This window comes from Microcebus murinus, chromosome 3 (assembly GCF_040939455.1).
Source record: "Microcebus murinus isolate Inina chromosome 3, M.murinus_Inina_mat1.0, whole genome shotgun sequence".
NCBI classification, from domain to species: Eukaryota; Metazoa; Chordata; class Mammalia; order Primates; family Cheirogaleidae; genus Microcebus; species Microcebus murinus.
Genome location: NC_134106.1, coordinates 32,112,801 through 32,256,979, shown reverse-complemented (window position 1 = coordinate 32,256,979; position 144,179 = coordinate 32,112,801). Strand labels below are relative to the sequence as shown.

Here is a 144,179-nt window from a genome sequence, read left to right as displayed (position 1 = left end):
TAAACAGGTGAGTCACTTTTCCAAGTGATTTTATCTGCCTGAAGTGCAGGAGGATCAATGGCCCTTACAAAAAATGTTCTTTGAACCCTAGTCCTGATCTGTCTGACTTAGGGAGGGTGGTTAAGGGTGCTCTTAGTCCCTGACCCTCTTTGCCTAAACCCTGTCCTGGGAGGAATCCCTGTTTAAGCATTTGGCTGGCTACAACTTCATTGGGGCTGCACATAATGACATTCATCTGTGCAAGGATATCACGCCCCCATAAGTTAACAGGCAGGTTTGGGACTACAAAGGGTTGGGTGGTGCCTTTGTTTCCCTCAGGGTCTTCCCATGTTAAAATTTTTGAGCTCTGGAGAGTATTATTAGACTGTCCTATACCTTGTAAGTGTGTAAGTGAAGGCTGCAATGGCCATGATTGGGGCCAGGCGTCCTGGGCAATAACTGTGGAATCGGCGCCAGAATCAAGAAGGCCTTCAAAAAGTTTACCATCTAACTTTAACCGCAGGGTGGGTCGTTTTTTGGTGATAGCTTGGACCCAATAAAGATCAGAAGAGCCAGGGCAGGAAGCACCTCGGTTAGGGGCGATGGCTGGGAAGGATGTATTAAGGGGCAAGGGCAATGCCTGAGCTAAGCGCTGTCCCTTAGAGACACACACAGGGCCTGTAAGCGCACTGGCTAAGATGTTAATCTCCCCGGTAAAGTCACTATCTACTATGGAGGGGTGGACTATGAGCCCTGCAAGGGTGGAGGAGGCTCGGCCCAGAATAAAAAAGAACATGTTAGCCGGTGGGGGTCCAAATGAGCCAGTAGGCAAAATTTGAACACCATCTTCAGGTCTTAATATTGTGTCGGAGGAGGCACACAAGTCCACTCCTGCACTCCCTGTGGTCGCTCGGAGGAGTCTAGGGGCTGGGGATCCTCTTGTCAGCTGTTCCCCGAGGCCGACTGAAATTGAATAGGACAAGGGGCCCGGGGCTGGCCCCTCAGGCCGTTTCCCAAAAGGGGTGGCAAGGGATTTCCAAGGGCATCGGTCTTAGAACGGCACTCACTAGCCCAATGGTATCCCCTCTTGCAGCGAGGACAGAGGGAGGGGGGCCGGGTTGGCCTGCCTGGTGGTCCACTGAGGTTAGGGGCAGCAGAGGAGGTGGCTAAGGGGCATTGCTTCGCAAAGTGTCCTGGCTGACCACACTTAAAACAGCCTTTTTGTGCCGCAGTGCCTTGAATGGCAGCACCGACCGCAAGCTGCACAGCCTGCGACACCTTATGGGCGAAGGGGTCAGCATCATTACACATTCTAATCATGTCATTAAGGTCTTTATTTTTAAGTTTGCCCCTGAGGATGGCCCTGCAAGCACTGTTAGCATTTTCATAGGCCAATTGTTTAATAAGCCTATTATTCTCATCCTCGTGCCCGAGGGTTCGTTCAGCAGACTCTAAAAGCCTGCCCACAAATTCACTAAAGTTCTCTTGAGCTCCCTGGGTGATTTTTGTCAGGGGAGTGAGAACAGATCCCGTAGAGGGAAGTGTTCGCCAGGCGCCGAAGGCGGCTGCGGCGGTCTGAGACAGTAGCCCAATTGGGAATCCCCTTTGGCGCTGTTCAGTGGCAAACTTCCCTTGTCCGCTAAGTTTTTCAAGGGTCCAAGAGGCAGAATTGGGGTTTTTCAAATTATTATTAGCCGTAGTTTGACAACGGTCGAGAAAATCGGCCTTCCACGAGAGGAACTGTCCGCGTGAAAGGGCTGCTTGAACCAGCCTGGTCCATTCTCCGGGGAGCAGGTAGCCGCCTCCCGAGGCTGCCTCTAGGAGGGAGTAGGTAAAGGGTGCATTGGGCCCATACGTCCTAACAGCAGAATTTAATTCTTTTAAAGTCTTAAGTTTTAGTCTGCGGAACTCAGTAGGCTCTGCAGTGGGCCCCGGGACTGCCTTCTCTGGGGGGTCATCACTATCACTTTCCCTTTTTCTCCCTTCCGTATCCTCATTATCTGAATCTTGGGGCGGGGACTGGCTCGAAGAAGGGGCGGCAAGGTCTCCTTGCCTATTAGACCTGGTAACTACCGGGAATGCTAGGGCTTTAAGGGAGGATTTTAAGGATTTTTTATGTAAGGTGGCGTGTGACTGGGCGGTCTCCTGACGTGGGTGGCTAATGAAAACCGAATCTTTAAGTGTATCTTGGAGGGAGGACAAGTCTTTGGAAAGCTGGGCAAACTCTTTTTGAAGTTGTAAAACATCCTTTAATTGCGTAACCCTTTGACTTAAGTCTTCTTTGGTACGCAAAAGTAAGGGCATTGTAAGGGGGGGTATTAACGAAGGTGCGTAAATCTGGGGTGTGTAAGGAGGCGGCCATTTGGAATCGTAATATTCGACCGCTTCCTCTCCGAGGGTAGCCTTTTCGGCGGGGTCGAGGGACTCTCGGGGAGATTGTTTTTTGAACACCGGGTAATTAAATGCATGAGGAGCCATAACCTCAGGTAAGGGAGGGTAGAGGGCCTTGGTGTCTGGCCTACTAACCGAGGGCTCGTCTTTAGATGTCTGGAGCTCAACCGATGGGTCTGGAGGGGGCATATTAATACAAACTGAGGGGCAAGGGGAAGTGCATGTTGATCTTTTAGGATTATCAGGGGGGGCCGACCCTTCGGCCGCTTCTAAAGACGTTTTTGAAGCGGACCGCGACACGGGTCGGAGGCAGAATTCTGCTACTGAGAGCAGCTGCTTTTTATTGGGGTCTGAATCTGCCCCTTCAACAATATCTCTGATTAGTCCCCAGTACAAAAAAACAGATCCAGGGACGGCATCTGGGCCTTGATTTAGAAGTAAATCGTTTAAATCTCTACCTACCTTTTGCCATTTGTGTGGGTGAATCTCAGGTCCACCAATAATAAACCAAGGACAAGCACGATCAATGAACACAAAAAACTTTACTAAGTCTTTTCTCTTAAATCTCTACCTACTTTTTGCCATTTGTGTGGGTGAATCTCAGGTCCACCAATAATAAACCAAGGACAAGCACGATCAATGAACACAAAAAACTTTACTAAATCCTTTTTCTTAACTCTAATTCCTCTCTCTCTGAGTGAGGCCTTGAGATCCTTAATAAAAACGGCCTCCTTAGACAATGAATGGCCCATCTCGATGGGGTGACAATGTAAAATTTTACTCACCAGACCGTCGACTCTGTGAGCGGCAGAACGAGGGTCTCTGTAGGGTTTCCTTCGGCCGAAGAGCGCTCCGTGGCGTCACCCGACAAAGGTCCGTACCTCGAGCCCCACGTTGGGCGCCACTTGTCCCGGCCCGCGGGACCTTCTGTTACTCGCGGGGGCGAGGGGGACCGTGCCTGAAAGAGATGAGCGAGAGAAAGAAACGAGACCAAGCAAATGGTTGTCAAGGTCTGCTTTACTTAGATTTTTAGTGGGTTTTATAAGCATACAAAAACAAGGAAGTCAAAACAAAACATAGAGTGGTGACGATGAGGCTTGGGTCTGGGTTGATTAGCCCTAATCAGTGTCTTATCGTATCTTGTTTTTGACTGATTACTCATCTCCAACCGGAACATTTGCAGTCAACACATCCTGGAGCATTCCGTGGTCAGCACGTCATGGACTGCGTTCTTCTTGGAGCTATAGCTGGAATTTTCCAGGGCGAAGTTCGTGCGTAGGACAAGTCATAGGGGAGTTGAGGGTCTTTGAGGGTCCTTGCCTCTAACAAATAACTCAATGAATGATTCGAATATATTAGAGATAAAGAGAAAATTTGTGAATTTAAAGACACATTAAAAGAAACTAGAATATAGCACATAAAACTAAGAAAAGAAAGATAATTAGAGACTATGTTGGGAATTCTAACAAATATTTCACTTAAGTCCCAGAAGAGGAGAGAGCCTGGATGCAATGGCTCATGCTATAATCCTAGCACTTTGGGAGGCTGAGGCAGGAGGATTGCATGATGCTAGGATTTTGAGACCAGCCTGAGCAAGAGTTAGACCCCCATCTCTACCAAAAAAATAGAAAAATTAGCCAGACATGGTGGTACATGCCTGTAGTCCCAGCTATTTGGGAAGCTGAAGCAGGAGGGTTGCTTGAGCCCAAGAGTTTGAGGTTGCAGTGAGCTATGACACCACTGCACTCTAGCCCAGGTGACAGAGTGAGACTCTGGCTCAAAAAAAAAAAAAAAAAAAAAAAAAAGAGAGAGAGAGGAGAGAATGTGTCAGAGGTAATATCTAAAGAAAGATAGAAGCTGAGGATAGTTTAAAACTGATGAAACACATTAATCTACAGACTCAAGAAGTCAAATAAATCCCAAGATACATAAAAAGAAATCCACACCAAGACACATCAAATCAAATGGCAGAAAACAAAGACCAATAGGAAATCTTAAAAGCAGCTAGAGTGAAAAGACCTTCCAAAGATCAAAAGTTAGAAATACAACTGACTTTGCAGTACTAACAATGGAAGCCAGGAAACAGTGGAATAATGTCAACATGTTGGTGGGCATGAGTGAATATTGATCTAGAATTTCATACCCATTTTTAAACATCTTTCAAAAATGAAAAGAAAAATACATTTTTACATTTTAAAAAATAAAAACTAAGTTATCTCCAGAAGTATCATGCTAAAGGAAATTATAAATAATATACTTCATGCAAAAGAAAAATAATCTTTGATGGAAGGTCAAAAATGCAGCAAAAATTAAAGGGCAATAAGATGGCAAACAAATGAGTAAATATGAAAGAATATTGGCTATATGAAATAAAAATAATGTCTTATGGCATTTGAAATATTTAGAACAAAATTACCAGGCAACAGTAACATATAAGTTAGGAGGGTAACAAATGAAGTTAAACTATTCTAAGATTCCTTATATAATCTGGGAGCAGAGTAAAAATCTTGTTTAACATTAAACTTTTATAAATAATTATTGAATACTTTTAATAATTATAAATATATTTTTTAATTTTGAGGGTAAGCACTAAAAGAATTTTTTTAAATATAATTTCTAAACTGTAGCTTTTTAAACAATGGAAACATAATTGAATTCAAAAGAATGAAATAAAGGAATGAAAAAGAAGCAAAGGATGGGTGAGACAAATAGAAGGAAGAGAATAAGATGGTAGATTTAGATCAAGCACTCAGTGATTTCAGTAAATGGACAGAACCTAAAAATTAGAAATCCTTCCTCACCCAGTCACAGGGAGTGCTGGAACAATCAAGGCTTCCCCTAGACACAGATGGAAGCAAGCTATCCCTGTAATTTTGCAGCATGAAAGAGCAGAACAAACTGCATGCTCACTTGCATGCAAGTAGGTCAAATAGATGTCATGAGAAAATGGAAGGGGAAAGGTCTGGGCCCTTCCATGCTCACTTCCTGTTCTCAAGTTAACCAGGAAAATAATTCACTTTTTCCTGGAGGGAAATGTACAAGGTGGCAGAGAGAGGTCAAGCATATTACAATAATTGCTAAAGCTAGGGAAAAGTTAAGCCACTCTCAGAAATATTTATTTTCTACTCTAGGCTATTACAACATGTTTATTTGAGAGGGAGAGGAGGAGAGGTTAGAGAAAAAAATGAGTTTACATATAATGCAAATCTTAAGAAAGATATAAAGTCTATAGCAGAGTTGGGGAGGAGTAGATATGTTCAGGATTTGTTAGAACAAAAATGAAGAGCAACAGGAGGAGACATAAATGATTGGGAGAGGTAAGAAAAAAGAAACAGTTAATACAAAATTTCAGGTTACATGTAATTCCTTCAAGGCTATATGTCTGTCTTTACCTACTTTCTCTTGAAAAATATCAGCTGCACAAAAGCACTTTTTGAAAAGGTGCATTTTTCAGCTAAAACTGAAGAGCGGTTTCAATCGAAGGGCTCAAATAAAGTTGGAAAAGATATCATCTCAACCTTTCCATCTTTAAAACCATGCCTAAGCCAGTCACCTTAGAAAAATAAAAATATATACTGTATTTAAAGACCTCTAAAGAAAGACATTACGCACTATTTCAGCATGTAAGTTTTAGTACTTAACACTACTTCTTTTATCAATTAACTATCACTCAGAATCTTAAGAGTTTTTTTTTTAACCTAACATAATATAGCCTTCAGCTTAAACCCAATTTTTTTCCTTCCCAGAACACAGGTATTATATGACCTCCATAAGGCTTATCACCAGCCTTATAGAACAAATCTCCCCTAAGAAAAGTAGAAAGTTGCATGAAAATGAAAAGAACAGAAAAAGCATCACTCTTCATCATCATTGTTTGACAGATATGGTTTAGGTGCAGAATTTATAATGCTCAAATGAATTGCTTGACTTTGTAGAAATCAATAAAAGTAAAATTCAATTTAAACTTTTTATTAAAATAACATAAATCGTAAGATGTGACTTTCCTGTCATACTAAATCATCAAGACTGGTAAGGATTACTAGAGCTAGAACCAGAAAATCATCATTCAAGTACATGAATTATGCCCTTGCGAGTAGAGCATTGGTCCTCTTGGGCCCATCAAGAAAAGAAAATTTGAGGCAAATCCATATACTCCAGGAACACTGTACTGCAATACAACATTCTGTTCATGTCAGCAGTCCCCAGAGATAATGATTGGTATGGCCAAGTTGATTATATATTAATGTGCATCAATGACCAGAGTTACTGAAATTTGGAAAGCAGCCATATCATACCACTGTCCTTTCAAACACAGTGATACAGCTTAAGAACTGGCGATATTATATAGAATGTACACTGGTGACATGACACAGAACTAGCCTGGGCTGCTCGGTCTCTCTCCTGGACCCGATCCTAAAGAAGCAAAAACAAAACAAAACACAACCAAGGGGGAATCACATACATTTAAAAAGTCAACAAAAAACCCATAAGAGATGCTTTGGGATCCAGAGTGTTGAGGAAATGGCACCCCAAATTCAGTAGAAGTTTTACAAACTGGGGCTGGGCTTGGACTCCTTTCCCTGGATACTTATTATAAGTCAAGGTAGCAAATATGCCCAGGGGAATATCAGCAGCTCAGAAGGAAAAATGGCATTAGAAGGACATAAGTGCTATAAAAAAAGACAACAAGCAATAACACATAGCAGACAGAGATGAATTAATGGAAGAAGGAGATCAAGAATTTAATGTAAGCATAAAATCAAGTATTGTTTACATGACACAGAAACAAGAATCTTAAAGAACCAGTGAAGAATTATGACAGGCAACATAGATAACTTAGGTAACTTAGGTAGCTGGAAGGCCAAGTAAAACAATATCCCGGAAGGATTAAGGAATAGATTAATAGATAGACTATATGAAGGATATTATAAATATATGTAAGAGATGCAAGAATAGAGTGTTACCATCTGTATAATAATATAATGGCAGTGCCAGAATAAGATAACAAAGTAAATATTTGAAGAATTAATGACTGACAATTTTCCAAAATTACAGATGAAACATCTAAGATTATAAAGGTTCACAAAGTCCCAAGGGCCAAACGAAAGAGAGAAAAGGAAAAGAAAATCCAAGATTTAGACATCAATGGGGAAAACTCAAAGATTCCAAAGTCTAAGGGAAAATGCAAAAAGCTTCCAGAAAGAAAAAGTAATTCAACTATAAGAACAAAATTCAGATTGTTACCAGTCTTCTCAACAGTTACAGTAGAGATAATAAAAAAAATATTTTTAAAGTGTTTCAAGAAATGAACATCAAACTTAGAATTTTATGTCCAGTAAATCTATCGTTTAAATATGAGAAGGCAATAGTATATTCTTTGTATGCTAAGTCTCAGAAGGTTATCACACAAAGACCTACTCTGAAAACACTCTTAGAAAAATCACTCTAACAAGAAGAAAAGAAATAAAACCAAACGTATGTATGGGAAGTTAGGGTGAGCAAATAATTCAGTAAAATTTATTTTACCAAGGTCAAAAAAATGCTCATACATAATAATCCAGAAATAAAACTGGATGATACTAAATGGCTTTTCCTAGCACATGTGAAGTTTTCAATGGATACTACGTGCAGTACTGGGGATATTACAAATAACTGGGAAACAGTCATGACTCCAAAAACAATGTGCTATATGATTGCTTTCTTTTGTTATCTATTCCTGTTGTACTAGCTGAACCAACCATATTTTGTAAATACATAAAACATTTTCATCATTTAAATATCTTTAAAAGTTAATTTTTAAAATTATTTCAAAGTATTCCAAGGTGCAACAAATATTGGTTACATGAATCACTTTTATAATGCATGAGTAATGGTTATAAGAGGGCCTGTCACCCAGATACTGTTCATTGTGCCCATTAGGTAGGTTTTTCCTGGTCCTCTCCTTCCCCCCTCCTCCCTGGTTGATTTCCGCTGAATTTGACTTCCTTCTGTGCTCATGTGTGCTCATCAGTTAGTTCCAATTTAGTAGCAAGTACATGTAATATTTGTTTTTACATTCTTTAGATACTTCCCTTAGGATAATGGTCTCCAGTTCTATCCAAATTGTTGCAAAAGGCGTTAAGTCATCCTTCTTTATGGCTGAGTGGCATTCCATGGTGTATATACACCATATTTTGTTAATCCGCTCATGAATTGATGGACATTTGGGTTGATTCTACATCTTTGCAATTGTGAATTGTGTTGCAATAAAGATTCCAGTGCAGGGGTCTTTTTGATAAGGGGTAAATACCCAGTAGGGGGATTGCTGGATCATATGGTAGGTCAACTTTTAGTTCTTTGAGGAACCAACCATACTTTGAGAGTTCAGGTCACTGCTATCCACGATTTTCTCATTCACTCAGAATAGCCGTGTATAGAAACAAACATTGTAGGGGAGGGACTGTGGGAAAAGCCTGAATTCTGTAATAAGGAGAGAATAGGGCTCAAAATGTAAGGAAATCAAGTTTAGTAAACTATCTTTTATTTAGTTTTGTGAATACATCCTAAAAATAACTGTCATGAATGATAGAGGAGAAATATTTTTATGATCAGTACCATAGAAAGCAAGATGTTAGTGCCAAAGCCCTCTCTGTTAGGAAATCAATTTTTAAAATAGAAATGCAAAGAATATTTTCTCTTCACTCTAACTATAACCATGATGCTATAGGTCAAAAGCTATATCTCATTCATACCAGGGATGAAAAGATATAGAAACAGGATTATCAGACTTCAAAAGTGTCAAAAGACAAAATTACAGCGAATTTAGTTTAAAGATCTTAATTGACTTATTTGTGATTTTAGAATGGGGCAACACCTCATTGTATAAGACAGGATGATATTCCGATGAGATGAGCAGAGGAGCATGGGTTTATAGACAGAAAAGGGCTGAGCAAAGAAAAAACAGAACAAAAAACAAATTGATTGTTTTCCAAGTTACTTTCCTTGTAAAGGTTAAAGCAGAGGGGATTTCCTTATCATGCCAACTGAAACTGGCCTATTTGGGGATTTGGCCATCATCACTTTCTCTGTCTCTCTCCCCACCCCCACTTCTGGGAAGGTCAGATAAAGAATTTAGTTTTGACTTGGTGGCGTGAACTTCGGCCTGAGTGACTCCATCTTGGTTTGGTCTGTCAGGCCTAGTGCAGGAGCTCAGTCAAACCAAAAGCCTTGTATGAATGTTATTTAGCAGAAGTCATAAAACTTTATCAAAATTTAGGGGATCCATTTTTATTATAAAAGCATTGGAAATGAAAACAGAGTTAGAAAAATTGACAAAGCTCATGACTCAAAGATTAGGTTGAGGAGTAGAACTTGGATCCAGAATGTGTAATTAATGACACCTGGTAGGGGTCAGGGTTGGATTTTAACTTTACGTATCTCTGGGTAGACATTTTAATTTCAACATTAAAACTCAAAGAATAACTATTAATATAAACTCTGTAACAAAGGAAGCCTAGAAGGAAAGATTAGAATGCATTTCTTATTTCAGGGGAAGTTTCTTAAAAGAATGTGAATCCGGCCAGGCACAGTGGCTCACGCCTGTAATCCTAGCACTCTGGGAGGCCAAGGTGGGCGGATTGCTTGAGGTCAGAAGTTCGAAACCAGCCTGAGCAAGAGCGAGACCCCGTCTCTACTATAAATAGAAAGAAATTAATTGGCCAAATAATATATATAGAAAAAATTAGCCGGGCATGATGGTACATGCCTGTAGTCCCAGCTACTTGGGAGGCTGAGGCAGCAGGATTGCTTGAGCCCAGGAGTTTGAGGTTGTTGTGAGCTAGGCTGATGCCACGGCACTCACTCTAGACTGGGCAACAAAGCGAGACTTTGTCTCAAAAAAAAAACAAAAAAAAAAAAACACTGCAACTACTGATCTACCCTTTTCTGGAGCATATAGGAAAAATACATGGCTCTCTGGTTTCTAAATATTGTTATTGAATTAGGCTTAACCATGCACAAAACATATAGCTGTGTTCATTTTCAAAACCACAGAAGCAACACCAAGCAACTTGGAATTTGACACAGAATTCCTTCTGACATTTACTTACTGAAATATTTGTTGACCAGAAAAAATAAAACGTTGCATCATAAATTCTCATTCGCATAGGCAATGCTTATGCAAGCAAATGGAATAAACAGGAAAAAGCTTATTAAAAACTGTTTCCAGTGGTGATTACTATTTTTTAAGCTTGTTCCTCAGGTTGTGTCTTATCACACTTCTGTTTACACTTTATCTAGGATGATTTGCCTCTGTCAGATATGAAAGCCTGGGTAAAATAAAGAGTTTTCATTTTGTGCCATAAAACTTCACACCAGAAGGCCAGCGTAATAACTCAGGGATGGAAACGGAACAGAGCAGTCCAAACAGAACATTTTTTATTCTTCTCTCACTTCATAAGCCCAAACCAGTCAGAAAACACACAGCCATGCCCTAGACTATGTCCCTTGAAGGCCCTAACCTAGAGACTACCGTTGGCTCTGCAGTTTTTTATGAGGAAAATCTTATGATTATGAGTTGCCCTAAAGAAGACATGAGGCCCCCCGTACATTGCTATGTTGTGCCTCAGGATGAACCTGTGTCCCCCTGTAGCTATTTTTACAAAAGAATAGCTTTCTCCTTCGTTTTCAGTGTTTTATTCCCCACCCCCAGTGCATTTTTAAAAGACTTTTCTTTAGAAAAATAACCCAAGGAGTTGCTAGTGAAGAATTTGCCCCACTCAGCTCTCTACAAGAACTTTTGTTTAGATGGCAATAATTAAATAGCAATAATATTCAAGTCCAAGACTATGGAGGTCTTGGTATTTCTCTAAATAACTAGTTTCTACCATTGTCCCAAAAGTACTTTTTAAAAACCTTTAAAAATGCTTTCCATAAAAATTAATAGCTTATATACATGATTTTTATAAGTATCTCAAGCAATTAATTGAAGTAAAAATCTGAGGAAGACTCTATAGAGAGACTAATTCCTATATCTGTCTGTTTCTTACCCCTTTACATTCATGGTTGGTGGGATTTTCTTGGGAATTCCCAAAACTGCTTTTAAATCTACCAAAGCAAGCCAGAAGCCAATAGTATTAATAACAAGAGTGGCACCTGCCATAAGTCAGAGAGATGCCCACTACTGGTTGTGTCCTTTCCCTGTCCCCAAACAGAGCAACATGTTGCCATGAGATGTCCTGCTATGTCAAATCTTACTAAAAATACCCCCAAAATCCAAAGCATCCTTTAAAAAGAGGGAAATTCCGTCATATGCAACAACCTTGGATAAATCTGGAGGACATTACGCTAAGTGAAATAAGCCAGTTGCAGAAGGACAAGTATTGCATAATCCCACTTATATGAGATATCTAAAATAGTCACACTCAGAAATAAGAGTAGCATAGCGATTGCCGGGGGTTTGAGGAAGGGCAATGGGGGGTTGCTAATCAACAAGCATTGTCTTAATTATGCAAGATGAATAAGTTCAAGAGTTTTTCTGTACATTATGCCTATAATTAACAATAATGTACTGTGCACTTAAAAATTTGTTAAGAGGGTACATCTCATGTGAAGGGTTTTTATAATAAAGAGAAGCAAAGGAAAAGGAAAAGACCACTAATTAAATGTGCTAAAATGGGTGGTCATTTAACCTCTTTAATCTTCATTGCCCTCATTTGTAACAAGAATGATTACAATCGTCTTGTATAATACATTCAACCACCTCAGTGATTCATTATTTATTGAACACTTACCCCCAAAAATCACATGCTTATGAACCTGCAGAACTTCCTTAAGAACTTCCTTTTCTTTTTAGAAAGTTAGCTTCATGCACATGGCCACTTAGGCTTGTTCACTGCCCTATCACCAGCACCTAGAGCAAGCATAATTATGATTATTAGAAGCTATTGTTCTTAATCCTGCAAACTCAAATTGCAGAAAATAATGTCAACATTTGGTTTCCAAAGATCATACACCATTAAATATCAAATGAGGGCTGGAAACAGTGGCTCATGCCTGTAATCCCAGCACTCTAGGAGGCTGAGGCAGGTGGATCATTTGAGCTCAGGAGTTCGAAACCAGCCTGAGCAAGAGCGAGACCCTGTCTCTACTAAAAATAGAAAGAAATTAATTGGCCAATTAAAAATATATATATAGAAAAAATTAGCCAGGTATGGTGGCGCATGCCTGTAGTCCCAACTACTTGTGAGGCTGAGGCAGGAGGATTGCTTGAGCCCAGGAGTTTGAGGTTGCTGTGTGCTAGGCTGACGCTGTAGAGAAAAATCTAACCTGCCATTCTGCTTCTGTAAACTCCGCTCACTCAACCCTACTCCCTCCCCTCGCTGGCGCCACTCTGTAACTCCCTAGCCGTTAGTCCTTAGAAATTACTGACCAAGATTAGAAGTTCCTGACATTAGCTAATGTGGTACATGTTTGTGCAAGGTCAAAGCCCATAAAACTTTCCCCCCACCCTGTGACCCCTAGCCACCTGCGTGTGGTTTCTGTCTATAAAAATCCTAAAAAAAAAAGGTCAGGGCAGCAGCTTCCTTAGCTCGCTTGCCCCTGCGCGCGCTGGTAAATAAATCCACCTCATGCTATTGCATCAAGTCTCTAGACTCTGAGTTTTTTTTTTGAGCGGTCGTCTCTCCCCCACACGGGCTGTACATTTCTGCGGCCCAACAACGCCACAGCACTCTAGCCTGGGCAAAAAAAGTGAGACTGTCTCCAAAAAAAAATATATATATATATATATGTATGTATACATATATATCAAATGAGAATATGAGATAGACAGGAGGATTTATAATCTCAACATAATCAAGGATTCACCTTTTTTCCTCTATCTGTAGTTAACCAATTTAATCTTCATTTGCCTTTTGTAGAACATACTATGATTACATATTCAGAAAACGAATCTAGTATTGAAGAATCTATCATTTCATTCTCTATAATTATATTTTTATCTGAGTATTTAAAGATACACCAAGTATCAAAAGTAAAATCTGGTGAGTGAGGGCTGCCTTCTCCACCTGTTTTAAATTTATAAACCGTGCTCTCTCCTGCTTTTTTGACATCCCTTATCCTGTTCAGTTTTCTTTTTGTTTTGTTTTGGGATTTTGGAGGGGTTCTTAATTTTTTTGCATTTTTCACCTTCTAATACACCATGTATCTTATTTATTATGATGATGATTTTCTTGCTTTACATCCCCCACCTTCACCAACTATCATATAAATGCCACAAGAGTATTTTTAAGGACAGGGATATTTGTTTTGTTCACTGATGTTTTCCCATATGCTCAGCTAAAACAGTGCCTGGTACAGAATGGATGCTCAATAAGTAATTGTCCAATTTCATGAATGTTACTTTTTTTAAAAATTAAATATGCCATTCTGTCATGCTCACATTAATAACTAGAAATATAAAAACATAAATGCAGAACTGAGCAAGAATTATAATATATCCAACCTGGGTCTGTTTTTGATAATGACATCAGGAAATGTTTTATGGGAAATAGCATGGACTTTTATAATAACATTTATACATTTAGGCAAATAATTATAGAATGTTAGCCAAGTTTTCTCAAAACCATTTCATCCTGGGGATTTATTGGCATTCAGTTTATGAGCTTGGACCAGGATACTCTTTGTTTCAGTGCAGAATGCTTTTGTAAGCAAGTAATAACAAAAGGTTTAGGTGGCTTAAACCATAATGACATTTATTGTTTACTTAACAGGAAAAGGCATGCAGTTCCAAGGTTCAATAATGTTATTAAGGATCCAGACTCTTTCCAACTTTCTGCTTTGCCATTCTTAACTTGCTGGGTTTTTGGTTTTATTGCTTAGTGCCTCATGTTTGCAACATGCCTACCATAGCAAAAGGCATCACACCTGCACTCAAGACAGAAAAAAAAGAATGCAGAGCACCACTGAGTTCTCTGATTATCTGTCCCTTTTAGCAGAAAAGCAAGAAGTTTTCCAGAAAATCCAGCACAGTTTCACTGGCCAGACTAGGTTCCGTGGCCATCTACATAGATTAAAAATCCTCGGAAGCAAATACCTGGCAAAGAAGAACAAAATTGCCCTACAATGGTTGTCTACTCGAGTGAGAGATTTTTAGAATTTTAATGCCTAGGCTCCACCTCAGAGCAATCAAATCAGAATCATGGAGGGGAAACAGGAGTTGGTATTTTTAAAAGCTACCCAGGTGATTCTATTGTGCAGACAGGGACAATAGACTGCCACAGACTAGACCACCCAAGAGCCACCTAGCCATCAGGAATGAAATCTGGGTTTTGTTAAAAAAAGAAGTAAAGGGGATGGGTTAAGGAAACAAATAACAGTGCCAGGCACACCCCCAACTTGCTATCATTACCACAGCTCTACTTGAAAACACTCATTTTGTTGTTCATTGTCACATTCAACAGACATTTATTAAGCAAGTATAAAGCGATACTCACTGGAGACAGAAAATGACTAAATTCCATAACTAAATTCCATGACTAATTCCACTAGAATGACTAAATTCTAGTGGGGGAAACAAACACATAAAGAGAATCCATCAAAACCCAATATGCCAGGGGCTGGAGAGAGGGGGAAATGAGGAGTTGTTTGATTTATGCATTTAAACAAAAAAATCAATATGGTAAATCCTATCAAGGAATAAGACTAAAGAGTCTATGAAAGAACAGAAGATACTTTTCATTTATCAAAATCTTTGGAAGCAGATAATCAATGCCCAGCTATCTTGTTCACTAACTGTCTGTCTTTGCTCTTTAACCATTTATGACCTAATCTGAGGACACTTACCTTACTTAGAATGCGATGAACAAGTGTTAAGTAAGCACTTGCTGCACTCTGGGAAACCCAGGAGACACTTAAAGGGGAAAGGAATCAGCAGCCCAGATAGCCAGGACATCAGACCTTGGGACTTAGAAGTCTTAAAAGGCTTTGAGGGGTTTAGACTTTTTCCCATCCTCTTTATAAACAGATCAGTATCCCACTAATGATCCTATCAATATGTTTCACTATGATTAAGGCTTTTCTTAGCCTTCATTTCAGCAAGTTAGACCGTATACTACTGTAGACTTTGTAAACAGTGTACATTTCAGCTACACTCGATTTATTTTTTAAATGTTCTTTCTTCAATAATAAATTAATCTTAGCTTACTGAACTTTTTTACTTTACCAACTTTTTAATATTTTTAACTTTTTGATGCTTTTGTAATAGCACTTAACTTAAACACAAATTGTATATCAGTGTCACATGTACGTGGAATTGTTTGGATTAAGAATGATTTCCAGTATGTATTATGCCCCTCAGTATCTTAGGACTCTCTTCAGCAGATGCTCAATACCAAAGCTGTCTTCCAGGAACTCCACCCCTCCAAAACTATAGCCGCTACTCCCAGCCCACAGATAAGGAGCCTTAGGGTTTTGTAACAGCATTTCCCTTCCTTCTGGTACACACATTAGTTCACAACTTTAGGAATTCATTATTTAAAGAAGCCAAGCTCACCACCACTGTTAAAAAGAATGCTGCCAATTTAAGAGTGTGTATGCCCAACCTAAAACTCTGCAAAATCTCACGATAAACTGTATCTAATGTAGACAGTCAATATAGCACCCAATACTATCTACATACGATGTCCAAATAACAGATTTAAGCAATTCTGATAAACATGATTAATACATGTGCCCATACAAAGTTAAGTACTATTTTAAATTAAAAAAAAAAAAAAACTAGAAGAAATGATCATCTAAAAACATAAAGTTGAGAATGTTAGGCCCAACCCCTGATTATAATCCCCATTAATTAACCTGCCCTGAGTTGGCCCAAGATTGCATTGTCCACACCTATCAATAATAAGTAATAAGCAAAAAAAAAAAAAAAAAAAAATAAGTAATAAGCACTTAACCATTAGACACTTGATTTATATACATTCTATCATTCCCAGTGAGGGATAAATTCAGCTGAACCCAGATGTCAACTGGATTATCTTCATTTGAAATTGGCGTGCAGTCCCACCCTTTGCAGTGATGACCCAGCACGCTCTCTGCATTCCCAGGTGGCAGACTCAGACAGTTAGGTGCCCCCTACCCTCCTCTGCTCTGACTTCCTGCTTCTGCTGAATTTACTCAATTTAAAGACCTCTACAGCCCATGCAAAAGGTGCCCCTCTTTTTCCACATCACAATACCCTGCTCTGAGTAGCATCACCCTGGTACTTTCACTCCTACTATCTAAGGCAAATGGCTGTGTTTTGTTCATTTTACTGAAAGTTTGGGCCACTAAAGTGAGTTTCACCCATCAGTATCAGAAACAAATTTGAGTATTGAACATCCTTCTTATTAGAAGTTCTTCAGCTACCACCCCAGGGGGAATCTCCCGAGGACAGTGCATCTTCACTGATCTCAGCTCTGCACAGTGCTGTCCCTGTCCTGCACATTCCCTTCCTCAGCTGATCTTCCCCCCTCTTGGTGTTCCCTCCCTCCTTTCGACTTCTTATGCACAACAGTGTAATTATCTTTCTCTGTCTCTGGTCTGTGACTTCAGAGACTCACTGAATTCCATCAGGGAATTTTCTTAAACAAAGACTATTTTGTACCTAACATGAATTCCAGGGCTAGCTTTTAAGATGACTTTTCCCCAACTCTTATAGACATTGGCCTAGGGAAAGAATTTATGAAGAAGACCCCAAAGACAATCACAGCAAAAAAAGAAAAAAAAAAACTAAATAAATGGGACCTGATCAAATTAAAAAGCTTCTGCACTGCCAAGGAAACTATCACGAGAGCACACAGACAACCTACAGAATGGGAGAAAATATTTGCATGCTACACACCTGATAAAGGGCTGATAACTAGAATCTATATAGAACTCAGGGAAAATCAGAAAGAAAAAATTCAAACAACCCCATTAATAAGTGGGCAAAGCATATGAACAGAAGCTTTTCAAAAGAAGACAAATGGCCAATAAACATATGAAAAAAATGCTCAACAACTCTAATCCTCAGAGAAATGCAAATTGAAACCACAATGAAATATCACTTATCTCCAATTAGAATGGCTTTTATCAAAAAGTTCCAAAACAAGGTAGGCATGGATGCAGAGAGATAGGAACACCTGTACATTGCTGGTGTGACTGCAAACTAGTTCAACCTCTGTGGAAAGCAATATGGAGCTACCTTAAAGCGATACAAGTGGATCTACAATTTGATCCATCAATCCCATTACTGAGCATTTACCCAAAGGAAAAAAAGACATTCTATAAAAACGGCATGTGCACTAGAATGTTTATAGCAGCACAATTCACAATTGCAAAGATGTGGAAACAATACAAGTGCCGAACAATACATGAGTGGATTAATAAAATGTGGTATATGTATACCATGGAGTTCTACTCAGCCACAAAAAACAATGGTGATCTAGCACCTCTTGTATTTTCCTGGGTAGAGCTGGAACCCATTCTACTAAGTGAAGTATGACAAGAATGGAAAAACAAGCACCTCATATACTCATCATCAAATTGGTACTAGCTGATTAGCACTTATGTACATATATAGTAGAAACATTCACTGGGTGTTGGACAGATGGGAAGGAGGAGAAGGGGATGGGTATATTCACACCTAATGGGTGTGGTATGCATTGTCTGGGGGATGGACACCCTTAAAGCTCTGACTCAGATGGGGCAAAAGCAATATATGTAACCTAAACATTTGTACCCCCATAAGATGCTGAAATAAAAATAAATTTTTTTTAAAAAAAAGATTACTTTTCCCAACCTGGCCACATTTAAATTTTGAAGTTTATGGGGTGGAAGATCTATATCATCTAAGCTGATCAGAGTGACACAGCAATAAAGACACGTATAGTGGTTGAATATACAAATATTATTATCTGCCTGCCATCTGGAAGCTCAACTGGTATCAAATAATTTCAGGCTTTATGTCCTATGCTGAAGTTATTTTATGAAAGAACAAAATGATTGCCTAAATTGATGCTGCAGGTTGCATGCTTTTATTTTGTATCAATATTGTTTAGCCAAGTAATTCATACTTATTACAAAAAATTATAGCATTAAATATAAATATAAATCGTATATTTTTATTATAATTATTAAATTTCAAACTTTTTAAAAGAAAAACATTGGAAGATAAGCCTGTTTATGTGTGGACATGTATCAGAGAGAACTTTTTCAATGGCACTAAAATCTATTTTTCAAAACAGTGCAAAATTTTTGTGGGCAGCAAGTAATTATCACCCTTCAACAAAAAGAAAAATAAGAAAAGATGAACACATATTGAGCAAGTTCATTTGTTCCATAATCTACTCTCAACTCTTCATGCCAACAATGGGAGAAAGGTTGACTGAATTAAACCAACATTCTAATAAACTCTTCAGATTCTCTTCTGCCAAATACCATTTATAATAAAATGGTATTCTACCTGTATTTTTGAGAAAATATAAGCTATCCCTTGGTTGCTTTATTTGCAGATCACATCTGCTTGAGTTTCAAAATAATTATTTTTTTCAATTACCACTAAGAAAATACACAAAATAAATTACCATCTATCAATAAGGTAAAGATTTACAGAAAAATGAAAAGGGAAAAATAACAAAATTTGAGTATCCTAGCTAGTTTTGGACATTTCTGGGGCTTTTGGACTAAGAAACAGAGAAACACAGATAATAGCAAACCTGTAAAGGAATATAATTCATAGTAAATAAAATCATAAATGCAGCAAGAAAAAGGAATATTAAAACAGCAGTCTGAGTGAGGTGAACATAACTGCAAAAAGAAAATGGCTTTATTTTATTTAGGCAATATAGTTCATTCAAGTAAATTGAAGAAAATTGCAGATTTAGTTGTTCATTCATTCAACAAATGTTTCAAAGAAATATCTTTCATATTCTCTTTCAACTGGGGCATCATAAGATGACAAGGGTCTATCAGATACAGACACGGTTTTATGGGCTCAAAATATATTTAAACACATTAAATCACATCAAATAGCTTAGTGTTTTAAAATATGCATTAAATGTATGGCGCACTTTTCAGAAAAGGTGCTGAAAATAGTTGACTGTATTTATACATCAAAACAATTTCATGCACTGCATAACTAAAGCCAAAATAACATATAAAAAAGAATTGTCTCTCTAGAACAGAGCATAAAGATTGTAACATTTGAATTTTGATGCTACATTAAAGCTACAGTGATAGAAATACTAATTAGCAAATAATGTTTCAAAGACAGTATTTGCATATACTGTGCAACAATTTTCTGCTGACTTTTTTCTTTTTTGACTGTATATTCAAAGAAGCACCATTCCATGTGATTATTGTGTATATATAAGTGGTTTAAATGATCACTATGTGACCAATATAAAAAAGAATTATATAAAATAGACCATACATAAAAAATATAAAATATAAAAAAGACCATATAAAAAAGAATTGTCTCACTAGAACAGAGCATAAAAATTGTAACGTTTGAATTTTGATGCTACATTAAAGCTACAGTGATAGCCGGCGCGGTGGCTCACGCCTGTAATCCTAGCTCTCTGGGAGGCCGAGGCGGGCGGATTGCTCAAGGTCAGGAGTTCGAAACCAGCCTGAGCAAGAGCGAGACCCCGTCTCTACTATAAATAGAAAGAAATTAATTGGCCAACTAATATATATAGAAAAAATTAGCCGGGCATGGTGGCACATGCCTGTAGTCCCAGCTACTTGGGAGGCTGAGGCAGAAGGATTGCTTGAGCCCAGGAGTTTGAGGTTGCTGTGAGCTAGGCTGACGCCACGGCACTCACTCTAGCCTAGGCAATAAAGCGAGACACTGTCTCAAAAAAAAAAAAAAAAAAAAAAGCTACAGTGATAGAAATACTAATTAGCAAATAATGTTTTAAAGACAGTATTTGGATATACTGTGCAACAATTTTCTGCTGAATTTTTCAAAGAAGCACCATTCCAGGTGATTATTGTGCGTATATAAGTGGTTTAAATGATCACTATTTGACCAATAGTCACAATGCAAGTGAACTCCTAAAAATTTATCAAATCCTACTGTTTACTAGCTCCTCTGTGGGATTGTGTGGGTAGGAGTTTAGCATACCTCCACAGTGCTTAGGAACTAATGAGGGAAGAGATGCAGGCCGATACAATCACAGGGAGAGAAGCAAACCAAGATAGCTGCTCCCACCCAGAAAGAGTGGGCACATGTACAATCAAAGTTCATTGTTGTAAGACATAGATGCTGACTTCAACTGATTAAGCAAGGGAGTTTGTTTAAAAAAAAAAAAAAAAAGTCACAATTGCTGGGCAGGCTGGAAAACTAACCTGGAGGCTAAGCTTTCAGAAACTGGCCTGACCAGACACTGCCCACTGCCCATACTACTGCTATTCCCTCCAGCACTACTTCTGCTTCTGCTTCTATCCTGCCAGTGAGGCTTTCCCTGACAGTCAGACACCTCTGCCAGTACCCCAGGAAGTAATAACATGAATTCTGGGAATTCATTTTCCCCTAAGTTGCTCATTTCTGAGCCAGTCAAGTCTCATTGGTAAAGTCTAGATCAGGGGTTCTCAATCATTTTAAACAGGGGGCCAGTTCACTGTCCCTCAGACCGTTGGAGGGCCGTCGGAGAGTGCGCTGCACATTCCACACATGCGCACTGTGGGCCCCTGATGAGTGGGCTGCTAAGCAGGACAGGCAGCAGGGCAAAAGCACCCGCCAGGCGGATAAATGTTCTCGGGCGAGCCGCATGTGGCCTGGGGCCATAGTTTGAGGACACCTGGTCTAGATCATAAGACTATGCCCTGGCTACAAAAGAGGCTCTACCTGGCGGAGGTGGGCCTCATAAGGCAGAGAGTGTTCCAAACTCAGCAAAGATGCTCCAAAGGACATGAGACACCAAAAACAAGACAAAGGCTCATTCTGTTATGGTGCTAAGTGCAAGAAAAGACCACCAAGTCCGAATTAAATTGAATTTGCAAGCCTTTATTAGCTGGCCAGCAACTGTTCCTGTCTTGCCAGATGCAATCATAGAGAACAGCCCAAAGCCATAATGGCAGAAGGCTTTTATAACTACTTTGGGTTGGGGGCTACGTGACTAGGGGCACATAATGGGGTCAGGGCCTATGTAACTAGAGGCACATAAGTGAGAGTATTGTTTTCTACATTTTATCACGTTCTTTCCAGCCTTGAGCCCCTGCACGGAGAACTATCTCAAAGTAAGCTGTTTACAGAAGCAGATAGCGTCAGTCAGTCTGGGGTACAGTAAAATATTACAACATGTGGCTGGCAGAATATGCATTCAGTTATAAGTGGATTGCTTTGCTTTCTTCTACAACCAGAACCTTATTTTAGCTGACCTCAACACATTCAACTTCAGCATAAGCTCATTTATTCAACCTCGTTCATTAAGTGGTTACTATAATATACATCAGGCCCAGGCGCTTTCCTTTCTTTCCCATATATCACATTGTATTGTCATTCTTTACTTGTCTCTCGCAGCAAGCCAGCCCTGTCACCATTACCTCCCATGAAACAGGAGGCTTTTCAAAGGCCGGGACCTTGTCATATTAACTGACACATTGCCATGTCCTCAGTAAATATTTATTAATGGATAAATAATAAATGTATCAAATATTATACAAGTAAAAGAGTACAAGAAAGGCAGGAAAGAGCACCATAGAAGATGTGGCATTCTAGCTTAGCCTCAAAAGGAAAAAAATAAAGGAAGAAAAGAACATGCCAGGCAAAGGGAACATTAAACGAAGGCCTGGGAGGAGGGAAAAGTGGGCCTTTTGGAAAAGTCTGCAGTTGAATTGGTTGGTATATATTAATAGCAACAGTTCTTCATCTTCTGCAGAGAAGAGACCCAGGCTTGTCACCAACCCCACTCAATTGTACCAGGATACAGGAAAGGGGGGTGGCACGCATGACATTGAAAAAACTCCCCACGCAATTCTGAGGAGGATTCTTGGGTAAGAAACATTGTTTATAAAGTGTGTAGGGAGGACAGAGGAGATGGTGAGGAAGAGAAGTAGCAAGCAAGGTTGTGAAAAAGTTTATATTTCAGGTCCTCCTACACCCTTAATGCCCTCACTTCCCTACGAATTGGCCTCACTACTTTACCCTCATTCCGTATCCTGCTCACTAAGGCCCCTGCTGGTAGATGGGTTGTGGCCATCCTCCTGACTGGGGGAGACCTGGTGTGTCAGCCTCATTCTGTTTAGTCCCATTCTATCAGCACACGTTGACTGTGAGCCCAGCACGTGCAAGCCAGTGTGCGCCCTCCAGATCCCCGGGGTGAATGACGTCACCCCATCCACAAGGATCTCACAATCTAAAGCATTTGCATTTTAACATCTAAGTATATACATCAGATGCTTTTAAGAACTAAAAAAGAATTGCCAATGGCACCAAAATAGAGAAATATCTTGAAGTGAATGATCTTGTCCTCAATTCTTAAAACACCCCCAGTTAAGTCTGTCTGTTCTAAAATTGTTCCTGCAAACTTCCAATTTCCTACATGTTGAATACATCATATTCAAACAGCAAAATGCAGCTGGATATGCTAAATTCATCTATCGGGATCCATGGTTCTTTTTCAGTGGAAACATTTTTTAAACGAGAAGAAGAAATAATGGAAGAAAGCTTATTTGAATAATGGAAGAAAGAGTATTTGAATAATGGGGGAGAGAATTCCAGACAACCCTCCTCCCAGAAAACTATTTTCTCCCTAGAGAGGCAGAACTCCATCTCTTCCAACTCGTCGCACACATGTTGTGAAGGGTGTTGGTGGAGATGACACGCTGCAGCAGGGTCCAGAAGTGAACAAATGCACATGACCCCCCCCCCAACTGGAACAAGAGTAGACCCTGATATTGATGGCCAAAGGCTCCTGGAATGGCAGGAAGACCTCAAAAGAAGGGCAGGGGGAGATGTAAGGGAAAGACTGGCTCTGCAAACTGCAGCCTTAGCTCAGCTGCGGTTTGTCCAGGAGGGCACACTGCTGGCCAGCACTAGGCTGGAGAGTTTATTTAGGTCAGTTTTTCATTTGCCTTAGGCAGCACTGACATAACCGAGCCCCTACCCACCTCTTTACCTGTATCTCTATCTACTCATCAACTCATCATTTATGCTGGAATAACACCTAACTGCCACCATGGCCTTGCTGTCCCTCACATCCATGACATCATCTCAGACATATGCACCTGCTGCTGCTCCCTTTTCCACATCCTTCAACACTTGGCTCAGAAGTGATTTTCTCCAGGAAGTTCTCCCCGCCCTCCTTGTCAGTACTGTCATGGCTTCCCTGGTACGTTCTCAGTAAGTCAGTCAACTTCACCATCCTCTAAGTCCCCTGAAGTCCAGATCCTTGCTTCCTCATCTTTGAATCCTCAAGAATGACTCAGTGTGGTGACTGGCAGAGAGAAGGTGTTCAGTAGATTGTTGAACTGAATGGAGCGTGCCATATCTGCATATTTACCATCTTGGGTACTAATGAGGTTTCATGGTCCTCCTCAGACAGACTTGAGAGTCATAATCCCAAAGTATAGAGAAGTTGGGATGAGCTATGGCCATATCCAAGAAAAAGACATAAGACTAGAGGCAAAGAAAAGAAATTCATCAAAATGAAAGAGTCTGAGAAATATTAAAATCGGACCTTTGAAAAGTTTATGTTACATAACTCCGTAAGAATTTTTACAATACCATTCCAGTAGATCATGAGATGGGGTGGTGGTATACCATTGGGGGGAGGTGAAGGAGTGCCAGTTATTCACCTTGGTATCTCGTTGTGACGCACATGGGAGGCACTTGCCAAAGAGACTTTCATTTAATAATTTCTCTATCTCTATTTAATAATTTATTTAATAGAGCTAATTTAATGCTCTTCATTTTGTAAAACAGATTCTATTCTTCCTAAGTAATACTGTTAGAAGAGCCACTCAAATCAGATGGCCAAAACTATATGGTAGGTTAATCCATTTCCTTGATGGTCAAGCAGTGCAAGAAATGTGACCTGTTTCGTGAACATAAAGACATTCTGTTGGAAAACAGAAATTCTGCTCTTGGTCCTGGGAATTCACAGGTTTGGCCCAATTCTTGCTGAAGACAGAGCAGGGCTCCTTCTACAAGCACAGTAGTGGGGAGGGATGAAGGAGAGGTGAGGAGGGAGTTAGGAGGGATGGAGGAAAATGCATTATATTAATACTTCGAGAACCCTAGGCTGCAGCCTCAGATGTGCTAACTCCTTGTCTCTTGGCCTCTCTGAGCATCAGTTCCCTCAATCTGAAAAAATAAGGCAGATGGACGAAACGATTAATTATAGCCCCTCCACCTGTGATTCTAAACAACTCCAGATGCCTAATCAACGAGGTTCCAGGTCGTTAACCAAAGAGACCCCCGGGGGCCACTCCTGGCTAACCCTAACCCTCCCAGCCTGTCCCTCCCCCGGTCGCCTTTGGCACCGCCCGCCCCTGCGCGCCGCCTCTGGGAACGCGGGAGCGCGCCGCGCGCGCCCGAGGCCACGTGACCCGGAGCCGCGGGGCCGCGCCCGAGCCGCCATGTCGGCGCCGCCAGGAGAGTCGGGGCCGGGCCCTGGCGCGGGCGCCCGGTACTTCTGCACCGCGGGCCGTGGCCTGGAGCCGTTCCTGATGCGCGAGGTGCGGGCGCGGCTGGCGGCCACGCAGGTGAGTCGGCCTCCGGGGCGGGCGGGCGGACCCGCAAGAGCGAGCGAGCGCCGCTCCCGGCCCGGGGTGACCCGGCGACGGCCCCGCCTCGGGCTTGGACCCGCGGGTCCTGCGGGACCGCCGGGAGGATCCCAGGTCCTTTCCCTGCTGATCAAGTCCGGTCACCGCACATCCGCCACCGCTAAAGTTTTAAAAACAGAAAAGTCGAGGCAGGTTGTTTCCAGGATTCTTTAAAATAAAGTGCTTAAAAGTATAGTGCCTGTATTTCGGCCTGTTGGAGTTAGAGTTCTTTCGTACTTTGAATGCAAACATGATCTTGAAGTTCGGTTACTTGACTCTAAGAGTTTCTTAACAGTGATTGTATTTACCTCATGGGATTGTTTTGAGGATTAAGTGATATTGGGTATGTAAAGTACACTTGAAACACGCAGCAAACAGTAGCCAAAGTAATATACTCTTGCAGGCCTCATAGTTATCTGTTGTTAATTTCCATGAAATGAACAAGATTTTAAACATCAATGTAGGTTTTAGTACTTGCGAACTGGTTTCTCGAAAGCAGAGGAGAAAGATGTAATAGAAAAAGTACCTTAATGTGGTATGTATGAGTTTCTGCAGTGACAGGTGGGAGTCATTTGAGTGAGTTGCACAGGACTACTTAAAACATCTTGTGAGAGTCTGTTAGAAACTTCGGTTCATTTCAAGGACATTAATATTCTGAAATCTGAATTTACAAAACAAATCAATTCAGAAGTGATTGTTTACTTTTAGAAAGTAATCATTCTGTCCTAATCAGTGTTTTTCCATTTTAATAAATATCAGAATCACCGGGGGAGCTTGTTGGAAATGTGTATTTCTGCGTGCCAGCTCCAAAAGGCTTCCTTTCTGTAGGGCCACTGATAAGCCCAGGTGTTTCCATGTCCTCCCCTCCCAGGTGACTCTGATGTGGGTGGTACTTCCAACACACAGCTTGCAAAATTTCCTATGTATTCTTTTTAGCTTTTTATCAGAAAGGATTTCTTACATACACAAAAGTAAGCAGAATGATGTGATGAATTGTATATACTTACCAACCAGCTTCAGCAAGGATCAATTCATGGTAAAATCTGTACTGTTTATACCTCCTTCCATTCCCCCTCCCATGTTATTTTGAAGCAAATCACATAAATCATTTCATCTGTAAATATTTGCCTGCATATCTCTCTAAAGTATAAGGACTCCTTTTTATAGCATCGTATATGTAGTATGATACAAAAGAATTAATACATATAAGGGCTCCCAAAAATGTAAGCCATAGTATCATTATCACATCTAAAAATAATGCCTTGCTAAGTGTCTAGTCAGTGTTCAAATTTCAACGTGTCTCACATTGTCACTTTTATTTTTATATATTTCAATCAGAATTCAAATAAGGCCCACACATTGTGATTGGCTGATATTCTTTTAAGTCACTTAATCTATAGATTTCCACTCCATCTTTCTCTCTTGTTTTCTCCTTGCAATTTATATGTTCAACAATCTGGGTTGTTGGTCCCATAGTCTAAAGCAGGGGTCACCAGATAGTAAATATTTTAGGCTTTATGAGCCATATATGGTTTCTGTTACATATTCTTTGTTGTTTTTACATACCTTGAAAAATGTAAAAGCTGTTCTTAGCCAACTAGACCTAGTTTTACTAGTTTTCTGACCTCTGGTTATGGCTGTGCTGTCCAATAGGGTGTATCCAGTAGCCACAGGGGCTAGTTAAGTTAAAATTAATTGAAGTAAGAATTCACTTGCTCAGGCACATTAGTCATGTTTTAAGGGCTCAGAAGCCACACATGCTGGTACAACACAAGTCATAGAACATTTCCGTCACCACAGGAAGTTGCTGGACAGCACTCATTCAGTTCCCCTTAGTCTAGATTTTGCCAGATGCATCTCCATGATGTAGTTTTACATGTTCCTCCATCCTCTGTATTTCCTGCAAATTGGAATCCTGTAAGTTATGTCTAGAGCTCGTTCAGATTCAAGTTTGATTTCCCCAACCCCACACCCAATGGTGGGGCAAACTTCTTTATAAGTTCCTGGATATTTTTTAATATTTAATTTACATATATGCACATATATTTACTTAGACTACTTTGAAGAAATAAATATATTGGGAAAAATTAAGTTTTACTTTTTTATAACAGCTTTTAATTAAATACTGTTTTTATTGTAAGACTAATAGTGGAAACAGTTATTTTTAAGATAAAATTGAATTAGAAAAGGTGTCTAATGCCAGCTTACCGGAAAGATCCTGTCAATTGATTCATGGGTCTTTATAAAGCCACACTTCAAAGACTATTATGAACCCAAGTCCTGAAGAGGCCACCTAATTGTTTTTTAATGGTGTCAGGATGGTAGAGGGTAGTGAGGTTGAGCTAAGCAGATAGTCAGTTATTTCATAATTATTTTCATTTAATGGGATGATTGTGTAAGGTTGCCTTTTTCAGGATTCTCTGCATTCTCTTTAGATTGAATGCCCTTTTAAACAATTAAATAAAATATAAATTTTTGAATTCCCTGTTCTAAAATGAAGCAAAACAAACTCAAACACCACCTTAATTCATCAATTTGCTCTTTCAAATTAGTTCTGAAACTAAATGGCACCTGTAGAATTAGGAGAGCTTTGATACCTCCCTCGGGGGGTAGGTGGCTGGAGCCTGTCCCACAGCTCAGGGTACAAGGCGAGAACCAGCCTCGGACAGGATGTCATCCCATAGGGAGGCACACTCACACTCTGACCAGCATCGTTTAGATACACCGGTTCACTGAACATGTGCATCTTTGAGATGTGGAAAGAAACCAGAGGACCCAGAGAAAACCCATGGAGACATGGGGAGAAGTTATAAACTCTACCTTGACGGGAATCAACTTTTTTTCTCATTGTTGGGCATAACAACATTGAACAAAACAACTTAGTTTTAGAACTTGATGTACTTCTGATTACATTCTTACTACTTCTGAAAGAAATGTAGATCTTATGTTAATGCTTAAAAGAGAATAATGTTGCTGCTTTTGGTCTTGAGAATGTATTTGGCATTTTAGTGCAATAACACATTCTGTGCTTATGATTTGAAGCCCTAAATAAATTAAACTTTTCAGATCCTCTTAATTAACTTGATAGTCATTTTTTTAAATCCCCCTCCCTAGCAAAAGAGATTTTTCAAGAAAGGTTATTGTATAAAATGCTTCCCTTGATGTTCAAATAAGTAAGAAAAGATCATTGTATAATTAACTATAAATTAATATCTAGATCATTAACTACTTAGGTTAAAATCACTGGTCTAGATGTTTGTATCAGTTTACTTGTTTATAGGACTTAAAAAACTTAAAACCATACATTTTCAGTAAAATGTTTAGTTCAGTCCCCTCCAGAATCTTGGCAAGGAATTTCATGTCTGTTCAATTGTTCTGTGATGGCTTTAATATCAGATATGTTCTGTACATCAGGTAACAGAATCTGAATTTTTAAGAATTTACTTTTCACAACCTTGTTTTCCATTTCTGAGCATTCTGAGGTATATACTTGAATTCGGAAAATGCTACCTATATAAAAAGAAATAAATTCTAGAAACCAGAAGGTTATTGTTTTGGTTACCTCCCTAACCCCTTAAGTATTGATTCCAAACCACTCTTCTCATTTCCCACTTCCTCCCACAGTGTCATCAGTTCCTCCATCTATCTTGGCCAGCTGTATTGCTGGTACCTAAGCTATTATTAATAATATTTGCATTTTCATTGGTGGCAGCCTGGGGCTTCCTTGGCAGAGATTCTCCTGTATCAACTCAGAGTGGTAACCCCAGAAATTACCATCTCAGCAGCTTAATTAGACCATGTCAGATCCAAAACAAACCAAAAATCCTGTGGGGTTCAAGTTCCCATGAATGGTAGCTGCCTAAACACATAGGATACCCCAAATTCTCTGGTGCCTTAGTATTTAGGAGATAACTTAGAACCCTGTCAGTCATCCCATGACACTACTAAAAAGAGAATCCCAAGGCAATGCACATCTGTTGTGAACTTAAGAGGATTGGGTTGACCCTGGAAGATTTCAGATTCCATTGGTATTGGGTACCATTTGTCACACCACTTTAGGCTCCTTCTGAGTCTCTTTTCATTTTCCTTTCTTCCCTGATTTTTATCACATATCCATCCTGTCTCCAAAGCCTGTTTCTGTTTGATACATTTATCTTCTATCCATTATCCAATTCCTACTGCCAAATGCCTCATTTCTACCTCAGTAACCTATTTGTCCCTCTAGCATCACATTCTACACTCAGTCTTTTATGCCTATTCCAAAGTGACTTTTTCTGCCAGCTAATTCAGTGCTGTCAGAGTTTTCATCAAAAGTCTATGGTGGTTGACCATTACCTCTGTGGTACTCAAAATTTTATGACCATGTATCAAGCTGGCCTAAACTACATCATCCAGCCGCCTGACACTATCAGTCAGCATAATACAGCAAATGTTGCCAAGCTAACTTACAGTTTACTTCAGCCAGGTTTTCATTCCCACTTCTGTCTCTGCCGCTTTTGTTATTATAGAATCTCTCTTCCCAAATGTTACAGGATTCTTCCCCCATGTCTTTTAGTAATGTTGGCTTTCATATTCAGTGCTATTGATTGTATCTACAGCTTGTCTATGCATTATAATATTAAAACTTTAGTTTTCCTCTGGGTTTAATTCAAGTTATTGTCTTATAAATTTTACATTTTCATTTGTATGTTAGCGTATATTGTATTATTCAGGAGATATGCTTTATGCTTCCTGGTAGACCATAGGCAGGTGTTTAAGAAATATCCACCTTGGTCTAGATAGTTAATTTGTCCTATGTATTATACCTTTTGCCTATTTTAAATAATGTGTGAGGTTTGATCATATAATTACTGAGTATTTTGTGTTCTATTTTTCTAGTATTGTGTTATATGTATATATGTGTGTACTTTACCAGAGGTGGTATAACAAAAAAAAACTGTTCACTATGTAAATTTATTCAAATTATTTAACCTGTATAATCCTCAGTTTCCAAATATGTAAAATGAGGATGATAAAACTTACCTTAGAAGATTGTTAGAAAGATAAGGGGGAAAATATGTATTCAGAGTGCCCGGTACAATGATGCTTCAGATGTGGTTCCTTTTATTATTAATCTAAATGCTGTGACTAAATTGATAAAGGGGGGAAATAAAATGGTTTTTACTGACACTGGGCTACATTAAAATCTGTTTTTCTATCTCTAGGTTGAATATACTTCAGGAAAGGTTTTTTTTACCACCTGTTCAGATGTGAATATGCTAAAGAAATTAAAATCTGCAGAAAGGCTATTTTTGCTTATTAAAAAGGAGTTTCCACTTACTGTTTCTTCTGTGAGTAAAGGTATGATGTTTGCCTGTTGCTTTTACCCACATAATATACTGTACTAAAGTTTCCTGCTTGTTAAATAATATATAGCCATTTCACATTTTTAAGATTCAGTCATATGTGTGGGATCATTAATTATGTATTTTTCTGTATTTCCTGAATATCATCACCTGATTGAAGTAAAATCCATCTCTTCTCTTTCCAGCCTGCTGCCTTTCTTAAGAGATTTTAGTGTCTTAAATCACATTTCTTTGAGAATATGATCAGCCACCTTCTATAGGGATATACACTATCAATTGCATTTATTTCAATTTAGAAACATGTAATAACCCAAAATACATTATTTTAATAGTAAATTGGTGCAAACTGTTACCTTGTAAATTTTAACTGAGTGATAGAATTAGAAAAATAGTACATAGTAAAATTTTCTATTTCTGGGCCTTTAAGTGTTTTCAATAAACTTACACCCATTTATCAAGCATTAGAGCTAAAACGGGCATAAGAGATTTCTTATCCATTCTCTAATTTTATAAATATGCTGCTGAAATGAATTAAAGGTCTTGATAAAAGCAGCCTTAAACTTTGGTTTGATTGCTGATTGTGCACAAGAGATCATGTAATTATTATAGTCCATATTAACCTATTTCAATAAAGATGCAAGTGGCATGAAATCAAGACCAAGCAGAAAAAATTATTTTGAAGCAAAGCCCAAGCTATTATACTCTGGGGTCAATATAATTCCTTCCAGTATTCTACATACATCTTTAGGAAACTAGAATAATAATTTTGGGGTCATCTTGATGACCCTTGTTAATCAAGAAAATATTAATTAAACTGTTTTGTATACACCTTAAAAAAAAAAAAAAAAAAAAAAAAAAAAAAAAAAAAAAAGAAAATATTAAATTTTGCTAAGCATGCTGGCAGTCCCTAAATTATGAATGGGTTGTGTATCTGAGTTTTACAATTCTTTTTTTTTTTTTTTTTTTTTGAGACATAATCTAGCTCTGTCACTCAGGCTGTAATACTATGGCATCATCATAGCTCACTGCAGCCTGAAACTCCTGGCTCAGGTGATCCTCCTGCCTTAGCCTTCTGAGTAACTGGAACCACAGGCACACATCACCACATCTGGCTAATTTTTTATTTTTATTTTTTTAGAGACAGGATCTTTCTATGTTGCTCAGGTTGGTCTCAAACTTCTGGCCTCAAATATCTTCCCACCTCGGCTTCCCAAAATGCTGAGATTATAGGCATGAGCCATCACACATGGCTCCTATTCTTTTTTATTTAAAGTTAATTTTTTAGGTAAGATCACCATTATTTTGAAGATTGATATACACTTTAGGTTTATGCCTATATTGAAGAGATTCATATATTATCATAGGACAGATATCCTTGTTTAAGTATTATATGGCAATTCTGTAAAAAATTTTAACACAATTTTGATACCGTACATGCAATAGAATGAACTTTTTTTCTGTGCGATATTCTTATGATAAATGGAAAATTCCAAATGAAAGTGAAGTTATTAATAAAGCAACTTAATAAAAGTGATTTAAAAGAAATAAAGGTAATGGAATTTGGGAGTGATGAATGCAATGGATGGTCTTTAAAGCTTCAACATAGGATAAACTGAGATTTTACTTATTTAGGAAAAATATTTAATGAAATGCAAAGACTCATAAATAATGATCCAGGAAGTTGGTTGAATGCCATTTCAGTTTGGAGAAAGCTTCTTGAACTCGATGCAAAAAAGGAAAAACTTTCTCAAAAAGATGCTAACCCACTAAAAAGAAAAGTGGGAGAAAATGAAATCATCACTGCTAAGAAATTAAAAATAGAACAGCTGCAAAAGATAGAAGAGAATAGGGAATGCCAACTGGAAAAACAAACAGAAGAAGAAACTCTGGAGCAAAGAGCTTTTGTCACCAAAAGAGAAAAATTTCAAGAAGAGGCATTTCAGAATGACACAGAGAAAGCAACTATTATTCATAACCAGAGCAACTTGACTTTCAGAGTCTCTTGTCGCTGCAGTGGAACTGTTGGAAAGGCGTTTACTGCACAGGTATGCTTACCTCTCAAAGTGGGTACTGTTTTTTTTTAAAAAAATTACTCCTTGGATTTAAATGAGATGCAAACCTGTAACAGAACAGATAACTTAGCACAGATAAAGAATTAGGCCTAATCTCATATAATTACTACTTTAAAAATGCATTTTCCTTTTTAATTTTACCTCAGATGCTTCAGAGGAATGGTATGCTATTGCATGTATTAACTTTTTTTTATTTGGAAATCCTGATTTCATAAGCCTAAATTTTTGCAGTTTCTCTTCAGTTCTGTGCTTAAGTGGCTACTCTGCAGCAGGCCCTGTATATGTCACATAGTCATATACATATGACTATGTATATGTCACTGGAACCTAGACTACAAATACATGTGAGGTCTCAACGATCTAGGGAGGAGTGAACACCACAAACAGTTAGGGGTGGGGCAGGTAAATGCAGTCTTATTGCCTTGATAGAAAATGCTTTTGTGTAATGTTTTAATGTCAGAACCCTAAATTACCATCAGATAGCCCGACTTGATTTTCCTGTAGGCTACTCTGTTTTTGCTTACTTAAAACTTAACATTTTTTATTTTTAGTGTTCTTATCTTTTAACTTACTACTTTTCCAGGAGGTAGGAAAAGTAATTGGAATTGCTGTTATGAAACAGTTTGGATGGAAAGCAGATTTGAGGAATCCACATTTAGAGGTAATGAATATTTGTGTTCTTTTATATACTTATAACCTAATTATTTAAAGGCAATGTCATCTACACTTATTGTACTTTTCAATTTTACATTAGTTTTGCAAAGCCTGTCTACATGGATCCAGCAGTTTATTTTCTTCAGCAGTAGAATGGTGCAATAATTTTGCTAGTAGTTTTCACTGAAAACATCTTATCCAAACTCCAAAAAAAAAAAGACTTTTTGGAATGGAGTTGTTTGGTCACAGTTGAAGAAAAAAACGTTTATTATGAGATTGCAGAGATGCTCTCTACAATCTCTATAAATCATATCTCTTTAATAAATCTCTTTTAACATCTAACTGATGTTAAAAAAAAAAAGGAACAACAACAAAATAAGGCCTGCACAAAATCCAATAGTATATTAATAGTGGCTATGTTAAGGTTATGGGGTTATAGGCTTTTTTCCTTTATTTTCAAAATTAATAAGATTACACTATTTTCAGATGGAACAAACACATTCACAAGGCGAAACAAAAAGCTATTCTTCACTACATTTTGAAAACCATATCACAAAATTGACAGATAGTCCTTTTCATGATTTATTAATTCATAAATTTGTTACTTGTTATGTAGCTTTAAATGGAGTAGTAGCTAGCCAAATCAGAGCATTTTTTCTTGCTTAGTTTTTAAATTTCCTTTTATCTGATTTTCACTTTTAAAAAGTATTACCTGGTATATATCTTTTAGTGCTTATCCTGCTAAATATCTTGACCCTCAGAATGTTTTGATATGAGAATATCTTTCTCCCATTTTCCCCTAGTCCATCCGTCTCAGAATTAGTTTTCTCATAGATTAGCTCCCAAATAAATATAGCAAATTCAATTCCTATCAGCCATTTAATGCAATTAATAATAGCTATTATTGGTAGAAATCAACACAAAACAAAATTAACAACACTAAAATCACATATGGTAAAATTTGTGACTAAAAATTGACAGAAGAATCAAATCTTAACCAATTTTGTTGTGCAGATTGATAGGAAAAAAATTTATAGTGAGAAGCTGTTTTTAATAACATTTGATTGTAAGTATATCTTACTATAAATTATAAATAGAATTTTAATAAATTTGCTAAAATATACAATATATAAAATTGGAGAGTTTAGCTATGATGTATGATTTTTTTTTTTTTTTTTTTGAGACAGAGTCTAACTCTGTTTGACAGAGTTAACTCTGTCAAACAGACAGAGCTCACAGCCACCTCAAACTCCTGGGCTCAAGCAGTCCTTCTGCCCCAGCCTCCCAAGTAGTTGGGACTACAGGCATGTGCCACCATGCCCAGCTAGTTTTTCTATTTTTTAGTAGAGATGGGGTCTAGCTGGTCTCAAACTCCTGAGCTCAAACCATCTGCCTGCTTCGGCCTCCCAGAGTGCTAGGGTTACAGGCGTGAGCCACCATGCCCCACCCATGATGTATCATTTTTGATTGTGGAATCAAATTGTCCAAATGGAGTCACTTCAGATAATTCTTTTCTTGAATAAAATTTATTAATATGGGAATAATTATATTAAAATAATTTGGGGGTGAAAATACTAGGGATTAAATGGTCTTGAGATTTAAAACAATAGTTTGAATGTTTTATAGACATTATTAGACTACAAAGTGGAAAAGATTCTAACTTTTAAAATTTTGTGAGCTACTAATTTTAAATCCTCTTCATCACCTAACAGAAGAAAGGAAATAATGAGGGGCAAAAACTCACCTACACCCGGTAGAGAGAGAAAAGGCTACTCTTGGTACCACATATTTGGCCTAAAGGTTTTCTGTTTCCCTCAAAGTAGCCTATGATAGCCCTCTGTGGCCTTGAGTCTTGTTTGAGGTTAGAATTAGGGTAGATTTAGGAATTCTTCTCTAACTCAAAATGCTGAAAAGTCTGATCCAGTTATGATAATTTAAAGAATCTCTGGGAAGAAAGTTGATCTTGAGTTCTTTGTAACATGATTCTCCATATAACTTCAGTACCAAATTTACCTCAGAATTGTTCTATGAAATGTCATTAAAATTTAGCTCACCTCTGCTTACAAAAAAAAGATTATGGAACATTTTTCCAGATATGATAAATAAAGCCTTGGAATTTCTTACTAAAATATAGGTCAGAAAAGTTCAAAATGGAAATTTTTAAATTGTCAATACTTTAGTAATGCAGTTTCTTGTTCCGTTCTAACTTCTGTGTTTGTTCTTTCAGATCTTTGTACATCTAAATGACATTTACTCTGTGGTGGGGATTCCTGTATTCAGGTAGATATTGCATTCTCAGCTTCAGGTTTGTCCCTCAGGAGAGTTTGTAAAATTAAGAACTTTATGCTTTTTATTTATAGTATGAAACATTGATACAGCAGAGGAGGTTCACAGCAAAGCATTTGAGCGAGTTCTTTGCTTAAGCCAGTAAAGTATTTTCATGAGGCTTAGTAGATATTACTTGAACTAACCAGTTAGAGTTGTGAAATATTTGATCACAGTAATCCATTGATTATGTGATTAATACTGAAAATTATATCTACTTATTTCTATTAAATGATTTTCACAGGTCCATGTTAAAGCTAGGATTTTTAGTCCATTGGCATCTTGCAGTTTTAATTAATATAGAAAATAGGGCATAATTCTTTAAATTCACCTTGAACATTCTCCAAATTTCATTGCTATTATTCTTTTATTGTGGGGGAGTTATTACTAGTTTTTAAAATATTCGGACATCTCCCTAGTCATGCAGAGTACTAAATAATAAATGCAAATAATTTGTTTCTTTATTCAGAAATATTTGTTGCACTCTTATTGTGCAACAAGTATTTTTTCTAGATGCTTTGGGGGGAAAGCTGGTTGGATGAAAATAGTGATTTCCAGTTTCTCGGGAGCATGCATATATTATTGGCATCTTCAAAACATTTTCTATACATAACCCTGCTTACATAATATAAAATTATTTAGATACCCTTTTTCTAGACGATTCTAGTCATGGAATGTTTTAAGATCATAAAAGTCCTATGGGAATACTGCATTTGCATAAGCTCACATTTGTGCGTATGTAAGCCTAAATCAGGATGTTTAAAAAAATGCTTCCGAGTATAATAGGTTTTATCTAATGGTGAGCTATAATAGTTGATTAGCACAATGCTAAAAGCATTGTAGATGTCTAAGAAATGTTGAACAATTGAGTTATTGTTGTATGGTAGTCATATGGTAGGCTCCACTAGCATCTAGATATTACATATATCACGAGCTAAATAAAATTTCTTGTTGCCGTAACATTGTGAGGTCATCACATCTGAATGACACTCATACCTTACAAGTTCTTCCAGACCAAACCTAACCTGCTCCCTTGCACCTAAAAGGTTTCTATGCTGCCCTACTCCAGTGCCTAATTCCTTTAAAAGTGTTTGTAAAACTGATTGACTTAAATTTGAACCATTTGCCTATCTGGCTTTTTAAAATTCCATAATAGCTAACAGAAAGGGTGGGAAACTGAAAGATGGCTATATTTCAATAATTACAGTAAGTATAATTATTGATGGTCACCAAGACAAGGGTAGGAAAGACTAACAAAACAAGCAAAATATGAAATATATTTTTTAAAAAATTTATAAAGTACTTAAATGTTTTTAATACTTTAACCCTCAAAAAGGTGAGCCTAGGTGTGTAGAAAATTGACTTATGTGGAACATCTCATCCCTAGCAGTGCTGAGTATAGCGCTGATGTATTTAGATTCTTAGCACCAAGAAAAGAACTGATTTTTAAATTTTTAATTATATATAAAAATGCTAGATTTTGTGTTTTTATTTAATAAATATATACAGCTTACATTAATGTTTTTTTAAAGGTGTTAAACTTTATTATTTAAAATCAGTTGAATGCTTGCTAAAAACACTCAAGTCATGCTAATGGCATCTCAAATAGTAATTGGTAATGTACCTAAAAGTTTACAAATACAAACTTGAAAACTAAGACTCAGATCTTGAATGTACAGTATTTGAAAATAAGGTTACAATAGATGCTCTGTGATAAGTCAATTTGACTACCTCAGTGTTGGAACGAAGCAGTCTCGATGTGTGTCAGTGAAAAAGAATAATTTGCTGGGGTTTGAGGAAAAGGGAATCATGAAGACTTGAACAGCAGATGGCATTGGACAAGAGAAGTGGCAGTGGATATCAGAAACTGCAACCTGGTGACCCTGCCAACAGAAGAAAGTCAGAAATGATGAAATGAAGTTTAGAGCAGCCATGAAGTTTGAGGGTCACATAAAAATTTGTATCTTAGTAGTTTTTAAAGACAGTGTTAATATTAGAGCTCTGCTTTCTTTAAAGAAAAGAACCATCTGGATATCCATAGTCCTATAGGGCATTAACTGAATATAGCTATGCCACACTGCACGCATCACCTGGTACAGTATAGCATAGGAGATAAGAGCAAATTATCATATTTCTCTGCTATATATCAGGAAAATAATAGTACCTACTTTATAGCTTTATGGTTGAGATTAAATTAGATAGCTCATGTGAAAATACTTGGTACTGTTTCTAGGATACAGTAAGTGTTGAATAAATTTCAGCTGTTTTATTTTTGACACAGTTAAGCAACTAAGAAATTCAGTTAATTTCAGTTGAAGCGTCTATTGTATATGTACTGCATGCTAAGCATTGTGCTAGACACCCAATGTTCAGAGATGAGTAAGATGGGTCTTAAGTTCATGGAGTTCAGCCTAGTGGTAGAACAGACATGATAAATGCTTGACTAGAGTTAAGAGTTAACTAGAGTTAACTTTTTTGGAGAACAATTGAGCAAAATAATTTAAAGGACTGATATTTAAGAGGATACTTGACAGTAATAGTAATAAGGGTTTGCTAAGTGGACAAGAGAAGGAGAGGATGTTGCAGGCAGGGAATGGCTTGTGCAAAGGCGCTGGGGTGTGAGGAAGTTTGACTTATGTGGGCGACAGCAAGTAGTTTCAGATGGGACAGAGAATGCATAGGGAGAATGGTAAAAAATTAGGCTGAACAATCAGAAAGGTCATGAGTTGTCACATATTACTAGAAATAGAAATAAAATTTCCATTAGTAAAAATATATATGTAATTTTGAAAACTTTCAAAGGCTCTACATAAATCCCTGTGGCATAGAGGAACACTTTGTAATATATGTGGACAAAGATAGTTTTCTGTATTGCATCCAATTTTTTTGGTATCTAGAGTACAAACTAATGTGTTTTGTAGCAAGATAATTGCCAAGTTTACACCATAGAAGTAAAATTCATTGACCAAAATATTTTAGTCTTTCTGTTGATACCTGCCAGTTTATATCCCTGATTCTAAATGTATGGATACAGTACTATTTACAATGCAAATTGTTATTTCCTGGAGAAAAACTTTATTAAAACACCAAACTCCCATGTGCTTACCATGCAAAACTTCCTCATTATAACAGTATGTATACAACTATACTGTTTTAATTGAAAGGGATGTATAATCTAATTTTAAGATTTAAGAGGCTTGCAATAAATATAAAAATGGGATAACTTAAAGTCAAAGAAAGATGAGAAGCTAAAGGATGAAAAAAACAAATGTTCTGTTGGAAGTCTTTAAAAAGGGTTTGAAGAACATTGTGGCTTTGTATAACATTCATAGAAGAGCCCTCTTAGTGGTTTTAGAACAAACCTACCCTAAAACAAACCAGCACAAATTCTTGAAATCATATTTTCATATCTTACCAACAAATTGTAGAAGTGAACTAAAAAAGCACATTGAAATTTCCAAGGAGATGCTGTTTGTTTGTTGCATGAGAAAGGTAGAAATAATACATGATATTTTAAAAGTTTCTGTCAAATCTGGAAACACTCATAGTAGCAGTGTTGAGGTGGAGAATTAAATATGAAATTGCACATGATGGAGACTAGTGAACTCATTTGGGAGGTGTCTGCTTCAGCCCTTTATTCAGTAAATTATTTTAGACAATGCAATGTCATGCTTCATTTCATCTTTTAAGCAAGATGCAAATAAGCAGAAAGCAAACTTACAAAAGGGACTTTTAATAGAAAACAGATTTTAAGGGTTAGCATCCATTCAGCCCTGCTTCCCATACAACGTATGTATCACAGAACAGTATACTCCTCTTCATGACTCCAGATAGCAAGAAAAGGTCTATTCCATATAGGAAGACAGGAAAGTACAAAAGATTTTCTTCATGTGTGATTAAATTTTATATATTAAACACATTAAATTTCATTTGTCTAAAAAATTTACTTTTCTAAAATACCACACTGGCTTGTTAGAAAAAGTGCCCATTAGATAAAGTATTTTTGTAATAAGGTTAAAAAATAGCCTCTAACTTAGGGAATACTTTTGTGTATGTTGGATGAATATGTTAAAATGATTGTCAGATCTGGACAGGTTGATCATTTATATACTGTTCTTTAACATATAGTAATGTTTGGTATGTAATCAGGTTCCCTTTTCTTTGTAGGGTTCCTTTAGCCAGCAGAGCTTACATCAAGACAGCTGGGCTGCGATCTACCATAGCATGGGCAATGGCATCTCTCGCTGAAATTAAGGTAAGAAAAATGTTTCATTCTTGTTAATAGCAAGTCTTTCTATAGTTAACTTATACACTCTCTTATTGATGGACATTTTGTTTACTTGCTTTCTTTTTGTTTTGTTGGCATTAACTGCTACAGTGATGTTTTTATATGTTGAACTTCTCAGAGTATTTGGCTATGAAAAAACTGAGGTCAAAAGTTAGCTACATTTTATTATTTCTGATTTGTTGTGTCACAATTAGAAAATGTGGCCTTGAAACCTCTGCTTCTTAAAATTAAAGTTTTTCTCTGTAACCAAGATCTTGATCCATTTTTGTAATGTTCTATGAACATAAAATTTTATTTTCTAGTAAAGACATGTTCTCTATTATTTTTACTTACTATGTTACTATCCACTCCATTCTTAAAGGTATTTTGAAATCTTATTTTTTAAAAGTTTTTCATTTTTATTGGTTGTTGAATTATTCAGCTGCTGTATAGAGTTTAGTATATACACATTTATGACTGTTAACTACATGGTGTTTCATGAAGTCCTTTTTATCTTGATTAACAAGTCTAAACTTAAATTGCACCATCTTACTAATATTTTCACTCCATTTTGTTTGCATTAACCAAATGTTTCATTGCCACTGCTTTTGTTTCAGTTTTAAGTATTTTCTTAAAAACACACAGCTATTCTTATCCCCACTCTGATGATCTGCCTTTCAGTGAGAGAATTCAGGAAGTGTTATGACAGATACACTTGATTGTATTCCTCCTGTTTTTACTCTATCCATAATTTCTTACACAGTTTGCCTCTCTTGTTTTTGCTAGTTTGATCAAGTTACTTGTTAATCATTCCATTGTTGGAGATTCTACTTTATTGTTCTCTTCCAGTAAGTTCTTTTTCCTAGGTGTCTTAATTGAATACTCTGCTCTAACTTAAAAATAGACTCTGCTCTAACTTTAAAACAGAATATCAACTATTTCCTCTGCCGAGACATGCTGTTCTTAGCACCAGGCACTCTGATGTCCCCCAACCTCCTCCCTCTTCCCTCATACTATGAGACCTATATTTTTTTCTCATCTCACTTTTACTCCTCTCTACAATGAGACCTTTGAAATATTTTTACCCCTTCCTCTATCAACCCCCAACTAGTATATTGAACTAAATTATTTATTATTATTTATAATAATTAATTACTAATTATTTATTATGTGTTCCTTTAAAGTGTGCCCCTTCTGTTTTAAAAATTCTTAATTAGCACTCACATTACACAGCTTATCCTTAATCATTAAGGTAGTATTGTGTATAACACGTGCATTTTTTTATACACACACAAAGATGCATTGCAGGGTGTGTGGCTCCTTACCCTTTTTTGTTCTTCTCTTCGTCTTTCTCCATTTGAGTCCTCTGTTCTGGTTTACTTGTTGCTTGGTTAAAGCCTTTGCTTAGGTATTTTCCTCAAATTAATATTTAAACAATATATTATCTGAATTCCCTTACATCTTCACATTTCTTTTCATCCTGGGTATACCCATCTTAGCTGGGTGTATGATTCCTGAGTTGGCAGTTTTTTTCTCCCATTATTTGTGAGCTTCCAGTGTTAAAAATGAGCAGGCCATGACGGTGGAATTCTTCTTTTTCTTTATAGCTACTTTATTCTTTCTGCTTTGAAGCTTGTAAGATTTTTCTCTTTAATCTTAGAGTTCAGGAATATTAGCACAATATGCTTATGTATGTGTCTCTTCTATTCAGCCCAGAGCTCTGTGAGTATGACTGCATGGGTTCTAATTCTGGCTCCACCACTTACTGATTGGGAAGCTTTGAGCAAAATACTTAGCATCTCTGTGCCTTTCTGTTCCTCATTTGTAAAATGAAAATAATATCTCATAGGATCATGATGGGATTCAATGAAATAGCATTAATAAAGTGATTGTGACAGTGCTTTGCATATAGAAAGTGTCTAAGTGTTAGCTGCAATTATGTTAATAACAATTAAAATTATAATAATTATTTGGAATGTATAATAATTATAAAAATTAGTATATCTCCAGCCCAGGTACTCTTTCTTCCATTATTTATGTAATTATTATTATCTCAACTTTTTAGCAAATTTGACTTTAAAATGTTTTCTTTTTTTCTGCTTCTGAAATTCATGTTATAAACATGTTAAGCTTTCTGGCTCTATCCTTCATATCTCTTCTTCTTTCTCACATGGTTTCCATCCCTTTATATTTTGGCTTCTGTTTACTTTATATTCCAAGTTTTAAAAGGAGTCAGATATATGGTCTATTTTAATTCATTTATTTATATTTCTAGTTTAAAAAACATAGATATTTTTTAGCTTCTGGGAAGTGTATGTGTTAGATTTGAGTTTTTCTAAATCTTCTACTTTTTATTCAGTTAACTGTCGCCTTCAATAGTTAGTTCTATTTCAGTAGTTAGTAGTTCACTAGGTGTATGTTCTGATTATTCTGCCTGTTTACTCTCTAGCTACTGAGGAACCCCTCTTCCCTTAAATGTGCCATTATTTTTTCTTTGTTGGCTCACTAGAGCTAAAATGTGGTTGTTAACGTATTTTAAGTGGACAGAATCCTATAAGTGGTAAAAGGCAAGTGGATCTCTAGCACCCCTGGGCTCAGCAGTGTATGGAGAATCTGTCAGCCCTGTGGAGATACCTGGTGGAAACTTCTAAATTCGCTAGTCTCCCTTGGCGTCCATAGATTTCTGAAGACCAAGCTCTCCTCTGGTTCCACTGATTCTCCCTCCTGGGCTCCAGTGCTGTTCTCTAATCACTCGCCCCACCCACGGCAAGGAGCCCCATACTAGTTCCTTTTTCTGGGACCCCAGCATAGCCCAGGGTTTCTCTTAGCACCAGTTGCCTCTAGATCTGGCTCAGTGAAAGGAAATAGCTTTGTGTTGGGAATAGAGGAGAGAGCAACTTTTAGATTACCATATAACCATAACCCATGATTTGCTTTTTTGTTTGATTTAAATTTTCAGTCCAAATTTCTTTTAGTATAAGGAGAGAGGTACGGTTAGTTAATTTTTTTCCAAACTGCCAGTGGTTTCGCCACAGTTTATATTTAAATATAAATTGACATAACCATCTACAAATTTGAAATCTTACCTTTGTCTTGATATAAACATAAAAATATCCAAAAGTAATACTCTATAAAAATTTTTCCTTACTGTATATTTGCCCTGCTAATACCAAGAGTAAGAAATGCCTCTAAACGTGACCACTGGCAAAGGAGGTCTATTAAAGCACATAGCAGCAGTGCGGCCGAGTTCCTTTGGAGGGAAGGTAGCGATGACCCACAGTGGAAGCCATCCCAGTATCCATCCTGATCCAGTGCCTTCTTCGGAGCTCAGTTTCCAGAGCTTGCACAGACAGCTCAACTTTGGGTAGGCCAATGCCTCTAAAATTGGAATTTGAAAATGGAGATGTTAGATATTTTTCACATTTACTATAAATTGTTCTCCTTCCTACAATCATAACAAGTAAGGAAAAACAGGTTCAATAAATCTTAGTTATTTTTATAAGAATAAAGAAATACTTTTCTGCTTCAGCCTATATCTACAAATTTCATGGCTAGAAAAGGTCCTAAGGTAAAATAAAGACATTTAAAGATAGCTCAGGTAAGAATATGTCATTGAACACAGACCATGAGGTGGGGGTAGGGAAGGAGCACAGTGTTTGGTACATCTTAATAAAAATTAGTTCCCATACCATTATTAATTGTAAACAAAATTACCATTTAAATTATTATTCCTTTTGTTACTCACTGCCACTTCATGAGAGGATCCATAAGGTATTTTCTTCGGAATTTAGTGCCAGGGGAAAAGTTCTCTCTTCTGAAGAACGTTTGTTTCTTTCCCTTAGGTACCCTATGGCTCTGACTGAAACCTGGCTGTCCACTGCGGACTCCACCTCCTCTGTAGAATATCAAGTGGTAGATGTCTTTTCTCCCACAGCCCGAGTACACTGGGCCTGAAGGTGGGGTAGGTGTCCTGCTTGTCCCCATTGCCTGTGGTATAATAGATGATTGTTTCTTTCCTTCTGTCCAGAACTTCTCAGTGCCTTTAAAGCACATTCCATCAGATTGTCCTAGTTATATACAGATCTCTCTCCATCATTCCTGTAAGGGTGTGGGCCATTATTCCTGTCTTAATTCCTTATGATCTCCATAACCACCCAATAACCTGCCGTTAGTTTCTTGGCTTCCCTACCTCTAATGATCTGCCTTAGTCACATCCTATGCCTTGTCATACCCAGAAAGGTGTTCATTCCAAAAAACTCAGTTTTGGGGATCCTGTTCTTAACCTCTTTCTATTTCCTGCTGGCTTCCTCTAGTCCCCTGTCATAAAACCTTCAACCCCACAAGGACCTCCAGTTATTGACCCAACCACTGTCCTTTACCCAGCACCTATCCTCATCCCTCCTCAAAGCCTTGGATTTTATATTGTTCTAGCATTTTATTATATTCTAGCATTATAGTCATTTTCTTGCCCATACTTTTAACTCTCTTGTTTCTTACTTGACTTAAATATTAGAATCAGAAGAGAGCTTTGGCATGTTCTGCTCACCAAATCTGTGAATATATAAGAATCTGTGTCCACATGTTCTGCCTTATCATTACAATAAGTGAATTTCCCTCATTCCACCCCAATAGTTGTCTACCAGATTCCATTTTTCTTGCATACTTAGGGACTTTTCTCTCTACTGGGTCACTCCCGTCAGCTTGCAAACCTGATGAAATATCTTTCAACTTAAATAAAAACCTTCTCCTGAACCCACACATTCCTTCAGCACCACCCCCTTCTCTGTTTTACTTCACAGAAATACCCTTAAAAATAATTGTCTGTATTTGCTGTCTCTACCTCCTTTCTTCCTATTCTCTCTTGTACCTACTTTCACGGGGCTTCATCACCAATACTCCACCGGAACTGCTCATTTTACCCTCTTAGCACTTTGACACTCTGGTCACTCTCCTTGTAGAGCTTCCTCACCACTCTAGGTCCTGCTTCTGTGTTAGTGTGTGCTGCTTCTCAGCATGCACGACTGGATCTTCATCTTCCAAACGTCTATGTGTAGGGGGTCACCAGGGCCCAATCCGTAGTCTTCTCTTTTTTAACTCATGTCGTTTCCTAGATGATCACTTCAACTTCTGATGCTTTAAATACCATTCATAAACTGGCTGATGCTCGCTGTTCCCTAATTTATATCTGTATCCTGGACCTGTCCCTTGACTTCTAGACTCATATGTCCAGTGACTCACTTGGCATCTGTACTTGGAGCTCTAAAAGGTATTTTGAGATTAACATGTCCAGACCTGTACTCTTGTTTCCCTTAAAGCTGCTTCTCCCAAACCCTTCCCATCTCAGAAACAGGCAACTCCGGTCTTCCAGTTTCTCAGATCAAAAACTTTAGTCATTCCAGACTGTTGTCTTTAACATTCCATATCTAATCCATTCTTTTGACTCCACTTTTTAAAATATATCCAGAATCCAACTATTTCTCACCACAGTGCACCAATATCAGTCTTAATTCAAGCCACCATCAGCTCTTGCCTCCCTAACACTCCCTTCTGTGTTCTGCTCTCCACAGAGCAGCCAGAATGATCCCTTTGACGTGTAATGTCACATGACTCATGACTCCTCTACTCAAACCCTCCAGTAGTTTCCCATCAGTCAGAACAGAACCAGGATCCTCACAGTACCTGCAAGATCTGACATGATGTGATTCCCAGAGTGGGACTAAGTAGTTTTTCTTCCAGATTTCCTATTCTCCTCCCAGGTACAGGTACAGGGTTATACTTTCCTTGCCCCTTGAGACTCATGCATGTGACATGAGTGACAAGCATGCTTTAGCCAGTTACATGCTGTTGGAAGTGATGTGTGTAACTTCCAGGTGGCCCTTTTTTGAGCCAGTGCACAATTTGTCATGCTTTCTTTCCCTCTGCCGTGGTGAGGGCAGCACCCCAGATGGTGATTGCTTCATCAGTTTGGGTTCCAGAGCAAGGAGCAGAGGCTCCAAGTGCCCTCTAGGTGGCATGTAGCATTAGCTGCATGTTGTTTTAAACCTCTAAGGTCTGGAGGTCATTACAAGATGCAGCACAATCCAGCCCATCTTGATGAAATCCCCTGGCTACATCTCTGGTGCTGTCACCACCTAAGCTCACTGTGCTTTGACCACAGTGGCCTCCTTCCTAATCTTTAAACATGCTGAGCATGCTCTTGCCTTAAAGCTTAAACTACCTGAGATTCCTAATAAAGTGTAAAAAGGAATCTTTACTCTCGAAATATTGATTCCTCAAGCTTTAGGTTTCTTTTATGACAGCTACTATAGTAAAATTAATATTTATTGATTTATAATTATAATTTATTAATATTAATACCAAATTAATATTTCTGTCTATAGGATGGTGCATTTGTTTTAGATCCAATGTGTGGACTTGGAACAATACTTTTGGAAGCTGCTAAGGAATGGCCAGTAAGTTCTCAAGTTTGCTAAACCAAGCAATATATTTACTTTAATCAGTATACATATAGTCACCAGTTATTTACAAGTAGATTGTTTATGTGGGGATTATTATTTTTAATTAATAATTATGAGTTATTCACCATAGTCAAAATAGATTATGAGGGATTAAATTGGTGTTATTTTTTTTTTAAATACTGTGATAACTTCAGGAAAATAGGACAGAATTCCAATAATTAGCCATGGCCCAGATTATATACTAATCTCCAAATTCTTTAGGCATCTGTAATTGTAAAATATTAACAGATTTTTAAATTTTAACAAAAACTTTCCATTTTTTGCTATTAAATATCATTTTAAAAGAATACTCTAAATTTGTTTTAACCTGAATTTTAAAGTCTATTAATTTCATTTTCATCATTTGAGAAAATGCAAATGGATTTCATTAACAACATTAAAAAGTATGTAGTAGTTTTATTTATACTTAAAATATGAATTTCTTTCCCCATAGGATGTATATTATGTGGGTGCTGATGTCAGTGACTCACAGTTATTAGGTGCATGTGACAATCTGCAAGCTGCAGGCCTTAAGGATAAAATTGAGTTACTTAAAGTCTCTGTTATAGGTAAGATACTAAAAATGCAAAAATTGGAGAAAATGAATGTATGTAAATATATTTAAAATCATAATATAAAATGGGACTCATTTTCCATAAGTAAGGATTTGTTTTACCCTGTAATGTATCTGTTAAGCTAATACTCAGTTTACTTCTAATATTGTAACTTCTTTATTTTCAAAAAGTTGGTGATTGGTAAGTAACAATTATATAGTTTTCATGAGCATGTAAGCAAAAGCATGCAAAAAAAGATGTGTTTGTTGCATCTGATTCATTTCTCATATCATAACCAGCGATCAGTTAATATAGAAATAAAGATAGCAGTATTATAAAAAAAAAAAACAACTCTGAATTTCAGATAAACTATGTTAAATGTTCTAAATTATCTTACCTTCTTTCTGCCTGAGATACACAAGAGTAAGGCCAATAGCCCATCTTGGTGTGCTAAACCAGTACTTTCAGTGCTAAAACCAGGAAAGTCTGCTATAAAGCAGACAGTTGGTTCCCTGTGAGGCAGAAGGAAAATATTACCCCCTATTTAATTGCAGGGGAGTTAGCAGAGACAGACATGACTGGGAATCAAGTCTGAGTCCAATCAAAATAATATTTCCCTAAGATCCATGTTATTTAGACTGTTGTAAAGAAGCCTCATATTCCTTGTTTTATTCTTGTTCCCAGATTACCCCGCTCTCCTTTAAAAAAATTGGCACATTTAATTCCCAGTAAGAAAACTGTATTCTCTTGGCAGTGAAGAGATAGTAGATAGGTCCCAGTATCAAAGCTGTAATCAGGAGGGACAAAATGTTGTTTTAGTTTTATATTAACTTTTGTATTATAATGGAAAAGTAGTAAAGGTGAGTATCAACAGAGGAAAATACTAGGATAACTTTTATGTAAAACCATAACAAAGCAGCCCTAAAGAAGAATTGTTGTTTGAGATCTCATAGTTGTTTGCTGCCAATGCCTGGATTTTTAGCCTTTCTGCCACAGTCTTTAATAGGACTCTATGCATAAGACACAAGTTTCTAGAGCAAAGTGAGGGGTGATTAGACTGAAATCAAGCTTTCATGAGCCCTAATTTCTTTAAGAATGCTATTTCTTTGAGACTTTTAAGAAAACTGAAATCGTTTCACAAAGTGTTCCAGAGTAGTGGCTTTTCAATCCCTTTAAAGTTTTCAAAGCACTTGGAGGTAAGAGTACTGAGGGAGAGTACTGAGTTGGCCATCGGACCTCTGTTTCACTCCCTGCTGCACTTTTATCTGTTTTCACTTGGAGGAAATTTTCCATAAGATTTCACTTTAAAAAGCAAGCAAAAGTGCTCTACTTTTTCTTTCTTTTTTTTTCTTTTCTTTTCTTTCTTTTTTTTTTTTTTTTTTTTTTTTGAGACAGACTCTGGCTATGTTGTGCCATGGCGTCAGCCTAGCTCACAGCAAGCTCAAACTCCTGGGCTCAAGCGATCCTCCTGCCTCAGCCTCCTGAGTAGCTGGGACTATAGACATGTGCCACCATGCCCAGCTGGTTTTTTCTATTTTTAGTTGCCCAAATGATTTTTTTTCTATTTTTAGTAGATATGGGGTCGTGCCTTTGCTCAGGCTGGTCTCGAATGCTGACCTCAAGCAATCCTCCTGACTCTGCCTCCCAGAGGATTACAGGTGTGAGCCACCATGCCCAGACTCCACTCTAAAAAAAAAAAACAACAAAGTTTAAAGTTTCTCTATGGCACTAGGTAACCAAACAAATCCTGGTTTTTGAAAGGATCACTCTTAGACCACAGTGGGGGAAGGATGGAAACAAAGAGACTAGTTAGTGGACTATTGCAACTATAGTTACACTCTAGGTGAGAAATGATGGTGGCTGGGCCCATGGTTGTATTCATGGAGATGTTGAGAGAAGACCGGATGAAGATCTTTGAAGGTAGAGCCAACAAGATTAGATAAAGAGTATAAGAGAAAAAGAAGATGCTTTCTGGCTTGAGCAGCTAGAGGATGGAGTTGTCATTTGTTAAGATTAACTAAGATGGGGAAGTCTGTGAAAAGGGAACAAGTTAAGAATTTTGGACCTGTTATTAATAAATTTCACATGATTGTTAGACACCAAGAGGAGATGTCAAGTTAGTTGCTCAATATACAAGTCTAGAGTTTAGATGAGAGGTTGGGCATCACCAGTATAGATAACATTTAAATTCCTGAAATCACCCAGGGAATGAGTGTGAGAAGAGGATTGAGACCTGGAGCACTTGGATGCTTAGAGTTCTGGAAGGTGATCCTCTAGTAAAGGAACAGGCAGGGATGCCAGAGAATAACTAAGAGAATCTAAGAAAGAGAATGATCATCTGTGTAAACTGCTCCTCAGGTGAAGTGAACTGAGGCCTGGTGATTGCAGAAGTCAAAAAGCTGTTTCCCTGGAGTGGGCTCTGGGGAGAATGGGAGGAAATAACTTAAAGACGGCTAGTTTAGAGCATTCTCTTGAGCAGTTTGGCTAGTAAGGGAAGCAGAGAAATGGGTTAGTGACTGAAAGGAAGGATATTGAAAATCAGGCAGGAATTTTTTGAGAATAGAAATGAGAAATTTTAAGTTCAGTATGGTTGCATGGTAAAGGGAATGATCAAATAAAAAGGAGGCACTTGACATGCTGCAGAAGAGAGAAGAGAATTGCCGTCTGCTATATATTCAGGGCCCCCCCCCCCCCCAGCAAAGGATGGGACAGTGCACGAGTGGTAGGGCACACACTCCTAGGAGCAGGAGAAGGCAGAGTGATAATAGAAGTTGTAACAGTTCACATCAAACCAGCAATGGACATTAAGGGTCTTTTGAATACTGGTTGTCCTTTTTATTGCAATATCTAAAAACTTACAAATCTGATAGATTTGTTTAAATTTACTTTTTTAACTATTACTGAGATAAAATGTTTTTCATGTCATTAGTAGATTATTCTTTTGTAAATTATTTGTTTTTAGGATAACTTTCTAGAGGAAAGTTTTAGGCAGTTTCATCATCACAACCTTTTAATTTTAAATTTCAGTCTAAGGGAACTATATCTTGCTAACATAAGGGCAAATATTAACTATTTAACAATTAGCCCTTGTTGTACATTCTTTAGAGGTGGACAGTCTAGCTAGATAAAAGCATTTATTTTCTTTATTAATTTAGTTTTACGTTTAAGCACTCTAATTATAAATACAGTTTAGAATGTTGGGACCCTGGAATCCCTTGTTTAATGTTGACAGATTTGAGGATCTCACTCCTTTATAGTATGGCAATTAAGAGGATGCATGGACTTCAGAGTCAGACTGAGTATAAATCCTGGCTCCACCATGGTTTCTTGACTGTATGGACTTCAGGAAAAAAACTGGGCCTTGGCCGGGTGCAGTGGCTCACGCCTGTAATCCTAGCACTCTGGGAGGCCGAGGCAGGCGGATTGCTCAAGGTCAGGAGTTCGAAACTAGCCTGAGCAAGAGCAAGACCCTGTCTCTACTATAAAAATAGAAAGAAGTTAATTGGCCAACTAATATATATAGAAAAAATAAGCCGGGCATGGTGGCGCATGCTTGTAGTCCCAGCTACTCAGGAGGCTGAGGCAGAAGGATTGCTTGAGCCCAGGAATTTTAGGTTGCTGTGAGCTAGGCTGATGCCACAGCACTCACTCTAGCCTGGGCAACAAAGCAAGACTCTGTCTCAAAAAAAAAAAAAAAAAAACTGGACCTTTCTGTATTTTCTTATCTATTATGAAAATAATAATACCTACTTTATAAGGCTATAGTGAGGATTTATTACATAAATACATACAGAACAGTGCCTAACACATAGCGTGAATTAAAGGCATCTATAAGCAACAGTATTTCTAGGAAGTTAGTAATAGTCCCATCATGTTTATATTTCTGCAAAATCACAGTCTTCATTCTCTTTGTGTGCTTGAATGACTTTATTTTTTTCTACATTCTTAGTAACATTCACATTGTTTTATAACCCTTTGCTCATATAAAAAGATGATCATTTAACATGGAGAAATCATGTATTTATTACTAAATTTTAATCATGAAAATTTGGAATGAAATAAATATTATGTTACAAATTATCTTAGGAAATCGCAATTGTGATTAGGCTTTTTTAAAAATCTGCAGATATATTTACATTCTCAGTATAAGACAGAAGCTGTAACATATACAGACTTGAGTAAATGAAACACATTTATGATTTAAAATGCCAAAATCATAGCTAGATAAAGGGAATGTTTTTGCTCCTGCCATTAAACATTCTACAGCCTGTCACAGTCACTCAAGTGATAGTGTATAACAAGATTATTGGCAACACCTGTGCTTCATTCTCAGGTGTTTCCACTTTTCTAGTATGACATGCTGTTTTAAAGACACCCATAAAAATTCCATAATGTGGTGGTTGTGTTTTCTTTCATACACTAGTGTGTTCAGTACATTAGTGTGTTCTCCTCTCACAGCTGTCCTACACTTGCTGGCTTGGCCCCTGGTGTTCCAGGCAGGTGTCTTACAGCCCATGCCATATTCTGCGAAATTCATGAAGGTGCCAGGCTGCCCATTTGGGGCATCAAGGGAAATGTGGAAAATGATGATTAGGTATACATGAAATACATTTAGGAACTAGGAGATAAGAAGCTCACCATTGAGTTATTTGCATGCTCTTACCACAAAGACTTTATTGTATGGTCATTTTTATTGTTTGGCAACACTTCTATTTTGTAATAAACTCAGCACCAATAAATTTCTAAATATGCATTTTAACAAAGTACTGAGTTGCCATTTCCCAGAATAGCTGATGATGAACACATAACTTGAGTAAAATATTTGTTGATATTTACTATCTACTGTGTGTGAGGGCCGTGGTGATACCATGGACAGAATGAAACAAATCTGTCTGTAGAAGCATCAAGCATTTACTTCAACATATAGTAGATATTTTAAGAATACAAAGCCAACTATTACACACAGCTGAAGCTTACATAAGTAAGCTGTTGTTTTTAATACAGTAGCAGAAAACCTTTGTAAATAGTTAAATGTTGACAGTTTGTATCAATATGATCAGATGATTCAGAAAGAAAATCAGTTAAGTCGATTCCAGTAGTGGTTTAGATTTTTAGGGGGGATTATCCCCAGTTCTTAGAAATTTAGGAGATTGTTGTTGTTTTTTTCTGTCAAAGATGAAACTTCTTTGTGAATGCTACTATAAATTCAGTTGAGCATTACATTTCTGTCTGCTTATGCATTAATTTGGTAGACTATAACATCCCAATAGAAGTTAATATTCTTGCTAAAAGCACAGAAAAGTACTTAGAATTTAATGCGGTACCCATATAATTCATAATTACCTCCAAACAGAATGCAGTGTTCTGTCAATTGAAATAGAAACTTAAATTGTCAAAATAATCAACACTTTTATTTTTTAAATATACACAGAGTAACTGAACAGCAAACTATTGTGATGAAAATGGTTAAATGCAAAAAAATACTCTAGCATGGCAGTACACTTTCTCTCTTTTCCCATCATTAGTTTGGTTTAAAAGTTTAAGCCTTCAAAGAACTACTTTATAAAGCAGCCAAAGTTTCCTATTAATACAATGGTGCAATCAACTTTTTTTAAAGAAAAAACAAGTTGCCTTATTTTGGTTGCATTTTATTCAAAATATGTTTGAAATCTGTAATCAAAGAATTCAACAAATGGTGTGCAAAAAAACTTTAGCCTTTGAATTTTTTGGTGAATTATAGTCATTAAAGACAAACTGGTAACAGGAAGACATTAACATCTTTCCCTAAAAACACGAAGGAAAATGAACAAATTATTGAAAGCTCAATAATGTACAAAATTTAATTCTGAAATTCTGTAAAAATATACTTTGGATATCCTTGTGGAAAGAATCTTCTGATGACTTTCTTGATTTTAATTGGATAAATGTATAGTCAAGAATGGAATAGAATGAAATTGAGAAAGCCTTAATTTTGCAGCATCTAAATTTGGTAAAACAGAATAGTAGAAACAGCTTCTTTGAGTCTTGTGCTGTGAGCCTACTTGTCTGGAAGGCAGAAATATTTACACTTTCCATATGAAAGAAATAGAATTGGGTGTATCCTCCATTTACCAGAATTTGTTCTGAGCTCTATAGATATTAGCACTTGTGGACAAAGTATTTCTCAAATAAAAATACAGTTAAGAGATGTTTATTAAGCATGAAAATAAAACTTTAAAAAGAATGCAGGCAATTTTATGAAAAAATTAAAAGTCCGTGTAAAAATAGTACTGTTTTCTTCAGAAAAATAACAATGATAACATGGGATTAGATACTTTTAAGAAACTGATCAGTATATGAATATATACCACAAATAATTATTTTACTTGTTTTGGTGTTAAAATACTATTTTAAAAGTTTGGTTTTCTAAAAAGCTTTAGTGTGCACAGATATGTTTTTAGGTCCACCATAAGAAACCAATGTATGGGATAATAAATATTTTAAAAGTATATAATTTTAGTTATTTCTAGCATTCTCATTCTCAGAAGTGTTTGTTTGGACTATAAATTATATGATCCAATTCAAATGCCAAACTACTTTTTGTATATTTAAGACTAATTATTAGAGACTTCTGGATTAAGATGGCAGATGGAAATTTCATTGAAGGATTTATATCACCTTGTACTTATTGAAATGTGAAAAAGAATAGTAACATATAATGAAAAAATATCCAACAGCAGCCAAGCAAGGGAAGATCATAATCTAATGCAATAAACCTCAAATTTTATTTTGACCACAATGGAAATAAACAGAAAGTAAAATAGAACAATTGACAATAGAATAGTGGTTATTTACTATGTTCTAAAATCCTATCTACAAAGTTACTGAAGCAAAATGTAACCCAAAAATATTATCTTAGTACAAACCAAAACATCTTAGTACAAACATTTTCAAATATGAAAAAGTTCAGGAAACATTTTACTAATAAGCCCTTTTGGGGAAAAAACATTTAATAAAATCCAGGCATTTAAGAGATGAATCAGCTGAGAAATGGAGTCTTTTGTTTAAATATATGCATAAAAAGCTATCTTGAAGGCCATTAAAACCCATTGGAAGAAAATATCTTGGGGCCATGATCCCAAGTTTAAACAATGTTTACCCATTTTTCTCCTGGAAGGAGGTAAAATAGGGCAGTTGTTTTGTTCAAAACAACCAATTTTTAAAACTAAAAATTTTTTGTGTGTTCTTGAATCTTCCTGCAGAGATGTAAAAAATGATTTTTACTTGTTCGTTTTGAATTATGTTTCCTTTTCAGAATCTTAGCTCATTATAAGCAAACTTCTAGTTCACAGACAGTTCAAAAGCATTTAATAATTTAAAAGATTTTAAAGTGTGTTGAGTCTTGTGGGTCAGGTGCTCATGGTTTTAGGAGTTTCTGGATTAAAAACTCTGGAGATAGTGCCAAGAATCTGTTTTATAAAAGCCCTTCAGTTAACTCTAATACACACTAAATTGTAGTGTCCAGGTGATACTGATGCCGGTGGTCTGGTGACCATCACATGCATTATGCATATATTTGAACAAAAGACTCGGTTGATTGAGGACTTTTATAAAATTGGACACATCCTTTTTCCTATTTTCTTTCCTTGTACTTTCTGCTATTTTCTCTATTATCCAGGTTTACAGCATTCATGTTCTGTCCCCTAACAGTAATTCTCATAGTTGTTTAAATTGGTTCTATATATATTTAAATCAATCCTTATCATCTATCATTTTGCCATGGCTTTCTCCATTTCTCAGCTGATTCATCTCTTAAATGTCTGGATTGCATTAAATGCTTTTTCCCCCAAAAGGGCTCATTAGTAAAATGTTTCCTGAACTTTTTCATATTTGAGAACCACTGCTAGAAGAAAGGAGAATAGGAAAGAGACTCACCTAGAGGTGGTTGTGAGAAGAGAATGCTGTGTTCTGCAGAGCTGTTTTGGAGGCTACTGGCCCCCTGGTTTCCATCTGGCTGTCATCTGTAGACATCAGAAGGAACATTGTAAATAGTTACCACAGTACAGCTAACAGTTATTGAGTGCTCAATAACTGAGTTATTGAGGCACTGTCCTAAATGTTTTCTATATAGTACCTCATTTATTCTGACGTAGGTACTCCACTCCATTTTGTTTGGAAACTGAAGCAATAAATTTGTCCCATAGCTAGTAAGTAGCAGAGCCAAATACAAGCTGTCTGACACCAGAACCTGCACTGTCAACTACATCAGCAAAAGCTTAGGTGACACTGCTTAGTTCTGGAAATTTTAAAAAGCTATTCTCTTCTACCTATGTGCAATTTGTTCCTTCTAAAATTATTTCAAGCAGTTTAGCCAATTATATAGAATCGGAAAGTTACAGATAAAAATGAGGAACAACCAAAAAAAAAATGTTACCAAATTTGGAAAAATTAAGCAGCTAATTCATGTGTGGGTTGTGTGAGAATGGGCATAGTGGTGGGCTAATAAAGTGAAAGAAAGATTTAGAAGTAAAATCAGTAGTAAATTGAATTGAGGAACTGCATAGTTCCTCATACATGAAACATTTGAGAACTATGCCTATTTATTGTTTTTAATCATTTTGCAAAAGATGTGTAGAAATAATACTCAAATGGATGTGTGCTGTATCAGCACCCTAAAACTAAGTGCATGAAGTTAAAACATAACTTGGAAAAAAAATTTCTGCCTAGGTTTTAAAAATGTTACCCTGTTACTTTTTTTCTAACAATCTACTCTTCTAATCTCACATAAGGGTTAGAACTAGGAGAGATCTAGCAAGTAATCATTAGACTTTCCCAGATTACAAAGGATGTTTTGCTTTTTAATTTCCTGCCAACAAAAAATTATATGGTATTTAGTAAAGATTATTTAAATTTCATTACATTTCTATAGAAATGTAATGATTTTCTATTGAAATGTAATGATGCTATCCTTTGATGCTATTGAAAGTGAAAATTAAGGCATCTTCTTCCTTATGAATATCTAACTTAATTTAGATGATGAGTGGGAAGGAAATAAGTAGAAAGAATACTTAGAAGATACAGATGTTAAGATAGGATATACTGTATTGCCTTATGATAATATAACTTTTGAGACGAAAATGTTAAGATGATAAAGCAATTTAGATTTAATAATCAGATACTATAATTTTTAGTGATGATATTCATTGTGTCAATTATTGATAGTGTAGCTTTTTCTCTAGTCTTAGGACTTAAGTAGGTGTTCTTAACCTTTTGAGTTCCCTTTAAAAATGCAATGATAGCTGTGAATCCTCTCCTTTAAAAACAAATAGATCTAAACATATATTAATAACTTTTGGGCCAGATGCAGTGGCTCACACCTATAATCCTAGCACTTTGGGAGGCTGAGGCAGGAGACTTGCTTGAGGCCAGGAGTTTTAGCCCAGTCTGGGCAACATAGTGAGATCCTGTTCTCTACCAAAAAAAATTGGTTCCAGCTGTTTGGGAGGCTGAGGTGGGAGGATCACTTGAGCCCAAGAGTTTGAAGTTACAGTGAGCTATGTTCAGCCACTGCACTCAAGCCTGGGTGACACAGTGAAACCTTATCTCTAAATAATACATACATACATACATGCAACTTTAAAAATGGGGATGCAAGTCGTAGAATATGATTTTGTCAAAGGTTTTTCTAGACAACTTAATGTATTTTTTTTCCTGGGTCTGACAATTTTCTACACATGTAATATGTTTAAGAAAATTGAATTTTCTGGTTTTTCTGATTAATTTAAAATTCTGCTTAACTTACATCATGTTTTATCTTACTTTAAAAACCAGTTTTCAAAGAACAGAATACAATAACTGTACCATTTATCATTAGTGATTCCAAAAGCATTTTGGGATCTTATAATTACTTAGAAACAATATTAGCAACCCTAAATTTTATTTAATCCTGTGTGCTTCAATTTTCTCATTATTTAAGTTGTAAACATCCTTACTGTAGTAGGATTCTTTGATTTCTGCATTTCAGAATTGCCATTGCCTTCAGAGAGTGTTGATATTATTATTTCTGACATTCCATTTGGGAAAAAGTTTAAGTTAGGAAAAGACATCAAAAGCATTCTACAAGAAATGGAAAGGTAAGTTGTTGAATTTATTTCCATAATTTTTTAGCTGCAGGGCATTTAACCAAAATATGTCATAGCTCTTCAGTTAAGGTCTGATTGCACTGTCGTAATTTCCAAGGGTTTTTGTAGCTTAATTTTCTAAGGTTTCAAGTCAGAAGTTTATAATTGAAATGTTATTCCATATCATCTTACACTATAAATTTTATTCTGAAAAATATTAATTTTTTATTGCCTGAAATTTAAATATATGAAATAGTGACCTATATTTCAGTCATGGGGCTGAAGCAAAAATTTAATTTGCTTCTAACCTTCACAAAAACCCCGCCTCCTATGTATTAATCTCCTACACTTAACAGATGAGAAACTGGAGTCTGGAAACATTAACTTTCTCATGATCACACAGCAACTAAACAACAGAGTAGAATTGTTATATAAGAAACACTCAGTAACACGGAATGGACAACATTATTATTGGCTGTGAAATGAAAATGCAGAAATATTCATCTTATGGTTCCTAATGTATCACCTAAGGGAATATAATTCAATGGAAGTATTTCTTTGAGAGGTTCAAACAGTGAGGCGTGTATATATATTTTTCTGATCCATTTAAGTTGACAAAGGAGAGAACCTTTAATGCATGCAGGAATGAATGAACATGAATATAAGAGGTCAATTGAAATTAAATTGTCTAGCTGGGCATTTGATAGTGTGGGACAACATAAATGTTCAAGAGCCTGCTATGTAAATGGTGTGTCACTACTTGAAAAATGAGCCATGTGTTTTGGATGGAGAAAATTCAGTGTCAAGGTTAACATTCTGTAAGGAAAATTAAAGCTTGACATGCTATCTAAGCTCAGCTAAGAGCCACCTCACATATTTTGTGAGCTGGGTGCACCAAACTTTTTTTTTTATTATCTTATTTCTAATCAACTTTCCCTGCTACCCAGTTACCTAATTCTTGATATATTACTCTGAGCAGCACCTATAATTCAGACATTTCCTGAACACCTATACTTTCTTTTGCCCAGTATCATACCCTCCTTGAGCAGATTTTGCAACCTTATAGTAAAATCATTTTAGGAGCTTTTAAAAAATGCTGATGCCCATTCTCCACTCCTCCCCACCAAGGCTCTGATTTAATTGATCTGGGACAGGATCTCATCATCAATATTTCTTAAAAGTTTCTAACGTGATTCTGTTGTGCAGCCAGGCTTGATAACTACAGCCTTTGAACCTAACTATGAATGGATTATTCTCCATCTTTAACACTAACCAATTCATGGTGAGATACTGGTAATGTGTATGAGTAGTGACTTGAATTTAACCCTGGTAGTTTCCAGAGAGATAATGGCATACCCTAATTAAAAATCTAATGCTGCATATTGTGGACAAGTCAGTGTAGGGCAGTATTTTGAGTAGACAGTTCTTTTCAGCACTAGGAAACTATACTAGCCTAACCTTCTCTATGCTAGGTTTGGTTTTTATTCCAGGTAAGTGAAAATGAGACAGTAATAGATATGACTGTCCTCACATTGTAGCAGTCAGTTCAAATAATTACCTGAGAATCAGGAAGATGACTATTCAAGACTTCCTCTGTAATTAGAGTACTTCAGTAGGACCAAAGTATATATATTTGAATATACATATACTGTTCCTTCTCTTGTGACCTACCGCCAACCTTTACATCTGACTTTGATTTTTTATGGTTTGAGGTTGTGTACAGGTAGTGTAGCATGTACAGTGCATAAGAATATAGGCTTTGGAGCCAGACTACCTGGGTTCCACTCTTGGCTCTATTACTTATACAATTCTTCAGTCACAGGCATGTTGTTTAACTGCTTTGTATATCTTTAAATAATATTCATCTCACAGCATTGTTCTTGAAGTCAGTGGATTTACAACTCTTAGAAGTGTTAGGCTCCTAGAAAGTGCTCGATATCTGTTATTTCTCACCTGATTTTTTTCATGGAAACCACTTCAGATCCTTTTGGGAAGTAGATGGGGATATATATAACAATATCTCTAAGGGCACATAACTATTCTCCTGATGGTTTACTGTTAGTTTAAGGCCCTAGCTAGAAAATGGAAGGCATGGAGAATTGTGTTAGTGAAAATAAGGAAAATGCAAGAAGTCAGTAAACCTGTTCATACTAAGTAGTGGAAATAGTTGTTGGCACTGTATGTAATACAGAGCCGGATTCTTTCATGGAATCAGAATTGAAGATTGTCTGAAAATGATTGCTGTGGTGCCATAAGCTGTGCACTCTCAGCTCTTATTATTTCCTCTTTTAAGGAGTAACCATTTTATATGTGCAGAGCATTGTGAGGCATTCAGAAAAGTATGATATTTGAATTTTCCTCTCAAATATAACCAAGCAGAACATATGAGGAAAATTCAAAATTCAGCTTGCTCAGCTCCAGAGAAGGCACTGCATGCCAAAGAGGCTTGAGACGCTTTCAGGAAAGAAGCAAGATTTCAGTAAAATCTGAAGTTTAGACAGAATTAAAAAGGAGACTACATCATGTTTTATACATACAGATGTTCAGTATTTCTTGAGTGAATATGCAGTAACAAGCATGTCCCAGAAACAATGAGTACACCAGACTGACTGGAGCAGAGGGTTTTGTAGCACGTAGTTTAGACTTAATGTGTTCCATGGACAAATAATTTAGAATTACTTGTGGCATCTACCTCTAATCTTGCAAGTTCACATACAAAAGAGAAATCTGTGCTATTTGATACAGAATTTCCCCAACTTACTGACCACTGAGTTTTTTTTTTCAAGAAATAAAATTTTATTAATATTTTATTAATATTATCATCAAACACTGCTACACTAGTTCAAAGGAGCACAATTTGGTAAATGTTGCTTTATAATTTCTGAATAGCTTTCTTAGTAAGAAATTATGTGTGTGTTCATGGAAAGATGCCTACGAGGACTTTTATCAAAAATGTTAATATCTTAGTTGCAAGGTTTCAGACAATTTTTACTTTCTTATTTTCTCCATTATTTGAAAAAATTTACAGTAAATAAATTGGTGAATGTCCTGCTTGACATCTTTACATGTACATATGCACAGGTAGACACATGTCTTTTTATTGTACATAAATAGAATCATCCTTAATTTGTACTATAACAGAATTATCTTTTCGAGTATGTTCTATTAGCATGGTCATTTTGCAGATGAAGAAACTGAGGCAGTATGGTTTTAAATAACTTCACCAGATAGTAAGTTTGAAAAACTGTGCAAGGATGTTCAGAGCACTGTTCTTTGTTAAATAAAAAATTGGGAATTACCTAAATGTTCATTCATAAGTACAGTTGCATAATGGTACATACATATAATGCAATACTGTGGCGACTATAGAAAATTATTATGTACATTGTAACAACTGATCAGAAAGGAGATTCACAACATACTGTTGAGTGGAAAGGAAAAACCTGAGGATTAAATGATATATAATACCAAGCATTTAAAATAGTGCCTGGCACATAATAAGTACTCAATAAATATTAGTTACCATCACCATTATTATCACTACTATTCTATTTCTATTATATGTTATATGATTTCCTAGAAGTGAGATTGCTAGGTCACAGGTTATACACATTTCATATTTTTGATACATTATTACTACATGACTGTCTCTAAAAAATTGTACTAATTTCTGTCTTCAGAAGTACTCATTTTCTCATAATCCTCTCATCCTCAGTATGGCGATCCTTTTATCTTTGTTAATATGCCAGGTAAAATATAGTATCTCATTTATTATTTTAATTATATTTGCTTTTGTGTGTTTAGAGATATTTATGTGTTTTCTTGTTCCTGTCTTATTGTGTACGAGCACATCTGTCCTCATCCCTCCTCCTCCTCACTCAGAGAAAAGGTTTCTCTCTCCCTGCCAAAGTTTATCCTCTCCATCCCTTCCTCCTCAGCAGTCGTACTCTGCCTGCTTCTCATGGTTATCTCCAGCCGTTCATCTCCTTGTTCTTTGAGGAAGATTGTCGTCCTTTCCCCAGGTACTTTTGAGGTCTTTGCATCTCCATGTGTTGTATTAGGCCCTGGAGATAAGTGAGTAGGACAGACAAGGTCTCTGACCATCCAGTGTGGGAAGACAGATTGTTAATAAGTAAACAAAGGATGATTTCAGATCATGATTGGTATGATGAAGGAAATTAAACAGGATATTTTGCTGGAGAGAGAGAGAAAAAGCAGGGGTTACTTTATATAGGTAGTCAGGAATGGCCTCTCCAAGGAGGTGATATTTGAACTCTGGGGCCTGAGTGATGAGAAGGCACGCAAGGGAATGAGTGTTAAGTGCAGCGTGAACAGCAAGGCCAGATGTCCTAAGGCAAGAAGCAGCTTGATGAGTTTGAGCAGCTGAAGGAAGATCAGTGTGCAAAGGAAAGCAAGCAGGCAGTGAAGTTGGAAAGCTAGGTGAGGGTCAGGTCGTGTAAGAACCTTGTGTGCCATAGTAAGGAGGTTAGGATTTATTTGAAGTATGATGAAAGCAACTGGAGAGTTAGCTAGGATCTGCATTTGTCTGCTGTGTGGAAACTGGGAAGGCAGAGAGGGAGGGGTGACAAGAATGGAAACAAGACCTGTCTGCCAGGAGACTGTTGTTGTGGTCCAGGCAAACCATGAATGAAGTAGATGGAGACAGGACTGTCTGGGTTTGTTGATGGCTTAGATGAGGGAAAGCTACCTAAGCTGCTTACATCTTTGCTAGGTATAAGGGAGGTTTCCTTTATATCTTGGTCCTTTAGCTATTACCCTGTTTCCTTTTTTCTCTCTTTTTGTGACAGAGTCTCACTCTGTCACCCTGGGTATAGTGCAGTGGAGTCATCATAGCTCATTGCAACTTCACACTTCTGGGCTTAAGCAGTTCTCCTGCCTCAGCCTCCTGAGTAGCTGGAACTACAGACGTGTGCCACCATGCCCAGCTAATTTTTCTATTTTTTTATGGACACAGGATCTCACTCTTGCTCAGGTTGGTCTTAAACTCCTAAGCTGAAGCCATCCTCCCACCTCAGCCTCCCAGAGTACTAGGATTATGGTCCTGAGTCACTACACCCAGCCTGTCACCCTGTTTCTTATCTATACAGCTGAACAACTTGAAAGAATAGTCTACACTTGACATCTCTGCTTCCTTACCTTCCAGTCCACACTCAAATTTGGCAGACCAGTGTCTGCTCCTGACCTCAGCTAGAATTGCTACCCCCAGGCTCACTGATGATTTCCTGTAATCCTCGCCACTTGTTAGTCCTGTAGCATATGACACTGTTGAGACCATTCTCTTCTCAAAACTGTCCTCCTTTGGCTTCCATGATGTCACTGCTGTCCAGATTTTCTCTTAGGATATCTTTTTCATGAAATGTCTCCTCTATCCGTCCTTAAATATGAAGTCTCTGCTTCATGGCCCTTTTTCTCTTCTTGCTCTGTACTGCCACCCACACAATGCTATCCACTTTACAGCTCTACCTACCACTGACCATTGAAACTCTTTTATCTCTACCTCAAGCCCAGGTCTTTCTAATTACCTACAGGCTGGGTATCCAGCTGTCTGGTGGAGCCCACACTTAAGTGCTCCTTAGGTACATCAGCATGTTCCACAGGGAACTCTTCACTGCACCCCCACACCCTGCCTCTGACTCACCCACCTACTGAACCCCCCACCCCCTCTGATTCACCCAGCCAACTGAACCACTCTTACTGCTGTCTCCTCTCCACTTCCTCCTGTGTGTGCTACTTCTGCCTCCCGCACCCTGCCTTGCTCCAGCCCCTCACTGTCACTTTGCCTGGCTCACTCCTACTTATCCGGCATGGGTGTCTTGCCTTTTGGGAAATTTTCCCCTCTCCCATACCTAGGTTCATGTTCCCAGGCACTTCATGCCTGCCTTGATTGTAAGTTTATCACACTCCTCGCTTGCCCCTCTCACACTGTCCAGTCACCCCTTTAACAACCCACAGGACCCAGGAAAAAGTGTCATACAGACTTTGGTTAAATGATTGAATAAATGAATTCTACTCAAAAAGCTGACATTTCAAGGTCTGCCCTTTTTCTGATCTTTCCTTTGCCATTTCTTTGTTCATGTCCCCTTTCCTGATAACTTTCTTCTGCCATCAGCCTACTTACTGCCTTTAAAATATGCTGATTCTTTAGGATTCTTTCACTGCCTTTTCCTTTGTACAATCATTTATTAGAATGTGACTACAAATTACTTTGAGGGTTGGCTTTTAAGTAGAGTAAAAATAGATAATTAAAGCAGATTTGTACTAGGGATTTCATAATTACTATAATGAATATGCATTATGGAAGATAGTACCTAATTATCAAAAATTCTTGTATTTAAATAGATAAAATTAAATTTCAAATTAAAAACACCAAACATTTTAAATGAAGTGGGATTGTTTGTTGTCTGAAAAGAAAGAAGTACTCATACCAATTATCGTTTTTTGTCACAGAGTGCTTCGTGTTGGCGGAACCATTGTTTTGTTGCTTAGCGAAGATCATCACAGGCACCTTAAAGATTGTGAAGAAAGCAGCATCCCTTTAAGTTCCAAGAACAGTTACACAGATGAACCTGGAATTAAAAAGTGCTTGAATCTTGAAGAAACAACTGACATATCAGAGACAGAATATTCTGCATTTGAAGCCAGTAACCAGGAGTGTCTAGACAAAATGTCACCATTTGGCTCTTTGGTACCAGTAGAATGCTACAAAGTTAGCCTTGGAAAGACAGATGCATTCATATATAAATACAAGAAGTCACACTCTTCTGCACTGTAGCAGGCTGGCTGCCACCAGCCAGGTTCAAGTCCTTACATGTTAGCTGTGCAGCAGGAGAAGTTTGCTGGTGTAGGGTTTGTTGTTGTGCCCACAGGGTTCCATGGAACCAAATGCCCCCTAAGACAGAAGGTGTGGCTGATTAACCACCTTCTTAAGAAAGAGTTGCTGCTTTATACTCTAAAGTGCTTAATGTTTTTAACAAAGAACAGTTAGTGAATATTTTTAAAAGACTCAAGTTTTGTATTCTTTCAGAATGTGAAAAGATCTATTCTGTCGTGCATCGTTTCCGAACAGAAGTTTCAGCTTCAAAAAGAGTTTTCAAGGGTTACATAAGTATCAGTCAATACAAAGTTGTTGATATTTTAATTATCAGATTTTTAGAAATATAGAAACTTTTATATATGACTTCTTTTGATATTTAACTTAACTTTTGAGTCTATGATTTTCTTCTCCATTGGAAAGAAAATAATTTGTATTTCTAATACATTTTATATGTCTCATGTAAAACATCAGTGAGAACAATGTGAATTAAGCCAGTATCCTTCAATATGATGGAAAATGACTTTGCTTTTTTTCTAAAAGCATTAATAAATAGAATTGTCACCTCACCCTTATTTCTAGAAATTCAATGTTTCTTGTGTTCATTACTTGGGAAAAAGGAAAAGTAAATTGAGGAAAATATATGCTCTGATTTAATTTTTTTCGATAGCCTCATACAGTGGTTCAACTTAGTACCATTTGAACAACCTTTCCATGCTTGAGAAATTTCCCACCTGTGAATCTTATGCCTCCAAAGCAGAAGCCAAAACATTTGCTTTCCAGCCAGGATGTTGTGCATAACCTAGGCCCCTGGTATCAAGGTATACTCACCTTGTACAAGGTGTGGCATTTGTACCCAACAGCAGCAACAAAGTGGTCTTCACCAGAACGTCTCTATCCTGAGGTTTCAGCAATGCTTCTGGCTGTGTAGCCTCTAAGCTTATCTCTTTGACCTTCCAAGAAAACGCTGCAAGGTACCTACTAATCTTAATACATTTCATTTTAGCTAAAACTCTAGATTTGGTTGTGTTGTTAGCAGGGAGGACTCTGGTATGGAGATTGATACTCTGAGGGGTTTCAAGCAACAAGCCCCCAGAAATATGAATTTGTATCAGTTATCTTATCTGGCCTGGTCGGGTTAAAGGCAGTGAGGATACAGCTAGTATTATGGAAAGTTTATGGCATGTGATGATGGTGAAAGAGTTTATAATTCCTGTGCTTACCTGATGCTATAGGAAACATCAAAGACCTGAGGAATATGAGCACTATGCATGGGCTGTCTGCTTTTGCTAGAACTTGACAAAACAAAGAAAAAGAGCAAGATTCCTATAGACCTTGCTCCTTGAGTTAAAGCAGTGGTCTCAGCCAGGGATGATTTTGTCCCCGAAAGGACATTGGCAATGTCTGCAGACATTTTTGGTTGCTACAACTTGGTAGGGAAGAGAGATACTACTGGCATCTAGTGGATAAACCGGATAGAGAGATCAGGTTAAAGAGGTAGAGGTTGTGGGTCAGATCAGATAGGGCGCTGAAGACTATTAGAAGGACTTTGGCCTTTACTCAAAAGCACTGAAAGAGTTTTTAACAGGTACATCTAACATATTTAAAGGATCATCATCGCTGCTGTATTTCAAATTGTAAGAAGGAAGAGGTGAAATTAAATCATTTGGGAGTTTTTCACAATAATTCAAGCGAGAGAAAATGGTAACTTGCCCCAGGATCATAGCAATAGAAAGGTGGCAAAAGGCAGCTGGATTCTGGACATATTTTGAAAGTAGAACCAGCAGAATCTGCTGACGTGTTAGATGTGTAGTGCGACAGATGGAGAGGAGACAGGAATGACCACCAGATTTTTGGCTAAGAACCTGGAACGTGGAGTTATCAACTGAGAGGGGAAAGGCTGTGGGGGTTGGTGGGAGATATTAGAGGTTCAGTTTTGGACTTGCTAGTCTAGACAGTCTAATTTAGACTTGTCTAGACAGTCTAAACTAGCAAATCTTGTTTAGACATGCTGCTAGACAGTTTTGGACTTGCTAATTTTGAAATGTGCATTAAACATTAAGTGGAGATGTTGAGTAGGCAATTGAATATGTGACTCTGCAGTTTAAGAAAAAGGTCTACTCTGGAGATGTATGTTAGGGAATTGTCAGTATTTAGGTGGCATGAAACTGGATGGGATCACCAAAGGGTCGACTGTAGGAGGAAAAAAGAAGAGGACCAGGGCTGAGCCCTGAATTCCTCCAACCCTAAGAGGTTAGAAGAAGAGAAGGCATCTTCAAGAAGACAGATGGAGCAAACAGGTAGACCGAAAACTGAGTGTGGTTGGTTCACAGGCATATGAGCAAAGGGTATGGAAGAGGGAGTGTTCGGCTCTACAGATGCTGCTAACCAACCAGGTAAGACAAGGACCGGAAGTTGACCACTGTAGCAATGAGGAGGTCATTAATGACTTGACTGGGGGTTTGGTAGAGTGGAGGAAGGAGCAAAACCAGACTGCAGAAAATGGGAGCAGAGCTGGAGGTAGTGAGCATAGACAACTCTTTCAACTAGTTTTTCAGAAAAGGGGAGCAAAGACATGGGGGTATTAAGTTCATAAGGGATGTGGAATCAAGAGAATGATTTTTTTTTTAGTTGGGAGAAGTAGCAGCATGTTTTTTTATATTGGAAGAAAAGTTCCAGGAAAGACAAAAAGTTGATGCAGTAGGAAAAAGGGATTAAGTGCTGGCTTGATGTCCTTGAGTAAGAGGATGGAGTGTAGTCCACAAGTGGAGGAATTAGCTGTAGATAGGAGCATGAATAATGTATCCATGGTTACGGGTGGGAAGGCAGCATTCAGACATTTCTGCTATAGTATGATAAGTGTGCTCCTGAAAATTTTTTCATCTCAAATTTATGCACTAAAAATAACAGAATTTATAGGAAAAAAAAGTAGGATTGGGGCAGACCATTCCAAACCTATCCAACTTTGCAACCCAAGCACTAACAAAAACTCTAATCTTAATAAAAATATCAGCACAGTTAAAAAGACATTCCTACTAAATACATCAATAAATAAAGGACTTCACATAGTCAAGAAAAGGGCAAAGCACCTTGACAGAATTGGGCATAAGGAAGGGTATAAGCTGCCAAGTTACACAATCAGCACTGTCTGCCTGGCCAAGGCACGGTCTGTGCCCAGCTGAACCAAGAAGAGCATGTGGCGATGGTGTCATGCTAAGTGCCGTGTTCTACAGCTTGTCCATCCAGCCATTCCGCTGGTGTCCTTCACAGCCAGCTGCTCTCAGCCAGTGACACAAAGCAATGTGCTCAGGGGAAACAAATCACTTGTGAACCAACCCAATTTCCACATTATGGTGACATCATGTCCCTGGGGGCATGATGGGCAATATTTGATTTAATGCCCATTGTTACAGAAACGTGTTGTAGGAGAACAGACTAGAAGTGGGAGCAGATGCTGGAAGGTGGGCGGATGTGGTGGTGGTAGACTGTGGAAGTTCTCTTCTGACTACAGTTTTCTCAGTGAAAAACTACATGATAATTTATCCAGTTCCTGAGTCTATAGTTGGAACAGCTACCCCTAGCAATCATGGAATTCCCATAGTGGCTTTTTGACTCATGGAGTAAGGGTGTCCATTATTGAAAGAGCCAACATCAACTCCTTAGGCCCCCTCCCTTCCTCCCAAAATAGACAAAAGCAATACCATAATCTTTGCAGGGCCTGAAGATATTAGTGCCATCAATAAGAAAGGCACAGATGCTGATGGAACTCGTTGGCATCTGAAGGCAGCCTACGTCACCTTTGGGTTTACTACTCGGACTCATTTACTTTTAATAGAGGCCTGAGCAAGGGAAGGCCCTCCAGCTGCTCCGGCCCCACTGTCAACAGCTCTCCATGAATGCCCTCGTGGCCCAGGAGAGCTAATGGTGCTCAGAGCATCTGTGGCAAGGCTGGATGCTGTGCGGAGCCTGAGGCAAATCCCAGTAGGAGAAGCACAGCTGCAGCCTCTTAGCTTTTGGAGCAAAGCCAAGCTTGCTTGTGCAAGTAATTATTTTCCTTTTAGAAATAACTCTCAGTTTGCCACTGGGGCTTGCTACTGAGAGCTTGACCCTGGAACACTAGGTGACCATGTGACCTAAACCGCCCCTCATAAACTGGAAGTGATTTGATCCACCAAGCCCAGCCCAGCAGCGCACCCTCATCAGGTGGAAGTGGTAGAAATCGACACTGCACTCCACTCAGAATTCGGTTGACTGAATTCATGAGCTGCGGGGGCACTTGGTGCCTCCTGCCATGCCACTGCCCCTCCCTCACAGCCACGGTCTGTCTCATAGGGAATTCCCAATGAGCAGGTCACCAAGGAGGAAAAAAGTCAAATCTGGCTTACAGATGACTCTGCAAGTTGTGCTGGCACCAGAGGAATTTAACTGTAGCCCCACTCAGGGGGAGGGACTGTGGGGCAAAGAAACTCTGCCAGGGAGCAAAAGTTTGAGTGGTCCACATTACATACTTTGCCTGGAAGGAGAGATGGCCTGAGAGACAGATCCACACTGTCATGGGCAGTGGCTAACAATTTGGATGATGGTAAGAGACATAAAAGAAGGTCTCGGGGAGAGGAATGTGTATGGACATCTCACAACAGGCCCTTGTCAAATGGGAGAACATTTGTGCCTGATTGGAATGGTCGCAAGAGACCCCCCTGTGGAAAGGTTCTAAGTATGTAGGTGGGAGCTTGCCTGCCCTGTGCCCTGTGGATGTCAGCCTGCCCTTCCCAGCACTCTGGCACTTGCTCAACGGCCTTGTGGACAAAGTGGCCATGGTTGCAGGGATGGAGACAATACATTGGTCCTACAAGAACTTCTCACCTAGGCCGATATGGTTACTGCTGATGGATTTTCAGCAGCAGTGACCAATCCTGAGACTTGTTATAACACTGCTGCTATGGCTTGAGTTTGTCCTCTCTGAAACTCATGTTGAAATTTGATCCCCAATGTGGCAATGTTGGGAGGTGGGGCCTGGTGGAGGGTGTTTGGGTCCTGGGGATACATCCTTCATGAATAGATTAATGCCCTCTTGAGGGAGTGAATTTGTTCTCACTCTTGCAGGAATGGATTAGTTGCCAGAGAGTGGGGTATTACAAAAGTGAGTTCTGCTTCCTAGACTCTCTTGCTTCCTCTCTCTCTGCATGTGATCTCTTTGCACATGCCTGCTCGCTTTTCTGCTTCTCCATCATATTTGGACCTAGCATGTGGCCCTCACCAGAAGCTGGCCAGATGCAGCACTGTGCCCTTGAACTTCCAAGCCTGCAGAATCATGACCTCACCCAATGTCTTTTCTTTATAAGCTACCCAGTCTCAAGTATTTTGTTATAGCAACACAAAATAGAGGAAGACAACTGCAAACGGGAGGAGAATTATTTTGAAAACTCTCTCCTGTGGATATCGCAATAATTTTTCCTCATTATAATAACTATTCTGGATTTGGATTCCCTATGCCAACAACATCTTCCATGAACTTAACAAATCGCCTTATTCACTATCATTTATTTCTAGGTCACAATGCCTCTCACCAAAGAGCTCCTTGTAGAGAGTTGTGAGACAATAGACTGAGACTCATAGGATTTCTTGTCTTTCCATGTATCACATCTCTTGAAACAGAAGATCTGTGGCACAGTGGAATGGCCTACTGAACTCTCAGTTATTGTGCCAGCAGGGAGATAACTAACTCCTTGAGAGAATGAGATGCCTTCCTTACAGGACACTGTGTGTGCTGTGAATCAGTGGCCAATAGATGGTGCTGTTTCTCCCATAGTAGGAATAATGAGCTCCAGACCTGGAAGTGAGAGTGGTACCTGTTACTGTATCACTCCCAATTACCCTATTAAAATGTTTGCATCTTATCACTGGAGCACCTGGGCTCCCTGCTTTACAGTCCTCAATGCCTCTAGCTCCAGGTGGGGAACTTTATTACTGTCACCTATTGCCTGAAGGGTCAGGATATAGTCCACACCATCCCTTGGTCTCCTCATCAACTCTTGGAAAGATCAGTTAATTGACAAGAAATAACCACACTACCACTACCATAATCACCACCACTACCACCTCCACCCATGGGTCTCCTTTCTTATAGGGCAACCATGAGAAAGAACCTTTTCAATAGGGAAATGTATAGGCTTCTGGGTGCCGGGCAGTCTGAGTTTGGTCTACCAGCCCTTCATGGACTTTTCTGCAAAGCCAGGTGCTCTGCACATGGGATACTTGGGAGACCTAGGGAACTTGGGGACCCATGTCACAGTCCCCCTGCCAGAGGGAGGATAGAGGGAGGGAGAAAACCTCCAGTTCTGTGGGAATCTGAGCTTGAATGTAGCCGGCTTCTCTTTCTGAGAAAAGGGGTGCCCCCAAATTCCCAGCTGCTCGTTGTCCATGTAATCCACTGTGAGCAGCCAGAGTCATTTACAGACAGCCCTTCTCCTTACAAAATAGCTCCCAAGAGAGGATTTCTTCTGTCCACAAACAACAATGAAGCCATTAAATTAGGAGGTAAGACTGCCACCTGATTATTCTGGATTCTTGATTCCACTGGACAGAAAGACACAAAGGGCTAACTGTGTGCGGTGGAGTGTTTTGTCCAAGTACTCAGGTAGAGGTATGTCTAGAACTCTGTCATCCAGAGGTTTCCACCAATACCAGAGCTGGGACAAAAGTTTCCTTGCAGGTAATTTATGTTGGGAGGGGGACTGGAAGGTGTGAAGTATGGAAAGAGGGAAAGGCAATCCAAGGATGCACTGTTGAGCTGATCACCACTGTGAGAAGCTGGGATCTGATTCTGTAGGACTCCTCTAAAGAGCTGTGTAAAATACAACTCAGCGTTATCCACCAAGGGGCAAAAGAAGAGAGTATCGGCCAGCTCAAGTCCCCCCGTTAGTCAAGAGTAGGATGACTTTCAATTCCTTCCCACTTTTAGTATTTCATTCCTACAATTTAATTCATAATTTATAGAAAGTCAAATGGAACTAGATGAGGAGTAGAAACCACCCAGAAATGAGGTTCTTGAAGTGCATGTGTTACCCTTGTCCAAAGGAGTTAGGATGAGCAGGTTTTTGTTTGGATGAGTATGATTGCATTATGTCACATGGGAATATTGGTTGTTTGGAGGAAGTTTAAATATGGCATAAGAACTGATATTAATGTTGGGCATCCAAAGAGTGTGTCAAAATGGTAACTTAGCATATTTGGGGGTTATGCCAGAGCACATTTCCAATGTTTAGGGACCTTTCTACCTTTTGAGTCCCACCTCTTCAAGGCAGAAACTAGAACGCCAGCTTTCCAAATCTCTATTGTAGGTAGAGTGTAGGCCAGACACTGACATATGACAATTTGATTCAGACGTGAGCATCAGGCACCATTGAACCACTTTCTGAGAGGGCAGCAGCACAAGCATCCTTGTTGGGGGGCCAACAAGGGCAGAGAGGTTCAGCATTCAGGGCTCAGCATCAACAGTGAAGCTGGGCAGTGGGTGGCATTCAGATGGCTTGGATGCCGTTCCTGGTTGCATAGCTTCCCAGATCAATTTTCTGGCCCTCATGAGCATCCTAATATATTTGTTAAGCAAATTCCTTTTCTGCTCAACTACTTGTAGTAGATTCTGTGGCTTGCAACTGGGAGCCCTGTGCCACACACCCGGGCTACTGCGGGTGCCGCAGATCTCATTCTCTGTGCAGTGCCTCCACATACTTTGCATTTTTTCTTTTACCGTATTTTCCAAGTGTCAGTATTATCATTCTTTGCTCCCCCACTCCCCAAAGTCACTTTTAATGTTTGGGCCTCTCAAACATTTAGAATAATACAATCTTTTTTCATTGTGTGCCTAAGCTTTACTTCCATCTTTAGGAGAAAAGAAAAAACGTGTGGGGGTGGACTATGAGACCAAAATGCAGCAAATGGCAAGTAGAAAAATGACTTTCTTCACTGACTTGCGTGACAGTGGTGTAGATCCTAAGAGGTGGTGGTTCTAATGATCTCAGTGTACTTGGCAGAATTAGATCGTGATTTTAGTTTCTGCTAAACTATCTTTAATGTCAAATGCATATGACTACAAAGCTTTTTTGAGAATTTTTGAAAATTTGAGGATATCTTCTAGTTGGAGTACTATTTCATAATATCTTTGTTTCTTCTCCAGCACAAGGCACAGGGTGTGGCCCACATGAACAATTAATATTTTTTTGAACTAAATTGAACCAGCTCCAGGTAAGAGGAAACAAATAAATGCCTGTGGATCTGACAGCGGTGAGTCAAAAGGACACTCAGAAACCATTCAGGAGACAGACAGCTGTCAGGGGAGACACCGACTTCCTATGTAACCTAGAAAGCGAAGTCTCATTAGGGATTCAAAATAAATTGAAGTTCAAGAGGAACTGCTCACTTAGCTATTAAGTAAATATGACTGTTCAGGGAGCTGTGCAAGAAAGCCTTTGGACTAAAATTAGGTAAGATGCAAAGTCTTAACAGAGAAATCCTGCTAATTAAGAAATCTCCAGTGAGTGTTTTTTTTTTTTTTTTTTTTTTTGAGACAGAGTCTCACTCTGTTGCCCAGGCTAGAGTGAGTGCCATGGCGTCAGCTTAGCTCACAGCAACCTCAAACTCCTGGGCTCAAGAAATCCTTCTGCCTCAGCCTCCTAAGTAGCTGGGACTACAGGCATGCGCCACTATGTCTGGCTGATTTTTTCTATATATATTAGTTGGCCAATTAATTTTTTTCTATTTATAGTAGAGACGGGGTCTCGCTCTTGCTCAGGCTGGTTTTGAACTCCTGACCTTGAGCAATCCGCCCGCCTCCAGTGAGTATTTTTTATGCATGCTTATAATTTCCCATCGTGTCTGTTTCAAAGCTCCTATTCATTCACTCATTCATTTGCTCATTCATTCATTCAGCTATCAGGCATTTACTGATACTTGCTACCTGTCAGGCTCCTCCTTGGTAACCTGGCCCTGCCCTAATGGCTGCTATGACAGCTCTCAGAAAGGGATCTGTCCCCCAGATGGGCAGGGGTGGGAGGACACCAGCCAAAGGCCCCCACTTCTGAGAGATAGGAATGTCCTTGACCTTCGGAAATGGAGGGATGAAACCACTTTCTGGAAAATCTTGACAGAGAGAGAAAGATGACAACAGAATCCAGGAAAACATTTGAGAATAAAGTTATAGAGTGTTGGGAATTTAAAAAAAAAAAAAAAACAGCTAAAAACATATCTCAGTACATGGAGAGCTTAGCTTTTTATTTTAGTTAATTTTCACGGATTTATTACATTGAAGAGAATCAGGAGATTTGAAGTGTAATTGTGACATCTTAATGCCGCAGTCATTTAACACTGTCAGTTTTCATGAAGTTCCTTGGCGAGGACCTGCCTTCTCAGGGATGAAACAAACCACAGTAGTTATTCCAGTTCCATCCCCACCCCCCTCTCACTCACACATTATTTCTACCATTGTTTGGTCGCTCTTCTAGCTTCCCTTCTGTGACTCCTGCCCTCTGTATCCCTGCACCATTTGAGACTGCTTTCGCCTTGGAGGAGGGGGTGTATTAACCATGCGCTTTGCCAGGGAGCCCCAAATGCCCAGCACGGGCCTCCAGTAGTAACATGGGAACCAAGGAAGATTGGCTCAGTGGGCCAAAGGGTTTTCATCTGTTTTTATGTAAGTCAGATTATATCACTCCTCTGCTCAAAATCCTCTGATGACTTTGTGTTTTACTCAGAATAAAACCCAGAATCTTGCTCCAGCCCCTGGCACCCCTCTTACTTTATCTGCGACTCTCCCCATTTCACGCCACCTTCTGCTGCCCCTGGAACGTGCCAAGCCCATTCCCATCTCCGGCCTCTGTGCTTGCTGTCCCCTCTCTCCAGACATTTCCCCTGGACACCAGCACTGCCCAGGCTCTCTGCACAAATGTCCCCTTCTCAGAGAGGCCATGCCTGGCCTCCCTCTCCAAACTGGCCACCGCCTCGCCCTTTTCACTCTGCTCCTACCGTCTTTGTTCTCCGTGGCCCACATCACCGCCACCTGTTACATAAGACATGTTTGATGACCGTCTGTCTCTTTACCATTGCAGGGGCCGCTACAGGAGGGCAGCGGCTTTGACTTGTTCCCTGTTTATCCCCCGCACCTACATCAGTCTCTGGCACGTCCTAGGCACTCAATATAGATTTGACACACGAGTCAGCGTGTGAATGAACAAGCAAGTGAGCAGAGCTAGTCATTCATTCTATGGCCACGTGTGTCTTTGTTCCACAGTATTGAGATGTCCCTTTTTTTGCTGAGACCCCAGAACCACTTTGCTACCGTGGGCCTGCTCTTAAAGAGACCACAAATAGCTCAGCTCTAAAATCCTAAGTGGAGCTTCCAGACAACCACAGAAAAGTAACTTTGAGAAATAGAAGCTGTGAGGCAGCAAGTCTCCTCTATAAAACGGGGACCATCATCTCGGTGGCACTTCATTCATTCGCCCCCTCATTCCTTCAGCACACATTTGTTGGCATTTGCTCCACATCCCAGTGACCCCCAAACAAGTTCCTTTTCGTGGTCATCTGCCAGCCAAGTGAACAGAGCTAGAAAGGTCCCAGATGCTAAGCCACGTTCCCCCTGGCAATGGCCAAATCCCAGCCTTCCAATGTGACAGAGGAAAAAAAGAAAAAGATGTCTTTCCCTGAAGGAAAGTTTTTTCCTTTTTTTCCTCTGTGACATTGGAATGTATGGAATCGTGCAGCACAGAACCAGCTGCTCAGTCGCTACTAGGTAAAAGCTTGACATTTTCCGACACCCTTCTTGATTATGTAGGCGTATCACAGACCCACAGGCTGATTGCTTTAAAAAAATAATGAAATTGTGCTGAATTTCATCTTAACCCGTTGCATTCCTACGCATCTGGCTCACACGGTAACTGGTATTTCTTCTTTTCTTTTTTTTTTTTGGACAGGCTTGTGAGAAGAGGGCCACTCCCGTGTCCCGCCGCGTGTGGCTCCATGTGCCTCTCCCTCCAGCTCACCCTCGTTTCTTCCTCACCTTCACATCATTTGTCTTGAAAACCATCCCCCCATCCCCTGTGAACACCATGTAAACTGTTCCTTTATGTGGAGCACTCTCTGCTTAAGAACTGGCTCATCCTCTGAGTCAATACTGCATTAATCACTGGTGTTATCTCCCCAGATTACCTTTCACAGTTGGTTTCGTTTCAATTCCCGAGTCCATTTTATTTGAGAAACACGTTGGCATGATGGTTATTTACCGTGGTCACAGCAGAGGCCTAGACAGCAGAGGCTGATGCTCCTTCGACATGTTTGCAGGAAACAGATGCCTGCTCAGATATGTCCACCCCAAAATCGAGCTCGCTCCTGTCCTGGGGACCTCAACCTTCTGCCAGGGACTGGCTCAGAGACACTGGGTTCATGCTCAGGGTTCCAGTTCCTCTCCTGCCATCAGGGATGACAACCATAGCTTCCCTATACCTCCAAGGCTGTCTCCGGGCTTGTTTTGTTTTTTGGGTTTCTCCTAAGTCACTGCACAGCAACCAATCTCTCCAAGAAAAAATATAAAATAAAATACTATACTCTCCTTGATATGTATTAAAAACAAAAAACAAAAAAACCTTGGAAGGTATCCTTGTATCGACTTAGCATCAGATGGCTTTATTTTATTGCTTGTGTAATTTAATATGTTATGTTTTTAAAATGAGTTCATAGTCAACTTGAATAAAGAAAATAAAAGTTTACAGAGGTGTTGCAAGTGTCTTTTGGGTTTCTTTCTTAAATGTGTGGTTGTTGGAAAATATCAGCTCATGGACGCCTCCAGAGAGGTTCAGAGAGACAACTGACTTTCCGGGCCATCCATCAAGACAGCCAGGAAGCAAGGACTAGAATTCACGAATCTCTCAGTTGCTATCCTACCTCTAACCACAAGGCTATATAGCCTCCTTTTTTCTTGAATAATTGCTTTCATTTAATAATTTAAAAAACGCCATCAGGGATGCTTTCACAGGACAAAGTAAGACGGACCTACCCACTTAAATATTAATCTTTGAGCAGCCCTAGTGACATGGGAATTTCTCATAATGTTTCGTGGGGGAAGTGCCAAGAAGGTAATTAAAATTGCTGTCATACCTTTAGGCTACTGCCGACTACAATGTCTGTTGAAGGTCAGTCATGTAAGGAGAGGTGCTTATGAAAATAGGTCTGGCATTCTTTACGGAGTTGCAAAGGGCAGTGTGTGCTGTGGTTTAGAAATATAGCAGCTTGATTAAAATCTACAGAGCAGTAACTTCCAAAGGGAACCAGGAAAAATGCAGGGGAATGTGAACCTATCTAGATGTATAACATTTTGAAGATTGGCTGGGACACAGTTCGAGACGCACTATGGGTGTGCTGCTGGAGCTTGGACTTTGGTGTGAACAGGCTGGAAAACAAATCTTGGTCCTGCCCCTGAATGCCTTAGGGAAGGAGGGAAGATTACTTAACATCTGAGCATTAGCTTCCCCACCCATGAAGGAAGAGCAGTAACAACAAGGCAAGGTGTGTAAAGGGCACGGCCTGAAATAGCCACAGAGGAGATGCTGAATCAGGGACTCAGGCTCATCAATGCCAAGAGACAGAACTGAAGGGGACGTTGCAAATCAGAGCTTTCTTTTCCACTTTTCATTCATATCTAACATTTATAAGAACGAAAGAGACCTAAGAGTTGACAAGAATGTGACACCAGTGCCATCTTCTTAGAATCAAATTCCTTAAGAGAGTGGGATTTTTTGTTTTTGACTTTTTTTTTTAATGAGTACCCAGCAGAGGCCAGAACTACAAATGGCAAACTAAGGCTTAAGGGGAAAATGAGAAAACCCCAGCAATTTATTCAGATCTTTGGATTCATTTTAAACTCTTATGATTAACAGATGCAACCAGTGTGATGATGAGAGTAATATATTTCCTGTGTGGGGAATGAATCTGAAGCCCACTGAAGACACAGCTGAGTGAGGTTTAGTTCAGGCATTGCCAAGCTTCTAAAGCAAGTATTCACGTGTTCATCACAGTCTACTTGACTGACACGCAAAGCTGTGAGGATGGAAATGAAAAGTGTTTTATGATTTGAGAATGAATCCCCCCGAGCTGTGATTGTGCAGAGTCTATTGTATCCTGGGAATGTAGTCAAGGGAGCATGGGCTCTTCCTGTAGGATCCGGCAGAGCCTCCCTGAACCCTTGCTATAGCAAGGCTTCCATGCCCTTTCCAGAACTCCCAGAGGATGCCACTCCACATATATGCAGATATTGAGGGAATTTATCTTTAAGGTCCTGATTTACATTCAGAACACTTCCTGATGAGTTTGCAGGTAGAGTTCATCCATCCTCACAAACCACCCCCAAAGCAGTGGTGTGGTCAGTCTTGGCCATCCAAGATGAGCAGATCAGGGAGACAATGGTCTGTGTATTTTGTGTATGTCAGAAATGTCAGCCCTGGGACATGGTGAGAGCCTATTCTCAGAATTTCACAGCTCCAGAAAAGGAAAATGCTTACTTACAGCAGACCAAAATCAGATGGATTTCAGCTGGGGTTGGTGCTTGCTTCGGCAGCACATATACTAAAATATAAGCTGGGGGTGGCCAGTGTGTGACATCTGCCTTTCCCTTTAGCTTACAATCACTACATCTTTGTGCCTTGACTTCTGAAATCTTCCCAGGCACCACTAATTGAGCAAGTTCACAATCGAAGTGAATCCTAGTACCAAACATCTGGAGAATAACTAGAAATCAAAGAGGAATCAACTGGCAGTTGGATCAACTAGAGGGAGATTGGGGCTTTGAACCATATTCTCAATTACAATTTTCAATCCTAGCCTCCATTAAATAAATTCCATCCTATAGAACACTAAGTGTACAATGAAACTTGGCATTTTTTTCTTTTTTCCTTTTTCCCCAAATTATTTTATCCCCTTTTTGGTATAAGAAGTGTAGTTTCCTCAGTAAAAAATCTAACAATTCCTTAGGTGTCACCCTTGATGACATCCCTCCCCTTGCCCCCATATCCAGTTTACCAGCAAGTCAATGCCCTCTCTAAAAGATGCCCATCCACTACTCCCCAACTTCATCGCCATCTGTTGGTTCAGGCCACGTCTTCTCTCCTAGATTCCTGTGACATCCTCTTTCTTAACTGGCTTCTCTACCTCCAGTATTGGCCTCTTCCAATCCATTCTCTATCCAGCAACACCGATGTTCTTAAAATGGAAGTCAGTTCACATCACTGTCCTTCTTTAAACCCTTTCATTGCTTTCTATTGCCAGAATAAAACCCAGCCTCCTCATAGCAGCCAGCAAGGCTCTGCCTATCTCACCTGCCCCATGGTCATCTCTCCTTCCTCTCTACAAAACATTCAATTAGAGATCCTAGACAGACCCATCGTAGCCCACGGCCTTGCACGTAGCAGGCAATATTTTATAGTGAATGCTACAGGGAAGGAAAACATAGGAAATAAACACAAAAAAGTATTATCATTTTATAGCCAACCAATTTGTTTTCCTCTTATGGGATTTCCAGGCAGACATATTCTAATCAGTTTTAGAACAATTAGAAATCTTGCTTTGAAGGCTGGGAAAACAGAAGTTGCATATTGAGAAGACATATATTGGATAGCCATATGCCCGGTATGCAGTTGGGTGCCCTGAGATACTTCAAACATTTGCGGTTGTCCTGCATGTGGCCCAGAGAACTTCCTCTCCTTCCAGTTAGAGAACAAGGCCCCTGAGAAATTGAAATGCAATTTTAAAAGAGTCCTTGGCCAGTGTAGCTATTTGCATTCAAAGGAAGTCATTTTTGAAGCATTCCTTTCAGAATTCCAATTAGGATTTAAGACAAACCCCCACATAAATGGAAAAGCTTTAAATTGAGGTGTAGAACCATATTGAGGTTACTAACTTAATAATGTTTGAGCCATCAAATAAATGTTCCATGGTACTTAGTTCATAACACATTTCAAGTTATGTCTGGGTTAGTTTGGGTTAATAGTCCCTTTAATTATTCTAATAAGGCTCACTTGCTTGCCAAGCCATATTCTCTCTCTATTTAGCCTCATCACACTACTGTATATTTTTTATGGGCTCCCTAAAATTGGTGCTAAGGGAGTCAGTTCTGTCCAGGGAAGAAGAGAGTTTACCTGTGACTGTGAATTCCTTCACTAGGTGGGCTAAGCCCTGGAGACAGAGCACAAACAAGGCACAGTTTCCACCTTGCAAGACGAGCCTATGGTCTGGTTATGGGTTAGCAGGTAATTAGCACGCAGAGTGTAAAAGGTTAGAAAAGGGGTTAAGACAGTGCAGCATGTTTGCAGGAGGCGCCCAAGAAGGTTGTGTTGAAGCTGAGACACGAGGAAAAGTCAGAATAAGCCAGGTAGAGCAGTGAGCATCCTCAGTAGAGGAAACAACCTGAGCAAAGACCTGGAAGCGGTGACCAGACAATGTGAGCATCGCAGATGCACGAGCCTCCGTTGGGTGGTTAGTCTCTGGGCCTCCATTTACCTGAGCTCCAGGTTCCTCTTCATCCCCTTTAGCTCACCTGTATAGCACACTTTTGTCATTCTCAGATTTAAGTTTCAAATGGGAAATCTTTAAGAAGCAACTCCCCATCTTAATCATTTATTTTGTATTTTGCTGAGAATAAACTTACATAATGAGAATGTTGTGAAGTGAAATGCACAGCTGATGGGAATGTAATTTTAAAGAAGTTTATTTTAATAACTTTCTGAATTACTTTAATCCTGGATTTATAAAATCATTTAGGGCCAGAAAGGTGGGCTTTAATTTTTTGTTTGTACTTTACTGCATTTTACTAGAATATAAGCTTCACAAGAGCAAGAACCTTTGTCTGTTTTGCTTCGCTGAAGTTTTCCGAGTGCCTAGAATGGTGCCAGGCACATAGGAGGCATTTAATAAATATTTATCGAAAGATATAATTAAGTTTATGGTGAATATTATATCCTATGGAGGTCCTCCACATCCTAGAATACCTTGACTATCAAGGGCCCATGGGGGTCCAAAGAAAGTGGGGACAGGGTTCCCTCAGAGTGGGTGTAAGTGCTTCTAACATTGCAAACAAACCAAGGTCAAGGCTGTTAAAAAAGAGGAGTGTGTGGGACAGAGAGAGAACATAAGGAGAAAAATAAAAGATCTCAATAAATTATTCTGTGCCACACAGTAATGTGCAGCCATTTCAAACATTCTCCATTCACAAGCCAGTTAAGAAAACAAGCCTAAGAGAAGCCCAAGGACGGGCGCCAACATTTCTGTGCCAGTAAGTAGAAAGCGAGGCAGCCTGGCCGCGCACATCGCTGCCTGCCGTGTCCCAAGGCTGCTCCTTGCTCCCAGCTCACCCTGGCTGGAAAGCGTGGAGGCTCAGACATCACCAGCACTCGTCTGAATCCTAAGCAAACTCCCCTGGCCTCTGGGCAAATCTTTCTGGTGCATGAACCCTTCAACCTCCTGCCACCGGGAGACTTTCTTCCATTCCCACCTCAAACCCCTAGGAAGCTTTTCTGAAACTTCAAAAGTTACTCGCTCAGACACTGCTTTGGTGGTTGGAATATAAATGTCCAAGAGTCTTGACATCGTCTATGGGGATCTTTAAAGAAGACTTCAAAGAAAGAGCTCTCCTGCTTTGAGAATCTCCCATATAAGAAATAAGTGAAAATAATTGCCCCTTTCCGCGTGTCTCTGATCTCATCCAGAGGGACCAGTTTATTAAACAGGCCTGCGAGACTGCCCGTGAATCCTCTCCCAGGCCTCTGCTGCGCCTGCAACTGCGGGTGCGAACTGGTGTTGTCACCAGCGTCACTTAACCTCATCCAAACAGCTCAGGCGATAGCACGTGGACACTGTCACTTGGAAACCTCACTTTATTCTTTGGGGGTGGACTATCATTTTCCTTTTATGAGTACTAAATCAGTTTGTATAAAGAAGAAAGTACCTTTTATGAAATTAAAATCTGAAGCAGTGTCTTAATTCTGGATATGGCACCTTCCCCCATTTTACAGAGTGTCATTATGCCGTGCTGTGTGTAGATTAGAGGACAACGTTGGAGTTAAAAGGAAAAGCTTAGAAGGCAGCCAGTGCCCACCCCTCCACAAAGGATAAGGAAACACAATGGCAGGATTTTAACTTCTGTTCTGAACCCCCACATAGGAAAAGGATTGAGGGAAAAAATGAAGCAAAGGCTCTGGGTCTCATCTTCAGCTTCCTTATCAGGAAAATGGGAGTAAGAACACCCACCCACAGAGCCTTGGGAGGATTAAGTGAATAACACCTGGAGAAAAACACAGCCCAGTTCCTGGCATATAGTAAGTGCTAAACAAGATAGTTAGCTTAGTTAGCAGCTAAGGAGGTAAACACGGTTCTGGCCCAAACAAGTGGCTCTCAATCCATGGCAGCTGCACATCAAAATTATCTGGGATGCTTTTTCAAAAATACTCAAGCCTAGGCTCAGCTGTGCACATTCTGAGTAAATTGGTCTGAAGTGGCACCCAATTTAGGTACAGTTGGAAGAATTCACAGAGAGAGAATAAAAATTTAAATATTATAGTAAGGTTTTAAAAGAAGCTTTAAGATGGGAATCTTGGCCAGGCACGGTAGCTCATGCCTGTAATCCCAGCACTTTGGGAAGATCGCTTGAGCCCAAGAGTTCCAGATTACAGTGAGTTATAATCAGCCACTGCACTCCAGCCTGGGCAAAAGAGCAAGGCCCTGTCTTTTAAAAATAATGACATCTTTTGTCAAAAGCAAGTATGTGGTTGCTGCGAAAAAGATAAATAATAATGACCAACCTAATGGACGTGAAGCAATTAGTAAGTCTTAAAAAGAGTGTTATGAAAACAACAGAGTTCCCATCTGTCCGGTATGGCTAGGGAGACTTGTTGACACAGCTGAGACACAGGAAAACACACCGAGATTAACAAGGGGGCAGTCATTTAATGCAGAAATCCAGTTAACATAAAGAGACGCAGGTTGAACAACAGCTAAGACTTCAAACACTACTGCATAGTGTCACGGATTAGCTCTTAAACATAGTTGATCTGTTTTCTTATGATTTCGATTCCGGTACAAAGACGGAGAAGAGACTTCAATTAAAAAAAAATATAATAAGGCCACAGAAGAATCTTCCTGTGACAAGGAACATCCACAAGTAATGCACGAATATTTGGTGCTGACACAACAAGACACCATTAGGACAAGTTCTGGAGATGCCGCATTGAAATTTAACAAGCTTGGTACAAGGACGAGAAAATTATACTCGCTTTGTTACGAATCCTTTTGCAAATAGAAATGACTCTCGGGTAATTGTTATATACAAACCTTCGGAAATAAATGGAAATCATACAAATTTTTCCATTGCAGTTTCCTCTTTTTCTACACCTAGAAATATTCCATGGCACTGCTCTCTCTCACAGTCAAAGCATAAATAGTCATTAAAGCACTTGAATCCACAGTAGTCTTGTCCTTAGAAAGGTTGGGAGGTTTTGCATGATTTTCTATCAGTCATCCAGAAAGGGCTGGCAGGCAACAGGTTGGAATGTAAAAGACCGCTTTGTGCTTCGAATCCGGACGTGAACTCGGCGCCGCTCCCCTCAGGGGTCGCCCGCACTGTGGACAGGCCCTGAGCGCGGACAGTCATACCGTGGAGTCTCTGCCAGACTTTAGATGTGCGATCTTGGTCCGGCTAATAAACGGATAAGCGATGCAGAGACCTCCAGCTGCCACAATAAAGCCCAAACTGCACCAGGCGCAAAAGATAGACCAGCTGTAGCCATGTTCCACATCAGCGGGCAAGCTATAAATTAGCTTCGGGAGCCGGTTCAAATCATAAGAGACACTGGCGGCGTAAGTACAGAGGGAAATGGTGCAAAATATCCCTATAAATAATACAAAGAGAACAGAATGATTAGTTACAGTTTGGTCTGCTACAAGGCAAATGCCAGACAGGCCTTTATGAAAAGCAGATCAACCAGTGAGGCAGTCACTCCAAATTCATAAAGGCTCTATAATTCTTCTAGTTGAATTAATTCATTCGCCAAACACTGACAAAACTTCTATGTGCCAGACCCTACGCTAGGCATTGGAGATATAGGAATGAAAAGATAGGCAGGGAAATTCCGGTAACTGGAAGTATTCAGAATTATCTGGTTTGAATGGCTACGTATATTTGAAATTAGTTTTGCTTTTTAGTCTTAACAACAATTTAATAAAATTCTTAATATTCTTAAGAAAAAAAGTCTTCTATAATCACTCAAACCTAATACAAAATAGTTTTCATTTTCCTTTGTTCTATACCTGATTCGATACATTTTTATATAGTTGCAATCATTAGACAAAATCTGCTTTTTCAGTTATTATCGTAAGTATGTATCATGTTGCCTGTAAATAAAATTTTAAATTAATTCATACACGTGGCTAAACCTTTTTTTAAAGGTCTGGCATCTACTAGGGCCTCAACAAATGGGTTTTGTTTTTTTTTAATAAATGAATGCTTTTAAACATTATAAATTAAGACCAGCAATTTGGAATTGATGTAAAATAGCTAACGAGGCCATATATTTTAACCATTCAAAATGTAGGCAATTGGGGTGACATAAGAAAAATGGACAGACCTCACATTTTACTTTTTTATACCAATACATGTATGTATAATTGACCTTCTAGAATACTAAAATCAGGACTCTGATGAAAATGCTTCATAAGCCCAAAACACAGGATGTTTAGTACTCAAGTGACACTTTAAAGATATAGATGCTTCTATTTCCCCACAAGGGACCTCCAAGGATGCTTCTTTTGGATGGGCATGGGATCAGAATGAGGCAGTTGCTAAGTCGAAGGTAGGCAATCAACACGGAAGCTGACACCCAAGCAAGGGTCAGGATGTCCAGTTCTGTTCTGAATCCTACACATCTCTTCCTGTGTACAAGGAAGACTGTATCTATTTGCTGGAAAATTGCTTTGGTATCCTTAGGGACACATGCAGCATCTCCACCGGAAACAGGAGCACAGATTTTGGAACTGAAAAGAGACAGCTAAAAGTAGCAAATTCCCCCCTCTTTTTAACCTACAGCTCCGGAGATCAGAAACGCTAGCAGAAAAACAAATTCACAGCAGGCAGCAATTTGGAGGAAATAAAGATCACCTTAATGCCATTTTTAAAGTGTTAGAATTCTGCCTCCATTCGAGTCATGTAAGGGCACATTGCCTGAATCCTTTTCTAAATGTGAATTTAGAAAATAAATGTTCTAAATTAAAAGCACACTTGATCTGAGATAATTTGATATTTCCCACCCTTTGCCTAATTCTGTAATTCTGTTTTTCTAAAAAGGATAAAATCTTATTCCCACTCTTTGCCTAATTCTGTAATTCTGTTTTTCTAAAAAAGATAAAATCTTTTCTGACTTCTTGCTCCAATTTACTACAACAAACATATCACTCTGAGTTCTCCAATAAAAAAGATAGATGAAAATAATTCCTTCATAAAGGAATAGACTATTCAAAAAAGAATACTCCACTGCTTTTTTTCAAACCTTGTGAAAATCAAATGTTCTTACATCTACATGAATGTTTTCACTGGCACCAAAACAAAAATGGTGTTTATATATAACAAGGCCCTTTTAATGAATGCTGGTAATAGAACAATATTAGGCATTTAGAAAAAATTGATCACTTTGGAGTATCAACAGGTAAAATATAACAATAGAACAAGGACCTATTCACAGGAGAAACAACTCTATTCTGCATTTAGCTTTCTGCATACAGCTGAATGCCTAAAAGCAAGCATTTTTACAAGTAACATGGTTTCAATGACCTCTGAAAGCTTGAGTTCAAACTTGGACTTTTAAGCATCCTTTGATGTCTAAATGCATTGGATTGGGAAGCAGAAAATAGGTATTCTAGTTTCCAGCTCTACTAATCACTGTACAACCTTGAAATTATTATACCTAACCTTTCCGAGCCTTAGTTTCTTTAGCTAGAAAAAAAATAAGAGACTTGGTCTAAAAGTGTCAAATTTCTGTGATTTGGTAATTCCAAAGTAAGGCATGGAACAAGAATACTTCTTAAAACTTCCTAGTACATCTAGTACTCAGTATTATGCAATTAAATAAAAATGGAATGTCCTATGTATTAATATTTATCCTTATGCATATACTCCCTCTGATTTTATACTAAACATTGATTTTATTAGCACCTCTCTCCTGCCAACCCCATAAAATCGCTTTTGGTGAAATGGATTTTAGCATTACACCACCGGTTCATGCTGAATAGGAAAGGATTGTAAGAAACAATTTAATCTGAAGATTTAACCAGGATGAAGATTTCTCTCTGCCCTCAATGTCATGAATTATGTGCTTTATCAGAGTAATTGGTTTTTGCTTACCTCATGTACGCTGTGAATGATGTCACTAATAGAATTTCTTTCTTTGTCCAAGTTGCTGTGGAACTGTAGTTCCCTAAAGCTAGATCTGCAGCCCACCATGAGCAAAACTATGGGATTTCATGACATGCTTTCTGCTTCTAATCTCACTCTTGGATCCATATTGCCTTGCAAACCTGATTGTCCCTTTGTCTTATTTTTATTATTTATTTGAATTTATCTTATTGTGAAATTTTATATGCATCTCTGTGATACTGAAATCCTTTATGGAATAGGGTACCTATCATTTCATTTGATGAAAACTGCTTAATTTCCTGTTGCCTTTATTCACTCACCTGAGCGGGAGAGCCCCACTGGCCCCCAAAGACATCCCCTCTCTGCCCTTCCCCCTTCCCACAAATGCCCCCACACTCTGTCCTTCTGAAACACCTTTTCTCCTTCCAAGAAAGACACTCTTGAAGTTGTTCTTCATAAGAGGATAGATGAGAAGGAGACATTAATAAGAAGAGCATATCTAAGAGCTCCTCCTTTTCAGACTCTCACATCTCTAAGAAAGTTTGCAAATACATAGCTGCCATGCCACAGCTGTTATCTGTGGGCTGGGCAGGAGTGTTTGTGATGATTACAAGGAAATGTACTGACAGGAGACAAAGCATTGTTCCTAACTTTTCCAACTAGCTTTTGTAAAAGAAGCCCAACCGGTTCAAGAAATTTTTAAAAGAAAAAATTCCTTCTAAATTTGAAGACATCGAGAAAAGGTGTTGCTTTAAATGATGAAAGCATGCTTAACTGTAGCTGGATTCATAGTTTTAGGTCAGTTTTGAGACTATGAAACTCTATTTTAGGTTCCATATGCACATCTTACAGTACTCGCACGTATGAGTTTGCTAGGCCTTTCATAACAAACTACCACAGACTGGGTGGCTTAAACAACACAGATTTATCTTCTTATAATTCTGGAGGCTACAGTCTAAGATCGAGGTATAGTTTCTTCTAAGGCCCCTCCCTTTGGCTTATAGATGGCTGTCTTCTCCCTGTGTCTTCACACAATCTTTCCTCTGTAACTGTGTTCAAAGTTCCTCTTGTCATGACCATGCTGGTCATATTGGGTTAGGCTCCACCATAATCACTTCATTTTATTAATGACTTCATTTTCTCTTTAAGACCCTATTTCCAAATATGATCACATTCTGAGGTCCTGGAGGTTAAGACTTCAGGAAATGAATCTAGATAGAGACACAACTCAGCTCATAACATCATATGCATTTATGTGTGTGTGTGAGTATGTGTAACTATGAATATATTCTATCTCTTTTTTTTTTGGTGATTCTTACTTTATTGGATTTTTGTATTAAATGAGATAATATATGAGAAAATCCCAGCTACACAGTGACCACACCATAAATATTGGCTATCACCATTATTATTTTGTAGTTTTTACAGTTCTTTTACATACACTTGTTTCTTTAAATCTTCACAACATCCTGTTAGGTAACTGTAATAGATTTTATTACCCTTGTAGGAGGAGTTGCCCAGAGCCTAAAGCCTGGTGTTCTTCCAAATCCTATTCTCTTCCTTCTGTGGAGTACAGCCTGTCCCTACAATATCATCAGTTTGGGGAAAAAAACAAGAAACAATGCTTGCGACGGAATTCTCTTTTTAGAGGTCTTAGCAAGACTGTACTATTTTCAGTGTTATTTAATCAGTTATTCAAAAAATATGTATTAATTATGTCCCAGACCTAGTTCTGATTATATTAGGAGTAGTTGAGTTTGATGAGTTCTTGTGGGTCACAGCCAAACTGGGTTTGACATGCTGGGGTTAGGAACCTGAAGTGTTCTTTCCACTCCACTTCCCGGTATGCATCTCAGGGAAGGGTATTCATAGTAGGGACTCCTGAGACTCCCTGTACGTTTCGCACAGAGTCTGACAGAGCTGAGCGCATGGAGGCAAGAAGAGCTGCTGAGCAAAACTGAGTTCTGCAAGACACTTGTGTTCTACTAACCTAAGAGCCAGCTCGTCCCAAATGATCCCAAGTAGGACTTACTACCTATGTAGCAAGTTATTTTAGACAATGCTGCATTTTAATCAGTAGCAATCTAATCAATGTGAGGTATGTGAAGGAAAAGTATGAAAAGATTAATAAGGTACCACCCCTGCATTCAAAAAATTCAAAATCCAACAGTGCTTCCTGGAGATCCCTGGGGAGAAAGGCTGCTTCTCCTCCATTCTCCTCTGAGGCTCCCCAGTCCCCTCCACTTCTCCCCTAACTGATGCTCTCCAGCCCAGCTGGTGGCCCCGGGAGACAGAGAGGTTCCCAAGTCCCAAGCTTGGTCCTGGCTACTGCTGGTAGCATCTTCAAAAAGAGTGAATAATTACTGGCTCCCTGACAAACCCTGTATGCAGCTACTGTTCTTATAAAATATTAAATGGTTTTCTGCCAATATCCTTGATTAGAAGATACCATGATATCACAGGATTACAGGGCTGGAAGGGATATTTTCAGATCAGGACAGAAGTAAATTTATGCTACCATTCCACAACATCAACCTAATTTCCTACCCTAAAATCTTCGTGGTGCCTGCGGCCAGCTGGTGAGATACAATTCTTCTGACCACCCTTTTTTTGATGTGCTTAAAATGCTGAAAGGAGTGGAAGTTGCTTCACCCTGGTTAGCCTGCTTGATAAATAACATAACGACATCACCCAAAGGCATAAACATTGATTTTTTTCCCCACTCCTTCAAAAGATGGCCTGCCCATCCTTCTTTCCTCTCTGCTGTCCCATCCAAAATACCTCATGCTACTTTTCACACATGTTACTCAAAAAGCCATTCCTATATTGTCTTAATTAAATGACTGGCAGGACTAATTGAGACAGACAAAACCTCAAACCACATACACAACAGATCCATAATATGCAATTCCTAAATCCAATCATTTTTTGAAAGATTGCAGCAATCTCATTTAGTGGCAAAGCTTGGCCTGATCTGACACAGGCTATTATAGTCTCTGCTGATACTGCTTACTGTGAATATTCATATGTTTCACTGCAGAAATGTTAATGTATTTGATTTCAAGATGCTACCCCAGACCTTGCTGAAGCTGTTAAATAATGTAGGATATATGCACCATATTACTTTTCTAAAATAAAATTTTTAAAAGCCTGAATTCCAAAACATATCTGGCCCCAAGAGTTTTAGTTAAGGTTATTATTGAGCTGTAGTTTTAAGTCATAATCAATGGATATCCTAGATAGTTCAATACACCTACCACAGTGGAGTCTTTATTCATTTGGATGCATTGAAACAAAGGAATGAATAACCCCGTGTGGGTGTTAACTGGCCCTGAAGCTTTGCTAGGGCTGCCTGGGCTCTGTCTCCTCTCTCTCTGCTGTCAGGACCGGAATGTTATGTGCCGTATGTGATCTTCCAAAATGGAAATAGCTGCTCAGGGCACAGCCTGTGAAGGAGAATGAATCTAGTAGGCAGTGAGAACCCACCAGGGGAGGCCCCAAGCTTTATCCAATTTTTGAGACTTTTTGTATTCAAAGATAATAAAAATCCCCCGACAGCTATAAAAATTGTATTTAAAAATGTTTGCATTGAAGAAATGAACCCTTTAAAATACTTACATTAATAATTTAAATTATAATCATTATAATTATATTGCTATAGCAATCTGATAGAATGCATCACTCAATGTTGACGGAAATGCTCACTCACAGTACACTGAGAGCAGTACGGTCTGGTAATCGCAAGAGCACAACGCTGGAAGATGAGAGTCTTATTCTCTCAATCCTCTGTGCATGCCTCAGTGCCTGTGTGTGAGTAACCTCAGAGGACACGACGTCAAGAGTCTAAGTTTGAGGCCCCGGCGGGATGTGGGGCCTGCCCCTGACGCTGTGGGAGGACCCCCTTGCATGGTCCCAGGGAAGAGGAAAGGGGTGAGACCTGGCTCCCAGATGTGCATCGACACGCGTGGGTAATCAAGACCTGTCTGTATACAACAAGGCAAAAGGAGAAAGATTGTTCCAAAGTTTCCATTTTAACAACTCAAACTGTCACATCATTGAATGTTCTTCATTGAAGATCTGGCTAATAAGTTCAGGCAGAGAATGAAGATGGCAGCGCATCAGAAGGGGCTAAGTTTAGCATCAAAAGTCTGCGGGAAGGATGCTGCCTTGAGCTGCTGAAGACATTCTGCTTAATTAAAATCAATTCTTTTAACCCTTTTGTGCCCTCTCATTTCCTGCTACTGCCTGTCAATGTTCCATAGATGATTTGTCTCATGCTATGGATTGACATGGTTATCTCAGTGTTTACAAAGGAAATTTCAAGGCATTATTTGTAGTAACAAAAACAAAACAAACCTCCCTAAATCTCACAGCAAGAGAACAGATGAATCCAGAACAGCATTCCATGGAAGAACATGCAACTATTTAAAAACTGTGAAGTCTGGTAGATTGATGCCTCCCAATTTATTCTTTTTGCTTAAGATTGCTTTTGCTATACAGGGTCTTCACTGATTCCACGCAAAGCATAGAATTACTTTTTCTAGATCTGTGAAAAATGATGTTGGTATTTTAATAGGGATGGCATTGAATCTATAAATCACTTTGGGTGGTATAGACATTTTAACAATGTTGATTCTGCTGACCCATGAGCATAGTATGGTTTTCCACCTGTTTATGTCTTCTGCTATTTCCTTCCTCAGTGTTTCATAGTTCTCCCTATAGAGGCCTTTCACCTCCTTAGTTAAATATATCCCTCGGCATTTTATTTTCTTTGTTGGTATTGTGAAGGGTATTGAGTCTTTGATTTGGTTCTCAGTTTGACTGTCGTTGGCATATAGGAATGCTATTGATTTGTGTGTACTGATTTTGTAACCTGAGCCTTTGCTGAATTTGTTGACATGCATATGGAGAGATAGGAACACTTATACACTGCTGGTGGGACTGCAAACTAGTGCAACCTCTGTGGAAAGTGATATGGAGATACTCAAAGAGCTACAAGTAGAACTGTTATTTGATCCACCAATCCCATTACTGGGCATCTACCCAAAGGAAAAGAAGACATTCTATAAAAAAAGACAACTGCACTCAAATGTTTATAGCAGCACAATTCACAACTGCAAAGATGTGGAAACAATCCAAGTGTCCAGCAATACATGAGTGGATTAATAAAATGCGGTTATGTATACCAGGGAGTTCTACTCAGCCACAAAAAACAATGGTGATATAGCACCTCTTGTATTATCCTGGATAGAGCTGGAACCCATTCTACTCAGTGAAGTATCCCAAGAATGGAAAAGCAAGCACCACATGTACTCACCATCAAATTGGTAGTAACTGATCAACACTTATGTACACATATAATAGTAACATTCATCAGGTGTCAGGCAGGTGGGAGGGGGGAGGAAGGGGATGGGTATATTCACACCTAATAGGTATGGTACGCACCATCTGGGGGAGGAACATGCTTAAAGCTCTGATTTGGGTGGGGCAAAGGCAACATATATAACCTAAACATTTGTACCCTGATAAATAAAAAATAATAAAGTTTACTTACAGAGGAGACAATAAAATAAAATAAAATAGTCAGCAAGCTGGATTTAGCCACAGATATTATTTGCTGACCCTGGTCTTGATGATTCAATGTTATATTCATAATGTCCCATTTACAAAAAGAAGTGATGGTCTGTTGTGAGTGCATGACATGGATTTTATAAATAGAAAATGGTGCAAAAGGGGGGGAAAAAGTGAGTACAATAACAATGTAGCAACATTGGGAATGCTTATGGTATAATGTTAAGTGGACACAGATTAAATAGTTCCCATAGAGGGATCAGCGGTCCCAAACATATTTTTTTTCCTTTTTCTCTTCTTTCTTTCTTTTTTCTTTTTGAAGCAAATATATGGCAAGAGTTGGTCCAGGCTAAGGAAGATATTTAACAAGGTCATTGTATTTTCAGGTGGTGGTTCTGTAAGCAGATTTCCTCTTTATTCCAACATTTGTGCAACCAGAACAAAACAAAACAGAACAATGTCAACAACGTTAGGTTGCTTCTGTTAGTCCTTCAGGACTGGTCACCAAACTTCAAGTTTATAAGTTTGGGGATTTTGTTTTGTTTTGTTTTTTTGATTTAGTTGTTGTGGGTTGGTTGTAGGTTTTGGTTGTTGTGGCTATTGTTTCACTTGTTCATTTTTGTTTAACAATTACATAAAAGCTTTTGATGATCAATCCAGTCTGTCCCGGAGGTACAGTCCACATATGGATCAGAAATAAGGGAGCAAGGAGAGGTGGGACTGTCCTGGGAAACTCCTGGCTCTCCTCTGTGCCCCCTCAATACTGAACTTCCACCTTCCTTTCATTTAAAATCAGACTAGCCCTTGGGCCTTCCTAAGAGCACTCACTAGGCTTTTGTGGTCTTGCGTTTTATTTTAACGCTAACAATTGTTTTATATGCTGAGAGTATCCTAAATTATTCATGCACTATCTACATTAAAAGTGTCCTTTAAAAACTACTCCTACTGAGGCTTTTGTCCAATACAGGGCTTCTCTCATTTTCCTGACAAGGAGGTGTGATGCGGGAAATTTCCAGGGTTGGAAGACAATCCATCTGCACTTCTTTGATGTATATGGGGATGAGAATCAGGGAAATGGGGCTCAACTAATACAGGGAGGGAAGAAAATGGGGGAGATTTTAATGACTATTAGCTTAAAGGAATCCTCTAGGCAGCACAGTTCTCTCTGAGTCCTGCTGCCCTGGCCTGCTTACTCTATAATTTGGACCTTAAGTACCTCCCTTGGGCAGAGCCCCAGTAGATGGTTTTGAGAGTCTAAATCTTCCTCCAAAACCCCAGAAACTAGAATTTTAGCCTCCATGTGCTACAGTCCTGGTAGCCACTGTGTATGTACAAAAATCCAGAAAACCTAAATTGGTTTTCTGCTTAGAACTATGCGGGATCCACATGACTTCCGGGTGTCGTCAGGATGCTTGTGGTGATGGCCCATATTCCGGACGGTTGCATGTTACAGTGCCGCTTCACGGAGCGAGAAAGGGGCCCCTGCCTGTGAGGTGGGTCCCCTAAGACCGCCGGGTGGTTGATCACACCAGAGAGCAGAGCACCCCTACCTGCCGGCCCTGCGAGACAACCAGACAGAAAATGGCATCGGCCCTAGAGGGGTGTGGCCACCTCCTGCTCCGGTCCCACAGGCTTGACTAAGTGACCCATGCGGTGAGAAGTGCTGGCACGTCTAGTCATGGGCACTTGAGCAACAGAACTCCAGGCAAGTAGAAATGAGCTTATGAAAAGTGGCTATCTAGGGTAGTGTTAGTTCTGATGCTGGATATACTTTGTGAAACTGTTCACTTGGCGTTGGCTAATCACTCATACAGTAATTTTTTTTATGAAGGGGGAAAAGGAAGGAAAGATTTCTTCCCCAGGACATCAGACATCCACTCAGTTCCTGACTCCTTTTTTAGACAAAAATATCTTTCACCTGCTAATCGAAACAGTCCTAGCCATGTCTCAACACTCCGCCCTAATCTCTTGCTTTAAGACCAAGTCATTCCTCTGCTTAAAAACCTTCTAGTGGCTTCCATCATCCTTAGCTTCAAATCCAAGCTCTCTACCATGGCCAAGAAAGCCCCAAAGACTTAGCCGTTGCCTGCTTCACCCAGCTCATGGAGTGCTGTCCTTTCCTTCACTGCCCTGCAGCCATGCTGGTCTTCTTGCTGTGGCTCCAACATACATGGACCCTGCCCTAGGGCTTGGCGCCGGGCTGGGGCCCCTCAGCCTGCGGCCCACTCTTGTCCCCCCGCTGCTTCTCACAACTTAGCTCAGAAGTCGCCGCCCCAGCAAGGCCTCTCTGGAGTCTCCATTGCACCCTGTTTAGTTTCTTCACAGCTTTTATCACTGTCGCAAATCACTGTTGTGTCTTAAAGGACTTTGCCTGCCTCATTCACTGTATGTCTTTAGTACCTATAGCAGTGCCTGGTATACTATAAGTCCTCAAAATATACCTGTGGAGCTAAATGAACGAATGTTTTGTATGTAAAAGTGATACCAATGACACCATCACTAAGGCATGAACTCTGAGTTGACTTTAGGGAGTGATGGGTTGCTGTGATCCATCACCCTCTCTCTCCTTCAGGGCTCCTGATAAGCAAATGGCCCACCTTTACCAAGAGTCCACACCAGAATTTGGGTCACAGTAGGAAAGAATGGGACAGAAAAAGGCAGACCCGCCTCCTATGGACATTAAACCCAAGATGCTTCCGTCTAACCTACTAACAGGCCACGGGGGAAACCCGGCTGCATTTATAACACTGTTGTTTTCCTTAAATTCTGTATTCCCCACCAAAGCCACATGACCTTCTGGTTGCTTTTCTCACAGTGAAAACAAAATTGACAAGCTGATGAAACGAAGCTAGCTGCATGCAGAGCAGCATTCGCCTTGGCCCGGCCAGGTGGCCTGGGGTGAAGAGCATACCTGTCATGAGGAACAGGAGCCCCGCCACGTGCTGGGTCAGGCTTTCCTCCCAGAAGAAACTGACGGTGGCCACAATGCAGCCGCACAGAAGGACAGCTACGGCCATGCCCAGGAAGCCGGCAGTGATTCTTCTCAAATCTAATCTCGAAACAGAAACAGACATTCAAAATCAGAAGAAGAGGCAGGAGGGTTGTTGAAAATTAGACAATGAAGAGCTTAGAATACATTGTGAAAATCAGTAAGTTGGAATTCTTTTCCCAGGTATTCCGCGAGGGGCAGACGGGTGTGAGCAGTGGAGGGGTCAGAGGCTACCCTCTCTGAGTCCACGAAGAGAAGTCCATGCCAAGTGGAGAACAAACTGGAGGGCAACCCCAGGGCAAATCTGAATAACACATGGCAAGTTATTTAGTAAACCGAGAGTGGGGAAGGTTTGAGAAATATCTTGAGATTTCTATCTTGAGATAATCTTCAGAGAGCAATGAAAATGTAGGTGACCACCACTACAGTGGCTATAATTAATCTGGCTTTGGAGAAAGAGCCTAAAAAGTGACCTATAGTGAAATAGGGTTTTATCTCAGCACCATGGATGCCAATTTATTTTTCATTTACATCTACTCCTGCCTATTTTCTAAAAAGATTTGAGAAACTGAAGGCAACTGTGGTGACTGAAATAGCATTCCAAAGTGCACACATGAGACATCTGCTCACAAACACCCTCTCCTCTAAAACATCTGCTCCTAAATGCCCTCTCCCCCAAAGCATAGGTCCCACAACCCGAGCACCCATTTTTACCCAGGTTAAGGTGGGATTGTTCCCGTGGCACAAGTCTCCACTATATGCCCAAATGTCAAGTTTCATCTATCACAAAAACACAATTGTGATCACCGAGGCAGGAATCTAGCTCTTTTCCCATCTCCTTGGCAAAACCAAGAGTTGGATGGACTACATGTACCTGCATACGCTTTGCCTCCAGCTGCTAACACAGCACTCTCATTGCCCACCTTCTGGCTATTTTGCCTTTTCTTTCTATTTCCTTCCTTCCTGTTTTTTTGGACCAAAGCTAACTTTAAAAATTGATAACTAAGGCCGGACATGGTGGTTCATGCCTGTAATTCCAGCACTTTGGGAAGCCATGGTGAGAGAATCACTTGAGGCCAGGAGTTTAAGACCAGTTTGGGCAACATAGCAAGACCCCATCTCTACCAAAGTGAAAAAAACTTAGCCAGGTGTAGTGGTGCATGCCTACAGTTCTAGCTACTCAGGAGGCTGAAGCAGGTGGATTACTTGACCCCAAGAGTTTGAGGTTGCAGTGAGCTATGATGATGCCACTTCACTCCAGCCTGGGCAACAGAGCAAGATACTGTCTTTTTAAAAAGCACAAAACCCAAAACCCATCGTTATCTAAATTTCTGTGATCCTTCTTAAAACAACAGATCCCAAATATACATCTGCTTCTCCTGAGGCCAGGCAACATGTCTGGAAAAATGCACATGGATCACACATAGCCATGCACACATGGAGCCAAGCAAGGTGCACGCTGCCCTGTTTGGAGTGTGGGCTGCTCTAAGGTGGCAGTACCCAGGCAGCCGCCACCTCGTTATGTTTGTGTGACCCCTGGGCATCTTAGGGGTGCTGCATGGAGGATGGATTATGGTAGCTTCTAGTCTTGCTTTTAGCATCTTAGCCACACAGAGCCTACCTACTTTTTTAAAAGAAGATTTCTCATTTCTTGCTCAGAGCAACCAATTAAAACAGGGCATTTCTGCCTAGAAGAGGAAGTGTAGACAGCAAAAAGCAAGGGTGGGGCAAGCAATACTTTAAAGATACTGAATTTAAAGTTAAGGGTATAAGTAGTTGGGAGACATCCACATGTGAGCAGGGAAAAATGTAATAATAGTTCAGCTACCATTATCTTACAACCTCCCAAATCCCCTGTGGTTTGAGTGATGGTCTATTTTCTATGGCTATGAAAATGCACATGGTTTAGTTATAATCCACACAGAATGTGCATTAGTACCACACATATTATCCAGTAAACATGGTACAGATCACCAAGTGTGACTTTCTTAGAAAGAGCCATGCATGAGACTGCTCAAAGCATCTTTCCATGAGAATCCCAAAAATGGGTTAAGACGAGAATGTTCAAAAATTGCCTTGCTGGACAATAACAGGGTACAAACTCTTAAAGAGCTAAGGTTCTTTTTCAGGATCCTGTGATCACCTTTTCTCACCTGACCAAGCTACAGTAACTATGTGGTAACTCTGGACGGATGACTAAGGCAAAGGACTCCAAACACGCTCATAAAGAATTAAGACATAAAGACACTTAGCTAAGACTCTAATTTGGATCTGCTGAGAAATGATTGTTAAAATCTGCCAGCAAGAAAGAACTTTGAGGAAATAGTATTATTAAGACATAAACCACATTTTATCCTATGGTTTTCAAGTCCTAAAGTTGCCAATCATATTTATAATATCAGACCACTGCTGTGGCAATATCATAAGAGCTTCCATGTATATGTTTGAGAGTCACAACAGAGCCTTTACTATTCAGAGGGATTTACTTAGAGAATGAGACTTTACTTAGTTTCCTGCAGTGGCTTTGGTCACCAAACAAGATCCTGAAAACCTTGTTGCTTATTTCACTAGAAAACAACAATGTCAATCTCTAATGAGGGTAAACACCAAAAAAGAATTCACTGTAGTTCTTTGCTTTGATGAGCTATCTATCACCAGGGAGCTTGAATCAACAGTTTTCAGACACATATCAGCCCTCTTTAGCTTTATACTGTATGATCCTTTGTAGAGTTTCACATTTTCCTGACAGTGAAAAGGAGTAGTTCCTTCCATTGGGATGTAGACACCCTCTGAGAAAATTATGAAACACACTCATAAAGATATTTTAGCAGAAATACTAAGATCTGAGATAAACATAGTAGCCAAAGTACATATTGTATAAACAGAGCAAAAAATAAGAGCACCTATGGAAAAATCTCCTTAGTTGACTAAGACAAGGGGTAGAGCAAGTCCTTATACCCAACGGATCAAAGAAAATATTGAGCAGGCTCCTGCACTTTGAGCAGGAACCTCACTTTGAGAAGCTATCTCACAGAGACTGAGACCTGGTTTTCACACATTTTATTTGTAATCAAGCTATGTCCACAGCATAGTGAAATGATCATCTTCCAAGTCTCTGACCAAGCCTGATACAGAGTATAAGGACATCTTTTGGTCCAAATCTGAGAGGGGTGGTGGGACTACTTTGTGTTCAGAAAGAGACCATTTCCTCTCTGAACCTCTCCCAGGAATACTTACGAAGCAGGTGCCATTCATCTTGCTGTATTGTCTTGGTTAAATTGAAAGGAATGTTTCGTAAGCGGATTGGCTGAGAAAAGTGGTACTTGATAGCTGTGCATCGCTGCGCAATACCTTGAAGGAAATAAGAAATGCGATTTACAAGTCTACTCATTTGTAATAGAATTCTGGAGACCTAAGGCAGAATAACGTATCCTAAACTGGATTGGACGGGAGAGAGGACAGGACTCTCTTGATTACTCTCATTAACAGGCCAGTCAGAGCAGGAAAAAACCTAAAACATGAAATCATCTTTAAAATCATGTTTCACTTTTCAATGCATTAAATTTTTTAAGGATCTATGCTCCCCTAATTGCTTTTCAATACTGAGTTTGTTTTACCTAAACACAAAACTCCTTAAAGACAATGGCTTAGAATTATACAGATGGTTGGGAGAAATCAGCTTAAAATTTTAAATTAACACAGATAAATTACACATCTGAATCTGATCAAATCTCAAACTCTCAAATGGGTAGCATCAAAAGATTCATTAGGATATGTGTTATTTGGAAACCAGCAGACATTTTTTTTTTCCATAAAGAGAAACCTCTACATGCTTTAGGTGGTGATTATGTCTCTAGATGATCCACAAAAGCCTATTTAACCCTAGGGCAGCTGATGTCATTCCTTAATGACCTTGAAAGTAGAATGGAGAAAGGAAAAAAATTTCCTCTCCTTATCTGGTTGTGTTGCCAGCTATAAGCACAATATTTTGATATGGGCAATTGGTTTATCTAGTACATTCTGCTCCTCCCATACCCCCAACTCATGCTTTTATTGCATAAATTAACACCGGCCTATTCTTCTTTTCTCCTAAAGACTTCTGAATCCAATTAAAAGTATCTACCCTCTCTTAAAATTAAAAAAACATACAAAACTGTCTTCTCTCAGTGTAAATCATCTTGGCCAATTGTTTGGATAAATGTAATCTGATTAAACAGATTTTTTAAAAGATGTGAGTAAATATTAGTCCTTTAATCCTGGCAGCTGTTTTTAAAAAATCCTCATCAATGTAAATAAATCTCCAATTGGTAAAAGTCTGAGGAAATATAAAAGTAAAGTGAAATTTTAAAAAAATCAGACAGTAAAGGGAGGAGATTAATATTTGAGCACAGTTTGCATCACAAGTGAGTCAGTCTGTCTTGTGAAAATAACTACAGGATCATCTTCCCTAAGGAGCAGTATACATAAAAATCACCTGAGTGGGATGTGTTAAAACGTAAACTCTAGGACCCTACCCCAGATATTTTCAATCAAAAGTTTGGGGATGGAACTAGGAACCTGAATTTTAATAAACATCCTAAGAAACTCTGATGCAGGTCCCTGAACCTCACTTTGAGAAACACTACCCAAACTAGCTCTGATTTTTGGAAGCTTTTTAAAAAATGAAACTACAAATCCCAGCTGTTTACATATTAAATTAGATGTTTATAAATCAGGAAGTGCCTGTGCTTGCAAATTTCAAACAATCTGGTAAGAGAGCAATGACAGATAAAGGACCACAAATGTAGTAGTAGCTTGCATTTGTATTTTTCAAAGCTATCATTCCATTTGATATGCATCCAGAGACTGACCTTGAAGCTCTGTGTAAGCAGGAAGTAAGGGCTACAACAGAATTGAACACAAGCCTCAACATAAACACAGAGCCTATTGGCAAAGACTGGAACACTTATTGGTTCCAAAAGGTTAAGGACATTTTTGTGTAATCATTAGTTTACCACTAAGCTGACCAAGCAGAGATTCAGGGGCCTCACATAGCAAAGAATACAGATTTTATAGATAGTTCAGGAAAGTCATTAAATAAGCAAACAGCATCAATCACAAAAACACTAACAAAGTCTGAGGAGGGGGAACAATCTAATTTCAGAGTTCCATGTTATTGTATTTGAAATGCTCTCATTTTCAACAAAAACAGTACAAAACAAGCAAAGAAACAAGAAAACAAAGGTAGTCACTAGAAACCATCACTGAGGAATGCCAGATATTGAACATGCCTGACAAAGACTTTAAATCAGCTGTTTTAAATATGATCCTAGAAAAGGAAACCATATCCAAAGAACTAAAATATATTATGAGAGTGGATGTCTCACCAAATAGACAATTCAATAAAATGACAGAACTATTAAAAAAAAGAAAGAAAGAAAAACCAAATAGGAATTTTGGAGTTGAAAAGTACAATAACTGAAAAGAAAAATTCACTAGACAGGCTCAAAAGACCTTTTGAGCAGGTAGGGAAAAAAACCCAGCAAATTTGAAGATAGATCAATTGAGATTATTCTATCTGAGAAAAATAAAGGAAAAAAGTGATGAAAAATGAACAGAGCCTCAGACACCTGTGAGGCACCATCAATCATACCAACACTAGCATAATGAGAGTTCCAGAAAAGAAAAGAGAGAGAACAAAAAAAGAATATTTGAAGACATAATTGTTCAAAACTTCCCAAATTTGATGAAAAATATGAATCTGCATAACTAAGAAGTTCAAGGAACTACAAATAGCATAAACTCAAAGATACCCACACCCAGACACATCAGAATCAAACTGTTGAAAGCCAAAGGCAGAGAGAGCATCTTAAAAACAGCAAGAAAAAAGCAACTTATCACATAAGAGAAATCTTCAAAAGATCAGCAGCTGATTTCTCATCAGAAACCACAGAGGCCAGAAGGGAGTGGGATGACTTACTGAAAGCACAGAAAGAAAAAGATTGTCAACCAAAAATGCTATATGCATCAAAGTTATCCTTCAGAAATGAAGGAAGAATTAAGATCTTTCTGGATAAACAAAAACTGGGAGAATTTGTCACCAGCAGACCTGCCCTATAAAAAATACTAAAGGGAGTCCTTCAGGTTGAAATGAAAAGATAGTAACTGAATCCACATGAAGAATTAAAGAATACATGTAAAGGTCATGACATAGGTAAACATAAAAGACAGTATAAATGTATTTTTGTTTATAACTCTTGTTTTCTCCTCTCTGATTTAAAATACATAAAACGTAAAGCAATAATTATAAATCTCTGCTGATGGACATACAAAGTATAAAGATGTAATTTGTATGACAATAACAATACAAAGGAGAAGGGGCAGGATGGAGCTATAAAGGAGCAAAGTTTTTATATACTATTGAAATCCAGTTGGTATTAATCCAAACTAGAAGGTTATAAATTAAGATGTCAATTGTATGTATGGTGAACCTCTTTTATGTAATAAAATGTATTTCACAAACATTATTTTAATGCATATACAGAAATCTATTGTATGGATGTGAAATTGATGCGATTGGACATTTAGGTTGGGCCCTCTACTGCTATTATACTATCTTTTAATGCAAATTTTTATGTGCAGATCAAAAAAAAAAAAGAGTTTATGCTTTATCAAGATAAAAAAAAGCTGTCAATTGTAATTCACAGGGTGATCACTAAGAAAATAACAAAAAAAAATTATATAGTAAATGAAACAAAAAGAGAATTAAAAAGCTATACTGGAAAACATCTATTTAACACAAAAGAAGACATAATGGAGGAACAGAGGAACAAAAAGGCATACGGCATATAGAAAACAAATAGCAAAATAGCAGCTTTAAATATTACCTTATCAGGAATTATATTAGCTATAAATAGATTATACACTCTAATAGACAGAGATTGGCATTGTAGACAAAATAACATGATCCAACCATATAATGTTCACAAGAAACACACTTTAGATTCAAAGATACAAATAGGTTGAAATTAAAAAGATGGGAGAAAATATATCATGAAAACAGTAACCAAAAGAGAGGTGGAATGGCTATACTAATAGCAGACAAAACAGACTTTAAGACAAAAATTGTTACTAGAGACAGAAATATTTTATAATGATAAAAGAGTCAATCCATTTAGAAGATATAACAATTATAAACGTATATGCCCTACCAATAAAGCTCCCAAATATATGAAAATATACAAAAACAGAATTAAAGGGAGAAATAGACAATTCAACAATAATAATTGGAAATGTCAATATCCAACTTTCAAAAATGGTAAAACAACTAGACAGAAGATCAACAAGGAAACAGAGGACTTGAACAATATTATAAACCAATTAGACACAAGAAAGACATCTATAGAACACTCTACCCAACAACAGCAGAATACTCATTCTTCTCAAATGCACATAGAATAGGCAATCAAATAAGTGTCAATAAATTAAAAGTATTAAAGTCATACAAAGTAAATTCTCTTACCATAACGCAATAAAATTAGAAATCAATAATAGAAGAAAATTCAGGAAATTCACAAATTCATGGAAATTAAGCAACACACTCCTAAATAACCTGGGTCAAAATAGAAATCACAAGAATAAATTTGAAAATACTTGAGATTAATGAAAACAAAACTATAACATACCAAAATTTATGGAATGCAGCTAACACAATGCTTGTAGGGAAACTTATAGCTGTAAATGCCTACATTAAAAAAAAAGATCTTATATCAATAACTTTCTACCTTAAGAAACTAGAAAAAAAAGAGCACAATAAACTCAGAGTATAAGGAAAAAGATTATAAAATTAGAATGGAATTATATGAAATAGAGAATAGAAAAAAATAAACAAAACCAAAAACTGGTTATTTGAAAAGGTTGACAAAACTGGCAAATCTTCAGTAGACTTTCCAAGATTAAAAAAACCAGAAGATTCAAGTTACTAAAAGCAGGAATGAAACAGAGGAATGAAACATTAATGATCTTGGATAAATAAAAAATATAAGTGAAAACATGTGAAAAGTTATATGCCAACAAATTAGATAACACAGATGAAATGGGAAATTCCTAGAAATATACAAACTCCAAGACTGACTCAAGAAGAAACAGAAAATCTGAATACATGTATAACAAGTACAGAGATTGAGTTAATAATTAACCTAGCAAAAAACGTCCCACAAAGAAAAATCCAGGACCAGATGGCTTTGCTGGTAAATTTGACCAAATGTTTGAAGAAGAATTAACAAACTTTAATCGACTTTTCCAGAAAAAATAAAATAAAATGGAAAAGGAGGAGGAAACACTTCCTAACTCACTCTGTGAAGCCATTATTACCCTGATAAAAAAAAAACCAAAGATAACACTAGGAAATTACATAATATTCCTTGTGCATATATATGCAAAAATCCTCAACAAAATATTAGCAAACTGAATTGAACAACATTTGAAAGGGTCATACTGGTTACACGAGGTTCTGAGAGTGAGAGGCACCCAGAGTGAGCTGCTCTTGCCCTGGTCAGGGCAATGCCCAAGGCCAAGTGCCAGACCCAGAGACAGAAGTTGGGTTACGATGTCAACCGAAGGCGTCTGAACCGGATGCTCCACGAAAGGTGGCGCCGCAGATCCAGCGCTCACACCTACGACATTCCTGGGACCACATCAAATCGGTGTGGCAGAACCTGGGGGAGATGTGGTTGGCTGTGGACCCCAACAAGGCGGTGCCCCTCCAAAAGAAAAAGGTGAAGGTCATGGAGGGGGATGTAGAGGTGAGGCAGAGGAAGCTTGTGCAGAAGCCCTATGTGCTGAGACCTGGAGGCAGAAGCCACATTTCCAGAAAAGAAAAGACATACCCTGTCTCCGGGCCTCACTGACTATAAGGCCATGTGCCAGGATGAGAAGTACTATCAAGATACCCTGAAACAGATTCGAAATAAGGTCAAAGTCTATAAACGTCTTACCCAGCAGAGTGGCAAGCCTTCACAGGTCCTTTGCAGAGGAGTAAGATGGAGGTTGAGTGACTGGTTTACATTACACTTGCCCCAGGCAGGGCCTCCTGCTGGAAGCTGAAGCCAGGGTTTAAAGCAAGGAGAAGTGTGTAGCTTCAGAGGGGCTGGCCAAATCCCATGGAATCACACACACACACACACACACACATTCCTCCTGCCCAGGGAAGTGTCTCTCAGAGGCTCCAACTTGTATTCCTCTGAGGGTTCATGGAAAAGCCAGAATCTGCTGTTTTCAGAGTGGGTAGTTTATTTGAATATAATCTGTACATAATAAAACAAAGGTATTTTTTAAAAAGAAGAAAAGAAAAGGGTTATACATCAAGACCAAGTGGGATTTATTGCCAGAATGCAAAATTTGTTCAATATATGAAAATCAATAATGCAATACACCATATCAGTAGAATAAAAGGCCGAAACCACCTGATAATCTCAAAGACTAAAAAAAAAAAAAAAAGCATTTGACAAAATGCATTTGATATTCATCAACAACCCTATGAGCCAGATATAAAAGATATTATTAGCTCCACTAAATAGAAAAATCTGAAGCGCGGGGAGGTTAAGTTACTAGCCTAAGGCCACCGCACAAGGTTATAACAGGAACTTCAACATAGACACTGTTACTCAAACTCCGTACACTACTCACTCAGGAAAGTTAGAAATTCTTAGACTTTCAGAAATGCAGCTTAATTCTGTGGGTAGTTAGAGCTGTAGTTATTACATGTACTGTCAATTTGAAGTAAAAAACAATTTTTCTAATTTAGCACCAGCATATGCTCTTTTGGCAGCAAAGCTGATTCCTAATCGAGGGAGACTGGGCTGGCTACGTGGCTGACTCCGTGGCTTCATCCTACCTGCATCTCAGGGCTGGAGACAGGGTGTGGACTGAGGAGAAATTGTTCTCTCACACTCAAAGCAGCTGGCCTTAGAACAGCATCTGTGCTAGGGAAATACGTGGTCGCTTTTAAATCACTGCAAATATTACCAGGGACCATCTCCTCCTCTGCCCCTTGCTGGTAACGGGCAGGATCCCAGTGGGCAGAAAGAGTAACAGGAAGGAGGTGGGCAGCTGGCCCAGCGCTCTGCTCCTTCCCCAGGGCAGTCTGCATGTGCCAGGAATGAGGTAAGTAGTGCACACATCACCAAATTGCCTTTCCTTCCCCACTGAGCTCTCAGGCTACATTTAAAGTGCCAAGAATTCTGAAATGAGAAGAGAAAGGAGGTAGGGAGAATGATCAGGTCTGGATTGACAGTAACAAGCAGTACTCAAGGATCCCAGAGATCGGGAGTCTGGTGGTGAGCCCAGAGCTCCTTAGCTGAGTTCACCAGAAAATGTTCTATGGTCCTGATGCTCTGCTCCCTTAGAGGATGATTAGAGACTTCAGGCAGAATTAGAAGACTGAGTGGGAATGAAAGACAGATCAGCAGCAATGTCAGAGACCTGCTATTAGCTGTTTTGTGTCCTTGTTACCAAACCCTTGTTCCTCTGTCACAGCAGAAAGTCAAATAGATTCGAAGAAGAAAGCTTGTTATTAAGATTTGGCTCCCTACAACACACACATTAAACTGACAACATGAAACTTGACAAAAATCATACAGGAAAAGACCTGTGGTTGATTGATGGCTTTCCAAAGACAAATTAGGGCCTTTAAAAAAAAAAAAAAAAAATATATATATATATATATATATATATATATATATATATATATATATATATATAGGCACACACACACACAGATGGTAGCAAAGACAGACGTTACATGCAATGTTCTGTTAAGGAATGATACTGTGAAAATCCACAAGGAGGCATTAGATTCCAATTTTTTCAAAGCCATACATGCAAACTTTGAAATTAACTGGCTTTCCAGGTTTAGAGAGCAATGAATCTGGCTCTCTGAAAAGGAACACAAAAAGCATGAGCTCATAGCACCAGATGGCATCACACAATGGGGGGAAGAAACATGCAGAGGATTGAAAAGAACAAGTTGTGGTCTATATTTAGTGATTAATTAGCTTCTTAAAGGGCCAAGTAGAGCCACTTTAATGATGACATAAACCATAAAAGAAGACATATAAATATGTTGTTCAGCGATTAGAAATGGAGCTTTGTGGTCTGATGAATTTCTGTTGTATCCAATGCTAAGAGAGATGATATAGTTCCAAGCTAAGTCATAGAAACCCACATTCAAGGTTAAATGAGGGAGAAACATGAGAAGCACCAAAAAATGCTATAAAAATCATTATTATCAATCAATGATGAGGCCATTTATATGGTGGCTAAAGGACTTACAGTCAGACAGACTTGGATTTGAATCCAAGCTGGGTGACTTTTGGCAAATTACTAAACCTTTCTGAGCCTGGATTCCCTCATCTATAAAAGGGGGAATATGGCAGATACCTCATGGGGTTATTGTGAAGGGAGAAAGAGGTAATTCACGACTTAGCATAGGATATGGCTCATTGTAAGCACTGCATAAATGTGAGTACTGGATGTTGAGTTATCTCTTGGCACCTGCACAATTCACCATATAGAACCACTGCCACACACCAGGAGTCTGCACCCTAAAAGGGAATCATAGATTAACCCAACCCAGTGTCCGGAGAGATAGAAACATGCAACAACTGCCTGAACAATGGCCCAACCACTGGCTCTCATGCTTCCTCTCCATTCTCTCCCATCACTCACTCCTGAAAAATCTGCTAACTGACCCCTTGCCACTATTCACTCAACCTTCAACCCACCTTGCAGGCCACTGCTAGATAAGTCTGCTGTGTGAATTCTGGGGGTCTCTAGAGCCTCATCTGCCCATCAGTAAAATGAAATATGAAAACCATTAAGATTTTTGTGACATCTACCTGCCTTTTACAGTATCATTAACTTAATTGTTGCTTTAAACTGATTACTGTGAGAAACAGTTTCACCTGCCATGATATAATTATGTATTTATTTTTTAATTACATATTTACTTAAAAATAAAGTGGCTGGCACATATGAGTACTATATAATTGTTTATTTAAAAGCTTCCATGCTTTGCTGATGTGCCAATTTCCATACTTTGACAAACAGAAGATGAGAAAATCTCTTGCAGTCCCTCGGAACATAAGACTAGGGTTTTCATTGCCTGGCTCTGTCATGCCCCTGTCCAAGAACGTGCAATTGGCTTCCCCCTGAATCAAGTCCACACTCTAGACCCCTATCATCTCTACCTATTCCCCACCTCACTTACACTTACCTGTGACTGATCCCCAGGGGCTACCTCTGCCCCTCCCAGAAGTGTCCCATGGCAATGTCATGCCCATTCCTGTGACCTTCCTACACCTACAGCCCTCACCTTAAAACAATCCAAAACCCACTAAGTGCTCCAGATCCACTGCCTTCCAAAAGCCCCAAACACTGCAGCCCATACAGTTCACTCTCTTCTCTGGCTTTATGTTGAAGTTCAAACCTGAGCCTTACAGTCTGGCTCTTGATTACTCAGTCTTTGTCATTTCCTAATAGATCAGAAAGTCTGCCTCCCTATCAACATCCCAAGTTCCTCGTGAATGGAGGCTATGACTTCTTTCTGGGTATAGAACGTCTAAGATACGTCTGAAATAGTTGACGACAAAGCAGTACAAGTGATCCTGCTCGAGGTTCTCTAGTAGAAAGGGTCAGTGACCATCTGCACTGTTTCCTAAAACATTTCAGAGGCAGCTTGGAAATTCTGCAACTGGCAGAAAAATAAAGAACTATTTTTCCCAGCACACATCCCAGTTTGAAAGGAAAAACCAGTCCCGGGGTCACAGGACAGGGCATCAGCCATGTTCTTGTCAGAGAGATTTAATTTCAGAGCGAATCAGGTGCTAAACAGACAAAAGAAAATGTTTGCCTAATCACCTCCTGTATTGGGTATGAACAACCCTCACTTAAATAAATAAACAAGATACAAGAAGTTTAGTGGCTGAACTTTTAGAGAGAGCCTCAAATGGCCAAAACCAGTCCCTAAGGTAAAGCCCTGGAGGGCAAACCCATCATCAAGTTTGCAGAATTGAAAGGCGAGAGATACAAAATTAGTAAATCTAAGCAGCCACTGTCCAACAGAAATATAATGCAAGTCATAGAGAATTTTAAACTTTCTAATAGTCACATTAAAAAATAAACAGGTGGGATTAATGTTCATACTTTTTAATTTAACATGCAATAAATACTTTGAAAATTGTCAATGAGATATTTCATATACTTTTTTTCATACTAAGTCTTCAAAATCTGCATTTGGTGTGTTTTCTAATTACAGAGCATCTCCTTTTGGACAAGCCTCATTTTGAATACTAGTTTCATGTGGCTGGTGACTACCATCCTGGAGAAGGGAGATTTCTAGATGAAGACGAATAAGACTCCAATGAAAGTAAAACAACTGAAAGCAAGAATGCTTGATATAGGAAGTGCCTGAAAGGTGTGAAGGTAATTCTTTGTTTACATCCTCTCTCCACAACATACTATCTTGTTCTACCATAAATGTTTCTTATTATTAATGGAGACTCAACTTCTTAGTGATTATGGAATTATATCTGTGTTCATTCTATATAGCCTTTGGAGCAAGACAGCCGGGATTGCCATTTTGCCCTTGGGCAGTTACTTAATTTCTCTGAGCATGTTTCCTTGGCTGGAATATGTAGATGATGAGAGTCCTTCTATCTCATAGGACAATTAAGTGGAATAATCAGGATCCAAGTCACGGCACCAAAAATAAATAAATAAATAATCATATAATGGTATTAGTTTTAGCTTCCATTGTTGTTATTATTACTACTGCTACTTTATTTATCTGAACAAACCCCAACAACTGTACTATTTATTAAAGACAAGACTCAGGTAAGTTCCTTGGCATGCAAACACAGGATCTCTAGGGACCAAAGAGGGAGGGTTCAATGACAAGCCACACAGATTCAACCCATTTCAGAGATAGTAAATATCATCACAATAAGTTTTAAAAGAAAAAGTGCCAATGGAGCAAACCAGAAATCAGTGTTCAAATAGGCATCATCCCGTACAGAAGTGGGAAGTGTCATTGGTTTAGGGTAGTGGATGACCACTGGTTTGCTGAATTAATTGTTAAATCTTCTTTAATGTAGTTATTATATTGTATCTATAACAAAAAGTAATAAGATATTTAATATTTTAAAACCAGGGATTCTCAGCTTCTCAGAACCATCATGGCATACATTTGGTGACTTAACTGGTGTGGCAGGAACAGTATTTATGACTTGAGGCTAAGATAAGATATGACTTTATGTGGCTTTGGAGGATTTCCACCCCAGCTGAGAACTCTCTGCTTCTCTCTCCCTCCCTGTTTTCTTCTCCTTTCCTTTATCTTCTCTCCCTAGCAGGACATAAGAAACCACAGTGTGGAGATAGTTCCTATTCTTTCTTCTCCATCTCAGAGTTACCACAGTGTGGAAAAGGGACATGATCGTGCCCTTGGAGAGAAGATAGACACAGACAAGATCTACTCCATCCCATATCTTGTTCCCTGAGACATTGTCTCATGTGAAACTGAATACAGCCATCAACTCAGTGGATATTCAACCATAACACACTGTGGTATTTTCTTTTCCATGGGGATACCATGTTACAGAAACAGGCCAACAGTCATTGCTGCTTACTCTTGCTCTGGTCACAACATACTACTGACCCCAGAGAGATCAATACAGTCAGAACAAACGCTATCTTAATAGCATACAGGTCTAAAGCTGTTGTTAATACACCCCTGAACTTAAAATCTCCTGGATTCAGGAAAGCATCCAAACAGTGTGGGGTGCAAACCTAAGCTTTCTGCCCTCTCCAGTATGACTGTTGAGTTAGTATAAACATCAGTGAATATAATTTTTTTTATCATAAAGTTAAGCCTGTGTGCTCCCAAATATTGGGAGAAACTTGAGAATGCATTTTTTCTGCATTTAATATGTGTGTATAAGAAGCAGTATGCAAAAGTGTAGACTAGAATATTTGGAACTGGCTTTGGAACCAGTTGTGTGACTTAGAGCAACAAACTCGACCTTTCTGAGCCGGTATTTCCTCATTTGTAAAATAAGTGATCACACAGTCTCAAAAATGTCATACGCATCAAATGAGATAATACACATAAACTGTCCTAACACAGTGCCTAGCACATAGTTGATGCTTAGTAAATGTTAGTGCCCATCCACTCTCTCTCCTCTCCCTCTTTATAAGCATACAATAAAGTGTGACCTAGGGACTGTAGTGCTTGTAATTTCATCCTCACCTCCAGCAGTTAGGAAATAAGTGGCCAACTATCAATCACTGCCTTCTCTCTCCCAAGCCCAATTTTTCTTATTGTGGTAAAACACACATAACAAAGTCATTATCTTAACCATTTATTATTGTATATATTTAAAGTGTACAACTTAATGATTTGCTATACATATACATTGTGAAATAATTACCACAATCAAGCTAATTAACATATCCATCACCTCACATAGTTGCCGTGTGTGTGTGTGCGTGCATGTGTGTGTGTGTGTGTGTGTGGTGAGAAGACTTAGGATCTACCTTCTTAGCAAATTTCAAGGATGCAATACAGTAGTGTTACCTTTAGTCACTATGCTGTACACAGATCTCCAGAATTTATTCATCTGGCATAGCTGAAACTTTGCACCCTTGACCAGCATCTATCTGCCTCTTCTTCCTGCCCTTGGTAACACCATTCTACTCTCTACTTCTATGAGTTTCACTGTTTTAGATTCCACATATAAGTGAGATCATGCAGTATTTGTCTTTCTGTATCTGCTTATTTCACTTAAGCATGATGTCCTCCAGGTTCATTCATGTTGTCACAAATGGTAGCATTTGTTCCCTTTTAAGGCTAAATAATATTCCATTTTATGTATATCTGACATTTTCTTTGTCCATTCATCTGTAGATGGACATTTAGGTTTTTCCAATCTATTGGCTATTGAGAATAATGCTGCAAAGAACATGGAGGTGTAGATATTTCTTTCAATTCCTTTGGATAAATACCCAGATGTGAGATTGCTGGGCCATACGATAGTTTTCTTTTTAATATTTTAAGGAACTTCCATATTGTTTTCTATAATGGTTGTACCAATTTACATTCCACCAACAAGTGGTCTGGTTTTGGATGTTTGGCCCCTCCAAATCTCATGTTGAAATTTGATTCCCAATGTTGGAGGTGGAGGTGTTTGAGTCATGGGGGTAGATCCCTCAGAATGGCTTGGTGCCCTCCCTGAGATAATGGGTGAGTTCCCGCTTTATCAGTTCACACAAGAGCTGTTTGTTTAAAGGAGCCTGGCACCTCCTCTTCCCTCTCTTGCTCCTTCTCTTGCCCTGTGACACACCTGCTCTCCCTTTGCCTTCCGCCTTGATTGGAAGCTGCCTGAAGCCTTCACCAGAAGCAGATACTGGTGTGATGCTTCTTGTACAGCTTACAAAATCATGAGCCAAGTAATCCTCTTTTTTATATAAACTACCCAACTTCGGGTATTTTCTTTATAGCAATGCAAAATGGCTAATACCAATGGTGTACCAGGGTGTCTTTTCTTCACATTCTTGTCAACATTTATCTTTTGTTTTGTTTTTTAATGATAGTCACGTTAACAGGTATGAGGTGGTATCTCATTGTATTATAGTTTTGATTTGCATTTCCCTGATGATTAGTGATGTTAAGCACATTTTCAAATATATGTTTGCATTTCTACGTCTTCTTTGTAAAAATGTCTATCCAGCTTTTCTCGCTTTTTATTCAGTTATTTTTGTTTTGCTTTGCTATTGAATTGTATGAGTTCCTTATTTATTTGGGGTATTAACCCCTTATCAGATATATGATTTGCAAACGTTTTCTCCCATTCCACAGATTGCCTTTTCATTTTGTTGATTGTTCCCTTTGCTTTTTAGAAGTATTTTAGTTTGATGCAGGCAGATTCTTACTATTTTTGCTTTTGTTGTTCATGCTTTTGGTATCATATCTAAAAAATACATTGCAAAGACCAATGTCAAGAAGCTTTTCTCTCATGTTTTCTTCTAGAGTTTTACAGCTTCAGGTCTTACATTTAAGTCTTTAATACATTTGGAGTTGATTTTTGTGTATGGTATAATTGTTCAATTTTATTCTTTTACGTGTAGATATCCAGTTTTCCCAATACCACTTCTTGAAAAGACGGTCCTTTCCCCATTTTGTGTTCCTGGCATCTTTGTCAAAAATCAATTGACTATAAATGTGTGGATTTATTCCTGAGCTCTCTCTTCTTTTCCATTTGTCTATGTGTCTGTTTTTAGGCCAGTATCACACTTTTTTGATTACTATAGATTTGCAATATAATTTGAAATCAATTAAGTGTGATGCCTTCACCTTTGTTCTTCTTTCTCAAGATTGCCTTGGCTTTTCACTGTCTTTTGTAGTTTCATATGAATTTTAGAATTGCTTTTTCTACTTCTGTGAAAAATGCTATTGTAATATTGATAGGCATTACATTGAATATATAGATTGCTTTGGGTAAAATGGATAGTTTAACAATATTAATTCTTCCAATCCATGAACATGGGATATCTTCCCATTTATTTATGTCTTCTTTAATTTCTTTCATCATTTATAGTTTTCAGTGTACAGATTTTTCATCTCCTTGGTTAAAGTTATTCCTAAGTACTTTATTCCTTTTGATGCTATTATTTAATATAAATGAGATTGTTTTCTTAGTTTCTATTTTGAGTAGTTCATTATTAGTATGTAGAAATGCAACTGATTTTTATATGTTGATTTTGTACCCTGAAACTTTTTTGGTGAAATTTCCAATTTTCCTCATGTTATTGATTTCTAGTTTCATATTATTATAGTAAAAAAAGAAGATACATGGTATTATTTCAATCTTCTTAAATTTGTCAAGACTTATTTGAGGGCCTAGCATATGATATATCCTAGAGAGTGTTCTGTGAACACTTGAAAAGAATGTATATTCCGCTACCATTGGATGGAATGTTCTTTAGATGTTTGTTACATTCATTTGGTCTATAGTGTCCATCGTTTTCTGTCTGGATGATCTATTCAATGTCAAAAGTGGGATATTGAAGTTTCCTACTATTATTGTATTTCTGTTAATTTTCCCCTTCAGTTCTGTTAATATTTGCTTTATATATTTAGGTGCTCTGATGTTAGGTGCATATATATTTACAATTGCATCTTCTTGATGAACTGACCCCTTTACAATTGTATAGTGACCTTCTTTGTCTCTTGTGACAGTTTTTGACTTGAAGTCTATTTTGTCTAAGTATAGCTATACTTGCTCTGTTTGGTTACCATTTATATAAAATATCTTTCTCTATCTCTTCACTTTCAGCTTGTGTGTACCCTTACAGTGAGTCTCTTGTAGGTAGCATATAATTGAACCTTGTACGTGGGGCATGGTGGCTCATGCCTGTAATCCTAGCACTCTGGGAGGCCAAGGGAAGAGGATTGCTTGAAGTCAGGAATTTGAGACCAGCCTAAGCAAAAGCAATACCCTGTCTCTACAAAAAAAAAAAAGAAGAAGAAGAAGAAAGAAAGAAAAATTAGCTGGGCATGGTGGTGCATGCCTGTAATCCCAGCTACTCAGGAGGCTGAGGTAGGAGGATCACTTGAGCCTAGAAGTTTGAGAATGCAGTGAGCTATGATTACGACACTACACTCTAGCCAGGGCAACAAAGTGAGACTCTATCTCAAAAAAATTAATTAATCTAAAAAATTGGATCTTGTTTTCTGACTGTTTTATTTTTAGTTCCTTTCTTTCTCTCTTGCAGTCTTCCTTTGTGATTTGATGATTTCCTGTGGTGTTATGCTTTGATTCCTTTCTCCATATCTATTGTACCTCTACTACAGATTTTTCTTTGTAATTACCATGAGACTTACATAAACTATCTTATAGAAATAACATACAATTTTATGTTTATAACAACCTGACTTTGGGTACAAAAACTTTTATTTCTCCTTCCCACATACATACTATGTTATTAATGTCAGAATTTACAATTTTTATAATATATATCCACTAACAAATTATTATAGCTATGGTTATTTTTAGCATTTTGTCTTTAAGCTTTTATTCTAGTGTTAAAAGTGATTTATGCACTACCATTTGAGAATTCTGAATTTGACTAAAGACTTGCCTTTACTACTCAGTTTTATACTTTGGATATGTTTCCATGTTGCTATTTAGCATCTTTTCATTTAAACTTGGTGAATTCCCTTTAGCATATTGTGTAAGGCAGTTCTAGTGGTGATGAATTCCCTCAGTTGTTTGTTTGTTTGTTTGTTTGTTTGTCTTTTTTGGTCCAGGAAAACCTTAATCTTCCCTTCATTTGTGAAGGACAATTATATCAAGTAAAATATTCTTGGTTTTTCTTTCAGCACTTTGAATATATCATCCCACTCTTTCCTGGTCTATAAGATTCTGCTGAGGAATCAGCTGACAATCTTGTAAGGGTTCCTTTATATGTGATGAGTTGCTTTCCTCTGGCTGCTTTCAAAATTCTCTTGTCTTTGACTTTCAACAATTTGATTATAATGTGTCTCAGTTAAGATCTCTGATGTTCAGCCTATTTGGGGTCCTTTGGGCATGTGGATCTGAATATTCATTTGCCTCCCCAGATTTGGGGAGTTTCCTGTCATTATTTCTTTTAAAAATCTTTTTGTGCCTATCTTGCTGTTCTCCTTCTGGAATTTCCAGAATGCATATATTTTTTTGTTTGACGGTGTCCTTTACATTACACAGGTTTTCTTCACTCTTTTTCATTCTTTTGTTTGTTCCTCTGGCTGGAAAATTTCAAATGATCTGTTTTTTTCACTGGTTCTTTCTTCTGCTTGATTGAATCCGCTGTTGAAGCTCTCTCTTGAATTTTTTACTTCAGTCATTGTATTTTTCAGCTCCAAATTTTGTTTGGTTCTTTCTATCTCTTTGTTGAACTTATAATTTTGTTCAGTACTATATTTCAGATTTTATTTAGTTGTCTGTGTTCTCTTATAGTTCACTGAGCTTCTTTAAGACAAAATTTTGAATTATGTGTCAGGCAATTCATAGATCTCCATTTCTTTGGGGTCATCCACTTGAACATTATTTTGTTCCTTTGGTGGTGTTATGCAATTAAATGCTCTATCCCTGAACTATACCCCACTTTCGTGGTGTTATGTTTCTTTAATACTTCATGTTTTTTGAGGCTTTGCATTGCTATCTTTACATTGAAAGAAGCAGTTGCTCCCCCAGTGTTTACTGACTGGCTTTGGGAGTTAATGACCCTCATTAGTCAGCCCAGCTAGAAATTTTGAAGATCTCTCAGGATTTTTCTATAGATTTACTTGCCCTACTCCTCTCATTCCCTCTTGAAGGTGGCAGTCTTAGGATTCTTGGCCCTCTCTCAACCCCACAAAGTTAGGTAAGGTCCTGAGAGACTTATCAGTGTGCTAGGGCACTGCCCTGAAGTGTCCAAGGTTGTGCATCATCTTCTAATTCCACAGAGTTGAGCTTACTGCTGATATCCATGTACACACCATCTGCAGAGGGCAGGTACACACCATCTGCAGAGGCTCACATATGCCATCTCAGTGGTGTACACAGCACATTGGGGGCACATGACAGGTAATTCTAGCAGGGCACTGCAGGTGAGGCATCCCACAGGATTTGTGGTTGGACCTCTTGGTGAAGTCTGCAGTCAGTTAGCAGGAACTGTGGCTAGATTTGGTGATCAGTGTAGTAGTTATCATAAGTCTCTGCTCCTTTTCCCTGCTCCTAACTTCCCCCAGGCTATTCAGTCATGCTGTTCCCCTCAGTGATGGGGGAGGGGCAAGGCTGAAGTGGGATTCCTGGGAAACATCCTAGGAGGCTGTGGAAGCCAAATATTTACTACATTCTCCCTTTTCCCCATGGGTGAAATTACAGGCCAAAGTGGTCTCTCTTGGCTTTGAGCTGTGCCTCCTGGGAAAGAGGTGACACAGGTAAAGTGAAACTGTTCTTGCTACCCTCTTCAAGGTACCTATTTTCAGATTTTTGGCTCAAATGGAGTGCTGGAATCTCTTCACTGGACTCCTGAGTTCCCACAGAGGTATTCTCATCCATGGGTGATTGTCAAGATCAATGTTTTTATGGTGGTATGAGGTCTGGAATCTCCTATCCTGCCATTTGTTGGCATTACTCTCTCTTCACCATTTTTAAGTGTGCAGTACAATGGTGTTGAGCACATTTATATTGTTGTGCAACCACTATCCATCTCCAGAGCTCTTTTTATTTTGCAAAACTGAAACTCTGTACACATTAAACAAAATGTGTTGTGTACACATTAAACAAAATGTCCTCTCCCCAGCTCCTGGAAACCACCATTCTGTCTCCATGTCAATCATTATCTTTTGTATTCTTTTTTTTTTTTTTTTTTTTTGAGACAAAGTCTCACTGTGGTGCCTGAGCTAGAGTGCCGTGGCGTCAGCCTAGCTCACAGCAACCTTAAACTCCTGGACTCAAGCAATCCTTCTGCCTCAGCCTCTCTAGTAGCTGGGACTACAGGCATGCACCACCATGCCCGGCTAATCTTTTCTATATAGTTTAGTTGTCCAGCTAATTTCTTTCTATTTTTAGTAGAGACAGGGTCTCATTCTTACTCAGTCTGGTCTCGAACTCCTGAGCCCAAATGATCCACCTGCCTTGGCCTCCCAGAGTGCTAGGATTACAGGCATGAGCTACCACACCAGGCCTACCTTTTGCATTCTAAAGTCAACTATCTTATTTATTCTTTCTTTTACTCATTCATTGAACAAACATTTAGCAAGTACCTTTTAGACTGAGGACCTACTACTTTCTTAATCTAGAATATGGTACCACGAAAACAAAAAACTAACAAAATGAAACTAAACTAGAACTCTGAAAAGGAGAGGGAGAAAGAGAGAGAGAGAGAGATCTCCCACTTGCCATATCATGACCCAGAAACACTGATGGCTTTAGCAATTTCCCAAATATTCAGAAAACAGAGACTTACTGGAGAAAGTCTGCACATTTTAGAATGGGTTGGCAGTATTCCAGGGTAATTTATCCTTAAAAACAATGTATTGTTGGTTCCTTCCAGGTGTCTTGATAGAATCCTTCTAATTGCACTATACTTTCAAAAGTTCGTTTCCTTTATGAAAATGAATGGTGGATCAAGCTGAATTGACTAATTAACACTGTATAAGATGATTAGGAAAGCAACACTTGGTACCACTAATTTATGAAAATATAGACAAGGGCAATAGCTCTGCTCAGAGTGTGACAAAAATTTAAACATATTTGCTACCATGAACAATGTTCTTGTGTCCTCTACACCAGATGGGCTGCTGGATTTATGATGGGATATGTCATAGATACATATCAAGATAAATGGAAACTAGGAGTCCCTTTAAAGCCAGACTTCAGGACCTAAAGAGAGAGTCTTTTCTATAGTTGGCTTGATAATTGATAGAGTTGTACTCCTGGGCTTTTATGGATTATTGAAATCAATCTCAAAAAGCAATATGAACCAATTAGAAACAACATTTTCAACTTTTTCTAAGAAATAATCAAGGCAATGATTATGAGCAATCTAACCAATGACAAGCAAAACTGCCATGTCTGAATTTTATTTTCTTTCACTTCTTTAGCCTATCCTCTCACAGTTAAATGTCCTGGTAGGTGCCAGATTCAAAGCAATGAAGGGGCAATGAAATCTACAAATTGGATGCGTTGTCAAGGATGTATTCTAACAAGAGTTGAGGATGGCACTCACTACTTTCCAGTGGCAAGAGCCTATGGTAGGAAGAAGCCAAATCCCAAAGCCATTAAGTGGTAACAGCAGGAAGTGACAGTCAGGGCAGGGTCCTCTGTCTTTGGCTTCCTTTATCACTATTTCCCATGGGCTCTGGTTCCTCCAACAGCGCCACAGGCATCTCTAAATCACTACATAAATCTGCAGCCAGATAAGCACACTTTTGAGACCACCAGAATTGTTTTAGTGTAGTAATCGGAAAATGATAATCATGCTTTTATTTAATACATCGCATGTTATGCTTTGTTCAAAGTGCCTTCTCACACATGGCTCTTAGTTACATAAGGCAAACATCCTTCCCCTTTGGCAAATAAGGAGAATGAGGCACAGAGCACTTAAGTGGCCTGCCCAAGGCCACATAACTAAACAGTGATGACACTAATTCCCCATGGGTTTACTATATGCCAGGTTCTATGCTGAGAGCTCTTCCCATATTTCTCTCATGTGATAGATTCTGTCAGTACCTCTCTTTTCCAGGAAGAAACTGAGGCTCAGAGAAGTTAAATAATCTGCCTGCAGTCCCACAGCTAACAAGTGAAGTAGCTGGGATTGAATTTGTATGTCTCCAAAACCAGTTCTTAGACATCTAAACAGATGTTATGAGATAAGAATCACTATGACTACATCTGATCATACCCAGTTAATCCTGTTAAAGGGACAGGGACAGAGCAGACAGGCCTGCCTTGATATGTAGCATTGCTTTTATCATAATATTAATCTGAATATTTCCATCTCCTTTGCTCTTACACTCACACATTGAGGCTGCCCTCTACCCACACTGAAGCAGAAACACAGACTCAAGGAAACCACTGTCCAATGTTCTGCATAGAAAGACTTCTTTCCCTGCTTGCCATGCAGGTTTTCAGGTACCTAAACACCTGGCAGGGACAGAGGAAAGACAAGGGAAGGGCACAGAATTGATGAGGAAGTGAGAATAAGGTGTGGGAACAGGGGGAGGGGGCAGGCTGGAAAGGGGTTCCACCTCTGTGAAACCCCAGAGCCCCAGATATACATGAGCCCCAGATGGGAGTGGAAGGTCCAACATCCAATGTGGTAATGGAAGGGAAAACCTCTCCTTGACCAAGTAGAGCTGACATCTCCAGATGGGACTCTGTGTGGGGACAGAGGACCCACCCCCACAGCTGCACCCTCTAAACTGAATTCCCCATTCTCCCTCCTACCAGAATTTACCCACCTATAGGCACTTGAGCCTGAAATGTAAATGGACTTCTGGTCCAGTTCCAATGACAGCAGGAAGGGTAGCTATCATTCTCTTTCTGCTTACCACCTGTCCTTGTCCCATCTAGTCCTAACAAGGACATACAGACTGCCTAGTTGAAGGACAAGGAGAAGACAGGATAACCTGCACATAGTCCAGACCTGTACCTTACTACCCTCCTCACTGCATTTCATAGCACACATGCTGCCACGTTTGGGCTGACATCTCATCAGAATATGTCCACAGAATGTTTCCAGCCCTGATTTTATGTCAAGCAGCATGGAGGACATAGCCAACCAGGCAGGGGGAAAAAATAGTGCCAACTGACAGTTGTGTTATGTATCCCTTAAATCAGCTATTTGGGGATTCAGTGGGCCCACCCTCACCCATCTTCAGCAGTTCTGTCCCCTCATCCGCTCCCTACCCTGCCCCCAGGCGCTGCTGTGCTCATGCTCACTTAGGCCTCCCCTCCACCCGCCACCAGCTCAGCCCAGAGCTGCAGCACATCAGCATTCCTATCACTCCCCTCAACCCAAGGGGAAACATTTCCAGCTGCCTTGTACTTAAGCATCACCCCCGGCACCATAAGCCTGCGCCTGTGCATAATTGACAAGGAATATGTTGATAAGGAATGGGACTGTTCCAAGTTTCTGAAGGATAAGTAGGTAATTAAAAGAAAAACCTTATTTAAGAAAATTCTGAAGACACATTTTAAAACTCTCTGGCAACATTCTTTCCAGATTATTCTCTTTAACCAGAAGACTTCTATAGGGCCTTTGTTTGGTTTTCAAAGTCTTAGGCTAGAGACCCAGTGTTCTAGGGCCTCCCAGAGTCCTCGGGACTCCTTTGCCAGGAACTTAAGAGCCCTGGGCTGGGAGCAGAAAGCTCATCTCTGTTTCCCCCATAGGGCTCTGAAGCACCTGAGTTTGAGTTTTCTGAGCACTTGGTGACTTCCTCTGAGCTCTGCACAGTGCTCCCAGAGGACTCTGGCGCCCTGGCTAGCAGCTGCCCCCACTTGTGTAAGGCAGTCAAAAGGTCTGAGAGAGCACCATTAATTGTCACCAGCTCACAAGTGCTCGGGGGTGAGGTCAGCCTCTGCAGCAGTCCCTGCTTCTGGCTGGACCACTCCCCTGCCTGGCTAGTTTAAGAGCCCCGGGTGAGCCAGCCAGCTGCCAGAACACTTCCTGAGATACCTGAACAAACACAAGCTCTACAAACTGCATACCAGGAGGTCCATCACTTCCCAAGCATAGCATGTTCTTCATTCCACATTGCATCCCCATCCTGGAGGTTGGCTTAACATGGAATTATTACCCGCTAGCTGTATGACCTTCAGTAAAATAATTCTCTCAGTCTTGGTTATCTGTAAAATGGGGCTGCTAATATTTATCTCATAGAGTATTGCAAGGACTATAAAAGACCAGGCACTTCTAATGCATGATCACCATTAATCCATGCTTCCTGCCTTACCCTACTCAGCCACATCTAGCTTAACTAGTCTCGTCCAGCCCAGTTTGTTAAAGAGCTTGTCTAACCTCAGCCAGTGGACCCTGTGATCGTCCCTCAGTCTAATCCTGCCTGTAAATTGAATGAGAACACAATCCCTACCCTCCCAGAGCTCAGAGTCTTGTGAAGGACACAGGCGTTATTGAAATAATAGCACAAAGAGATATCAAATGACAACTCTGATATAAAGGAGAAGTACAGTGTTCTGAGATCACAGAACAGGGTGCCTGAGCCACGAGGGAAGGAGGAGGCAGGAGGAGAAGGCTGAGATCCCCCATGAGCAGAAGGAAGTGTATGCCCGGGACACCATGGTGAGAGCCCAGCTCACTCTTGGGACAGGAGGGCTGCAGATCCAGGATGCAGAGAGGAAGGGCATGTGATGGAAGATACTGCTTAGAAAGGAAGGTGGGGGCTAGACCACAGAGGGTCTGAAGGCCAGGTTGAGACTCTATCAGGAGCCTCTGTAGAAGTCTCCACAGATCATACACTAGAAGAAGACACTCTCAGAATTGATGTTTTAAAACAAACATACAAAAAAACATTTCACTCTGACCCTAGTGTGAATGGAGGCTGGAGCTTGCAGTAATTTAAGTGGTGGAGACACAAACAGGCCATTACAGAACTGCCAAGAGAAGCCCAGTAATGAGATTGCTAGATCAAATGATGGTTCTACTTTTAGCTCCTTGAGGTATCTCCATGTTACTTTCCACAGAGGCTGTACTAGTTTTCAGTCCCACCAGCACTGTATGAGTGTCCCTATCTCTCTGCATTCATGCCAACACTTATTGTTTTGGGACTTTTTGATAAAAGCCATTCTCACTGGCATTAGGTGATATCTCATTGTGGACATTCTATAAAAAAGACATCTACACTAGAATGTTTATAGCAGCACAATTCACAATTGCAAAGATGTGGAAACAACCCAAGTGCCCATCAATACATGAGTGGATTAATAAAATATGGTATATATTTACCATGGAGTTCTACTCAGCCACAAAAACAATGGTGATCTAGCACCTTTTGTATTATCCTGGCTAGCACTGGAACCCATTCTACTAAGTGAAGTATCCCAAGAATGGAAAAACATGTTCCACATGTTCTCACCATCGAATTGGTATTAACTGATCAACACTTAAGTGCACATATAGTAGTAACATTCATCAGGTGTCAGGCAGGTGGGAGAGGTAAGGAGGGGATGGGTATATTCACACCCAATGAGTGAGTTGTGCACTGTCTAGGGGATGGACATACTTGAAGCTCTGACTCAGGCTGGGCAAAGGCAGTATATGTAACCTAAACAATTTGTACCCCTGAAACATGCTGAAATTAAAAAAAAAGAACTTTCAAGAGAAAAGGGTCCCCGTGAGTGGAGATCAGAGAAGTCCTCTGAGTCACAGTCAGCCAGGGGTCCAGGTAGTGTTGGGAGAAGGAACAAGCATTCCAGACAGAGGACCAGCAAAAGCAAAGGTGTAGAGGAAAGGGGTGTTTACAGGAACCGACAAGGGGTTCCACATTGCTGGAGCAAAAAGTGTGAGAGGGAGAGTGATGAGAAATAAAGAGCTAAGAGGGAAGGCTGGCAGAGACCCAACAGGCAGAGTTCCCTCCCCCACATGACAGGGCCTTATCCAGTAAGTTATCAGGAGCTGCAGAAGGATTTAAGCAGGGAAGTGATATGATCAAGTTTATTTCAGATAGATGGTCCTGTAGGTTGGATAAATAAGGGATATGAGAAGATATGGGAATCAGAAAGATTAGTTAACTAGATGGCTATGCATCCACATGTTGAAATACTATGCAGATATTAAAACTGATTAAAATTAGAAAATTCTTGTAGCTTGATGCTAGATACAAAGCAGTATATTTCATATTATCTCAAATATGTGTCTGTGTATATATTCGCATAAAAAATGGATGAAAACAAATCTTTTAACAGCTTTATATAACTAAGTGGTAGGGTTATAGATGATTTTTCATTCCTTCTTTACAGTTTTCTGTATTTACCACAGGAGCAGGTACTTATGAAAGTTCATAATCAGAAAAAAATTAAGATTTAAACCACATAAAGTCAGCATGGATGGCCCTATCAAACTGATAGCAACAATTTATATTTTGATAGCACCTGGTATTTAGTGACCCTAAATCTTAAGCCACAAGATAAATATCATTCTCTCCATGTTCACAGAGGAGAAAATGAAAAAACAGGGAAGCAAAATGATTCATTTAACATGACACAAAGGGCTAGACGCAGAAGCAAACAGGAACGAGGTAGATGCATGCACTCCTCAGCTGCTTTGATTCTTTCTGCTGAGAAGTTATTTGGACAGAACAGATCATGCACAATCCAATAATTAAGATAACCGAAATAATTAGAAACAGCCCAACAGACTGCATGATTATCAGGCCAAATCAATAAAGAAGAAGTCAATCCCAAGCCTTGGGTAAATAAGGCAGGCTACACTGCTATAGGGACTGTAATTCCAGAATCCTGAGCTCAAGTGTGTCAGCATTCTTCTAGCAGTGAGGAGGGGGCCGGTATTAGAAGAGTGGAAAGCAAAAGTTGCTGCCACACTGTGCCCACCCTCATCCATACTGACTGTGTTAAAAGAAAGGAAAAGCTAATGTAAATGGTACACAATTGTGGCATCCACAACTCCCATGCCGAAGTGGGTGGTATATAGAGTCCTATTTCTCAACTTGCTGATCACCTTGTGGCTTTTTTCCACATTTCCCCATCACCCTCAGGAGCTACAAAAACACAATCCTCGATAAAACTGCAGCTGCAGATCTTAGACCCTCCAGGCTCTCCCCTACCCAGAAGGAGCTCCCGCCTACCTCCTGGACAGGGAGGCTGTGGCCCCAGAACAGCACCAGGCCTGACTGCAGGGCACGTGGCTTCTCTTCCACAGATGCCCAGAAAATGCAGCGAAGGAGATCCTCGTGTGAGACTGGCCTTATTTTTATTTAATCCTTTTAAAACTTCAGAAAAAGCTTAAAGAAACCCAGTGGTATTTTTAATATGGCTTCCATAGCCTAAAATAACATTCCTGGCATTGTTGGATGAGTGAGGTGAGACTACGGGAAGGGAAGATGGAGAAGGTAGGAGGCTTCCCAAAATTGCCAGGCTTGCAGATTAAACAAGTGCAACTTAGTCAGTGTCCAAATTTATGCTGAAATGGACGATACCTATTTTGCAAACTAATAAAGCAGCATTTAATTGTAAATACAGAGAAAATGAATAACCAATTTAAATTTTCTTAATCTACTGTAAGTAGCCCTGAAGATCAATAGAATTACAATTAACTAGAAGTTCTGCATCCACAGGTCCTAATTCAACCTTTGCCACTATAATCCCCCTGTATCTGCTTTATCTTAAGTAGGTGGTAATGGGCTGTCATGGTAGAGAATGGCTAGCAAACCAAGGCTATGAACAGGATGACTATGTGGGATGGCCCACAAATGAGATCTGCCCATGCCTGTCAATCATCTGGACACTCTCACAGACCCTGCCGATCTGCCCTCTCCATGACCCCTATATTTCTGAGCCTTCTTGTGGTCCCTCGGGCTCTGTCATTCTAGCCCTGCTCTCATCCTCGTATTCTCCTCTAGGAAAGATACCCCCAAATTTTACATCATTCTATAAATAGGAAGTGCCATATACTTGGATCCAATACATATTAAGGGCCACTTATTACGACACAGAAAAACATCCCAAAGGCCTCAGGCAGTGGCAATAACTTCCCAAAGTATTCACTGGCAGAAGCACCTCCTGAAACCTCACTTAAGGACTATTTGTCCTAACTTCAGACTTACATATCAAGCTAACATTAGCTTGCTTCATCTATGGCCCCTATTCCTATAGCTCATTAGAAATAGCAAAGTGTGATATGTTTAATACAAAGGGGCAGCTACAGGCAGACAACAGAAGCAGAAAGAAATGATATTTAGCAAAGCAACAAGTATAAAAACAATCAGAACAAGCATAATAGTTTTTTTAAAGAATAGTAAACAGTGTCATTTAAGGCAAATAGTTTTAAGTTTTAAGGCAAATAGTTCTACATACCTCTGCATTCCCTAAGGATGCCTAGGTATTCCATCATAGTTCATACTGATAACTTTGAGTCATTAAGAAGTTAAATTTAGTGTTCTCTGTTTCAGAAGGCAGAGATGTGCACAATTAACTGAAAATAAAAACAAGTTTTGACACACAGAAAGGTAGGTTTTAGCTATTTGAAAAACTCACCCTTTACTTTCTGATGCTCTAAATACCATAAAATGTAATAATCTGATAAAGGCTTAGCATGAAGTCTTGACCCTTCACTTTAAAAATGAGGTCTAGAGAGGTTTAAATGACTTGCCAATGGCCCACAAGGAGCAGGAAGAGCCATGACCAGGCCTATAGCTCCTGGTTCCCAGGGTTCCTGATCTGCCCCACCCCACCCCCCACATGGACACAGTCTCTGCTATATATACATGATAATGACCAACACTTCCAATGTCATTCTCCCGATTACATGTGCTTAGTCAAGAAGCATGTCTCCTGTCTCTCTTTCTTTCTTTTTTTTTTTTATTCTGGCATATTATGGGGGTACAGATTTTAAGGTTTCAATAAATGCCCTTTCCCCCCTACCCCCACAAGTCTGAGTTTCCAGCATGACCATCCCTCAGATGGTGCACATCTCACTCGTTATGTATGTATATACCCGCCCCCCTCCCCCCTCCCCCCTCCCCAATACCCTATTACTGTAGTACCTATGTGTCCACTTAGGTGCTACTCAGTTAATACCAGTTTGCTGGTGAGTATATGTGGTGCTTGTTTTTCTATTCTTGGGATACTTCACTTAGTAGTATGGGTTCAAGCTCTAACCAGGAAAACATAAGATGTGCTATATCACCATTGTTTCTTAGAGCTGAATAGTACTCCATGGTATACATATACCACATTTTATTAATCCATTCTTGGATTGATGGGCACTTGGGCTGTTTCCACAGCCTTGCAATTATGAATTGTGCTGCTATAAACATTCGAGTGCCTGTCTCTCTTTCTAAAAACTACTTTGAGTTATGTGAAAGGAAGTTGCTGTGTTAAGTTCAAGGTGTTTTTCTTACATTCTATGAGTAATGCACTCCTCATCCTACGGCTACTACACAGTAATTTCAGTTTCCTAATTCATAATATCCGTGGATTTTGTAAGACTCTTCCCTAGTGTTACTGTTTGTAAAAGGAAGCAAACAAATGAACAAAAATCCCAATAGAATGAAATAAAATCGAAAGAAAACATATTTTCAAGTCAAGAGAGCAAAGTGAAGACCAGTACATGACAGCTCTCCTCATCACCTTTCCATGGAGGTGTCTCTCCCTCCCATCTTCCCCATCACTGTCCAGTAGAGTTTCGTTAACCTGTTTTGAACAGGTTTATTTTTCTACTCTTAGATCACCTTCTAAGTAAGTCTTCCAAACGTCCAAGATTTTTGCGACAGGGCAGAGGTGAGGTAGTATGCTCAATATATTAGATCATATACACTCTGTCTTCTGGGAGTCACACTCTGGCTCTCTCAATAAGAACCAGCCTAACCCTGATGGAGATGATGATTGGCGTGTCTACCTAATGTCTGCTTCGTGTGGAAGTATAAACAGGTCCTGTCAAGCAGCAGAGGTTAAGCAGCAGATGTGCCATTATAATCATTGCCACCTGTATGACTACAGAGGTTCACCTAGGTATGTCCTTTTGTCTGCATAAAAGAGGAAATTTGGGGTCAAGGAAAGAAACGTCATGTTCAAAGTTTTGAATAAGACTTTCAATGAAATTAATTATTATGCCAATTACAATATGTAGCAAGCTACCTAGAAATACCATTCGGGACAAAAAAGGGAAGAAACTAAAATAAATAATCAAGATTTATAATACAAATTAAAGTGATCAAATATAATTTCCAGGTATTTAACACAGAGGATTATTAAATTCAGAAAGCAAATCTCTAAAACTTTTAAACAAAATGAAGCATAATTGTAGTCTTCTCTGACTTCACATGGATTATGAGTATTAAATACTCTCTTGAAGTAAAGAAGGAATAAACCTAGATTTTTTTCCTGTAGTAACAAAAAAAGTATATGAATTTTTTCGTTCATCAAAATCTTTTCAAAACTCCTATGAAAGTTAAAATGGGTAAGTAAGGCAAAACTTAAATTATACTATTCAGCTTTCTAAATAGTATCTCCTTTTTTGCACTCCACTATCAACTCTAATTCCATTTCTTCAAATCAGGTATAACTTATTACCAACTCCCTATGAAATCATCTAAGAAGAAAAATATTATACAGTTGAGTCCTTCCAAGCAAATAGCAAATATTCACACAGAACAGAACTCCTGGAACAAAATAAAAGTTCTCACTTCTCCTTTGAAACCCTCAAGAAATGAAAAAGAAAATTAGTGATAAGAAAGCATGCCACATTTAAAAGAGCAAAGGAAAGCTATGTGAGTGAACAATTTGAAAACAGGAAAAGACCCTTAAGTTTGGGTTGTCCTAATGCTTACCTACTTCTAGAAAGAACTAACCCTTTTCCATCCTGACACTTTGCTGAGTTAATTAAGCTGCTGTTTTCTAAGCATCCTATAATTGCAGCCAGCTAAAACAGCAAGGAACCCAACAGGTTACACTAATCCAACCTCTTTGGAAAGAGAAAATCAAAATCTGGAGAGGTGAGGTGACTTGCCTAAGGTCGCAGTTAAAAGCAGAGAGAGGAAGATACCCCAAATCTCCTGACTCCTGTCATCTCAAAAAACTGCCAAATAAATTTGCCAGGAAGAAGATCACTTCAGGAAGCCAGTAAAGACACTGGTCTCTTGAAGAGCCTGAAGAGCCCTTGCGCCCCCCACGTGACCCTCCGGGCTTTTTTTCAGCACACAAGAGCCTCCCTAGTATCAAGGCTCACATGGCAGCACAAGAGTTCAGTGAAGAGCCTGGTGAGGGCAGAAACCAAGTCTTTCCTGCAGCAATGCATCCAGCCATTCTGCTTTCTGGTCAAGGGAAGTATATAACTAGAGATGCGACAATTTTACTGAACAAGGAATTTTTAATAAACAGAAACTACCAAAGGACATACATAGAATGAACTTAGCAAAGCACTACCAATATATTGAGTTTTAGGTCCTGTGAGAAAACAGAGAAAAGGGGACAGTTCCTTGAAGGTAGGGACTTCGTAGGAAGATAAGCAGAAAGACAACAACAATAACAATAATAATATAATCCTTCAGTTAAGGATTAAGAACATTGTATGAGAATAATCCCCTTAAAGGAGCACTCTTTGTGAATTTTACACTGAACTTTTTAAATATTTCAAAATAAAAGCATACCATAAATGTTGGCTGCCTTTTTTTTTTTACATCTACTACTATTATATATTTTTTAATGCCAAGTACTTTATCCTCTTTGAATTAATAATGAGTGTTTTAGTCTTTGAAAACAGGGAATAATTCTCACTTCTTCTTGTCTTTGAATTGAACAAAAAGCCATGAAGTTATTGAGGAGAGAATGGATCAGATACGACTGTGATTTGCATCAATACAAGGCAAATTTTTCAATAACCGTTTAATGGAAAGATCGCCATGTGCACAATTCTGAGCTGGGTGACATCTGTCTCTGGCCTTAAGGGAAGGAGTAAAAGGAAAAAGGAAACAAACTTCAGTGTAATGTAGAAAGTACTACCATAGAGGTATGTACAATGCACACGGGAGTCCCAGTCAATAAAGCAGTTAATTATGCAGGGAATGAGGGAGGGGCCAGGCTAGAGGCAAGGGAAGCTAGAGAGGAAATAACACCAGCACTAAGCTTTCAAGGAAAAGAAGACACTGCCCAGATGGACCAGAGACGATGTTATTTCAGGCAGAGTAAACAGGATATGCAATGACACAGAGATGTGGAAGGGCTTGTGTACTGAGGGACCAGCAAATGGTCTCATAGTAGCCTGATCCCTGATTTCCTGGAGGAGTGGCTGGTTATGCAACCAGAAAGGTAGCTGGAACCACATGACGAAGCTTTTTTATGACCTTCCAAGAAGTTTAGATATATAGCTGTGGGCAGTAGGACACCATCAGAGATTTTGTGATGTTTTGTTTTGTTTACCATTTTAACCATTTGAAAGTATTCAATTCAGTGGCATTTAGTACATCGTGCAACCACTTCCACCATTTCCAGAACATTTCTGTTGACCCCAAAGAAATCCCCAGACCTAAGTGGTCACTCCCCCATTTCACCCTCTGCTTTCTGTCTCTGTGGGTTTGCGTATTCTGGATATTTCATATGAATGGAATCATACAATATGTGGCCTTTTGTGTCTGGCTTCTTTCACTGAGTATAATGTTTTCAAGGTGCACTTATGTTGCAGCATATATCAGTACTTCATTCCTTTTAATGGCTGAATAATGTTCCATTGTATTAACATATCATATTTTCTTTATCAGTTCATCAGTTGATGGACATTTGGGTTGTTTCCACCTTTTGGCTATTGTGAATAGTGCTGCTGTGAACATTTATGTGCAGTATAAGTTTATGAGTACCTATTTTCAATTTTGGAGGGTATATGCCTACTAGTGGAACTGCTGGGTTATTTGGTAATTCTATGTTTAACTTATTGAGGAATCCATCAGATATTTATAATCAAAGGAAAGACATAAGATTGTATTTTAGAAAGTTAAATGTACCTAATGGATATTTAAGGAAACAAGATCCTATAGAGATGGTTCCCCAAAGATCTACCAAATAGTTGTTCCTCTGCTTCTTCCTGCCTTCCTTCCTGGCCTTCCTACCTCCTTTCCTTTCTTTCCTGCCTGCTCTCTTCCTTTTTTTTTTTTTTTTTCTTTTCGAACCTACAAGTTGGCATGCAATCTGGTAGTCCAAATATATGCCCACCCACACACCTTGTGGCTTTACACCATCTTCTGAGGCTTCTGTGCTAAAATCCTGCAAGCTCAGCCCATCCGCAATAGTTCAGATTGTTTGCTTGCTTCACAACTCCTGCTCTGAGGAAGTATCAAGCTTTAATAAATAGGCCTCTTGGTGTTCAATGAGAGGTCCAAAAGGGGCACAGCAGTTCCATCTGCAAATATGAGGTTCACTGGAGTGTGCTGACTTCAACATTCCTGTCTTCATATACTTCTCCTCCATCCCCCTCCTTCAAACACAGAAACCCACACTGATAAACAACTGCTTCCTCAGTGGGCCTTCCAGGTTTGTAATTTCAAAAGCAAACAATTCTTCACAGGACTTTCAAGGATTATGAAAGTCCAATGCAAATATGAGTAAAGTGGCTTTCCTTAGAATTAAAATGGGTTAGTTTCTCAAATTTTGAACATGTGCCACCATCAACACACCAGGACACAAACAATAGCAAAGAGTAATTTATTAATTTTCTTTCTCAAAGTTAGGACAGTTATGGATGTATTCAGAAGTCATAGCGATAGTCACTCGGTGACCAAAGGATGGGAATGAAATATGTGGTTGCCGTTTTGTTGTTGTTGTTTTCCTCCCAGAAATCAAGAAATTAAAACAAGTCACATGATGGCTTGAACAGATTTTATAAATGAAACTGATTTGCAGGGTTGCAGTGGGGTGGCATGTCCATGAAGCTGTTCTCTAGAGGGCACTGAACTTCTGTTTGGGGGGAGGGAAAAGGTGGGGGCAAAAGCATCTAAGGAGTGCTGAAGCACTGACCTCACCAATCCAATGTGCATTACATTTATAGCAACTGTACCATCTAATCTTAGAGTACATTAATATCCCCTAAAATGCACAAATTTGAACATTTTAACATTCTGTTTTAAAAGTGCAATTATAAATAAAACTCCTTAGCAACAACCATGCAATCTCTGGGTCACTAGGGATTAAAGAGACTTAAACAGCTCTTCAAAAATAAAAGTATAGGGCTTTCATGGCACTTCTACGTACCCACCAGGGCAGGGTGTGAGGAGAGAAAGTAGTAAATCCCAAAGAGCTAGAAGGAAATTGGGGTTCTCCTCTCAGTCTTGTCCTACTATGGAACGATCATGGGAAGGATGGGACTGCCATTTCAATGTCCCTGCTGCAGCAGGCGCTGAGGCTGTGTTGTGCACTCTGCAGCACTCTTCTGTCTTGGTTACAGAACCCAGACTTTGTTCCGGTGTCAGGCAGCCCTTCCCCAGCCCCTAAAGACAAAGCTTGATTGGTCTAACAGAATCATGGCAATTCCATTCCACTTGCCTGGGATTGGGTTAGAAATGGTCATGTGACCTAATTCTGACCAAGGAGCCCTTGGGAGGTCTGCTAGAAGACTTCTGGGAAGTCACATTTATTGTAAAACATGGATCAAAAAGGGGCATGTGCTCTCCTGTTTTCTAGCCTTTGAAACTGTGCTGTGTGAGGAAGTGACTCATAGAACTCCCATGACCAGGAAGACACAAGGCTCAAGGCAAAATTGCCTAAGTTGGGGCTGCTAAAGCCCAAAGCAATGAATCTCTTTAATTAACTAGATTGGGTGCAGGTTTTCTCCAGACTTCTTGTTATGCAAATAATACATTTGCCTTGTCCGTTAACCCATCTTTATTTGGATATTCTGTTATTCCGCACTAAAAGATCCTTAACTACTAAACCCACCTAAGTGAGTGGATATGTGTTTATCAAGAACTTTATTAGTTACATTTTTTTAAATTACAACTGCAACCCAAATTATAATGTTTCATACCTAATCAGAAATGCTACTGTATCTGGCCTTTTTAGAAATAAAAACAACTCCAGGAAACTACACATATGGGAGAATACTTGACCAGGGGAAAAAAAAAAAAAAAGGCTGGCATGTTAACCTGCAAACAAAACTGGAAGAGTGTGAAAACAAGAACTGTGTGATAATTTAGAGATAAAAACGTGCTCTAAAAAACACTCATGCCACAAATTTCCAAAAGGAAAATCTGGGACCTATTAGTAAGAAGCACTCAATTTCCCCCATGGCATAATCAAAATATTACTGCAGAATCATTTGTACAGGTGGTTAAGAGAATAGGGAATTACTCTGTTTGACGCCTCTCAGTGGCCCTCAAACCTATGTATTTCAATATCTCTGTCACATCTGGAGGGCATACAATACTGTGCCCTTTTAAGATTTCTCCTGCCATTTTTTTTAACTTCTCCAAATGAGGTGTGTTGGGACCTGTTCAGAGGACTAACATGTAATGAGTTATACAGCTGCCAATTTTCCGAATCAGTGGTGGTGCTGAGGGATGACTTTAGGGACTGAAGCACCCTTTCCCAAAATAGCCATCAGCTCCCTGTACAACCCCCACCCCTAAAAAAAATGCACAATCTGGATAAAGCCCCCACCTTCACCTCTTCTATACAAAAATCAAAGGGCTTTCCCCCTCCAAACATATACTCTGTTTTATAAATTAAAAGCCATTACCGATAATAACATCCCCCTTCCTCACAGGCATTTTGATAATAGGCTTTCAGAGAGAAATGGCAGCAGTTAGCGCTAATATGCTAGGACTGGCGAGTAATTGACAAAAGTTTGTATCACAAGCGCAAATCACCTATCACCGGCATTATAGTGTAAAAAATCAGGTGAGGATCACTGCGTGAAGTTCCTTTCAACTCTGTGAATCCGACTCTACATGTGCTTACCCATTTTCTCCCTACCAATTTGAGTTTCTTTCAGAAGGAAAGGTGACCCTTGAGGAAAAAAGGAAGGAAATACATGACTTTGATGCTTCTTCAGCGGACATCTGCTTGCTGGATTTTATCTTTTACTGCTGAATAGTAAACAGTCTCCTTGAGTCTTTTGTTTTGTTTGTTTCAAACACCTGAGGGAAAAGACAATATTTTTCAGAACCGTTCATGTTGGCAGTCACTGTTGCTTTTCCTACCACTCTCTAGTTCAGCCTATCTCTTTATTTTTCCAATAGTGGGGAGTTTTATCTTCCTTCTACCAATACTTCCATTGTCTGAAAACAAGCAAAGTTTTCCTAGAATATGTTAGATGCTAAGGACTAAATTGCCTGGAATGAATTACTTAAGTATAAGTGGCATAAAACGAACGCTGAGCTCCAAATGGCAGAGGCTCAATTATGCCAACTGGCCATTATAATTTTTGTTTTCCCCCATACAGTTTATCTTCTGTTGTGTCAAATTGTTGCTCTGATGATCTGTTTCATAATTTTTCAATCACATGACAAGTGATCAATTTAGTTGTTTTTGCAGGATAACTTCATTGAGCAATATTTAACAGGAGGCACATACTTAAAATTCCATGACAATTGTAAACATTACTGTAAGCAGTTTTCAAATTGCAAGAGCTTAAAAAAAAGCATGCCAACTGAAATTAACCAACAGCCCACTTCCAAGACTCAGAACCCCTTCCTCACTAGTCTGGGGTTGGTTAGGGAAAGCACAATCCCATGGAACCTAGAGGATTTAAAACTTGGGTTTTTCACTAAGCAGCCTCCTATTTAAAAAAAAAAAAATTCTTTCCTAACACTCAGTAACATTTGTTGACTGATTTTTGAGTGAAGCAAATGTTCACACACCCCCCGCACCAAATAAAAATTCCTTGAAACATACACAAAAAAGATCCAAGCCTAATACAGCCTCCCACCCACCGCTTCCCCCATCCAGCTTGTTCTGCTGTTACAGACCCTAAGTCTGCAAGTTAATGCTTATTTGCATGGCAGATGGAGGCATCGGTGTTGATTTGCAGTTGAGTGACCTGTCATAAAGAGACAATTAAGCCTTCCAGAATTATCTGCACACTCAGAAATTTCCTACTTATATTTCTGGAGTCTCTTCCCTGTCTACATGTATAATGTCAAATAACTTGGTGAAACCAAAAGGGAACATATTACATCCTTTAGGTTCTTAGGGAAGAAATGAGTTGATTGATTTTTACCTACGTACAAAATATTAAAAAGTCTGAACACTTGGGGACATGAAGCAAGTTACAGAAAATAATTCAGTGTGTCCTCAGTAATTCAAGGTAACAGACACTAAAATATGGTTTTGTATTGTTCCCCTTTTTTCACTTGCTAATGCATTCCCTGATGGGTGTCCCCATGACATTATTGTTTGGTCTGCAATCAGCTATCTGGCTGAGTTACAAGAAAGATGGAGTGCAGCATGTAGTTCCCCGTTACTCTGCAGCAAACAAAGGCTGTCAGCTTCATGACGGTGGCCGCTGACTCTCATGCTCCAAGAAGTTCAGTTACATCCTTTTAGTTAAAACTTGCAATAAAATAGATCAATCACTGCAACCACTTTTAACCACAGGGAAACACTATGAGAGAACAAAAAATAAACTGTCATAAATTTTGCCAGGTTGGGAAGATAAGGTTCATTTTCTATTTACAAATGCCTTTCTTTTGATTAAAATCTTTATAATCAGCTATGCAAAGCTTTTGACAATATCAATGGTGTTTTTTAAAAATAGTAACTATAGAAAAAAACCAAAAATTCTAAAACCTAAAGCAGTGATCTTATCTGAATTAACCCAGAATACTGAGTTGTTTTATGCCAAAGGAAACACATTTGCTATTTGTATTATTGACCAATCCTCCAGTCTGGTTGTTTTCAACTTTTTCCTTCATCCCACCATTGCTATTGGGGGATGGGGAGGGACTGAAGAGGATGATCAGACAAAATCTGATTATTTTTATTCTTTTCACCAGCAAATTACACGGAAAAAAAAAAGGACCCCAGTTGTTCACACAATTGAAAATCGAAGGAAAGTGGAATTTCTCTGAAAGATAAGCTGGACACAAGAAAGGTGGGTTCAGGGAATGAGGAGATAGCCACTCTGAGGTCATGGTTTGCTTGGTATGAATAATCTATGATTATGATCTGATAATCTGTAATTATATAATCTGTGATTATAATCTGATAGCCTGGCATACATAGCACTGCAGGTGTACACAGAGATGAAAGGACAGTTGATTCTTGGTAACTGTTGGGGAAACCTGTGACCTGCCTAAATGTCGTCAATGTTCCCACTCCCCAGGATCTTGAGCTTAGTACTGACATCCCCTCAATGGAATGGAATGTCCAGATGCTCCCCTAACAAAAGCTTATCTTTCATGGCAATCAAGAACACTTGCAATTATGAGCAGCCTGACTGATGGGGTTTGAGGGCTTTTTTTTTGAGCTCTGAAGAAGAAAAATCAGTAGCTAAGGAAAAAAATCACAGCGACTCGGGTATAATTGGATGTGAACTTTCTATGACATAGCAAAAACTTCCTTTTTTCCCCTCAAGGCCATTGCTAAATGTTATCCATGAGACATCATAAATGAAAATGGCATTGATTCTGGCAATTCTGATCACAAACCTAGTAAACACCATTTACTTTTGAGTTTATAAATTACTTTTAAAAGACAGTTCCTGTGTGCAGATGGTAAAAATGGAAGCAAGTATCTTCTATTGATGGCAGAGTGGCAAGAATTTAATTCCTGTTCAAGATAACCTGCATGAGTGTTAGCAAAAGAATGTGTTGAAACATAAAATATCACACTTGGGGATGTTCAGCCTCGACACACTGTGAGACAAGCCAAAACTACAAATCTAGTCATTAAGAGTTGTGTGGAATTAGCTAGCAGTTGTTTAATCAAAAAGGGCTCATTTAATACTGTGCCTAATGTCAGAATTGATACAGAAATAAAATGCATCTTCTTTTCCATGTCAAAGATAAATGTGTGTGATGTAACAGTGCACTGGGATACCCACCATAAATTTTAGCCATGACAGAAAAAATTCCTGCTTCCTTTGCCCAGATGAGACTTGGCTCTGCTAATGAACAGTGAGAGAAGCATTCTTGAGAGTGGAGTGTGTGCATGCTGCTGCGCACAAGCAATTCTTTGGAAGGTGGGATGAAAAACCTCTAATCACATCTGTTTACCTCCACATCCCTTCAAAATTTGCTTTTGTCTACACTGTATGATGTATATATTAGTGCAGTCCATGCACATAATTTAAATGAATAAATATCAATAGTACAGAGGGATGCTCCAAAGAATTTCAGAGACCACTTGCCTTGAGAAAGAAAGAAAGAAAAAGGAAGTCTTAATCACATCCCCAACACCCCCAAAATTGGGGAATCCCTTTGCCAGCAGCATCTTCTAGCCCCAAACGGTCTGAGAACAATCTGTGAACTACTGGGTCAAGGAGGATAAACAGTGCTGGCTTCTCGGCTTCCCGAGATATATCTGCTCTTGGGAGATAATTATTCAAACACAAATGATACTCTGGTCTACAAATGAGCTGAAGAAAATCATCAATCTATTTCTGTGTCAGGTAGAACTTGGTGGGTCCTGTGCAGACTATTAATTTCGTGGGAAATAAGCAACAGGGGAAACAGATAAATCATTAGCAGAGTGAAGAGCAGATCCAATGAATTCCTACCAAATCTCTTACTTTCCTTTCTTACAGAGAGCAAAATGACAAAGTATTTATGTCCCACTGTCTTTGATATCTGTTTAGCCCATTAGAGGAAAAATGCCTCTGAAACCACAAGGACATGTTTTATTTCAAGTCTCAAGAATTCAATCCCAAATGATTTATACAAGTCTATATTATGTGTACAGAATTATAATCTTCACATTTCTGAAATCTTATCATTTTTAATTTCATCAAAACAAAACACTACAACATTAATTTTTCTTTTGTTTATTGCAGACAACATATAATATTAGAGTTTGATTTACATGCACAAAGTACATATATTTGAAAATTAATGTTAATTGTCAATGATAAATTTTTAATTAAAAATTTTTAAAAAGTTAAGGCTAATAGAACAGTTAGAACTTCCAGTATAATTTCAGTGACAATGGTTTCTATTCAAAACTGATTTTGCCAAAGTTCTGCATAATGTGTTCACAAGTCTCATCAATGTTTATTTATTAAAGTCAGTGTTTTCAGTAACTGAAGGAAGCATTATATGTTTCCAACTGAGTCTCCTTCCATCTGTCCTCCTATCCTACTATTCACCCAGTAGTTGAAACATATGTACTGCACTTGGGACAGAATGGCTGGGAGCCCCCCATAGGGTACAGCACTCCATCACTCAGCCCTGTATTTCCTGTCATTTGCTCACTAGAGTTATCAGCCTTCCCAAAGTGCTCTCGGGTAATCTTCCCATAACCTACTAAGAGTAGTTACAATGTAACCCACTAGAAAATACAAACTCCACTACTTGAAATAACCTCTGTGAAGGCAGGGATTTTTTTGTCCATTTTGTGCACTCCAGTATCTTCTACATCTAGAACGATACCTGACAGTCCAACACCTATTTGTTGAGTAAATAAATGGACGAAGGAAGGAAGAACCTATCTATAGGTCACCCCTTCTCATTTCCTGGGATCCTTATATAATCCACGCTACACTCACTTGCTTTACAGGCTTTTACACACAAAGGCTTCTTTCAAACCCCCAAATTCCCAGCAGCCTGAAGCCCTCAGTTTTAAATCCATTCTGTTCAACTACTCCAGCAGTCAGGTTGTTGGGTGCAGGATGATTTCATTTGCATACTTCCCAGAGAAAGTCCTTACTCTGACCAGCAAAGTTTTCTTGGTATCAAAAGTTAGCCAGTGCTGCAAGAAGGGCACATGTGGAAGAACAATTCAGAGTCAATATCCAACTCAAACACAAAAGAACCCCCATGTGTGTAGCCAAAATCTTCCTAGTATTACCTAGCACATAATAGGATTTCAATGTGCATTTATTGAATTGGAGAGTAAACTAAGGAAATACAGTGTTAACCTAATATCTCTAAAGCATTTCTTAAGTTTTCATGTTTATCGTAGTGAGCAAGATAGCAAAATGTGGATTGGTCAATATAGTGCTATTAAGAAAACCTGCTGCTGCAAACACAACTGTGTTCAAACTATGCCGATGAATGGTTCTTGTCAGCCTGGTAGAAAAGTATAGGGTTCTAGTATCAGTTCTTAATGGGCTTATCAACAAGTTTACCTCCATTTTTGTTGAAGGTCCAGTTGGAGGTCTAATCAAGACCCTTCCAGGGTCTGGGCTACATAGAGGTGAACTAGAATCATAATGAGAGGGTGAAAATCAGAATTTGATGATCCTCCCAAATATTTGTTCCATTGACATCAATGCTTTTCTGGTTCATGTGATTATTAATACTATGGAATCTATACATACTTCTAAACTAATCTGTCATTGTCCACATTGTATGTTTCTCTCTCCTCTACATCTCTCAGAAATACTTGCCTTTCCTCCAGTGATAGAAAATGTAAACAATTCTGATTGTGAGCATGTTTTCCATATTATCAAGTCTACAATTTTGGCGGTACAACCTTCACCCACCTCTAGATCCACAGGAGAAAAAGGCTGACGTCTTTTCCTCTCAAAAGCTCACTAAACATACCAGGCAGTTCTTGTGCCCCTTTCTCACCCCTCTCCACTCTCCCATCTGAATCAACTTTTCTCCAACTTCTATTAATTAAAATTTCCAAATGATGTTAGGACACATGAGCAAGGTAATTCAGAGAAGAAAGTAAGAATAGGACCTGGGACTCTAGTTACACACATTTTTAAATTAGATGTAATGTCAATTTCTAGTTTTATGTGGCTCATTTAAGAAATTCATACCACTAATGTCATACCATATAGCCACTAACGTCAGATGCCAAAACAAAGGTAATGTTTACCTAATATGGGTACCAAAATCATCTGTTTGATATAGGAAAATGTTGGTGACATTTTCCTTTCTCCAATTACTCATAGAATCAGAATTTTAAAGCTATTCATGTCATCCATTCCTTTCACAGATGATGAAACTGAGATCCAGAACCGTTATGTAACTAGCCCAAGGTAGGTTAGTAGCAATGTTGAAAGGCACTGCTAGCTATCTCCCAAACAACAAATTATGACCCTATAATGTACCTGTGCTCCTCCTTTCCTCCAAACTCCTCATTTCTTAATAGTGTCAGCTCATTAACTTCCCAGGGCACTAAATTTACATTAATTACAACAATGATAGATCTTAGAACTAGGAAAATCTCTAAAGAATAGTCAGCCTTCCTAATACTACAGACAAGGAAACTGAAAGCCAAAGAGGCCTGGAAGCTTGTTGGAGAACACACTGCAATTTAGCAACAGAGCCAGCAATGGAGCCCATATCTTCTGCTTACGACCTAGAACTCTTCAGTGTTCTACACAAAGGATCAGCTAAACACTGTCAATATTATCAGTCTAAGATTGTTTTCATCTAAAATATGCATTCATCACTAGAAGAAATCTACGTCTTTTAAGTGATACGTGAGTTCTGTCCTATGGCAGTACTGGGCTGGACAACCATTTGGCAGATCGTAGAAAGGAGTTTGAACAATGAATGGAGGTTTGGTTTCAATGACCTCTAAAGTCCTTCCACCTCTATGATTATTTGCTTCTGGACTGCCCAGGAACTGGGCACCTCAGCTAATCAGGGCATTTCCAGAAGTGTTGTACAGTATTCTGTGAGGGTCCCTCTCCACCTGGTGGATTGGACTTTGCTGTTTCAGGCATTACTCTATATCTAATTTACATGCAATCAAATACTCTAGGCATAGAAAGAGTGTAAGGAAATGCAGTTCTGTCATTTCCAAAGACAGACTACACTGCTTAGCTTTCAAAATTGCCTTGCCTAAATGAGCATTCCATAACTAAGCCTCCAAATTCATCTTTTACAGTTTGTTCATGTACTGTCTACTATCAGTATTAATTATGCAGCATCTTCATGAGGAGAAATCAGATGTGGATGTGAGTTAGGAAAGGAAAGAAAAGGGTGCACTTCCCAAAGAAAGATTACTGTGATTCCCCCAAAAGTGCTGGAGCCCTTCCATGCACAGGCAGATTTTGGATGGCAGTCCCCAGCTGAGCTAGCCATGGGAAGGAGGAAGTTGACATGTTTGAGAAATGAAGAATACAACAACCAACAAGACTCTGGAGGCCAACACATTATTAACCCCGTCCTTTCTATGTAATTCCATTCCGAGTTGTAATTCAGCACAAATCTGTTGGTCTGCCTTCTTGAATGCCTAAATACTAAAATGTACTGATTTTAGACTTTTTTTTTGGAATAATGAGTCCAAGGGAAGAGATTTCTTTTTCATTTCAGAGAGAAAAAAATTATAATAAGGATTGAGTTCTGCAAGTTAAAGGAAGCTTACCAAATAGAATTGTCACATTGACTATTTTTACACGAATGGGATTACCAAAAATAAAAAAAGAAAACAAATTCAAAATATCTGATTACATGCATGGAAACCAGGTGTTGCATAGATTCCCGAAGAGCAAACTGATGCTCTACAACTCAGTGCCAAATACAAAACAACAAAAACAACCTTTCAAGGTATCACAAACATGACAGAGAGATCTGTAGAGACTCCGTGCCCAGATCTGGAGAGCTCTACTTTAAAGGGCTAGGGCATCTTCTCCCCTCACCTCCCCCTGGAGAGCCGAGACACTGAGGGGACATCAGGAAGACTGAGAAAAGCAGGTGTCCTACCTGCCTCCAGCCGCCTCCAGCAGCGGAGGACTGGCGCCTGAAGTCTGATCCACACACACCCTGCGCGTGGGTGTTTGGGGGAAGGTTCCTCCGGCCTCTGCAGCTCCCCGTTAGCCCGCCGGGCTGGGATGACCCCATCAGTCCCGTCTGACACCAGCATCAGCACAATGCAAGACAGAGCCCTTCCCCGCCCCTTTCTGAGGTGTCACCCCTTTTCTCCCACAGGGTATTTCTACAAGGAAAGCACAACTTGAGGGAAGGAGCCTGACTGGGCAAAGTCGAGTCTTCTGACTGGTACCCTCATGGGGAGTAGCGTCAAGAAAATACACACAGGCATGCAAGTCTGGCAGGTGTACAAAGACAGAGGAGGGCGAGAGGAGAGAAAAGAAGGGGGGAACGGGAAGCAAAGGCAGGGAAGAAGGAGACAGAGGCGGGGGAAAGCGCAGACTTGAGGGAAAGGGAAGGAAGCGCAGGATGAGGACGGAGGAAGAGTGGAGAGAAAGAAGCGGGAGAGAGAGAGCAGGGAGGAACGGGAGGAGGGGAAAGAAGGGCAGCGGGAAGGAAGAGAGACCGCGCCGGGCGGGCGGCGGAGCGCGGGCCGCGGCGGGGAGGGGGCCGGGGCCGGCGCGCCCCTGGGAGGCGCGGGGCGCGCCCGCCGCTCACCTTTCAGGATGAGGGTGTCGATGTCCCGGTCGATGCCCAGGAAGTAGCACTTCCTCCAGAGGCCCGAGTAGGTGGCGAAGAGCGGCCGGCCGCACTCGGCGTCCAGCCCGCCGAGCCCGAGCAGCGAGCGCCAGGACTCGGGGTCGGCGCGCCCCGGGCCGCCCGGGAGCAGCCGGCGCCCCAGCGGGGGCGAGTCCCGCAGCGGCAGGTGCGACAGCGGCATCAGGCGGTTCTTCTGGTCCGGGGGGTCGGCGCCCGCGCGGCTGCGCTCGCAGCTCTCCTTGTGGCGCCGGGGGTCGGTCTCGTACCAGTGGTCGGTGAAGATGGCCGTGACGAGCAGCCCCAGGGAGCAGAGGCTGAGGCCGAGGCTGAGCGCCGTGACGAGCGCCCGCGGCTCCATGGCTCCCCGCCCGCCCGCCGCAGCCGCCGGTGGGCTCGCGCGCCGCCGCCAGACACAATGCACTTGGCCGCCGCTCCGCTCGCGCTCCCTCCCGCTCCCCACCTGCCCCCCGCCTCCCTCCGCGGCCTCCGCGCCCTCGGCTCCCGGCCGCCCGCCCGGCCCCGGCCCCGCCGCCCGCCGCCTCCCGGCCGGCTCCGAGCCCGCCCCGCGCCGCGCTCACTTGCCTGCCCTCCTCCCCGCCAGCCCCGCTCCGCGCCCCGCTCGCTCCCCTCGCCCCGCGCCCTGCCTCCGCGTCCCTCCGTCCGCCTTCTTTCCAGCGAGCCCTCTTCCCTTTTTAATCTCTCCTCACCGCCTTCCTCTTCCTCTCTCCCCTTAACCCCATCCCTACTTTCCTCTGACTTTACTTCAACTCTTCCTCTCGCTCTTCTCCCCACTTATTTTGTCCCTCTGCTTCCCGGCTCCTGCGCCTTTATATCCCTGCTCTGCTCCCAGCGCCTCTCTCCACCTACTCCTCTGCACACCCCTCGCGTCGTCTCCCTCCAACGACCTTAAAAGACATCCACCACCATCAGACTCACTCTTGTCACTTGTCCAAGTTGATTTTGATCAGTGTCCCGTTTTGTACCCAGGAGCAAATCCCATCCAGGCCGGGCTGCGTGGTAGCATTTAACTCTTCGGAATGTCGATCTGGAGCTGAAGACCCTTTGTCCTGCCGCCAGAAGGATGCAGCCCCTTGGACCCCTGCAGCTGTCCCTGCCGTCGCTCTCTTTCCCTCTCACTCGCCCCTGCAACCTCTAAGTGTTCTCTCTGCCCCAGCCCCTCTTCTGAAAGCAAACGCACCGAGTGTCACTGGAGCGATAGAGCGATGGCCAGAGATGTCCCCCAACTTCATTTCAGCCTGCACTGAGATGGACTTCCTTTTCCGTTGACTACCTCCATCTCTTCCAGATTAACGACCTCCTGGAGTTTCTGGAAGAGCCTAGGATCAATGAACCCTCGCTGTGGCACCTGCTTGGTGAGATGAGTATTGCCTTTGCATAAAGAAAGCCCCCAGTAATAAATCAAAGTAATGATATTCTCCTGTGCAAGTTTCTCTCCTGGGCTGGAAGGGTCACCAACAAAGCAGTGCTGCACACTGAAGTCAACATCTGAGCCTGGTTCTGTTCTTCCAGGGCACTCAGCAGTCACGGGTGTGACTTCCAAGAATGGCAGGCAGATCCACATTTTCTAAAACGAGGAGATGTTAGGAGCCAGGGTACTAAGAGTTAATTGCTTATATGGTATATCGTCAGTACAGGGGTGCAATGCACTTGTGCCGCTTAATACCCTTGTGACCGTGTTAGAGACAGAAAACCATGCTGCATGAGCCCAGGGATGGAAATTCTTGTGTTCTTATGCTATGAAATATTAATGATCGAGAGATTATGAAGCATTCATTAGATACTAAATGTCATTACTCCATGATTTAATGGGACTTATTAATTAGTGTCCCACATCAATTGGTATTAATATGATTTATATACTTCCTCTGGAATGACATCTGTACAGGTGGTTTAAGACTCTTGCTGGGATTTATTTTCATTGCTGTTTGTACCCAGCATTTTCAGAGGGTATATGTCCAATGAAGATCTTGCACCTATTCTGAGCCTCATTTAAGCAAATTATATCAGATCCCCCGTGCCTATTTCTGCTGACCTGACAATGTGAATTATTGCCTGGATTTTCTCACAGCTTTGGCAAGATCTATGATGAGCTCTAGTCTAATTAAGGAAGACAAAGAATTATAATTTTAGTATATCTCTCACCTATAAGTTTTTCCTTACCAGGAAACGCTAAGCTCATCAAAGGAGTCTTATCTGGATTTGCACAAAAATGATGAGACTTAGAAGCTTTCTTTTATTTATACTCTATAATATGTGTGAAATCCTAGATCTTTATGGATACACAGAGAGAATACTTTTAACTGTGAGTCCACAGCTGACATCTGAAATTCACTCTTGTCATGTGTCCTTTTATTTTTAAAAAATGCCTCTTTAGATAAAGTTATTACAAACCTTCCAAGTCCCAGGGGTTGTCAAGCCTTTAGCAAGTGCTCAGTTCCTTTTCAAGTCCTCACCTGATGTACTACAAGAAATAAATATTCAGCAGCATTTCAGAGTCACCTAATCATCTTCACCCAATAATCCTGTCCCCAACTGGAGCTAGACAGAAAAAAAAAAACCTCTTTTTGAGGCACTTCTGTTTAACTTAAAAGAACATACTGTTCTGTCTCATTTTCCTAGCCAGAACTCTTTGATCATACTCTTCTTAGAAAATAGCATTATCCTTGAAGTTCATTTATGTCTATGTTTAAGACCGGCCTCAGCATATAATCCGAAGGTTACTATATGATGGATTGCCCTTGACAGTATTTCATAAAAAATGTCACACATTACAAATATGGGCCAGCAGCATGTAATGAGAGCGCTGCCTCTGCTGGTGCAGCATTAACGGCACCAGCAGGGATGTGACATATGATGTGTGCACAGGCTCTGCTACAGCAACTGCACATTGTTCCATCCGTGTTTCAAAAAATTCCTCTTTGGATTTTTCCAGCAATGAACTATCACCCACTAACCCCCATTCTGTTAAGGGAGTAAGAAATACAAAGATGATAAACAGTTCCCATCTTCAAGATGCCCCCAGTCTAGTGGCAAGAAACAGACATCTAGACAGAACGAGCGGCAAGTCTTGGAGTAGAAATAACAAAGTGTTGTGGGAATATGAACAATGAAGAGACTAAATGCCTTGGGGAGTCAGGCGGGCTATGTAGAGACAGTAACTTCTGAGTTAGTTCTTAAAGGATGAGTTAAACTTTGCCAGAGATATTGGCATTGCAGTTAGAATATACCTCTTTGATTTTGTGCCTACATTTGGAAGCTTCGGCATTTGGAGTCATGGTAAAATAAATACTTTTTCCTACATTTTAAAATTATAAAGTTAACATGTGCTAATGACTGGCTACAAGCTAGATACCTGCAGATGAATGGAAGCAAAAGTCTAAGCCAGAATATAGACAGTGCATGAGGGCATTTAGCTTGGCACAGAGTCAAGATGATGGAAGATCAAATATCCACCCGGAACACAGGGCATGTCTTAGCTTTACCTGTGCTATGACCTCAATGTTTTCAAACTTTGCTCGTTCTTCACTTGTCTTAAATTTCCCTTTGCCGTCCCCGGATCTGATATCCCCAGTGCATACTTCAGAGAACAACAGTGTCCTAATGTGACAGGGATGGAGCCAGAGAATTTTCACCTGGGTGTGTTACTGTATTATCTGGCACACCGTGTTCAAAACCAAACACCCATAATTCCCAATGGTCCAGCTGTCCCTCTCAACTTCTCTTTTTCTGGTGTTGACAAGTCTCTCAAGTCATTCAGACTCAGTAGTTTAGAATTATCCACCACATTCACAGAGATATAGGGATTTTTCCTTTAAAATGTCTTTTATATTCACTCCTTCCTCTACATTTCTACCACGTGCTACTGCTGTGCACCCATCACCTCACATCTGCATCATTACTGCAGCTTCCTCCTTGGTCCCAGTGATTCCAGGATCAACCCTTCCTGCAGTTATTCTGGGTCCTGTTGCCAAATGCATCTTCCTCAAATGTTACTTTGATTATGTCATCTTTCAGCTCTCTTGTCTAGGTTAGAGAGAATTTTCCACTCTGCTACTTTAGAGTCCTTCTTTGTTATCGTGAGTATTCCCATCACATTTAAACATCCCAACTGATGTGTTGGCCCTCTTTAAATATTTAGAAAACAAAGTCATTTTGTATCCTCCAAACATACTTACCATAATATCTAGATGTTTTATGATATTCATTGTATTTCTCCTTACAGTTAGAAAGTTCTTTAAATAAATATTTCCTTAGAAAAAGGTCCATGTGCACACACACACACACACACAGAGAGAGAGAGAGAGAGAGAGTGAGAGAGAGAGGGAGAGAGAGAGAGATCTTGAATTATCACAGAGCTATGGCAATGATTTATTGACATACCTATGCTAAGCTAACCATGCTAAGCTAACCACACTAACCAGGAGTATTCTAAAAGACTTTCATCCTTTTGCCCCAGCACCAAGACTAAAAGCTACATCCTTCCTCATTTCAAATGTGTGGATTACACAATTTAGACTATGCAGTTTAACCAAAAGCACACACTAGCATTCATAAATAGTGTGAAGTTTGTTTTTCTTGGTAATATCAGGTTTTTTTCAGCATTTAGT

The 144,179-nt window shown here is 39.4% G+C and overlaps 2 protein-coding genes and 1 pseudogene across 4 annotated transcripts; 2 read left to right on the top strand and 1 right to left on the bottom strand.

Annotated features, from left to right (window-relative positions):
* The first annotated feature begins 24,914 nt into the window (after window positions 1-24,914).
* On the top strand, window positions 24,915-64,349 carry THUMPD2 (THUMP domain 2 tRNA and snRNA guanosine methyltransferase). Of its 2 annotated transcripts, XM_012788532.2 has the most exons (10): window positions 24,917-25,077; window positions 30,342-30,477; window positions 32,115-32,527; window positions 33,138-33,215; window positions 35,436-35,488; window positions 39,701-39,788; window positions 46,181-46,252; window positions 46,752-46,866; window positions 56,855-56,963; window positions 63,420-64,349. In XM_012788532.2, the coding sequence occupies exons 1-10, from the start codon at window positions 24,952-24,954 to the stop codon at window positions 63,742-63,744; spliced, it is 1,515 nt and encodes a 504-aa protein (XP_012643986.1). In that variant the 5' UTR covers window positions 24,917-24,951; the 3' UTR covers window positions 63,745-64,349. The 2 variants fall into 2 exon arrangements, with proteins under 2 accessions (XP_020144186.1, XP_012643986.1); XM_020288597.2 differs by lacking the exon at window positions 46,752-46,866 and having other exon boundaries at window positions 24,915-25,077.
* An 8,153-nt stretch (window positions 64,350-72,502) lies between these two features.
* Window positions 72,503-139,970, bottom strand: TMEM178A (transmembrane protein 178A). Of its 2 annotated transcripts, none has more exons than XM_012788526.2 (4): window positions 139,510-139,970; window positions 97,020-97,133; window positions 93,705-93,842; window positions 72,503-82,706 (listed from the first exon to the last, which is right to left on the bottom strand). In XM_012788526.2, exons 1-4 carry the CDS (start codon window positions 139,907-139,909, stop codon window positions 82,465-82,467), a joined length of 894 nt encoding a protein of 297 aa, XP_012643980.1. In that variant the 5' UTR covers window positions 139,910-139,970; the 3' UTR covers window positions 72,503-82,464. The 2 variants fall into 2 exon arrangements, with proteins under 2 accessions (XP_012643980.1, XP_012643982.1); XM_012788528.3 differs by lacking the exon at window positions 139,510-139,970 and adding an exon at window positions 138,847-139,086.
* LOC105884536 (nucleolar protein 16 pseudogene) lies at window positions 102,324-102,817 on the top strand (annotated as a pseudogene).
* Window positions 139,971-144,179: the final 4,209 nt, after the last annotated feature.

Excerpts from the sequence above, each read along its gene's own strand:
- THUMPD2 (XM_012788532.2), top strand. The coding sequence starts at position 24,952 with ATGTCGGCGCCGCCAGGAGAGTCGGGGCCGGGCCCTGGCGCGGGCGCC. Across the intron at positions 25,078-30,341 it reads CGCGGCTGGCGGCCACGCAG|GTTGAATATACTTCAGGAAA; the intron begins GTGAGTCGGCCT and ends TTCTATCTCTAG. Across the intron at positions 32,528-33,137 it reads GAAAGGCGTTTACTGCACAG|GAGGTAGGAAAAGTAATTGG; the intron begins GTATGCTTACCT and ends CTACTTTTCCAG.
- TMEM178A (XM_012788526.2), bottom strand. The coding sequence starts at position 139,909 with ATGGAGCCGCGGGCGCTCGTCACGGCGCTCAGCCTCGGCCTCAGCCTC. Across the intron at positions 97,134-139,509 it reads CGACACCCTCATCCTGAAAG|GTATTGCGCAGCGATGCACA; the intron begins GTGAGCGGCGGG and ends ATTTCCTTCAAG. Across the intron at positions 82,707-93,704 it reads GCTCCTGTTCCTCATGACAG|GGATATTTTGCACCATTTCC; the intron begins GTATGCTCTTCA and ends TATTATTTATAG.